The sequence below is a fragment of the Amblyomma maculatum genome, chromosome 8 (genome assembly GCF_055883805.1).
Source record: "Amblyomma maculatum isolate TAMU_Amacu chromosome 8, ASM5588380v1, whole genome shotgun sequence".
NCBI lineage: Eukaryota > Metazoa > Arthropoda > Arachnida > Ixodida > Ixodidae > Amblyomma > Amblyomma maculatum.
In genome coordinates, this window is record NC_139351.1 from 37,678,485 (window position 1) to 37,800,380 (window position 121,896).

Here is a 121,896-nt window from a genome sequence, read left to right on the forward strand (position 1 = left end):
CACACACACACACACACACACACTGCGATGAAATACGCAACTTTCAACCAAACAGTACGGCCGCCGGCCGGCGGGGACTGGCGGGGATTTCAAGCAGCAAAAAAACTATTTTTGTAAAGACCCACAGTGCAAGGTAATCCGGCGCTTTCGTTCGCCAAGACGTGGTCGTGGACCATCGTGGATGGCGAAGCCGCGCAGGTGGTACATGTAGTACATACGTTAAGGCTCAACTAGAGCAACAATTGAAGATCACGACCGCCGCTACCAACGGATACAACGAATTGCGGCATGAAAGCTGATAAATTAATGACAATCGCCCCATGCTGTGTATGCGCCAGAGTTTTTTAGGCCAACCAGCTAATCATTTGGTATATAATACAATTCGCTATCTCAGGGGCCGAATGGAAGTTGCAAACCTAATTGGATTTCCTATTGGAATTTTGAGCACCATTTGGAAAATCCGAATGGAATTTTACACGCAATTGGAACATTTGGAATGCCCAATTGGTATTTGCAGAACCATTTGGTTAATCCAACTGGAATAATCCATTGGAGATGTGGTGTCCAATATTGGGTCCAGATGTAACCATTTGCAGGTCCCAATTGGCCCCAATGTTTTTTCTTTTTTTTTTTGACCAGGCAGGACACATCTCGAGCATTGAAGACAAGTGTGAATGTTGAAACAGAATTTTGTCAGCAAGGAAATATATGTCCTGGAAACATACTCGTCCGTACGTACATCGGACGTACACCTCGTCTCTCATGCGGATATACAAAAACGGACTTAGTCTGTACCTCCGACGGACGTACGAATACGGATGTCCGAAACCGGAGGTTGTACGTATGTCCGACGGACGTACAATTTCGGAAAAGGACGTTCGGCTCTAGTTCGGACGTACAACGGACGTCGGTGGTTGCTTGGGATGGTCTTTGTCAAAATTACTCGGTATGAAAGATTCATTGATGAACCGATTGAGGAGCTCATTGGTTTTCAATCAGTTTATGTAGCACATAGCAGGATGAGAACAGAGCATGGAGAAGCACACAGGATAAACAAGCACTGAACCAGACTTAAAAGGAAAAAAGGGATCTATAAAATGAGGGCATGCAAAGGGTGCAAATAAAATCAGGGATAAAATGAGATAAAACACAGATGAATGCAATTTATGTGCTTGAGAGGAACACAGGCTGTGCTGGCGCATTATCCTTAAGCTTCACGATCATGGCTGCTTCCACTATTTTGCGTGTGAGCTTATTATGGCATTCGTTCAGAATGGTGTTTGCTCAAAAACTGGGGAACATTTTCCATTGCTGTCACATTTGTGACAGTGCACTGGAAGGTTTGTGGGCTGTAAAACTTTAACATCATTGCTGCACTCTATAAATTAGTCTCTATTGATAGTTTGGCTAGATTGGCCAATGTATGCTTGCCAAAAGATAGTGGATGGAGTATATGACGATTCCTGTGCATGCTACGATGGGATTCTTGTGTCATATAGTACAACCAGTGTTTCCCTTTGCCATATCTATAATAAAAGACTAACAAAGCACAGCAATGACATTAAATGCTCCCTGTTTAGAAATCTGCAGTGAACATTGCAAATGTGACAAAAATGCAAAATGTACCCGTTTTCGAATAAACAACCATTCTGAAAAAGTGCCAAAAAGAAGCTCACGCACGGAGTAGTAGAAGCCACCACTATCGCAAACCTCGAGGATGAATGCATGAGCACAGCCTCTGTTTTCCTTCCATGCAGGGAGGTTGCCTTCATCTCTCATTTTATCCTTGATTTTATTTGCACCCTTTACACGCCCTCACTTTACACATTTTTTTTCTCCTTTTAATAGGCCGGTTCCCAGGTGGAAATTTTCTGCTGGTTTCTTGCTGGAAGCTGCTGGTTTGTGCTGGAACCAGCAGGCAGCCTGCTGGATTTTTGCTGGTTGTACTGGTTCCAGCAGGGTGCTTGCTGGTTTTCCACTGGTCCCAGCAGGCGGCCTGCTGGTTTTCCACTGGTCCCAGCAGGCGACCTGCTGGCTGTGCTGGTTCCAGCAGTGAGCGTCTGCTGGTCTCAACAGGCAACCTGCTGGCTTTGCTGGTTCCAGCAGGATGCTTGCTGGTTTTCGTTGCTGGTTTTAGAATTTTGCTGGTTCCCTCCTGGAATGCTACTGGAACCAGCAAGTAACCCACCTAAGTTTACAAACGCATGTAATGGAGTTCATTTACGCACGTGAGAACTTGTTGCATTACCCTATCGCGAGCTCATTGATTCTACAAAAACGTAGCACGGAAAGTATATACCCGTTTTTACACCATGTTTCTGCTCCGTGATCAAAATATCACCGTAGCTGCGAAAGACACCTTTTTAAAGAAGCTATGCTTTTTTTTTTTTTTTTCGGCCGGTAGCCGCAGTGTTTTACTGCTATGAGCTATTGCAAACATCAAAGATGCAAAAAATGTTATCTGATCTTTACGAATTTGTTTATCACGGCGTAATGCACGAGGCTGTTACTGCTGTCACCTTCATCATCTGCTAGCGTAGCAGACGACGCGCCTTCGAACGATCTGGTGCAACGATCAAAGCAGAGCGAATACAATTACGTGTAAGATGGTATACAAATAGTAATATTAGCACAATTTGAAATATTTGAGGAGTATTTTTTTGTAACGTTTGACAAACGCGCATTTTCAGCGCTTACGACACTATCGTAACCAGTCTCCGGTTGAAGCTCAACAAGCCAAAAGAAGCCGTTCCGAAGTTTAGACATTTACGTAGTGAGCTGTTCTGTGCCGGCTCGTGTTTGCGAATGCAGGAGTATTTTGTGCGTTTTACAATATTTAAACGTCGTCGTCAGTATGAATTATTTAAGGCATTTTATCTGAAATATCTACGTAAGTTTGAACCGGTCAAGGTGGTGTGACAACTTCTGTCAAGACTGAGAAATGTGATGTGACATCTGCAAGGCCTAGGACCTGCGTGTGTTTGGTAAGTAAAAAAGTGCATCTCATTTTTTTTTTTTTTTTTTTTTTTGTAGTTCTTGCGTTGTGTAACGTCTAGTGGATTGGCGAGAGCTTGTTATAGGCACGGAGGAAAAGAACAGTGAAGCAAGCGGGAACAGTGACTCAAGCGCGCACCACTGCCAGCGCAGTTCGGTAGTGATGAGAGCTGCTTACTAGTCGAGTGACTAGTAATTGACTAGTAAGTGAGCTGGTAATTTTGTCGTCCCTAGTTTAAAATAGGCCACATCATTTTGCCGAAGTATCATTGGTGCTATTTTCGGCAAGTAAAATATCTTTGTCGCCCGATTGTTTTTCGCTTTGTACGAACAATGGTGAACAGCCAAGGATTCAAAGAACGTCTAATCGCAAGTTAACACACATTCGATACGGTTCGTTGCAAATAGACTAACTTGACTGTCTTTCCATGCCAATCCATTTGCAGGGTATGGGTGTATGACGAGTGGCATACCAAACAAGGTTAAAAGAATATGCCGCTAAACAGTCATGTCTGGCTAGCAATGGGTATACCTCTAACCTCTCTGATTTAATTTAAAGGAGCGAACAGTCTACGATTCCAATGTAAACGTTGGGGATAATTTTTTTTAGGTTTGTTTTTATTAACAAGAATGAGTCTTATGATGATTTAGGGAGAAATAATATTGCATGAAAAGCGGCATTGTTTTTCCTTCCACTTTTCATATAATATTCTTTCTCCCTAAATCATCTTAACACTCATTCTTGTTAACATGGACAACAAAACTAAAAAGAAAAATTATCCCCAATGTTTACCTTGGACTTCTAGACTGTTTGCTCCTTTAAATTGTAACATAACGAGCCCCTCATTTCATCTAACCTTTCTGGTAATACCACACCAGTTGTTACGTTGCATCTGCCTAAAGCAATGCAGACACTTTCCTAGGAGTGGCGTTCTCATGGTTGAATGAATGAAACACCATGAGTGCGTGTGGGCATTGGTGCAGTCTGCACAGGCACATGCAAAAGCTAGCCATCCACACATTAGTAGAAGCACTGCTCATTAAAAATTTTCTCTAAACGTGGTTTGCATCACACTTGACCAGTTCTCATGTGGATTTGCACCAAATATGTGGTTCTTGGGTAGATGCTTTCAATTTCCATTATTCATATTTTATGTGCAGTAGCATGGTTTTGGTAGCATATTTTTCTGGTCTGTTTTTTTTTTTTTCATGCAGCTGCCTTCATGGCACCATCCGAGTTGGAGCTGGAGCACACCTGCTGCAGTACCACAGTCTCGAAGGGAAAATGTGTCCATGCAGATTGCAGAATTTATACGGGCATGGAAAATAAAATTAAACTATGAGTCATGACTGAAACCTCTGCTGTTGCCATTATTTTCTTTGTGCAGTCCAAGGCAGTCGCTGCACCAAATTCTCGTAGGCTGACAAGCCCCCAGAGAACCAATCCACCAAATTCTGACTATATGCAGCCCTCGGTTGAAACCTAGCAGCCAATGGTTCCAATAGCCGCTGGTCCCAGTGGCTGCTGGTCCCAGCAGCTACTGGTCCCAGCAACTACTGGTTCCAGCAGTGCTGGGTTATTAGCACATTCCCAGCAGCTGCTGGAACCAGCAGCTGCTGGTTCCAGCAGCTGCTGGGAATGTGCTAATAACCCAGCACTGCTGGAACCAGCAGGATCCCAGCAGGAAACCAGCACAAAATTTTCACCTGGGTTCAAGTAATCAACAATGAAATTTTTACATTTCTGAAAATGAAAAGATACCAAATGTCTTAGCCAAAGCAGTGTCCACCCAAAGAAACAAGGCCAAACAAACACAGCAAAAGTACAGTCACACATCAAGACTAGAAGCAGTCACGAGCCACACACACACCTAAACACAAAGGAAAACAGAGCTGCCACACAACCCTCACAACAATACAGAAAATTGCATCAAGATACTTCATTTCTGTGCATAGCTAGTGAGTGTGTCGCCGACGTGCAATTCCATTTCCTCAACGGTAGGGTACCACAACTTCTTTCTCTCCACCGGTTGTCGGATCTGCAAGTTAAATGGCAATTGTTGCTGAGCGGTGTCTTTGAGCACAACCTAAAGGTAACATACACTCAATGAAGGCAGGAAATGATTACGGTGAAGGTAATTGTACAGTGTAACCATTTTATACTGTGACCTCCTGGCTGCGTTCACGAGTGGTTTTGCGGATATTAAGGATCAATGCAATCTAAAGGGGAAAACAGCCCATGAAAGATGTTGGTAGCTTATTTTAACCTTGGAAATCATAAAAAACTGCACTTGGAGGATTTGAATAGACATACCAGTGCTCAGGTAAGTAGTGTTAATCCATTGCGCCATAGAAGCTTTTTTTTGTTTTGTTTTTTCTTAGAACAACGGGAACGGCAGGCTTTAAATGTGCTCTTATTCATTTTGACAATATTTCCGCTGTTTGTAGCCAGGTGACGCTGCTTAGAGGACCCTACTAGAGTTACTACCCTTCCATTGAGAGAACGGAATCATGCGTCGTGACAACACTTCTGCTGCCCCCTTTTTTTTTTTTGGTCAAAAAAGCCGCTAAAATTTCATGCGCCACTTCAGGAGTGTTGGGGTGGACACTGCTTTGGCTTATTTGGTAATTTTTTATTTATTGGAAAGGAAAAATTTTCATTGTTTATTAGCCTTATGCATGGATGATAGACGGGTTGTGCGAGATAGCGATGTGTTATCTGCTTAGGTGTGAAGGAAGAGTTTGGCTCCTTGTTTTCATAATGATGGCTGATAGCGTACATGTGATTGCGGGTTCTCTCGTTGTGCTAGTGTCGTTGCGCCGTTGTTCCTGTGTTCATTGACAAATCATGCAGCAGGGCATTGATAGCATATCTGAAAAACCAGGGATCCAAAGGAGTAAGAAAGAGTGGTCTGCTCACAATTCAAGGACCTGTTGCTCCATGGATGCTAGCCCTCATATCTGGCTCAGCATTGGGCTCTGTGAGCTATAACATATGTTTGTCAAGGCTGCACCAATGCATGGCATCATCTCACTACAGTCCATGCAAAAAGATAAGGATTTAAGTACAGAATATGAGTGAAGCCAGCAAATCTAACAGGTTTTTTTAAACTTTGTGGTACTCTTCTACTACACAGTGCAACATACTGTGCCATACATGTTTAATCACTCTGCAAGCCAAAGGAAACGAGTCAATATTATGCAAAAGTAATATCATTGAATTTTCAGCCTAGCATTATTTCGGCACCAATTCGCTACGTGGGCAGGTCACATCTACAAAACAAAAACAATGAAAAATAGCAAAGTCACGCACCACTGCAAAGCCAAAGTCACGCACCACCGGCCCTAGTAGTTCTGGCATTATGCTTTATTCACATTCCGTTTAACCACAACTATGAACCTACATATAATTCACGATTTACACCTAAAGACTAATTTTTTCTTTAACCGCGAAATCTGTGAGCTTTCTTTTGTCGCCGTGCGGCTGCGCACGGGTGAACGTAATGATTACTCTCATTCCAGAACTCCGCTCTGCCTTGAGGGTTTCCTCTAAAATATTACCAAACACTCGTAATAAGAAACGCAGATAGAAGAGAGAGCCGCGAGGCACTCGTTTCGGGGCCTTTGTGGTACGCTCGTCAACGAGAATAAACATGTCCCGTGGCAGGTATCGCCTCACGCTTGTAACCACTCCGTGCTTGAAACTTCACGCCAGGGCGAACAAAGTGCGCAGTAGGTTGCAACTGTATTAAAACACTTCCCCATCCAGCAATAACATCTAAAAGTGATGTTCGCGCACTGTTTACTTACATTCGGGAGTGACCAGCCCTTTCATCCAAAACAACAAAGCACCATCTCGGCGAAGTCAGTTGCAGAAAGCTTCAGGGCCAAAAGGAGCGACTAGCGCATAAGTGGAACATCACTTTTGTAGCACAGCCATAGGAATACATGTAACCGAAATATTTCTAAGCAGTTTTCTCATTTCACAGGGCACCTATGATGTCGTTATTCGGTACAAAGCAACTATGAACATCCTAGAACAGATCACGAAAGTATGAAATCTCATTACGAGGCGAAGTATTTTTAAAATACCGCGAAACGTATGGGGGTGCAAATTGGGAGGGCGACCCGTAGAAATACATGTAAAGACAACTTACCGGAACATTTTTCTCATTTCGCAGAGCATCAGACGTGGTGGCCGGTCGTTAAACGTTGACCAGCGCTTTGAAGAAGTGTGTGATAAAGTATGGCGCGTCATTGCGGAGGCAGTCTACTTTTAAAACTCCCCGAATAACCTGTGTTATGAATCCAGACACCGCCAAAGGCAAGCTGGGTGTAGCGAATCGCGCAGTTTTGCTTACAGTCTGATATGCTGCCGCATAGGGTAAATAAGCTTGATAATACTGTCGCTCCAGTGATACGTGCTAGACAGAATTACATTTAAAAAGCAGCTGTCAAACGCCATACGACAATATGAACCGAACGAGATTCGCGCATTGCAGCAGACGACAGCGTGATACCCACCGCGGCCGCCTCCAGCTCCGGAGCGTCTGCTAGCGACAGCGCCGGTGGCGTATTGCCGTCTGCAACTGCGCGCAGTCAATTTATCGTGCTGTGAACTGTCCCGCAAGTCGTCAGACATGCAGTACTTGAAGGGGAATGTAGTGTGCCATGCAACATGATGTCGGAGCGGGATACAAGACGTTCACCAAAAAATGATCAACGCATCCTCCTTTCCACTTTGGTCCTGGGCGCGCATGCGCAGTTCACGGAGCCGGCTCTCCGAAGCAAGACCGCTCCGAAGGCCGGCGATAAGTCACATGATCAAATATGGCAGCGCCCATGCGCTAGCGCTATAAAGGGTCACTAACGCGTTTTTTTTTTTAGTCGCGAAGCAGCGATGTCAGTGGCTTGTTCACATTGTGCAGCATTTCTTCGGTCAGCCACGATAGTAGGTAGAGTATGTTCTTGCCAGAACTTCGGTCACTTTGGTAGCTGACATGAGTACCTTCCGCGGCACGCTGGTGGAGTACGAGCGGGTGTCCATCGATCGTTTTGATGGCGGCAATGTTAATTCTACTGCCTTCTTTCTGTCCCACTGCCACCGTGACCACATGCACGGACTCGGTGGCAAGGCCTTCCGGAACCTGCTTCGGAGCAGGAGTGACATAAAGCTCTATGCGTCTGAGTTGTCCTGCCGACTTCTGGTCAACGAGCCGAAGTACGCTTGGCTGCGCAGGCACCTGTCGGCGTTGCCGCTCGATTCGCCTCGGACGCTGACCGTGCCTACGAACGGCGAGTGCGCCAATGGTTACGACGTCGTCGTCACAGCGATTTCAGCCGGCCACTGCGCCGGCTCAGTGATGTTTCTTTTCGAGGGCCGACGCGGAGTCGTCCTCTACACAGGTGACTTCAGATTTGACGTCGGCCATACATCGACTTTGGCACCGCTTCACTACAGCGGCGACGGCAGCGTAAAGCCTATCAGGGCAGCATACGTCGACACGACGTTTTGCCACCCGGACGCTGCGTACGTTCCGACCCGAAGAGACAGTGAGGAGGCCTTGGTCGCCTTCTTCGAGCCCAGGTTCAGGGCCGGTTGCCGCCTGCGACTCGCCCTGCCCGGCGCGCAGCTGGGCTACGAGACCCTGTTCGAGTCGCTTTGCATAGCCTTCGGCGTCAAGGTCCACGTGACGGGGAGTCAGTTCGCGCGTTACGCGGGCGTCGCCGATGTGCTGGATACTCTGACGACAAACGCCCGTGGGACACCGATCCATGCGGACTGCCATTGCGACTTAGGAGCGAATTGCGTGACAGTCAAACTGTCGGCCATGTGGTTCGCGCACCGCGTCGCGCCGAGCCTTTTGATGGAGAGGCTCAGCGACAACTGCTACCGACTGTGTTATTCTACGCACGCTTCCTTGGTCGAAGTGCGTGACCTAATAAGGTATCTGAAGCCGCAGGCGGTGCGTGCTAACGTTAGTGTGCGTGGTCTGGATGTGTCAGCCCTTCTCGGCGTCCCCTGTGAAAAAGGCGCGGCCGAGGATCCCACATGGAGCTTTTGGAGCTCGGAAGACGAGGAGGACAACGGGGTGTGTAGCGACGACACCTGCGGTGTTGAAGACATGGTGGGTGCAAAAGTCGTCCGCTCCTCAGGTTCGCCGGCGACGTCACCGAGCTGTGTGCTGCGCTCTGTGTTGCGACCAGTGCCTTCCAGGGTGTCAAAGCTACTCGATGACTTGCTTTAATGGGTACCTGTCCCTGTGATGGTGACTCCACTTTTGCATATTGCAGTCATTTGCCCTAAGCGTAGAGAGGTCACTTCTGTTTTGCTAAGCAGTAACCATTAAGACAATATTCCTTAGCAATATGTCACATGATAATGAAGCCATTGCCTATCTTTGCTGCTGATTGGCAATCCAGTCTGGCAATGGATATTACTGGTGGTATGCCTACAATGGGTATGCGATAGAGGTGTAAGGAACTGTGGTACCAGGCCTCACTTTTGTAAATGCTGTCCTGTGCATGAAATCGGAAGTACAATAAAGCCTGGAAATCAGTCATATACGGGTGGCCAGGTTAGCCCTGGGAGCCCATGGAAACAAACCAAATCAGGACATCCAGGCTACATAGGCTGGACATCGTTTGAGGTGAGAGAGTGAATTTTCAAAGTGAAGTACGAGCAGAGACTGTCCGAAATGTAAGAAGCAATGTGGGCGGGAAAGGTGCACAAGTACCATTACAGGAGAAGCATGAGCACAAAATGGACAAGCAAGATCCAAAAGCTAAGGTTTGAAGGGATAGTCTACTGACTTTTTCAACAATTCTTTCTTTGCTTCATTGAAAAGCTGCATCCCCAAATTAATGAATATCTGTCTTTAGCTAATCAGTCTATGTTACGCCATATTTGGTTATAGGGACCGGACAGCTGAACTGGTGGCGCCGCCTCTCGGCGCATCGCTCAATCGCTGGAATGCGCCAGCCCCAGACGGCGCATTGGAGCGTGCTGTTTGTCGTTGGTTTGTGTGGAAATTGGAAATCCTAATGTTTAGATGATGTGCGTGAATGTATCCTCAAGAGAGCAGAAAGTTGAGCTAGTTGTGTGAATATGTCCAGTGAAACGAAGTCTGGCCAAACAAGGCTGGCGAAACGTGGTGCGTTGTTGGTGGCACTTGAAGTTACGCAAACTTGTCGGGCGCTTTTAAGTCGATTCATCTCAACGAGTTTCCACTCAAGCATGAGTGGCAGGCGACCTAAGCATGGTTCTTTGAAAGGCAGAGGCAGAAATCTACGTATAATGTTACTGTGCGGTCATGGAAAGTGCCGAATTTTTAAAATTCCGCTTGCTACCGGATGCCTTGTGCCTTCTGCTCCCCAGGAGTGACGGCATGAGAGTCTCTGAGTCGAAGCCGCACTCCTTCATCTGTAGTCACTTTATTGATAATTGGAAATCGAAGGAACCCAACAGCGTAAGTTACAACGCTAGCATTTCCCCGCCTGTGTACAAGAAAACCCCAGCACGGAAAAAGAAAAGGCAGCTCCACCATCGTCGTTCGGGCTGTGTTACGATCTTCAGTGATGGGCAGAGAGACAATGTTTGTGCAGCTAGTTTCGCTGACATAGTTATAGATAATTTACTTTTTTCTCTTAACAGAAAGAGCAGATATAGGAGACATAATTCCTATTACCATGATCTTGTCATTTTTCCTCTTTTCGTTTGTCAACCAATGAAAATGCGCTGAGAGCTCTGGGTTGATACTCTTAGAATTTGTTAACATTTGTTTGTGGCATGTCCATTTCGCCTAATAAAATCACTCATTTCACAGCTCAATCAATACCGCATGGTCACAAAATCTGCTATCGGCTTCATATAAAAGTCGAACAAGAAAACAAAAATACAATTTAATTTGTGGAAACGAGCATAAACGTAGCATTTTTGTTTTTTCGAAGGCCGTGTAGCAATTTTTTTTTTCGCATTCACGTTGCACCTGACACGGGTTTAAGTATTTTCTCAACAGCGGCCATTTCCTGGCCCACCTAAATACATGTGTTTCTCATTGGCGCTTTAGTGAACGTGAGATTTCCTGATTGTGGCGTAGTAAGACAAGACCGTTTTACCTCTCTCAGAAATTGCTTCTATCGCCAATGTAAACAGATTTAGCGGCAGTCCGGCAAGCTGCAGTGACAAAGTTGTAAAAGGAATGGCTTTCAGTTATCCGGATTCCTTTACATGCAAACAGAAAACTACCTACATGGTCTTGTCCCCTCACACTCATCAGGTATCGAGGTCTGGTATCGGCCCCGCAAGTTCGTGGTACGCTGAGAAAGTAGAACACCTTAGAGAACCAGCCATCAGAGGGATTCGTTTAACAATAGAACACTCTCTTAGTTGTCGGTGGCTTATCTTACAACACATCACACTGTGTGCGTGTTTTTTTTTTTTTTTTGTATTTAACAGTTTGACGGTATTGGACTACTGCCTTCAAATGTTCAAGGCAGTTGCTGTCAATCTCATTAAACTTCCGGCGCTGAGAGAACGCCTAAATAAGCAAAAGCCAAATACTACCAAGGTCTCTATCATAGCAGGTGTCCGAAAAAATAGGGCCGCTGATAGCAGGAAATTAATTTTTTTTTCTTTTCACAACCTCTGCAGCATGTCGAGAGAAAAGTATTTATAGTATAATTTTTTCTAAGTAAATTAATGTAGCAGCTCCGACGTGTTCAACAAGAGCATTGTCGTAAATGTAAAAATGATGCTAAGGTGGTATTACTCATTTGACTTATATTATGTGTGTGCTATTTTGTGTGCTAACTCGGATGCTTTGCTCACCATTGCTTTCAACTATAACTTAAACCAGGTTGTTCAGAAACCTACGCGCATTACAGAAAATACCAGTTCTCTTCTTGACCTAGTATTTATATCGGACCCTGTTAGTCAATTGGGCTTTTCGACAGATGTCTTTCCCGGAATATCAGATCATGAAGCGGTGCTCTTTAAAAGCGAATTGCTGCGACCAGTAATTGTTCATCAGGCAGGAAAAGTGTTTCGCGACTTTAACAATGCTCAGGATGAAAGCGTTCTGGACCAGCTTGAACTTACGTATGAATCCTTTGCAAAAAAATACACTGATGGGCGTACAAGTGTGAACGACTTGTGGTTAGAATTCAAAAGTACGGTTCATCAATGTATCAACAAGTACGTGCTGCTTAAACATAAGAAGCTGAAAATGGCATGTCCCTGGATAACACGCGAGATCATACAGTTAAAACGTCGCGTGAAGCGCTTATCAAGGTCAAGTAATAAAGTTGGTGGTGCTTTGCCGGCTCTTCGGGCTGAACTGCGTTCAAAAATAAAATCTTCACGGTACCACTTTTTTAATGTCAAGATGCACAATTTTCTAAAAACTGACCCCCAAAAGTTCTGGAGGCATCTGTCACAGAAAAAAGACCCTGTTAACAAACTTCTCCTTAACAACACAGTTGTTACCCACTCCCTCTGCTTAGCGACTGCCTTCAATGAGCACTTTTCTTCTGTATTCCTGAGTAACAGCAACTCAGTCTCCGAATCTCGAACTAGCCATTTCAATCTGCCAGACCTAATTATTAACGAGGAGGGTATTGTTTCGGCTCTATTGGAGTTGAACACAAAAAAATCCTCTGGACCAGACGATATCCCTAACGCTTTTCTGTACAGATATGCTGAGTGGTGCGCTAAATACCTTGTCATTATTTTTACTGAAAGTCTCAGGACAGGAGAAATTCCAAACGATTGGAAAACAGCAAAGGTGATACCCATTCACAAATCAGGAGACAAGCTTTGCGTGAAGAATTACAGGCCAATTTCTTTGTTATGTACGTCCAGTAAGGTATTAGAACATTTTATTTTCAAGCGCATAAGTTCATTCCTAGAGGGAAGCGGTTTTTTTATTGAAAGCCAGCACGGGTTTCGGCAAGGCTTGTCGACAGTGACGCAGCTTATTCATATTACAAATGAAATTATGATGTCACTAGACAATAATGGACAGGTAGATTTAATTTTCATTGACTTCGAAAAAGCGTTTGACCGGGTTTCGCATGGCAATCTTTTGTTAAAAATAAGGTGGTGGTTAAATAATCGGCAAGTAGTACAATGGTTAGATTCCTACCTTACACAGCGGCATCAGTTTGTTCAGATATCTGAATCTCATTCCACAAAAGCGCCAGTACTTTCAGGAGTTCCCCAGGGCTCAGTCCTTGGGCCGCTTCTCTTCCTTATTTATTTGAACGACCTGTCCTTCAACTCACGCATACGCTGTCGGTTCTTTGCCGACGACTGTGTTATATACCATAGTATCACATCAGTCGAAGACCAGGCACTCCTAGCTGACTACTTAACAGCAGTTTCTAGCTGGTGTTGTACTTGGCAAATGGGTATAAACAGTTCAAAATGCGGAAAAATGACAGTAACACGAAAGAAACAACCGCTCCAATGCACATACAAAATCAATGGCCTTCCGATCAACTCAGTGACTCAGGTGAAATATCTTGGGGTAACCATGACATCCAACCTGAACTGGAGCGCGCACATCCAGTCCATTGTCTCAGCAGCGTCCAAAAAACTTCGGTTTTTAAAGCACCGCCTAAAGCATTGCACGAGCAAAACTAAACTGACAGCATACACATCACTTGTGCGTCCAGTGCTCGAATACGTTGACGCTGTATGGGATCCGCACACAAAAACGGATATAAAAATTCTTGAAGGCGTACAGAGGAAAGCACTCCGGTTTATTTACCATGCTTATGGTCGGCAGGTCTCGGTATCTGATTTGCTCAACAGATCTGGGCTTCCCACGCTTGAATCCCGTCGAAAGCAGCACCGACTAAAAATGTTGTTCAATATCAAGCATAATAAAACAAAACTGAATTTTCAGAGTTACATGCAATACAACACAACACGCCCCACCCGTAACAAACACGAACGGACTATCTTGATGCCACGATGCCGAACAAAAGCATATTCTTGTTCCTTCTTTCCACGCACCATTTCCGAATGGAACCGACTGCCAAGCGATATCACCAACCTGGTATCTTCAGAATCTTTCTTGTCTGCTGTTTCGGCTCATGTATCGCAGTAGCGCGTCTAGTACACAGTGTATTTCGATTTCCTTGTTTTTATTCTGTTCACTTAGTCTGTTTGACGTCGGATGATTTGCCTGTACTTTTTTGCTTCCCGTTGGTCTTGTTGAATTTTGTTCTCGTACTGTAATCGCCCTGTGCTGCTGTTATTTGGTTGTTACTACTTTGTAATTTTTTTTTTCTTTTTTTCTTTGTGCACTCCTGCCTTGACCGCCAAAGGGCAGTTGGCAGTATTTATGAAATAAATAAATAAATAAATTATGATTAAGTTTGATAGTCTAACGGCCGAGCTCAGTGAGCTGTTGTAGCGTAATTGTGCAGGAAGTCGAAGTATATGTGTGTTTGCTTTTCCAACCATAAATAGGATCCTACTTTTGCCTTGCTTGTTTATTTTTCTCCTTTCCAGCTCTCGTTGCAAGGTTGAAACTGAAATATCATTTGCTATTATTCTACTCTGAATCGTTTTAGCCTAGCTATTACCAAAAAAGACAGGTGCAGCATCTTTTTCATTTTACATGAACATTGACCATTACAACTACCACTACTACGGCGGCGCGGCTACACGGCTCGGCAGTATTTGATCTTCAGGCGGTTTTCGACTAGACGCACAGTGAACGCGCAGTGCAGGCGCAATTCCCGTCTTCGAAGTCGTCTTTACAAGCGCCTAACGAAGGTGTTCCTAGCGCATGGTGAAATCACACGCGCGGCATTTTCGAGCATATAACAGAAATACCATGCGCCGGGCAGTTAAAAAAAAACAAAACAAAAAAATGCACGCTCTGTTGAGGACGGCCCTTTCCTTTTTCAAGATTTTCCGGTTGAAAAATGCTCCTTGCGATTGCTCAAAGCAGCTCAAAGCTCTCAAAGCCACACCGCAAAACGACGGGTAGGGAGATGCTCAAAAACGCCTCGCAGAACGGAAACGACTGCGCCGCTCAGCTGCCACGCCACTCCGCGGGCGGCGCTGTTCTGCCGAGGCAACGGTGGCGCCATACAACGGGCGCCCAGTCCCTATAGTTGGGTTGTTTGGCTAGCGATGGCAGGACTGCCTTGCAAGTTCCTGTTCCGTCACCTTGTTGGACTACACGGTGGATGGCTGCCACTTGGGCTGAAAAACATATTCCTTTTATGGCATTCTAAACATACAACCAATCGCCTCCCTGGGGGCGTACTGATTTCACCCCCCAAGCTTTCCCCAATATCGTGTGATTCATAGCGAACATGCTGAAAAAACTGCAAGACAAACCAGCCTCCGCTGCAGCAGCGGCAAAGCTCTCTTGAGCTCAAAAGAAGGGACAAATTATGGTAGGCCACTATTCCAGAACAAAGCCAACCTTGAAAAAGTATTTTCAGAAAATCTCTGTGTAGATGAGCTGAATGGAAAGATTACCACTTGTATTATCGCTGCAGCGCTCCTGGCTATCCCGCAGTCCTTGGGAGCTGTACAGCGAAACCATAAATAGTAGTGCACGCAAGAGTGCAAAGAAGCCAAAGGAGAACAAAATAGAGCCTGGTGAGTATTCTGGAGATATCTTACACATGAAAACCTTACAACTTTCAAAAAGACCAGAGCTAAAGCACAATACATTTGCTGCAATATCGAAAAAGCTTCATGGTAAAGTTGTCTTCAATAAATAGCGCAACCATGTCTAAAAAAATGTGGGAGTAGGTTAATAAATTCGATGACAAATACTCTCCTTTCACAATTTCACTTTTAACAACTCCCAGTACATAAACGAGCATAGAAGAACAAGCAAACATATTGGAGGAACATTTCATTGCAGTCTCTAGTTCGGCACACTATACACATTCTTTTTTAAAGTTTAGAATGACAGCCAAAAAACGAAGACTTCCAACAACTGGCGACGCAAATGAACTTTTCAACTGTTTAATTACATTTGAAGAAATAGAGTGCTGTCTGCTGGCAAACATGCTGCACCAGGATCAGATGAAACACACTATGAAATGCTGGCTCATTTATCTCAATCCTAAGTCCACACATTATTGAAACTCTTTAACAAAATATGGATATCTGGAACAATACCAGAATACTAGAAGAAAGCTATTATAGTACCACTCTTGAAGCCTGGGAAGTCTCCAGACTGTCCAAGCAGTTATAAGCCAATGGCCCTGACGAGCTGTCTTGCAAAATGTTCTGAAAGCATTTGAATATAAGGCTCATGTTTGTTCTTGAATTCCAGAAGCTTCTTGGCATCCACCAGTGTCACTGCGAAAAAACTTGTGTAAACAACTACTGATCACCTTGTCCGACTGGAAAATACTGTCCGAGAAGCCTTTATCCGCAAACAACACTGTCTTGCCGTTTTTTTCAACCTTGAAAAAGCCTATGACACCATATGAAGGTTCAAGATGCTGCGTGATTTGGGAGAGCTTGGCATTTGCGGCAGGTTTTTAAGATGTGTAGGTGACTTTCTTTCTGAACGGTCATTTCAAGCACGTCTTGGTTCCACCCTTTCTAAAACTTTCATACAAGAAAATGGTGTGCCTCAAGGATGAGTTTTAAGTGCTACACTTTTTATAGTAAAAATGAATGCCACAGCAAAGATAATCCCAAAATTTGTTATGTACTCCGTCTACGTAGACAAACTGCAGATTGCATGCATATCCTGTAGTGTATCTACGTGTGAGAGGCAAATACAGCTGACAGTAAATGTACTGGCAACATGGGCAGATACGAATGGCTTCACGTTTTCTGCATAAAAATTGGTAGCTGTTCTGTTCTCTCTTAAAAGAGGACTGCACACTGATCCCACCATCTGCCTAAATAAATGATGTCAAGCTACCTGTAAAACATGAGCATAAATTTCTAGGCGTAACTTTTGACAGGAAGCTTTCATTCCTTCCTCACATGCACAACCAGAAAAATAAAGCTTCAAAGTCTCTGAATATACTAAAAGCCCTATTGCATAAGCACCGGGGTTCTGAAAGAACATGCCTTTTACAAATTTACTATTCTGTGGTGCACCCGTGTTTAGACTGAATCTGCTAGGCAGTCATATTTAAAGCGACTGCACCCTGTACACAATTCAGGCTTGCGCATTTCAACTGGTGCTTACAGGGCGTCACCCATAAAGAGAGGGTATGTAGAAACCAATGAACCACTACTTGCAGACCGCAGAACCATGCTCACATGTTCATTCGTTCTAAAAATCCCTTCACCCCTAAAGCATATCTGTTGCCCAATAGTCACAAAGTGCCCCAGCAATAAGACCACTAATCCTCTGTTTTGAACAGAAAGTTAGTTGATGGACTCCCAAATATTGCCTGCAGTCCCGACTTGTTACCCCCTTGGTACACTTTTCCCTCTGTATGCGACCTCACACTAACACAATTTCGTTAAAAGCCACTAACACAATTTCGTAAAAGGCGGACGCTGCCTCAACACATATTACAAGAATTCCTGGCCTTAGATGAAAAGTACAAAAACCACTGAGCATACAGATATGGTTGTAAAACAGCTTTCTGTGTTGATAGGAGTGTAGTGAAAGAAAAACGAAAAAAAGAAAACTGGTAATTACCTCAGTATATTGCATCAGTTTTTACTGATGAATGTTATGCCATTTTCTTAGCTATAGAAAAAATACTGAAGAGCAACATTGACAAGAGTATAATCTTCACAGACGCATTCAGAGTAATCACAACACGATTCTCCAGAGATGCAACAGAACCCTTATTAGGAAATGTAGCACATTACATGAGAACAGCCGAAACACAAGCACATAAAGTGAAATTCTGCTGGATACCAAGTTATGCAGGGATCAGCAGTAACGAACGAGCTGAATTATGTGCTGTAGTCGCCCAGAATACTAAAATAGAATATGTAAATGTACCACATAAAGATGTCAAAAAATTTATACGAAGAAAACTGAACGAGAAATGGCAGCTATCATAGGGCAGGAAGTAAACAACAACAACCTAGTGAAGCCAGTGATACAAGAATGGAAATCATGTAGTCACTAAGAACGTTTCATCAAAGTTGTTCACTGCTGCCTTTGTATCGGTTACTTTCATTTAACACACAACTTCACTCTCACAAAATAAGATATATCTATGTGCAAACTCTTGGCGAGCTTGTTGCTATTAACTGCATCGTAATTACATGTACAAAACTTGAAGAACTAAGACAAAAGCACTTCCCACAAGTTTACAATGAACACATCCCACTACACCCTAGTTTACTTGGATAAAAGTCACTGCACCTTTCCTTTCCTGTGAACCAATAATTGTTATATAAAAAGTCACTAATTAATATGTAACATGTTTTTTCATTCCTAAAAGAAGCAAAGCTTTTAAACAACTTTTTAATGTCTTTCTGTCAGCAGAGATTTTAAATCTTGCTCTTTGCACATGATGGCCATAATTGCCTATGTGCATAAAACAACGCACAACTCTTTTTATTAAGAAATTTGTGCGGGGGGGGGTGTGCACATGTTACATTTTTGCTTCAGCCGAACATTATTTTCATATTGTTAATGTCCTTCTTTTTCTAATATTTTAGCAATGTTGCATAGAAAAGTTAGTATAAAGTTTCAGTAAACATTTAGACAACATAAATCTAACATGTATGCAACACAAACATAACATTCTTGAAAATGAGCAATACCTTGCACGAGTATGCAGGACCATCACTTGAAATGGTACACCACTTGCACGCTTTGCAAAGACAGTACAGCACAACTCCTACACTCACCTAGCTCTGAATAGCATCCCAGACAGCACGTACACTGGTGTCCCAAGGACATCCAAGGTATTCCAATAATGGAAGATTGGGAAGTCTGGAGAAATCCCCAAAAATAACAAGTGAAACAAGAAGTGACTTCTTGAGGACGTCCCAAGCAATACCGCTGTGAGACTTGTTCGAGGTGCTTTGGGAGCTTATATTGGTACATTGTTTATGGGCTTTCCTCAACGTGTTGTTATCTAGGTCATCTTGCAGAGGTTTTCTAGAAGCATGCAATTATGTATTCCAAAAATGCTTTGTTTCCAGTTCTCCCTTATAAAATTAATTCTTAGCTTGTGTTCCTGTGCAGACTCAACATGCCATCTTTAATTTGTATTAGGGTAAGGCAGGGCTGATGTGGGCAGAATATTGAGGCAGAGTTGAATTTTATCGAAGAATTGGCCACCGTGCTGAGTTGACCGTTCTCAACATTATTTCTAGTTATTTATTGTGTTGAACACATTGAAATATGGGCTGATTCAGCACATGTATATCTTCTTTGGCTGAAAAAAAGATTCCTATCAGTGCAAATTTGGTGAGTGCTCGTGTGCCAGAGCAAGTTTTGGGGGAGTTCAACATTGCTGTAGCCTCTAATTCAGCATTATCTGCATGCCTACTACGGGTGTTGTTTTAGACACACAAGGAATGTTGCATCATCATCATCAGCCGGACTATACCCACCCACTGCAGGGCGAAGGCCTCTCCCATACTCCTTCACTTAGCCCGGCCCTGTGGTAGCTGTATCCACTTGACCCCTGTGAACTTCTTAATCCGCCCACCTAACTTTCTGCTGCCCCCTGCTATGCTTTCCTTCCCTTGGAATCCAATTTGTTACCATATAAGTGACCATCGGTTGTCCTCTCTACGCACTACATGCACTTCATGTCCATTTCTTCTTGATTTCCACTAGAATGTCATTAACTCGAGTTATTTATCTGACCCACTCTGCACGCTTTCTATCTCTCAATGTTACACCAACCACTTTTTGTTCCATAGCCTTCTGTGTTGTCCTCAACTTAAGTAGAACCCTTTTTGTTAGCCTCCAAATTTCAGCACAATAGGTGAGTACCCGAAGAGTCGGACACGACTGAACTGAACTGAAGGTGAGTACAGGTAAGATGCAACTGTTGTATACTTTCCTTTTGAGTGATATGGTAAGCTTCTAGTCATAATCTGCGCATACTTGCCAAATTTCCCTTTCATGGTCTGGATCTGCAGTTGCTACCACAGTATTCACAGGAATGTTGCATTGCTATGTATAATACACACATCAGAAGCCCACACGTTCCAAACGCTTACACATTCAGAGGTTAGAAAGCATAGAGCAGGCACCGTCTTGAGATTGGCACTTTTAAGTACTTCTATAGACTGCTCCACAAGGTGTACCAGTATGTGCAGGTAACTAACTGCAGATCAGCAAAGATATATAAAATATTCTCGTGAATAGTTATTTATTTTATTTGCATTACAATTAATCAGGGTCACATGCAACATTCTTTTAAATGAGCCTCGATTTCTTTGTTGACAATGAAAATAAAGTGATTAGAGCTATATTTTGTGTTCTTCAAAGAAGTTGGGGGCTGTGATAGTAATGCAGCATATATTGCATGGTGTTTTATATATTTTCCAAAAGAGTCAACTTCCATGTTTCAGCTAATGAAGTTATGTGCTTACATTTACTGTGTATATGTTATGATTCTAGACAACGTATGTAACCGTCATGGATTGTATATTTAGCATGGTCCTAAAGTGGTAGTATAATTAAGGGACATCCCACGGAAGTCTAGCTCCCTTGGAGATATAAAGCATCCCAAAAAGGAGGTCTGAGGGACATATTATATGCCGTGGATAACCCAAGTACAATGTGGGAGATGGGGACTTAAACGGGACGTCCCTGGTAGGGGGCGCGTTGTCTGGGATCTCGGTCGACACAGGCCCTTCCAAGGCTCGGATTTGGATGTCCTGGCCTTTACTTCATTTCGCAATTCAAGGAAGAATTAATCAGGCTGAGTTCTTTGTGAAGTAGATGGGCCCAACAATCCCCAAATTATAAATGATTTAATATAGTGCTGTTTCTGTGCAGAAGTGACAGGAATTGGGCTAATTTCTGAATCAAGGAACCTTTCCTTTCCACAAAAATATAAGGAGCACTGCAGAATCTGCATTGGAGTAATGCGAAAGTACGGATGCTGTAGTTGGTTGCTTCTAGTCGCTTAATTCACTTCTTGTTTACCCATTTCAGTGTTTGGTACTTTCAAATTGCGCGCCAATCCCTTCTTATGCCCTTTTTCGGCTCTACTTCCGGTTGCGTGACGTCACATCCTTGACGTCATCCTAATTGACTGCTTAATTAACTACTTTAGTCTTTGGCACATTCAAATTGCAAGCCAATCCCTTCCTATGCCCTTGTTTGACTCGATTTCAGGTTGCGTGAGGTCACATCCTTAACGTCATCTTAATTGACTTATTTAATTAACTATTTTAGTATTTAATTGATACATTCAAATGTGGCGCCAAGCCATTGGCTAATGAGACCATTTTCGCCTTTACTTTTAAAATTTCTGCCTCTAATTAATTACCTAATTAACTTATCGGCCTAATTATTTTTTCGGACACAACATTACGTCACCCTCTATGGACTGACACCACTCATTAACCTCTACCACTTTTTAATTACTCACACTGCTGCGGACAACTTTTACATTTTTTCCTGTAGTTAATTACGTAATTAACTTATGGGCCTAATTATTTTTATAACAACATTACGGCACCCTCTATCGATTGACACAACTCATTAACCTCCAGAGATTCGGATACGATTTTGCTGACGCGATCTGCGGACAGAAATCTGTGAACATAGCGAAGTAATGCACTTCACTTCCGTCTTCGTTGTCCGTGTAGTTCTAGTGGTTCTAGTGGTTCTAGAGTATAAAAAGATCGAATTTTCGCGTTTTTTTACTTTGTGTCGACACTTTCTCATCGCAGCACGAAAAGGTGTCGCATTTGATTCCAAACGGAAAATGAGCGCCCGGAGCTTATGAACAAGCCTATGAACAATCGCAACGAGAGCTCACTGCTGTCAAAAGCAGACGATGCCATCATATGCCATGGTTACAGTGTATTCGTGTAGTGCCATTGCCTCCTGGAGTTATAGAGCCCTGCCAAAGGTTGGCAGCATATACAGTAATTCTATTTTTGTGTATTCCTGTAACTAGAATACTAATCTAACACCCTCTCTACGGCTCAACACTCAACATGTTAACTATGGACGATGATGATGACCGCTGAAAGTACAGGTAGCGCCTCCTGCTGTGGAAAGTTGTGGCCGTCAGCCCGCCGACAGCACCAACAGTCAACAACGGCATCTACGGTCAGCCGTCGGCCTACCCGGGAACGGAGTTTCGGAAAGTTACAGTTCGCTAATAGTGCCACGGTGAGCAACGGAAAAGGAGAGAAAACGAAACAAGAGCGCCAATATCCGCCTCAAACCTGTGCGACCTCCGTGCTGCGTCCCTTCTGCTGCGACACCGAACCAGTGAAAGACAGCCCGTGAAAAGCAACGCTGCTTGGGGAAGTCGTTCCGACGCTATGGGCCAGCGAGGTCCTCCGAGGTCGTGTAACTTGAGCGCGTCGACATCGAGAGCCGACGCCACACCATCTCCGACTAGGTGAGGAAAGAGCCGCGTGTTGATTCCAGTGTCTGCGGGTGTGTTTCCGCTGAGCCCGCAGCCGAGTTTCGTGCATTTTTTCCCCTTGGCTTGGTGTGCTAAGCCTACTGGCGCCTCGTTGGAGCCCGGCCGGGGGATATCCAGTTACGTTTTGAACCGCGTCCAAGAAGTCGTTCCTCCCGCACGAGAAAATCGCCATCAGAACGGCGACTGCTCGCCAGCCGACGGCGTACAGCTGTTTGGACCTGTGTTTCAGACTGACCGCTGCTTGTCCTAGCCCGGAGCACTACGGCGTAGTAGCCGCCGTCTTTGCCCGAGGCCCGACCCAGTTTTTTAGTGAAACCGACTGACGTACGCTAGCCTGCTTGTCGGCTTAACACCCCCTCGCCCCGTGATGCTTTTTTTTTTTTTTCTCCGTTATTTCGAGGCCGCCAAACGTCCTAGCGCCGTTGTCTTCTAGAGCGCAGATGAATATCGCCGCGTTTGTGTAGTCAGAGGACTAAGTGTTCGCTTTCGACGACAGCGGTGGCGGCGCGGCGCGTACAGTCGTGCGACCGTGGTGCGTGAAAAATTTGTCCCTGAAGGAGGGTCGTGGGTTTTCCGTCACGCGCACTCGGCTTCCGGCGGTCAATCCAGCGCAGCCGGCACGATCGCGTTTCACGCTGCGTTTCGAATTGTGTACTCGCCTGACGGGAAATAAAAACTCGGTCGCATGACGAAGCACACTGCTTCTCTTGGCACACTGGATAGTGCGGTGCGCGTTTCGACAATCGCGCTTCAAAGCGCCGTGGTCGACGGTGGCCGAAGCTGCGCAGCTGTCTTTCTCCACGGCAGCCAAACAGCGACAGACACTTCCTGGTCTGGCGCTAACCTTGAACTGTTACTTGCATTTTTACGAGCACGTTCACGTGCGCAGTACAACAGCAGGGTGTGCACTGTGTGAACACGCGCGCTAGGGCAATGCAGTCGAGCCTCCCTAACGTAGGTACGCCGGTGAAGGAAACTAGTCGCCGTGAGCAGACGCGAGAAGCTCGCCTTTGCAGTTTCTCGGGGCCCCCGAGGGTGCGCAAAGAGGTTCCCGAAGCGCCGGCGCATTTGCTGGGGCCCCAAAAGTGTCTTCGGTATTGCTGGGAGTACCTTACCAGTTTCCTGTTGCTGGAAGAGAGTTGCCAACAGTGACAATAAGCTTCGGGGTTGATCTGCTGTTGGCATTGGTTGCTGGCATCGGTTTTGGGGACTGGGCATCTAAACTGACTGCAGAGGAGCATGTTCACATGTGTGAGTCTGGCCCGGCACAGAAGCCAATGAGAATTCGGCATACCATAGCAGCAGGTCTCCCTCCGAACAATCTGTCCTCATATTGCTTCATTCTCCAGCTTCATTAGACTAGCCAGCCTTTTCTCATTTACCTTTCTATTCCTAATATATTGCTACGGACGATATAAAGAAAGAAGAAGCGAGCAGTGGCGTAGACAGGAGCGCTCCCGCTAGGCCAGGCAACATTTCATTAAACGTCATCTACCATCGTCAGCAGTCATGTTCCGTCTCTTGTTTTCATCGGATTGCCACCACGTAACATTTGGTTGGAGGTGCGAGGTACTTCATCATCAGCCCCTTATCCTGGTCCGGAGCTTCGGCGCCGTGTGACTTCTTGCGCCTTCGGCGAAAGATTAGGAGGCATCGCATGGCTGTTCCCCAGCCTGTCGGACTCAGCAAGACCTTGCGTTCCTCCGCCCCGTACCCCTGCTCCGACCACAAGATACAACAAAGGCGAAACTGACCCGAGACGCCACACATGACCACAAGACACAAGAAGAGGCCTGAATGACCATATGTGACCCCACTGACCTGTTGTGCCGACCAACGACCCCACGACCCAAGACACTACACTTGAAGACATCCTCCCCTGCCTATGCCATGTGGTGCGTGCCTTGACCTCCGCCATCGAGTCGTGGCAATGTGTGGCCCGAGAGTGTCCTGGGCCAAGGTTCATCAGCAATCATCGTGCCGGCAAGCCATTCTATTCTTCCTCTTCTTCAAGCATCCAGACACGCCCATCATCATGTCATGCAATCAACATCGTGCACTTCCTTGTCCACGATCGGGACGATCGCTCGGTGGCCCCTGGTCATGCTACGGATGACATAAAGGAAGAAGAAGCGAGCAGTGGCACAGACAGGAGCGCTTGCGCTAGGCCAGGCAACATTTCATTAAACGTCCTTTACCATCGCCATCGGTCATGTTCCGTCTCCTGTTTTCATCGAATTGCCGCCACGTAACAATATAGTAACAACTTGCCCATGCAGGTTTCCTGCAATATTAGAATGTTCGCGGATGATTGTGTCATTTACCGTACCATTAATTGTGATGATCAACACACCCCTTCGTGCAGATCTGAACAGTGTATTAAACTGGTGCAATAATTGGTTGATGTCCCTTAATCCTACTAAATGCAAACTCATGTCTTTTTCTCATCGTCGTAATCCTTATCGCTTTTATTTCTCGGTTTCTAAGACACCAATTGAGCTAACAGAATCGTAAAAATATCTGTAAATCACCATCTCTCCTGATTTGTCATGGCGCGTTCATATTAGTAACATCATTTCAACAGCAAATAAAACACTAGGTTTCCTTAAACGTCATCTCCGTCTTACCCCACCTCAGGTAAAGCTGCTCGCATACAAATCACTGGTAAGACCGAAATTAGAATATGCATCCGCCATCTGGAACCCACATCAAGCATATCTAATCACTGCATTGGAATCTTTTCAAAATTGTGCCATCTGGTTCATTCATTCCTCATACTCGTACGACACCAGTGTTTCAACTTTGAAAGTGAAATCCAGATTGCTACACCTCTCATTTCGTCGCCGCATCGCTAGCTTCGCTCTTTTTCACAAGTTTTTTTTAGCACCATACATCACAGCCGCAGCACGCATATGTCACCGCACCAGTCACCCACTGCATGTTGCTCGCCTACCATCGCACACAACTACTTTTTCTGTTTCGTTCTTTTCTCGAACAGATTCATACTGGAATGGCCTTCCCTATGACATCATCGTTATCGCTTTGCCATCTGTTTTTCAAGCGCGTGTAACAGATCATCTTCAATGTTAAATAATCATTGCTGTTTGTTCACATTATCAAGTGTATGGCATCGTCATTATCGCTTCGCCATCTGTTTTTCAAGCGCGTGCAACAAATCATCTTCAATGTTAAATAATCATTACTGTTTGTTTGCATTTATGTAACACTTCCTGAAAAGGGGGCCTTTAAGGAATAAAACTGAACTGAACACTTCTTTTTTCTTATCAGAACTCTTCTAATGAGCTTAGGCAGTTAACAACTTGAACAATTCCATCCAATTTTCTGACTGGAAAAATCTTTTCGTGTGGCAGCTCCCATCGTAAGATTTGTTTGATCTGACTTGCATGATGTGTGTAAAGCATGCGTGGCATCAGTTTGAGTGTAGACAGAAGCAATACATGTTTGTCTAATGAGGGCCGGTGCAGGCCAACTTTTATTTGTTGCCCCTTCATGATACATTGCCCACATTTCATTTTGATGTGGACCTGTAAGGCTTTGCATGCATCAGAGGAGTGGTTGGGCACCACTCGTGTGGGAGGCCTTTCTGCAGCTATGGACAGAGTAGGTTCCCTGTTGCAAGGAGCTCATCTTTTAGGACCAGCAGCTGTTCAAGACAAGTTGGCATCTGAGTTGGGTACATCTGATGCGCCTCACGTTAAAACCACCTTGTGGGGAATGACGAAAAGTGGGAATATATATGCATGTCCAAGGGAAGTCGGGAGTGCAGCAAAGGTCATCTGGCCGTAACATTAACATTTCACTGCTGTTTTGTCCAAGTAATGCATCCTTTCTATATTTAATGCAGCAAACAAATCACTGCGTGGATTGTACCATATTTTCCGGTTTATAAGACACACCTTTGTATAAGATGCACCCTTCATATTTAGAGGCTTTCAACAAAAAATTGGTGTATAAGACTCGGCTCTATTTATTCAGGTGAGGGCAATAGTACTTGACTATACATGGTAGCTCAACCATCGCGTGCATGTACCTGACCTGAAAAAAAAAAAAAAAAATTGTACATGTACGTGTGAATGATAGAAAAAAAAGAGGCAACATTTATGCGCAAAAAGCTCTCGCTCAGTGAGAGCAGAAACACTTATGCATGCTGCTTTCATGCTTTCATTAGAAGCATGATCGGGGGGCGAAGTGCTGCTTCATTCTACTCCAAACTGCTTTCCCCTCTCCAAAACGCAATATGGCACCAAAACTGCCCCCAAGCTGCTGCCCCAATGTTTTGTTGTCGAATTTAGCAGAACACTGGTTTCTGCTGCACAGTGGCATTGAATTGCCTATAGAAAAATGTGATGCAATCGAATTCGATTGATTGTGAGAAGCACAGAAGGCTGATGGCATGTTGCATGTATATGCTATGGGGCAATCATGGTCGAAGTGGTGGCAGCACACAGCTGGCAGAAGCATACTGCATCTCCTGCTGTGCCTATTTTACATAACATTTCATAAACCAAAGAAGCATGGAGCCTAATAAATATAAGCTCGTAAATACATTTAAAAGCAGCTGCAAGAGGTTGGAAGGAGTCAATTGCAATAAAATCTTATGTGCTTGTTACATAGCATCTTGGCCCAACCTTCTGAATCGCCGGCGGAGAGGGAAGCAAGAGCAGCGATCAAAGCAGATACCACAAACTTGTCTGGCTAAAAAAACCTACACAAATTGTTCTAGTACTTATTCTGTGAAAACGAGTATGTCAAGCCTACATCACACAAATGCATACTTGGAGCGTTATGTATGTAGGCAGGAATGACTAGAAGCCTTTCCAAAAAAAAATGAACAATTCCTTTACAATTGTAAAGGAATTTTTTATTTTTTTGTGTGTGTGTCGGGAATAGAACATTGCAGTATTAAAGGTGTTTGACCCTCGAAGCATATGCTTGAAAACTTACTCTAATGCTCCAAAAGTATCTTTTTTTAATTTTTTTTTTGCTCCAAAATGCTCGCACCTCCCACTTCTGAGCTTGACAGCTACATTTACATGCTGGGATTACTGTGTCAGTTTTTGGGACATGTGCTTGCATAGCAAAGCAGCACATGTTCAGAATGACACATTTGAGAGTCTTGCTGTTTTGTTTACCATTTTCACAATGGCACTCTGAAATGGATGTGGTCAGAGGAAGAAGGGAGACCACAGAGTGCTAAACAACTGCTTGCCTCTATCAGGGCAATGAGTCCAGTCATGTGGGCAAACAGTGAGCGAACCAAGCAGAACTGTTGTGCATGCGTCATATTTGCCCTCTCCTGCAGTAAACCAGCATTGTGGGCAGCCATTGCGAAGGAGCGTGGTGTCTTTTTCTGGGCCCCTTTGTGGTGCCTTCTCTTTCAGCTAGCATGGGATTTGTGTGGTCCTCTTGTGGTGCATGGCAGAGCAGCTCACACGCAGCATTGCAGGGGCCAGTGATGCGCTGTTGCCTGGGGGCCTGCCGTGCGCTGGATCCCCCGACACGGTCTACGTGCCAGGCGCTGCGCCATGCGGTGGCCGCCCTCACCCGCCTCGATGATTTCACCTCGGAGAAGATTGGCTCAGGCTTCTTCTCCGAGGTCTACAAGGTCACGCACCGAACTACAGGCCAGGTTGGTGCTCCTTGATTTTGTGTTAAAGAAAGGCTATTGTTACTGGGTCGCTGCTTTCTTTGTTTCTTTCACACAAATCCGAGAGAAGGGAGCCTGGATTCATTCCAGCCAGGGTGCCGAGAATAGGAAGCTATTGCCTGAAAGCTTTCTTTGCTTTCCAAGAGGTCGAGAGTCAGCTTTACCAAAGGGTAAGGTACCCACATACTGTGTGGGGCTAGTGTCCATCCATTGAAGAGGTCAAAATTTACCTGCTGCCCTCTCCACTACGGCATCCCTTAAATGCAACCGCATGAGGTGACATACCTTGGCGATGCACCAGTGGCAACAACGACGCTATCGCCCGTCATTGCCGCTGGTGCACGAAGTGACAGCACTCGGCGACAAAACGGTGCATTTTCAGTGTTTTTCTGTTGCTGCTGCCTCATCGTCAAGGGCTGTATATAGTTATGCTAGTATCTTGTTTCTATGACTAAACAGCATGAAGTAGGATAAAACACTGATGAAAATTCTTGTAACGCATCTCATTTCAGCGCGACACAGTGGAATGGTGCACCGAGGTACATGGCAATGCAGACATGCAAGAAATGACTTTCTCTTGTTGCTTTCTAAAATTAACGATGTCTAGCCACACTAGCCTTTCTTTTCCTATCAAGTTTTTACTTGAACTCTCTCGATGCACTGATATGCATTGGTCAGATGAAGTGAGTGTCTGCAGTTTCTTCGCTCAAACCAGACTCTAAAAATGAACGTTACTTGCAAAAAAGCTGGAATGGAAGTTGCATACACCAATCCTTCTGTGATTGGCGGCCTCAGGACCTGCTTCTGGGTGACAGGCGAAATTTTCTAAAAACCCAGAACTTGAGTGGCGTGACTATATAGTGATCCTCAGGCCACCGCGAAATGCTGTCGTCTATCGTACTGCCGCGAATTGTCGCCTCTAGTGGTTAGCGCTTTCACATCGCATTGAGATTTAAATCTCATGCACAGTAAAAGAAAGCTATGGCCTAATGCAGAAGTTCTAATCGTTTTAAATGCCTTGGAGGCTGCACTAGTAGCCACGAGGCAGCAGAAAAGAAAAGGAAAAGAATTTGTGTAGTTCTACACAACAAAAGGAGTTTTTGCATGTCTTCCTTCGTGGAGTACTGAAGGAATTATCGATCATTCAGTAAATGCATATACCCTGCAGGGGGCATCTGCTAAAGCAGATGCTTGTGTGTACTGTGCGACATCACGGACTCCGAGCACCCGCGCTTAGCTGTGCGTGGCATCGCCGTGTCTGGGGAAAAGGGGATCCTGGTGGTTGAGCCGATGCCGAGTGTTTGGACCTTTAAGGCTCCCCGGTAGAGGCAACACACCTCTTTGGCCCACGCTTTCCATAGGCGGCACATCCGGGCTGACTCACCCGGGCTAAATCGGCAGTCGCCTTTTCCTGTTCTCCCCTCTATCTTTCACTTTCCTATCCTCTTTCTTACAATTGTCCTGTCTTCTCCTACCTTCTTAATCTCATCCTACTTCCAGGCGACGAAGGTTAACCTTGTATGGCTAACCACCCTGAGTTATGCCATATATGGCGTGGGCAGGACTTGTGCACAAGTTTCTGTCCCATCCCCTTGTTGGACTCTATGGTGGGTGGCTGGCACCGTGGCCAAACAACAGTCTAATTTTATAGCTACTTCTTCCCTTTCAACAAATCGCCCTCCGAAAAGGGGGCACACTGATGAAACAGCCAACTTTAAAAAAAAAAAAAAAAAAAAACATGAATTTCCCTCGCTTCCATGTTATCCACAGCTAAGATGCCGAGAAAACTGCACACCTAATCTCCCCATTCCTGGTTACAAAGGCTCTGACAGAGAAGCTAGGTCAAGGCTACAAACTAAAAAGAACTAGCCAATGGTGACCTTCTTTTAGAAGTGCTATACAGCTACGAGTCTGAAAAGCTGCCTGGAATAACCAACTCTGGAGAAGTCCCATTGACCATCACTAAACACAGATCACTGAACACCATACGGGGAGTCATCTCAGACAATGACCTCAAATATGTGACAGGAGAACTCTTGGAAGGATTGAAAGAACAAAATGTGCGAAATGTTTACCGCGTCAAGGTGAGACATGACAACAAAGAAATTGCCCCCTATCACATAGTCGTTACCTTTGCATCACGTAAACTGCCCGACACTGTTGAGGTAGGCTATACAAAGATGACATTGAAGCCCTATATCCCAAACCCACATCGTTGCTATAATTGCCAGAAATATGGCCATGGGTCCCAAAGTTGCTGCAGCCAGCTCACATGTACCAAATGTGCTTCTCACGAACATTCTGCGGACGTCTGCCAAGTCGAACCACATCTCTGTGACAACTGCGAAGGAAACCACCCAGCATATTCACGATTCTGTCCAACTTGGAAAAAAGAAAAGGAAATTGTAACCTTGAAAGTAACACAAATATAACGTGCAAAGAAGCTCGCAGTAGACTGATGGTCCAAAAACCATCCTACTCCGCTGTGATAGATAAGGGTGCGGCATCACAGCGTTCCTCGGCCCCTGGAGAGGCCACACTCAGTGAACCTCGGCCAGGACCAGTTGGAGGTAGCTAATGCTACTCCACTACCCTCCAAGCAGTTTGTGCAGACGGTTAAGTTGGCCGGCCCTCTCCTCACACGGGGAGGCCTAACTCACAGCTATGGGAGGTGCCTTGTGCACGTCCAGCACATCTGATGTAATGAGCACAATCACGCCCCCGCCACATCGGCGGCCCAACCCTCTAACTGCAGAAAGAAAAGAGAGGGTAAAAATAACTGGCCCTGACAAATCAGAAACTTAAGTTTCTAATAATAGCTCTAATAATAATAATAATAATAACGGTGCAGCGGTGGTGTAGCGGCAGAGCATTCGCCTCGCATGCAAGAGGACCAGGGCTCAAATCCCGGTACAGCGCAGTTCTCCACCGGATAAAAAAAAAAAAGAGACCGCAGGTCGATGGAATTGCATAAACAGGTTTGGGGTGCAACCTGATGCCGGTAAACACCTCCGGCAACGCACTCCCTCACCAGAACAGGAGTTGGCCACCCTGATGTAGTAATTGGCCGCAACCTCTCATGATTAGTTCCATAAAAGCCCGGCCCTCAGTCACCAGCGGCTGCGGAACAACTGACCACGGCGGCGGTCAGGCCTGTGACGCAGCAAGGGATGCTAAGAATTTCTGGCTCAGCTGGACAGGCTGCCATTGGAAACTGACCTTGGCAACGTTTAACGCTAGAACTCTAGCTAGCGAAGCTAGTTTAGCAGTGCTGTTAGAGGAACTAGAGGGTATGAAATGGGATGTCATAGGGCTTAGTGAGGTTAGGAGGCCGAATGAGGCATATACTGTACTGAAGGATGGGCAAGTACTGTGTTATCGAGGCTTATCGGAGAGGCGAGAACTAGGAGTAGGTTTCCTTGTCAGTAAGTATATAGCGGGTAATATAGATGAATTCTATATTATTAATGAGAGGGTGGCAGGCATCGTAATTAGGCTTAATAAGTGGTATAAACTGAAGGTTGTACAGGCCTATGCACCTACATGTAGTTATGATGACCAGGCAGTTGAAAGCTTCTACGAAGATGTAGAATCGGCCATTCAAAAAGTAAAGACGCAGTATACTGTACTAATGGGCGACTTCAATTCCAAGGTAGGGAAAAAGCAGGCAGGAGACCAGGCAGTAGGTGACTATGGCATTGGCTATAGGAAAAGCAAGGGGGAGTTACTAGTTGAGTTTGCAGAGAATCATGAATACCTTCTTCAGCAAACAGGAGAACCGGAAATGGATATGGAAAAGTCCTAACAGGGAGACTAAAAATGAAATTGACTTCATATTGTGTTCCACCCCCGCCATTATGCAAGATGTAGAGGTAATCGGGAAAGTGCGATGCAGTGACCACAGGATGATGAGGTCCCGAATTAGCCTAAATCTGAAGAAGGAACGCAACAGATTAGTAAGAAAGAAACCCATCAACGAATTAGCCGTGAGGGAGAGGGCAGAAGAGCTCAGGATCTCGCTACAAAATGATATTCAGCTCTAACCGAGGATGGCGACATTACCCTAGAAGCAATGAACGATAATTTCCGAGATATCATTACTGAGTGCACTGTAGAAGTAGGCGGTAGGATAGTTAGAGAGGATACTGGTAAGCTGTCTAAGGAGACGAAAGATTTGATTAGGAAACGCCAGAGTATGAAAACTTCCAATCCAGCAGACCAGATAGAATTGGCCGAGATATCAAAACTAATCTATAAGCGCAAGGTGGCCGATATAATGAAGTATAACACGAAGAAAATTGAGCATGCTGTAAAGAATGGGGGAAGCCTTAAAGCAGTAAAGAAGAAATTGGGCATAGGCAAAAACCAGATGTATGCGATAAGGGACAAGGCGGGCAACATCATCACGAATATGAACAAGATAGTCAAAGTAGCCGAGGAGTTCTATACAGATCTCTACAGTAGCCAAGGTAGTCAGGACCGTAATGAGATTGGCGGTAGGGAAAAACAGTCAGATGTTCCACCAGTGACGAAGGACGAGGTCAAGAAAGCGTTAGAAACTATGAAAAGGGGGGAAATCAGCTGGAGAGGATCAGATAACTACAGATTTGTTGAAGGACGGGGGGGATATCGTGCTAGAAAAACTGGCCACCCTGTATACGCAGTGCCTGGTGTCATCGACGGTACCGGAACCATGGAAGAATGCAAACATTATTCTCATTCATAAGAAAGGGGTCGCTGAGGACATTAAAAATTACAGACCAATTAGCTTGCTGTCTGTTACGTATAAGGTATTTACTAATGTAATCGCTAATAGAATCAGGACAACCTTAGACTGCAATCAAGCAAAGGATCAAGCAGGTTTTCGGAAACGGTACTCTACTATCGATCATATCCATACCATCAACCAGGTGATAGAAAAATGCTCGGAATATAACGAGCTTTTATACTTAGCATTCATTGATGACGTAAAAGCATTTGACTCAGTAGAAACCTCGGCGGTGATGCTGGCATTGCGAAATAAGGGGGTAGACGAGCCGTATGTGAAAGTACTGGTAGATATTTATAATGGTTGCACCGCAGCCATACTACTGCATAAAGAAAGTGATCAAATTCCAATTAAGAAAGGTGTTAGGCAAGGAGATACCGTCTACCCAGTGGTATTTACAGCTTGCTTAGAGGATGTATTCGGAGACATGGAATGGGAGCAGTTAGAGATCAGGGCTGATGTAGAATATCTCAGTAATCTGCGATCCGCTGATGACATTGCAGCAAATGATTAATGATCTAGAGAGGAGATGCGGAAAGGTAGGCCTGAAAACACGCACAAGACTAGGGTGATGTTGAATGGCCTGGGAAAGAAACGGCAGTTTAAAATAGGTAGCAAAGCGATGGAAGGGGTAGGCAAATATGTCTACTTGGGACAGGTAGTAAGTGCAGATTCAGACAATGAAGGGAAATAACTAGGAGAGTAAGATTGGGATAGAGCGCATTTGGAATGTACTCGAACATTGACTGCCAACTTACCGGTATCACTCAAGATGAAAGTATGTAACAGTTGCATCTTACCGGTACTCACCTATGGGGCTGAAGCGTGGAGTTGAAGTCAGTGCAAAGAGGTATGGAATGGAAAATGGTAGGCGTAACGTTAAAGAGATAAGAAGCGGTAGAATGCATAAGAGAAATATCTCGTTGGTGATATTGTAGTTGACATCAAGAAGAAATGGGCATGGGTAGGTTTCAAGGGAATGTAAGCGCAGCAGGGGTGGGCAGAAAGTTTAGATGGATGGATGAGGTTAAGTAGCTCGCAGGGGTCATATGGAAGCAGCTAGCACAGGACCGGGTTAATTGGAGGAAAATGGAAGAGGTCTTTGCCCTACAGTGGATATATTCCGGCTGCTGATGATGATATTGTTCACACCTTCACACCTTGCTTCCTGGTCTTACGCTCTAGATTGTACATGCACAACAGGTGGATGCTTCATGCGCACTATTGCAGCCTCCCGGTCACATGGCGTATTGCCGCGTGCAGGTATGCGTGCTGAAGATGAACACCTCGAGCAGCAACAGGCCCAACATGTTGCGCGAGGTGCAGCTGCTGAACCGGTTGTCGCATCGCAATATTCTGCGCTTTCTGGGTGTCTGTGTGCACCAGGGCCAGCTGCACGCCCTCACAGAGTACATCAACGGCGGAAGCCTCGAGCAGCTCATACAGCGAAGGTGCGTAACATTTATCACCCGATTCATCAGTTCCTTTCTAGAACAAAAAATTGTTCTGCCTTATTAACCAACAGGAGGCATTGTAGCCCAAACTAGACGTAATATTGCTTAGGACATGGATAACCTAGAATAATAATTAATAATAAAAGAAGACAAAGAGGATTAACAGTAAAGAAGGAAAAGGGGGGGAGTATAGGTTTAGAGTACATAGCATATACAGTCTTGTCTTATTAGTATGGATAGCTTGATCCCCAAGCAGAACTGTTCATAAATCGAGTCGTCCAAAGTAATAAATCGTGAAGGAAAATTATTTTAAACAAACATTGGTTGGTTGGTTGGTTCATAGGAAGGGAAAGGCGCAGTATCTGTCACACTTGCTCTGTGGACACCTGAACCGCGCCGTAAGGGAAGGGATGAAGGTGGGAGTGAAAGTGGATAGAGAGAAAGGGGGGTCGTAGTGGAGGGCTACGGAGTAATTTCGACCACCTGGGGATCTTTAACGTGCGCTGACATCGCACAGCACACGGACGCCACTTCGTTTCGCCTCCATCGAAACGCAGCCGCCGAGGCCGGGATTCGATCCCGGGAACTCCGGCACAGTAGTCGGGCGTCTTACCACTGCACCACCCCGACGGGGCATTTAAACAAACATAGTTTCTGCTTTTGGGGATGGTAGTCGCCAGTGGAGTTGAAATTGGGAATAAGTTTGGGACCTACAAGCTAGTTGTACCAGTGAAGCTTATATTTGAAATAAAGTGGTCTAGTTGGACGAGTCTAGTGATATATGGTACATTTCATGGTGCCTCGTGGAAAAATAAGCTTTTACTACAGATGTTCACATCCCAGGAACCGCTGCTATATAGCACTGATCAGTCAGCTTGAAGCTGCTTTCTCTGTGCTGCAAACTGCAGATAGTTTTGTTCACAGCCATTCTGATAATATGGGAAAGGGTGAGCTGCATTGATTAGACACCCTTCCACCCTGAAGTATGAAACTAGCAAAAAGGTTCATCACGCAGTAATTTCCGATATTTGACTGTGTTCTTGTGTTCTGCACTCAAAATGTAAAAAATGGAACATCTGATTGGCACTGTAGAGATTGTTTTCATCACTTCCCATATTGATGTTAAGGTGACGAAAGTGTATGTGTTAATGGGTTCTGTGCGTGTTCCCTTTTGCCCAGTTTACATGTTAACGATGCAGAAATAAATCGCAAAAGCTTGGTTCCAGGTAATATTTGTTCATAAAAATTGGCAGAGGCTTAGCTCTGCTATGCTTGGATATATGTAGCGTAAAGCGCCCGCTGCAGTGCGCTCTGGGAAGATATCCGGGCCTCTCTCGCGGCCGCTCTGGCTGAGTTTCCGATGCCAAAGTGAGAGAGTTTCCTCTGAGTGGTGGCATGGTGCAAGTGCTGCTGCTACGCTGGCACCTGCTCTTGACGCTAACATGTAGTCATGCGGCAAAAGGGTAGGAGCGAGGTGAGTCCTCCTGAAATTGATTCTTGACCCATGTATCTGCAATTAAGCGCTCTAGAGCCATCCGTAAGCCTTCACAAACTTGAGGCACATCTTGCAGCAGAGGCGGCATCCACACACGCCCAAGGTGGCAACACCCCCACAAGGATGACTGGCACAGCTCGTAGACTCGAGTAGCTCCAGGGCATGTGAGGTGAGGCCCAGTGTACAGAGTCTATCATGCTTGTCTAGAGCGCTAGAACACAATGCCGCGGAGAAATTAAGACAAATCTTAACGCAGCTGTTTTATTGCAGGCGATATGCTTGCATTTGTGCGGTACACATGGCTCTGCTGCAGTGCTAATGTGCCATTATTATCCCTAAAAATAGTGCCTACCTTTTAATGTAAGTTCGATTACTCTGCACAGCACTGCTCGAGCGCTCTAGACAAGTGTGATCGAATCTGTACAACTAACTGCTCAGGGACTCTGTAGAGGCAGGCATTGCTCACTCCCGGCCCCCTCAAGAAAACCTTGTTGAATCAGCGTTCCTAGTTCATCATATGTTCAAAAGCGTAGCAGAAGATTATTTCCTGTAATGTTCTGGTTATGTTTTGAATCCACCTGGCACTGAGCACTTGTCCTCTCTTTTCTGCTGCTATGCTTGTGCCTTTAAAGTGTGTGCACACTTGAATCAGTGCGGCAGTCTTGGATAGTTGAATTTGTCAAAAAACATGTTGCAGGACAGTTGCATGCTGCTTGATTCTCCAGCCTTGGGGCCTCGAGTCAAGCAGTAGCGCCTGGGAAGTGCACGGAATGTCATTCTGCACCCTGCATCCTATTGTCGGTAAAAGGCAAGACAGTAGCAGTACTATCATTCCAAGGGAGACTATTGGGGAAGCATATGCAGGCTAGCTTCCCCACATGGGATAGGGTATTAAGGACATCGTTATGAACTACTATGATGTTTTACTAGTGTTTACTTCAGGCCCAAGAGTGGTTGAGATGTATTGCAGCTGCTGAATTTGCAGCTCTAATGTGGATGATAATTTTGAGCAGTGGCATTGTGAAACCAGGCCCGCGCCTTGGTGGTGTTTCTTCTCAAGCATTTCACTCAACACTGCTGTCATAGCTGTGCACTGACAGATGCAGAGTTTGGTTAAACTCCCCTGGTTTTGCAGCGATATAGACAGAGGCTGTGACGGGCTCATGTGCCTATTGTGTGTGCGTAACAAGCTTTGAATGTTTTGGCTAGTGCACTTGTTTGCATTGTAGCAGTCCCTCAATGATGCAAATCCCACGAGGTTGCAAAAATTGTGCTCATCGTTGCTCGTATCTTTCACAGCAAACAAATTGTGTGCCTTGAAGAGCATTCATGCTGGTCTGTGTATGGCTGCTACGTACTGCTGCATTATGTACGTAATGCTGCGTGTTTGCATTTATAATATCTGCAGTTGTAGTGTCGGCAGTGTGCACGTCACATGCTGCCATTACTTGTGCATACCATTGGTGTTGGCCATAGAGTTCCTTACTCTTATCTAGAGGGAAAGCTGCTGCCGCCATCTATGAGAGTTAGCATGGAACTTCCTGACGACCAGTTCAGCCTCTATGGATGCTCTAAGCATCATGGGCTGGAGAGCTACTTTGGCCAAAACATAATGTGAAAATCGACATTGTTCTACAATAAAAAATATCCCAACATTCAATATCTCCAATTGCAAAAAGTGAGCAAAACGGCATGTAAGTGTAAAATTTGTCCAAAATAAATGATGGCTTTCTCTCCTATTGGCTGAGTATTCAGTAACATGGAAACCAAAATAAAAAAAAATTTTAAGGATATACATGGTTGCTCACTCTGAGAAGCTTTTTATTGGCATTTTGGAAAACAGAAATCGTTTATTGGTAATAGTACAGTGGAATGTTGAGCTAGTTAGTCAGCATGCGTGAAAAACGCAGCATTGGCGTTGCATGCTTTTCCATACTCTACTATGGCTTTTTCGCTCTACGTTCGAGCCTCGAGATGATGATGATGATGATATGCCTTAGTGATGCCACTGTGTGTTCCCAAAAAAAGCGACTGCCCTGCACCAAGTAGCACACTGGCCCATGACACTTAGCGCGCCCATGGTGGCTGAAGTGCAGCACCCCAGTTTCTTCTCTCGGTAAGAGTAAGAGACTCTATGGTGTTGGCACAGTGTGAGCAGAGTGCTTGACAGTTGCAGCTGATATCCGCAGTGGTGTGAGCCAGTGTCCAGAATGGCGGAAAAGTGTCTCACTGGTCAGGGTGCTTAACTGCTCAGCTTGAGGAGGCAGGGGGGGGGTCAGAACAGCATTCCTCGCAGCCCTTGTTGCTTTGGGACCATTGGGCACAGTTCACCGCATTTTGAGCATGGCAGTTCCAGGAGGAGTTTGCAAAAGTGCCTCTCGTTGGGTGCAGGTCGGAGCCCCTGCCCTGGGCGCTGCGGCTGAAGCTGGCGCTGGACATAGCGCGGGGTATGGCGTACCTGCACTCACGGGGCGTCTTCCATCGGGACCTGACCTCCAAGAATGTGCTCATCAAGCGCCACCCAGAGGAGGACGGAGGTGCCCCAACCCTGACGGCTGTGGTGGGCGACCTGGGTCTGGCCGAGCGCATCCCCGTTGGGGGTGGCCGTGACTTCCGCCTGCCCGTAGTTGGCTCCCCCTACTGGATGGCCCCCGAATGCCTCCACGGTGCCTGGTAGGAGCTGTTTGGCTCTGCACAGATTCGCTTTAAAGGCAGTGGCGTCCTGCCGTACATCGGGTGCACGGAGCATCTTCTTCCCATTCGAGAGTCATAAATATGGCCTTAGAAACGTTTTGTGGGAAGATAACTCGTCACAAGCAACACTGTCCTCAGCTGCTTACCTCGCATGTGTGGGTGAGGCAAAACTGGATGGGGGAGCATGTTGGGATTTTTGCCAGCTAATAAAAAGATGCATTCACAAGGAACAACCACACAGTACAAGGGCTGGACTAACAGCTCAGATTTTTATTAAACACAGCACTTATTTGCCAAACGAGGACCGCAACTATGCAAAGTCATTAAAAAAAAAATGAATTCCTCAGATGTGATTGGCAGAGATACAGGCACTGCCATGTTCTGCCATCTGGAAGGCCTCAATGATTCCTCATGTTTTCATGGCTGAAACATCCACAAAACATGGGATGCATTTCATCTTGTAAGGTGTGAGATTCGTCTCTCTGGCACCACTTTCGCTTGGTGCTTGTGCAACCGCTCACTTGCACATACAGGTGGGTGGCTGAGAAATGTGCACATGTGCAGGTATGACCAGCGGGCGGACGTCTTCTCGTATGGCATCATCCTGTGCGAGATGATAGTGCGGCTGGAGGCGGACCCAGATGTGCTGCCTCGCACGGCTGACTTCGGCGTAGACCGCCTGGCTCTGCGCCGCCTATGCCCCGATGACTGCCCACCTGCCTTCCTGCGTCTGGCCCTTGCTTGCTGCCAGGTGGGTGTGTTGAGCAGGAGGAGGAGCACTGCAGAAGCTGTTCACATTGCTCAACGCCCAGTGAAGTGTACGAACCTCTACAGGTTACAGAGTATGGCGTAAAAACTCGAATATAATATGGACCTGCATATAGTGTATTTACTCGCATAATGTTCGCACCCCCAACATTGGGAGTCAAAAATCTGAATTTTTTTTCCTCGCATAATCATTGCGCCACCAGTATTACCACCGCGAGAGTCGTCTGCTAGTAGTAACAAGCGCCATCTTTGGTGCGCTACTGAACCTAGCTGGCCTCATGTGCACGCGCTACCAAGCTGCGATAGAGCGCTCGGGTAGATCATTATCATCATCATTGGTTATGCTGTTTTTTTTTTTTTCCTTTTACCTTTATGGTGCTCGTAGTCGCCACCATTTTGCGAAGGGTTTCCGCGTCTCATTGTTATTGTTCCTTCGTTCCGTCTACCATGTTCTTGGTGCCGCATCATGGTGGGGCAGTGCGCAAGTTATACAGCTGCTTTTAAGCTGAAAGCTTTCGAGTATGGACTGTAGCATAGCAACCGCGCTAGCAGGCACTTTGGCGTCAACGAGTTCTGCGTAGTTCTACATAACCTCGTCTTGCTGGAAGCCTGATGCTGAAAGCACTGATTAATCACAAGGAGCGAACTTCGAATTTAGGCTGAAATTTGTTTGGTTCCACATATAACATGAGACGAAAATCTGGCACGATAACTTCAGGGAGAAAAACCTGGTATATCTTATAAGTGGGTTTTTACGGTACTCACATTATGAAGTCTGTGCACGAGAAATGCGTTATCTGTATTTATGGCCACTGCTCACGGTGCGTATGCATGGGCTATGCCGCCGCCACCAGTTCTTTGATATGATTTTGGTGCATGTATTATAGTAGGCGTGTATTATAGTATTCGTGTTAAAAAGTGATACTATCGGAATTTGGGAATATTCGAAAATTACCGAATACACAGAAAAGTTTCTAATTCACTGCAATTTCATTACACTACACGCTTCACTGCAATGCTTTGCCACTTGGACTGTACAGTGAAGCATCCTCAAAACACGATGGGGCTGTTTTGTGAAGAAGGACCACTGTGAAAACTGCAGCGGAGGCAAGCCCGTTCAGAGCTTTTGTTTAATTCAGACATGTTTTTCTGGGCCTTTGAGGGCCGAATAAATGAGACGTTACAGTATTCAGCAGGAATATGACAGCTCCACTCATTTTTATATAGGGCCTTCCTGTACAAAAACAGGTATACACAATCCTGTATGAAATTTATCCTGGGTTTTTCACTAGGTTATACTCTCTACAATTTTGGTTTAATTTTATTTGCAAATAACATGTGGACTCTGACATAAACGAGACAAACAATGTTTGATATTTTTAATTTTTTTTTCAATCACCAATATTCATTATCCAGATTAATTTTTTTTTTTTTTTTACATATTCACATTCTAAAATTTCAGTTCAGCCTTGGAAAGACCAGGATAAATTTTAGAATTATACGAAAAATTTATGAAATTTGCCTAAAAAAAAAAAAGCTTAAGAACTGTTTGTATCGCAATAATTTTAGGTAATGGCCTCCTGGAATGTGGTTGGCTGTACATTTGAATTGAAAACTAAGGTTCAACGACGACTTTTCACAGTTTTGAAAGTCTGGTGCTTTGCTTTGCGCAAGCTGTTGGAAGTGTGGCGAAATTGTTCCAGAATCTTAAATTCCTTCACAGTGCTTTTCACATTGCGACACCATAGCAGGCGTGCCTCTTACACGCATTTTGGGAGTGCTTTACCATACAGTTGGCCCCATCCAGGATGCTCCACTTCATAGGCAGAGGGGTTAAGCATTCTCAAAACTTGATGTTTCAGTGTACTTAGGGGAGCAAAAGAGGAAAGTATATAACAGTTGCATCTTACCTGTACTCACCTATGGCGCTGAAATGGGGAGGCTAACCAAGAGAGTTCTACTTAAGTTGAGGACAACCCAGAGGGCTATGGAACGAAAAATGGTAGGGGTAACATTAAGAGATAAGAAGCGTGCAGAGTGGGTCAGAGAAATAACTCAAGTTATCGACATTCTAGTGGAAATTAAGAAGAAGAAATGGACATGGGCAGGACATGTAGTGCGAAGAGAGGATAACCGATGGTCGCTGAGGGTAACAAACTGGATTCCAAGGGAAGGAAAGCGTAGCAGGGGGCGGCAGAAAGTTAGGTGGGTGGATGAGATTAAGAAGTTCGCAGGGGTCAAGTGGATGCAGCTAGCACAGAACCAGGTTAAGTGGAGAAATATGGGAGAGGCATTCGCCTTGCAGTGGGTATAGTCAGGCTGATGATGATGATGATGATGAGGGGAGCAAACGAAGCACATAGGTGCAAGAAGGAAATAAATAGTGAAAGCTCGTTAATTCGAACCCTGATAATTCAAATTTTTGGATAATTCGAACTACACTATTTGGCCCGGCCAAGCTCCGTAAAGATCTGTGTATAAAAAAGTCCGTTAATTCGAACGCGAGGCGGTTCCGCTACGGATAATTCGAACTACACGCAAAAACTACGAACTACAAAAAAAAAAAAGAAAAGTAAAGAAACACTCCGCGATTGGAAGGCATAATTGGAGGCTGTGCATGTCCAAAACGGGGACATAAGATGGAACCAGGTAAAACCATGGAAGAGTGGGTAAAACTTAAATGGCGCCATGACCGGCGCGGCGGCCGGCGGCGTTGGAGGGAGGGGACGGCGGCCGCGGCAAGATTAGTGCATGGCCGCGGCGGCGGCTGCCTGCTCTTCCTGCCTGCTCTGCCTGCTCGGACGGGCACTATCAATTAAATGTTTTTTTCTGTCTTTTTTTTTTTTTTTTTGCGGTAGCCATTTATCCTTCCACCCATCAGTTGTCAACTGAAGAACGCGAGTCAGCCGCGATCATGACGCTGGCTTTTAGCACTGGTCGCTTCAAAAGCCGCTTGCTGCTATCGCGCGTTCTGATGATTGGAGTGGCAGTGGACGGCGCCTGCCCCAGTCGCTCATAGCATGATAAAGCGAATGTACTGTAAAGGAGGCTTGCACAACCGGACAAACACTGGCACTTTGTCAAGTTCGATTCCTCCCCTCCCCCGTTCCCCTGCTGGAGCTAAAGTCGAAATGTGGACCGTGAGGGCGCGAAACGGAGGGGCGCCTAACGACTGACGCTTTTTTTTTTTTCCAGATTCGTAGGCACAAATCGGGGCTGGATGGGTTCATTATGTCAGCGAGTTCGTTACACGACTAAATACGGTACATTTACTGGAATACAAATGGTTCTTGTCAGTTTTTTTCGAGGCCATTCGATAATTCGAACATTCGATAATCCGAACTTTTTCCCCGGTCCCGTGAAGTTCGAATTAACGAGCTTTTACTGTATTTGTAAGCATTGGAATAGCCTGACTGTATTCAAGTACACAGATAAAAGAGCAGTGGTATGCAAAGCAGTGTCTGTAACGGCATGACCGGAGAAGTGCCACTTTCAAGGCTGCAACAATGTTGAATGATTGGTGAGGTGTAAATTTGATGTGTACTTACTTTCCTGTTTCTTTAGTCAACATTTGAAACATCTCTGTTTTTCTTATGCAGGCTCGACAGTACTATGTTTTTTCGTAAAACACAGCATGTTGTTAACATCTCTTAAGGTATAACCTTTGTCAAAAGCTTAGGGTCTAGGGGTTCTGCTTCTGAGCCCTGTAGTGGCATTGATTGACAATTATTGGAGGTTCATCCCACTGGAGAGGGTAGGGTAAAAAAATATTCTTGCCATGGAGGGATTCAGAACACTAGAAATGCATTACAAGCCACACGAAGTTGCTCAGAAGCAGACCCCTTGGGCTGTACACTTTTGACAAAGACTGTACTTGTTTACACATGGCTACTGGTGTTCATGGCAGAGGAGCATGGAAAATGATGCAGTTCACATTGTGGCGGCAACTGTCTGAATAATCCGCCACTTCTGGAGTGTGTTTGAAGTAGTCGATGCAATCCCTGGGGTGTCCAAATAAACGAGCTTCTGATGCAGTTAACTTGCTTGGGCGTTTGACAGGAATCCAGTAGCAGTCGTCCTTCCTTAGTCCCCTTTTTTTTTCGCGCTGTTTAATACGGATAGATACCAACTCGCCCAAATCGCTCTACTGTACAATTGATTGGGGCTGAAATAATGAGGCTTAACTGTAGTGTGCGTTGTTGTGTAGTAGAAATGACTGGACTGTCAATTTTTTAGAAGCTGTCATTGTGCACTGTCGTCATGTTTGCGGCCACCTTGTTCTCCATCAACACACATTTTGCTGTTTGGTTTCGTTTAGGCCTTCTTATCAGGCCCTTGAAATTGCCACCATTTGTGGGGAGTTGAGGTCTGAGCAGTTGAGGTCTGTGCAGGTGGAACCGTCCCTGCGGCCCACGTTCCAGAGCATTGTGGAGCAGCTGGAGGCAATGCTGGCTGGAGATGTGGACGCCGACTCTCCTGCTTCTGATGCCACTGACGACAGCATTGGCAGTGTCCAAGCTATCTGTGAGTGGAGTCTTGTGTGTGTTTTGCTGACGGCCAGCAATGGTAACTCGCGCCGTACACATGCCAACAACGGCAGCAGGGCTACCATTTGCGACGCGAACTGTGGACGACACAGCTGGTGTAAGGACTTTCTTGAGGCGACGGTGAAATGAGGAACTGAGAACGGACAGGTGGGCACCTGTATTAATGAGAGCAGAAACGGGAACTCCATCTACAAGGACGTCGATACAGTTATTTTGTAGGGCAGGCATCAGCAGAGGTTTTTCGGTTCGGGGGGGAGGCTTTTCGGATCAATTTAAAGTAATTCCTTTTGGCCTTTGCAATGCCCCAACAACCTTTGAACACATGATGGACTCTTTGCTCAGAGTCTTCAAGTGGACCATTTGTTTGTTGTTATCTTGACGATGTAATTGTTTTCACCTCTACATTTGACAGCCATCTCCTTCGCCTTTCTACAATTCTTGCGCTTTTTAGCCGTGCGGGCTTCAACTAAACTCCAAGAAGTGCAGCTTCAGTCATCGAGAAATCAAAGTCCTTGGTCACTTGATTATTGCTTTCGGTGTTCAATCTGACCCTGACAAGATTTGGGCCGTCAGAGATTTTCCCACTCCGCGTTCATCCAGCGATGTTCGCAGCTTTATTGGCCTATTTTCCTATTTATGGACGACTCGTCCCGAAATTCGCAGCCCTTGCTCGTCTGCTCACCCACCTCCTCAAGAAAGACATTACATTCTATTGGGGCCCTGAACAAGTTGCAGCTTTCTTGGAGCTTATTGCTGCTCTCACTACTCCACCGGTCTTGGCCCATTTCAACCCATCCGCCAATACTGAACTCCGCACCAACGCAAGTGGCCATTGCATAGGTGCTATACAGTTAAACCTCGATATAACGAAGTCGGAAAAATCGGCACTTTACTTCGTTAAATTGAAATTTCGTTACGCCGAAATTCGCCTCCCAGCATGCAAAGGAACTTCCAAAACGTGTTGTGAGTGTGGTGCACGCACGGCAAAATGCTTTATTAATGGTGAAAATAGTCTGTTATCTTTTTCTGCGCTTTTTTCTTCATCAACAAAGGCGTCACACGTCGTTCGTAGGCCCAGAGTGACTGGATGGCATCTTGGTCTTCTTCTGCGCTAGCAAATCGCCTGAGCACGTCGATCGCGTCTGCTTCGCTTTCGCTGTCGTCTTGAGAGTTTCCCAACACGTCGTTCACGATCTTTTCCACCGTCACCTCCTCCGTCGCGAGGACACAGGAGTCTCCGAAAAGATAGTCATCCAGCTCGACTCCTTCCGGGATGGCACCGTCGCTGCGAAGACGCTGCCACCTCTCATCAAGCGCCTCTTCTTCCAGCGCAGGCAAGTCCGCCTCAGAACTAGCTGCTTCAGCTGTCTTGAAGCCCGCTTTGCGGAAGCAATTCTCAAAAATTTCCTTTGAGGTGGAGTTCCAGGACGCGGACAACATCTCAAGGGCCTGAAACAAGTCCACTTTAGTGGGGCGTTCTAGTCGGAGGTCAAGCAGCAGCTTGTCAATTAGCCGCCGGCGATATGCACACTTTACGCTGTTTATTATGCCCTGGTCCAGGGGCTGAATTAGTGACGTGCAGTTCGGCGGCAGAAACTTCACCTCAACTTGCGACAGTTCTAAATCTTTAATGTGGTGTGCGGAGCAGTTATCAAAGATGACGCACACTTTGCGTCCAGCGGTTTTCATGTCCGCGTCGAAGGCTTGCAGCCAGTGACGGAAAATATCACGCGTCATCCATGCTTTTTGGTTGGATGCGTACTGTATTTCCAGCTGGCGCGAATTGCTGAAGCACCGCGGCTTCTTGCTGCGCCTTATCACGAGCGGCACACGCTTGTCGCTGCCATCCATGTTGGCACAAAGTAAGACCGAGATGCGCAGTTTGCTATGTTTCCCACCGTGACACTTTTCACCTTTTAATGCCAACGTACGACACGGCAGCATCTGATAGAACAACGCCGTTTCGTCGGCGTTGTAGACGTCGGCTGGATCATAGTGCGCCAAGATCATCGGCACTTCTGTGTCGACCCAAGAAGCCGATCCTGTCGTGTCAGCTGATGTTGATTCACCACTTAAGATTTTGCCCACGATAGCATGACGGGCTTTGAAGCGGTGCAGCCACCCGCTGCTGGCCTGAAAATCGTCGTGGCCGAACAGACAGGCAAAATTCCTTGCAGTAATGCGCCGCATATGGGAATGTTCTGTTCCCTAACCGACACAAACCATGCAAAGACCGCCTTATCCACATCTTCGAAAGTGGGAACCTTCAACCTTTTTTGTTGAGCGTTTGTTCCGTTCTTCAGGGATTCGAGGACAGAGTCTTTCGCTTTCAAAATCGTCGAAAGGGTGCTCTGCGGTATGCCGAACCGGACGGCGACATCCTTCTTCTTTTCACCATTTTCCACGGCTTTGAGCACATTTGCCTTTTCTTCAAGAGCTAGGACTTTGCATTTCCCACTCATTCTTTCCGAGATGTCAGGTGTGCGCACAAAAACACAGCGCGAGACACATCGACGCGTACACTTCAGGAGCACAAAACCGTCAGAAAACTTGCTGTGCACGTTTCGGTGGCAAGGCCTAGACTGCGTGGGCGAGAAAACTGTGCGACTGAATGTGTCGATGCTAGTGTCCTCTAGCGGACTTACTCGACACAACGTTCGGCAGTGTCACCCGTGCTACCTCAGATGGCGTGGCAAACGGTACCTGGTCATCATCGTCGCGATTGCCAGCCATGTACAGCTGTGCCGCGGCCGTTTTTAGGGGCGCAGGTTAGTGCGCGCACACTTTTCAACCACTAAACTTCGCAGTATACTTTTATTAAATTATTTTGGTTCATCTCGAGCCAGCAACAAAATTTCGTTACGTTGAAAGTGCGCCAGAACTACTTCGTTATACAGAGGTTGAAAATACATTGTGTTCTATGGAAGCGAAGTTATAGAAACTGAAATACTTCGTTACATCGAGGATTTCGTTACACTGAAGTTCGTTACATCGAGGTTTAACTGTATTCATTCAGCGATAACACGGCCATACAAGGGTAATTGCGTATGCCAGCCGCCTCCTATCAACGCCCCAACAAAATTATTCTATCACAGAGCGAGAATGCCTGGTGCTTGTTTGGGCTACAGTCGATGACTGAGTTTTCGGACACCCAATTTTTCGGACATGCTTGATTATTCGGACTTTTTCCCGGCCCCAGGGCATATCTTATAAAGTCAATGTATTACGCTGCTCAAAATTTCGGACACTCTAAGGAGGGCTATTCGATTTTTCGGACATTCCAAGTGTCAGCCGGCCAACTGCCACACATTTTGAACGGTTTCGCCGCCATCTTGCTTGTTTACTTTTTTCTTCGATAGCCTCGAAGCCGGTGCAGGCCTTGAGTGCCGCTCCTCAGCTAAACACGCTGAATCGAGGCTATATTATTTGCCTGGCAGCTTCCGTTTCCGGGACAACGTCGCTGCTGTCGCTGCTCGCCGCTGCAGTGCTTTTTTTTCTTTTAGCGTGATCGCTTCGACTGCCTGTTCCTCTGTGCGTTGCCGAGCGTAGCGAGTAGGCCTAGCCATGGTCGATGCGAGAACTACGTTCTGTCGCTACTGTGGCTCGCATTTAATTGAATCGACTTCGGTTCTTCAAGAAGCTGTTTCCGGATTTTATAAGTTCTTTTTTTTTTTCGTGCAACGCGGCAGCGAGAAGGCACTCAACGGAGTCTGTGTTGTGATTCATTGGTTGGTGGTTGTGGTGTGCCTCGGCAGTGGGAAAACCTACTCTGTCGATCTGCTTGGAGCACCAATGCGTGGAAGTCTGTAGCACCCACAACGCTGCGCAATTGCTTTTGTACGTCGATTTTTGCTGAATGACGAGTCGGCTGCCTTGGACGAGGAGAGTGTCGTCGAGCAGCTGTCAGGCAGTGAGCAGTTCGTTCAGGACCTTCGCACTGCTGGTGTCGAAATTCCATCGGCCGTCTCGTTTTCAGAGTTCACAGACGTGGACTACCAGTTGGAACTGTGCGCTGGGCTCGTAGATGCAGGAATTATTCGCCAAGTGCTTGTGGAGTCTGAGAGCGATGACGACGATGACTCACCTGCAGCAGCGCAGCCGACGCAATCTGAGCTGATGCAAGCGAAATTCAGGCGGACCTGTTAGCACGGAAGCGGAGCATGGTGCAGAAAAGCAATCATGACTTTTTCCGGCCCCAAAGTCAATAATAGGCAATAAATTGAGCTTTTTTGGTGCACATTCGTTTTATTGGACTGCCCGATTTTTCGGACATTTTCGTGGTCCTTTGAAAGTCCGAAAAATCGGTCGTCGGCTGTACACATACGTGCACTTTATTCCCATCCTGCAGACCAAAAGTCTGTCATTTTCAGTTGCCGCCGTGGTGGTCGCGCGGCGACAACAGTCGTCTCAAAATCAGCGAGACTGCGAGCAAGCTTCTCCATAAGGCCTATTAATGCCTGAGTGGCTTCCATCACAGTAAGGCCTGAATTGGCTCTTTCCAAGTCATCGCCGCTGTCCTCTTACTTGATATCCTCATCTCTTTGAGGAGGGGCATAGTGCCGCCCGTTCACACACACACTCATGCATCAACCGCTTCGCAAAGCACCACAGCTCAATACAGACGATGCAATCACCGGTTTCGCACTACATTCACAAAGCAAAGAAAGGAAGATAGGCTATGTCCGCTACGTCGCAACTGCACGCCTGCATGCGTTGCGCGAAGTCACGTGGGTGGGTTGGATTGGATTGGTACTGAGGCTGGGTTCATAAACGATGGTAACGATGGCTGGGTTGACTGTGATGGTTACTGCGATAGGGCTGCTAACAACGATATCGAAGCAGCCATTGATTCCCGGGCTGCCTATTGACATGGACATCACCGCGGCGAACAGTGTTCATTGGAACATGGTCAAAATAGCCGCGTAATTTCTCTAGAATACTTTCTAGTACACTATAGTTGTATAACCAGCACTCCGTACGTTCATAACGCTTTTTGTAAAGAAGAAAGCGTTTTGCGTCGCAGCACGGCGTCAGCCGAACTGCAACAAAAAGTGCGTATTAACAGGTAGGCACTTCACTAGCCACTACGTTTTAAGTGGTCAACCAATACATGGGTTTCAATAGCGGCTCAGCCAGGGAATCTTCACAACTACGTTTTAACTACAACTACTTGGTAAGCGGGTACATATTAACGAGGTTTCACTGTATAGCTATGAACAGAGGCTTTAATCTATTCCCATGGGGATTCCCGCCTCTGTTATCAGTAGTTCGTCAATGTCACTATCCAAATAAGAAAATGGTCGCATTCCTAGATGCAGGGCAATCTGCAAACCGGTGAAACGTGTTCACAAGTTCTTGGGTTTTTGCGTTTTGCTTTACTTTGCTTTGTTTACACAGTATGTTGTCAGACGTCACTGCTTTTGTCTTCCACCACGTATAAATTTTGTGTGGACCATACAAAGCGTTGGTGCAAGTATGCACTTGTGTCTGTTCCTCATCTTTGCCCTGCAGAATTTTGGAATCCGATTGTGCGCAGCAGTTTTCACAAAAACCTGGAAGAGGCAAACGCGCATGTTGTTTTTCTCCTCCATGCAGTTGGGCCAGAGCATGCGTGTTGCAGCACAGCAAATCCATTTGCACACCGGTTCAAGGATGGCCGCAAGATTCTCGAGGAGGACTCTAGTCACCAGTGACAATGACGAGATATGCCAACGGGACGGGACTCGTGAGAAAACCGCCCCACTTCTTCTGCCAGCCTTTGGAGAACTTTTGCGCGCGCGCACAACACCATCCGCCCGAGGACTATTTATTATATTACCAACCGCCTCTCCTCTGCCCCTCCGCTGACCTGAATCTTCTCCCCGGTGTGTCAGCATTTTTGAATCCCTGTCCTCGTGTCAGGGATGGCAGCCAAGTGACTCTGTGGTGACTGAAAGTGGCGAGTATACAAACAAATGAACACAAGCGAAGTGTTGCTGCGAAGAAAAAAAAAATGAAAAAGAAAAGCGTGTGCATTTCTGTCTGGCAAACCATCGCACTTCTGCCATTTTTTTCCCCCGAAAGGAAGTGAGCGCACAGTTTTGTCCCTATATTATTATTTTTTTCCAGCACTGTTGTTACCCTCTCTTCAGTTGTTAGCGAATGCTTTCAGCATCCTTCCCTCTCAACCTTTTCTTTGCCTCTTGTAACTTAAAGATATGTCCGCTCTTGACCTTGGTGAGGAGCCTGGCAATTTGTTTCATCCCCTAGCTTTTCTAGAACTGGCAGCACCTCTTCCCTCATTTTTTGTTTTCTGTCCCCTTTTTGTGCGGTGTCGTCGGGTGTATGATGCCGTGTGGTATAAAGCGCCATCTGGTACATTTGTGCTTTCTCTGCTCCTTTGTGCACTGCGTATATGTTCTCCGTCATGCAGCGGACATTCATCCATAAGCAGTGTAAAAGCAAGGTGCTGGTATCTACATGTGGCAGAGAAGCATCTTGATCTCTGAGGTGGTGTGGGAAAGAAAAATGGAGCTATGCATTGGCTTGGGCTTGCCCGTGAAGCCTGTATGCAGCCTGCAAAAGAGACCTGGGGTTCAAGTGCAGCATAAAAATGAGACACGGTACTTACCATTGGGACACTTGCTGTTATGGGCCAGAATACAACACACTCACACCCTGACTGGCTCGTGCATACTCAAACCTAGGCCTGAGCCACCATCTTTCCTTAAGCTGGCAAAACGCTTCTGTGCCATGCACAGCAAGTAGGCGTTGCTACCTCTAGTGCTGAAACACAGCCATGTCATCCCTCTGCTAGCAGATGTCATCTGGCACGAGAAACAAAGGAAGCAAAGCAGCTTGTTGAGCATCGCGCTTGACGTGTCAAGAACTCTGCCCCTGTGGAGTGGGCAGCCTGCATCCTTTATCATCGTGTGTTTAATTATTATGTACCTGCATGGGCTTTTGTGGTGACAAAGGTTTACAAACCAAGGATGAACAAACCCGTAATTAATGTGCTTGATATGGTCGGCCTAATTAACTGCATGGCCATCACAGTGCGTTAATCATTTAATGACTGCATTACATGAATTAGTGTGGGCAGGACAAAAGAAAGAAGACGTTGCTCAGCCCGCACCACCTTAGGTGCAACGGGCTAATGACTTTGTTACAGAAAGATTCTAGCATACATGGAGCATTTTCTAGGCTATACATGGGCCATCAAAATCACGTTGCTACACAAGAGCAGCCCGCAGCTATAGCATTTGCTAGCTGTGTTTAGATGTTAGCCGCAGCAGCTTGCACTGAAATAGTGTGGTAGAAGCCAGTGGTAGAAGCCAGGTAGAAGCACATGAATTTGTTTGAGGGCAGGCAATCCACTATAGGCCCATTTGGGCCATTTGCATTTCTCGCTTGCAGGTTTGAGGTGGTAACACTTTGTCAGGGTTCCCCAAATTATATCATTTCAGTTCATTTATTAACCATAAGAGGTATGTAATCAACAAGTTCAGTCACAGTTCTTCGACAGATCGTCACGTATTTCAATGTTGGCACTGAAGGATGGCAGCGACGGAATGTGATGGATGGGAACATCAATGATGAACGCTGCTCTTTTATATGGAATGTTCCCAATAACCTCGAAGCTACGCACTTTTCGTAGTACTTGGCTTACAATAAGTGCCACTCTCTCAGGTTATTGAACCCTGCACTCAATGTTTCGCTTCTAAAATTCATTAGCTTCAAACTGTTAATTATGGCATCATGCACCGAAGCGGTGGCCTTGTGGTTGAGCATCTGCCTCGCGTTCAGAAGGTGCCAGGCTGCAGAGTGACCACTTGTTTTCCAATAGTGAATGTTGACAAAAAGGTACAGCATGAGGAAATTGGGGAAAAAAATAATCATTGCACTATTTTCACCCAAAAGCAGACTAATTGTTTCATCGGCAAATTTATTTATTTGCTACGGTGTGAAACTGTTTCTGCAGCGCCTCGAGGATGCCATCTAACCATCGCGTTCGCTGCCTACCCCTTTTCCGGTGACCCTCAACCTTTCCCAACATCAAATCTTTCTCCAGCGACTCCTCTCTTCTCATCAGATGACCAAAGTATCTGAGCTTTAACTTTAGAATTTGACCCTCCAGAGCAGTCAGGGTTTATGGTCGACAATATCGACTGATTTGATCTTCTGGCAGTCCAAGGAATCTCAAGAGTCTCCGCCAGCACCACAATTCAAACGCGTCAATTCTTCGGCGGTCAGCCTTCTTCACAGTCCAACTCTTGCATCCATACATCACAACTGGAAAGACCATAGCACGAGTTATACGGATCTTGGTTGACAGACTAATGTCTCTGCTCTTTACTAGGCGGTCAAGGCTAACCATGGCTCTCTTTCCCAGAAGCAGGCGTCTCCTAATTTCATGGGTAATCTTGGAGCCCAAGAAGAGAAAATCTGTCACAGCTTCCACTTCTTGTCCCTTGATGCTCCAGGACTTGATGCATGCAGATGAAGTTATGTGATGTTAGGAAGATAGTGAGAGACCGGAAAGCGTGGCGTGACATGGTCTATATGGTCACGAAGAGTCGGACACGACTGAACTGAGCTGAGCTGAAACTGTTTCTATCTTTCAGGTTATTCTGCAGCCATTCATTGATTTGACCTTCACATCCAAATGCCCTCCATACAGTGTCCCTTATAGCCTGAGTTGCTTTGGGTTATACCCCACAAAAACGATTTCAGATTTCTCATTTTGCAACTCTGGAAAGAAACGCAGGGTGGCAACGCTACAGCGTAAAGGTGGCCATCCCATCTGGGACACTTTCACTTGGTGCTAAGCTTTGTTATGCATTTGTATGCATGGAGGCAGACTGCAGTGAGGCACCCACAAATCGTGCAGTTGAAGTGCACTTTAAAGAATACCCAGTGGTCTAACCAGAGCTCTCCGCTACGGAATCTTTCATAGCATAAGTCGTTTTGGGACATTAAAATTAGGCCGTCTATTTTCCGGTGTTCATTTCTGAGAAAATTCGACAGATGCGTTCTGCTGTTTATTTTGTTTTCGAAAAAAATGCTAAATGCTGTGATTATTGGCGTAAAATTTCTCAATATTTGCAGCAAGGCTGACAGAAAAAAACTCCTTTGGTTTTATGTCCAAGTCGCCGACTGATTATTGGGGTCCAACCAGGCTGTCCACAAAAAAGGAGTTCACGCTAAAAATATCGCATTATATCAAATAAGCGGCTTCAAAAACTGCCAGTCTGTTTCTGCGGAGAAACCGCGCAACGGTCGGATCGACGCGATGTTCAAAGGCGGCAAAACGGCAGAGCCTAGCTGCTCCCATGTGACACTACGTAAGTGCCTTTTTATTCCACGTGAAAAAAATGCAGCCGATCAGCTACTTAAATGCAAAGTGTGCAGCACTGCTTACTGCTTTTATTAACGCGACAGTGTTAAGGGTCTCGTGCTGCAGAAAAGCCGGTGTCGGCGTTGTAGCTGTAATGCGAAAATCTGAAGAAATCGAATAAACAAAAGTTTTGCGGAAACTCTTGGAGTCGAACACTTTACCTTCGCAGTGCGAGGCGAGCACGCAACCACTGCAACACAGAACCTCATTGCTTCTCTCCGAGTAAAGGTGGATCTAATGTATGCATTGCCTTATGACTCTGCTAATATTTAGGATGCGTTGCCTTATGACTGCTAATGTTTAGGTGCGTCGTGGCGTCCGTGTGCTGCGCGATGTAGTGCACGTTAAAGAACCCCAGGTGGTCGAAATTTCCGGAGTTCTTCACTACGGCGTCTCTCATAGCCTTAGTCGCTTTGGGACGTAACCCCACAAACCAACCATTAGAAACTAATTACGGAAGCAATACATAGTTAAGCAAGTAGTAAACAATATTTACGCTTTGCTTACCTGTGATGCTGTGCTCACTGGAAAATTCCTTCGAGGGTGGTGCAGTGGTAAGACGCCAGACTACTGTGCTGGAGTACCCGGGTTCGATCCTGACGGCCAGTGGCTGCGTTTCGATGGAGGCGGAGGCGAAACGAAGTGGCGTCCCTGGGCTGTGTGATGTCAGTGCACGTTAAAAGAACCCCAGGTGGTCGAAATTACTCCGGAGACCTCCACTACGGCACCCCTTTCTCTTTCCGCTTAAACTTCCGTCTCCTACTGCACGGTTCAGGTGTCCAGAGAACAACCATGACAGATACTGCTTCTTTCCCTGTGAACCAATTATTAAGGCGAAAGCCTTAAATGTCTCATGCTGTCGTGGACAAAGTGATTCCCGCTTTTGCGATGTTCTGATTGGCCGAGGCGGGATGCTTCCCTGCCATCTGCAATGCCGCACTTGAACGCGCGCCAAGGAACGCCACGCGACAGGAGCGATGATGTACCGTCCAAACGCACACTGGAGAAAATCTGACAGATACTGCGCCTTCCCTTTCCTGCAAACCAATTAAAATTGTATGTAGCACTGCAACGAACGCCGGTAAAAGAAGTCTCATCTTGTCTAGCGTTCCTGCCATCTGCAATCCCGCACTTAGCGCGTGTCAAGGAACGCCACGCGACAGGAGCGATGGTGTACCGTCCGAACGCACACTTGTGGGAGAAAGTCGCAGATACTGTGCCTTTCCTTTCCTGTAAACAAACAAGAAGGGGCCTGCTTTCTCAGTGACCTTTGGGACGACGCTTTCGGAAATGGCATCACTGCGCTGAAGCACCGCGCGCTGAAGCTCAAATGTACCACTCCGTCTCCCCTGATGGGGCTGGGAAAGGTTGGTCACCGCCGCTTGCGGCGAGGGCTTGCCTGCTACGGAATTTTTATGTTTAGGCCGTCATTGCACCTGCCACTGCTTCGGTGGTGGACGACGGCTGTTGTTGCGGGCACGCGTCTTTCCCTCTTCATTTTCTTCTCTATTTTCTCCTGTCCGCACGAGGCAGCGGAGGCGGCTGTGCTGTGCGATGTCAGCGCACGTTAAAGATCCCCAGGTGGTCGAAATTACTCCGTAGCCCTCATCTACGGCTCCTTTTTCTCTCTTTCCACTTTCGCTCCCACCTTCCTTCCCTTATTGCGCGGTTGAGGTGTCCACAGAAAAACAAGTGAGACAGTTACCGCGCCTTTTCCTTCCTATAAATCGATCAATCAGCGGAGGTGGCTCAGCTACAGAGCCAGTAGCAGGCCCGTGCATTTTCTTTTCCTTCTTCCTACAGCCACAACAACAACAGAAGAGAAAAAGTGGGAAGAAAAAGAAAAGGGAGAGAAACGTCGCAACAGCCATCGTCCACCACCGAAACGGTAGCGTGTGCAATGACGGCCTACAACAGATAAAAAATGAATGCACTGATGGATTTATAGGAAGGGAAAGGCGCGGTAACTGTCTCAATTGTTTTCTGTGGACACCTCAACCACGCCGTAAGAGGAGGGAGGAAGGTGGGAGTGAAAGTGAAAAGAGAAAGGGGAGCCGTAGTGGAGGGCTACGGAGTAATTTCGACCTCCTGGGGATCTTTAACGTGCGCTGACATCGCACAGCACACGGATGCCTCTTCGTTTCGCCGCCATCGAAACGCAGCCGCCGAGGTCTGGTCCGAATCCGGGTACTCCGGCATAGTAGTCGGGCGTCTTACCACTGCACTACCCCGGCGGGGCAATAAAAATGCGGTGGCAGGCTAGCCCCCGCCGCAAGCGGCAAAGACCTACATACAGTCTCAGCCGGGCCAGGAGCAGCCACCCTCCAATAAACCGCAAGAATATTGTGCGAGCCCGCCGCTCGATTATACATGTTACAGTGCTTTATGCAGCTAGGTGGTGTGAGCCACCATCACACATACTCAAGAGGCAGTGCCCTATTTTTTGAAGCTAGATCAGGGTGCCTTAGAACACGCAGCTACAAAACGAAAACGATGAAGATGACACATGTGTAGTACGTGGTAAATCCACGGAAACAACCATATTATACTTGAATGCAATGGTGTCCATCCGGAAGTTGATGCAGGCTTCCCGCCCATTTTCCACCCCACCGTCTCCTCTTGGGAAGCTGCTCTGTCTAGCTCACACCTGCAAGATCAGCAACGGCTGATTGAGCGGGCGCGCGGGATAGCAGCAGCTGCCGGCATCCTGGACTGAGGAGGCCGCCTGAAGTGGACACGACCACCTAATCACCAGTGCCTAGTTATTGGGTTTAAATAAATGTTTTTTCCTCCTCCTCCTCGACCCAGCCCTGCGGGGAGCTACCTGCAGTGGCCACGGACGGCCCCATCCTGGGCCATGCCCCTTTGACAAGGGGTGGTGATAAGCACATCCAGCAGTAGCAAGCGGCGAGCGACCACCAGTCGACAGCTGTTGACATGTAAATAGCCTTTTGTGCACAGCGGAAAGTCCGGAGAACAACGCCCAGGCAAGGGCCCTGAGCACCCAAACTGATGCACGCCCGACGTCGCAGCAGACCACCCCACGCTCGAAATTGCACGCGGCTGGCACTGGGTCAGACGGCGGAAAGATGAAGGCTGGAGAAAGCGGGCAGAATATCGTTGCTCCGGGTGGCATCACGTCAGCGGCGAACAGCGATGGCCTACCAGACACCACGAGATCATCTGCCGGCCAGCAGCACAGGCCCCGAGGTAAACGGAGGGACAACACCTTGAGCGAAGGCACAAGGTGCCCCGTACGGGTGCGGGGGACGTCCTGGCCCCGACTTCACGTGTCATCGGGGACACAAACGTCCCACGCCTGGCGCGAGCCCTTCGCCGCCAGCTGGGCACTTGAGACTGCGTGAAATGGCGCTACGTCAGACAGGCGACGGTGCACGATGCGCAGTGTTTGCTACGTCGTTATCAGAGCCACGGGCGGCTGCGCGATTGCCTGGTGGTGCTTCACATTGGAGTGTTCGACATAATACAAGGTGTGGAGCCGGAGGTGGTGTGCAGTTCTATTCGTGACGACGTGTTCCCGTTTGCGCCGAATTTGGTCATCTGTGCCCTTCCAGTGGTGTGTGTTAGGGATGTCGGCCCAAGGCCGCGCGTTGTACGGCTCAATGCCGAGCTGAAAAGGTTGTGTACATCTATAGGCGCCACATTCGTGGAGGCCGCAGGATTGCAAGGAGACCGAGGATTGGCGAGGGATGGTCTGCATTACCGTGCTGAAGCAGCTCGACAAGTGGCGAACAAATTGGTGGAGCTGACGCAGCGTGCTTTAGGCGGAGAGAGCGGGGCACGGAAAACCCGCACGGAGCATCGCCTACAGGTGCACCAGACCACGGCGCAGAGCAAGCAAATGCCCGTTTCTGGTCCGGCAGAACATGCTGGCATGAGCACCGAAAGCCTGTGCGCGCGCGGGCAGATGACAACGGGAGCCCTCGGAGAGGGGAGCACTCCCCTGGCCCTCGGAAAGGCGACCTCACCACCGCAGTTGTGCGCTCAGGGACGGGTGCTCTGGGTCCGGCCCACCAATCGGGACGGACCAGCATATCTGGCACCACCTGCACCCCAGCTGCCTTTTCCGCCAATCCCAGTGTGGCCCGATTCTCGGTTTTATGGACCTGGGCCGACACAGAGTGTGCTGCAAAACCAGTATTATCCGACGCCCGCCCAGCAGTCCGCGTCCCAAGCCCACCAAATGGACGCCGGAATAGGCCACGACCTCTACCACATAGTGGCCGAGATGGTCAGTCGCCACATGGCGCTACAGGTGCCCCGACCAGTACAGTAACAGGCCGCAGGCGGGCTCGCGTCCACCGGCGGAGAAAGGAGCAGCTGTGTTTTTCGGTGGGCTTCCTGAACTTACAGGGCGCTCGGCGGGAGCAGAAATGGGCCGAGCTGTACCGCGCTTTGGACATAGAGCGGTTTTCGGTGTATGGGGTGGTGGAAACGCACCTAAGAAACCTGGAAGAACCACCCATCGATGCCGAGTGGTGCTGGTCGGGGTGCAACAGGGATGCCCGCAGTCGTAAAGGAGGCGGGGTCGGAATATTGTGGCGACAGGACCTTCGATGGAAACGCGTGGAAGAAGGCTGCAGGGAACACTTATTGTGGGTGGATGGTAAAGTAATGGGGCATCCCACTGTAGTGTGCGTGCTGTACTTGTCTCCACAACATCAGGCCGAGAATGTACAGTTGATGGACTGTGTTCGCCGGGATCTGCGTCGCCTATCCGCCAGCAGGCAAGTAATAATCCTCGGAGACTTCAATGGTCACCTTAGCGAGCTGGACGGCCGCACAGACGCTAATGGGCAACTTCTCCTGCAGCTGGCTGAGGAGTACGACCTGACGGTCGCCAACCTTGAGCCACGGTGTGAGGGGCAGGCAACATGGTGCGCGCGTGGTAGTTCAACAATTATTGATTACGCGTTGGTTTCGTCCAGCCTTATGCTTGCACTGCGGGAGATAGCAGTCGACGAGGGTGATCTTTTCAGCCTCGGAAGCGACCACAACCGGTTACGACTCGTCTTTGGCAGCTCCCGCAAGAAAGATGGAACCAGCTTGCGTACCCCCCATCGGGCTGGCGCATATCTTTCATGCCAGGCGACTGAGCGAGTGGTCGACGAGTTCGAGGCGCCCCCGGGGAGAATAGAGGCGCGGACCTATGACCAGTACATGTCTGCGCTACATGCAACAATTCTGGACCACATGGTTCGTGAAAGCTCACGTCCTCGTAGGAGGAGGAATTCGTGGTGGGACCGAGAGGTGGAAGTGGCATGGCGGGAGCGGCGTGCGGCAAATCGCAACCACCGGATGACCATTAAGGAAGGTGTTCCGGACGTGATAGCGGCCGCTTGGGCAGAATATTTGCACCTAAAGCACAAGGTGCGAACACTGGTGCAGGCGAAACTCGCGGAGCACAACCTTCGGCTCATGAAGTCCCTGCGCGAGGAGGGCAAGACGGCAGCGCAGAAATTTTGGGGCTATGTGCGTTCAATGGACCGGCGGGATCCCCCAGTGCCCCCAATCATCGATGCGACGACAGAGAGCCAGCTGAAAATCAGCAAAAGTACCTGACGGCATACTATGCCACCTTGTATGGACAGACGGTAGCGTGTGAGGAGCCCGAAGAGGAGACTGTCACCTCGCAGATGGATGAGGGGACTCCGGAAGAGATGGAACCGCGGTGGGAGGTCTCCAGCAAGACCATGGAGCGCGCCCTCACTCGCATAAGTGCTCGTACAGTCCCGGGACCTGGTGATGTGCCGGCTCGTTTGGTGAAGAGCCTCGGCCCGGAGTCAAGAGAGCAGCTCGCTGGTCTCTTGACAGCTGTTATTAAGGGAGCACCAATCCCGGATGACTGGCGGCGGGGGCGAGTCGTTCTCATTCCAAAGAATAGAGAAGTGACGGGAAACCTGCCTGACTTCCGTCCGATTACAGTCACCAGTGTCATGTACCGGCTCTTTGCCAGGGTACCAAAGGAGTGGCTCAGTGGAGGCTCGCGGTGTGCTCACCGAGCTACAGAATGGATTCCGGCCTGGCCGCCGGTTAGATGACAACTTATTTGTCATCACGCAGTGTGCAGGCATCGCGCGGAGGCGCTCGTTGTTGTGCTGATTCATGGACGCCGAGAAAGCGTACGACAACGTGTCCCATGAGGCCTTGTTTGCGTGCCTGTTGTCGCGCGGACTCCAAGGATACTTGTGTTCACCATCCGGCGCCTCTACAGGCGGAACTACATCACTGTGTGTTTTGGTGATGTGCATTCAGAGCGCATATAGTGGTGGCGAAAGGCCTTCGGCAGGGCTGCCCACTGTCGCCGCTTTGTACCTGGTATATGTGTCAAGCGTGGAGCGGGCCCTGATTGCATCAAACCTGGGACTTCGCCTGCGGCTGAGCACAAGCGGAGTCGACGAGGGCTGCCGACTGCCAGGACTTGCTTTCGCTGACGACCTGGTCGTGATGGCAGAATCGGAGAGGGACCTTTAGCGGCTCGTCGATATCTGCCACGCTGAAATCTCCGTGCTGGGGCTGCGGTTCAGCACTAATTAAGAAAACGGCGGTTGTCCGGCTGGCTGGTGAGCGCGCGGGCGAGGACGAGATCACGCTGGGCGGGCACCATCTGACCACCTGCACAGCCTATAAATACCTCGGAGTACACTTCTCCGATGGGGCGGACATGTACTCTGTGCACAAAGCGGCGCTACGCCACAGTGCTCTCCGGGCTCAGTGCATCCTCCGCCGCCGGTGCCTGTGGGGCTGCAGCCGTTATTTGATGGGTACCTTTGGAAGTTGGTTCACGTGCCGGCGCTGTCGTTCGCCAACTCTGTGGTTTGCCTGTCGGCTGTTACGCGCGGATGGCTTGAGAGGCGACAACATGAGGTTGGGCGCATTGCCCTTGGCTGCCATGGCCAGGTTGCCATCGAGGCCATCCAGGGCGACATAGGCTGGTCCACCTTCGAGGCACGGGAGGCGGCCAGCAAGTTGGCCTATCGCGGCCGACTGCTCTTCTTGCCACGGGAGCGCTGGACGAGGCGCGTGTTCGAGTATTTGGCTGCCACTTGCATCCGGACGGACTGGGCCAGGCGAGTTTATCAACTTGAGAAGAAGCTTTTTTCACCCACCCTATGGCGGCTGACTCTCCATCCAAATGGGCTGCTGAAGTGCGGCTGCGAGTCGGGGAGGCTGAGGGTGTCAGGTGGGTCAGGGCTTGAAAGCCAAGTCCACGTTGGCGCTGTACCGGGAGCACAAGCAGAGCATCGGCCCAGTGCGGTTCTACGACAACAGCATAGGCAGCGGCCTCCTTTTGAGGCACGGGCTGGTGCCTTGCGGACTTTGCTGTACCGGCGCCGTTTCGATCCTGCAGTGTTGTACTCTATGCAGGGTGTGCGGCACCGAGGACGAATCGGTGGAGCACATAGCCTTGCGCTGCCTTCGTCTCTCCATGCCGGGATGGAAAATACAGCGCAGAGAAGGACGAGGACAAAATGAAGACACATAGGACACACGAGCGCTGGACACATAGGACACACTATGTGTCCTCGTCCTTCTCTGCGCTGTATTTTCCATCATGAATAACCAACTACTACGGTACTGACCTCCATGCCGGCCATAGAGGGCGCCACACTCCCACAGGCGCTCGGTTTCCCCTCAACTCCACCCGCAGCAGTGGACGGCGCCGCCGGAGACAGCGCGGCCGCTGACAAAGCATTGCTTAAAGCAACTGCGGCGACGACGAGAAGGCTCGCCGAATGGTGGAGTACAGTTCGCCAACTGTGATTAAGTTTTGGCCAGGTGTGGGTGTGTGTGTGTGTGTGTGTGTGTGTGTGTGTGGTGTGGTGTGGGTAGGCGCGGTGGTGGGGTGTGTCCGGGTGAAGTGCTGCGTGTGAACTTCTTGGTTGGTGTCTCTTTCGACAATTGTGTGTGTGTGTGTGTTTAATATTAGCTGGGACATCAATCTGGTGTCCACCCGTTACAAAGGGACTAGCTAACACTATCATCATCATCAACGCCGGAGCGTCGTCTGCTCGAGTGCTCCTACAGGATATGGTTTGCTAATATGCATCCCGATCATCTTAGCCCGACGCTTGTAGTGCGCGCAGCGGTATCTCTGGTCAGCGCCTTGTCTGGTACCCACAGTCACAGGGAAAAGCTAGCAAAAGCTAATTAGTAACGTGCAACGGCTTGAAGGTATTCCTCGCTTTCCTCTAGCACTGTAGCGCGCTTGCAGTTACGCTGCATACACGTACCAGGAGCACAAGGGAAGCAGTCCGAAAGGTTCTCCTCCAAGGGTTGAAAGTAGCATGTTTATGAAGTTGTCATTGAATAAGTGCGAACACTAGCACATACACAACCGCTTTTATATCACATATCGAGCGGGACAGTCAGCATGGCACTGCTTTAGCAAAACGACGCAGCACAAGCAGAACAGTGCAAGACCCCCCACAGCAGGCGTCTACCCCAAAAAAGTTGACAGCTGTGCTGTTCTCGGAGTTTTTACACCTGCAGGACCTATTGCCGCATCCGTAGACAGCGCAATTGACCTTTATTGTAGCAAATTACAGAGTTCACAGCACCTTGGATCTTCTGAACTACTCAAACGAAACCTCAGCAGACGATGACCAGGCTATGGCGGACCGGAAGCGGAAATGCTTCATTTTCCCCGTCGCTCGTCCCCCGCGCGGCAGCCGACAGTGGCTATATCCTGCCGTTTTTGGACGTTCTGGTGATCCGAAAAAACTATCGTCTGCAATTATCAGTCTACCGCAAACCCACCCACACAGGACGATATTTGCACTTTACAATTCGGACCACCCGATAAGTCATGAGACGTCAGAATTGTAAAGACCAATTATTACAAAGAGTCGAGACACCTTGCCGCACAGAACCCGAAAAAACAAAAGAAAAACGGCTGATATTCAAGGACTATGAAGGCGCACGCTACCGTAAAACTTTTATCCGGAAAATCATTCGTCTCCGAAAATGCAACGACAGGCCCCGGGATAAAAGAACCAACAGCACTGCACAAAAGTACGTCACTATTCCCTACATCCGAGGCGCCAGGGAAACCATCGACGGCCGTTTTCTAGAAGGAATCCGAGTGGCGCACAAACCTTCAAGCACTTTGGGGAGCGACGTTATCTTTCCCAGGAATTGACCACCATGAGAAAGAGCCCAAGGCACAGTTTACAAAATTCCCCGCGCAGCCGCGCAGACTATGACGCTAGCTACATTGGCGAAACAAAAATCCTAAAAGAAAGAATTCGGCAATATAAGAGTGATGTACGAAACTTCGCAAGAGAACGCAACCCCATAGCTCAACATTTAGAAAATTTCGACCACAGAATAAATTTCCAAGAAACGTGCATTCTGGAGACCGAGACTAATTATCGGAAAATACGCCTTCTCGAATTATGGCCTTATGGCATAAACAGACGACCGACCGCAAACAATGTCAACTGGACAATAGGCAACCTTCCTGCTCTCCGTCCTGGCCACTTCACAGAAGAAAAAGGACGCTAGCGGGGACCCTTGCACCTGAGACACCGCGATTCATCACAGGTTTTTAACCCCCCCTTCTTCCACATCCATCTCTCCCACTTCCCACCGTCCCCCACTTCGAGCCTCTCTGTTCGTTTACTTCACCAGCGTCATACGAACCCTCGAAGGAGCTGAGCTGGCTTCGAAACGTCAGGCTTCTATATAATAATAATAATAAAAAAAAAATGTGATGGTTAGAGAATTTTTCAAGTTTCACTCAAACTCAACACATCTCCGCCCCGCCCTCCCTGCTCCCCTCCATCTGGGTCCTGGTCCTGCCAAGCAGGCCAGCTTCCGGAACCATGAGAAGGCAGTGCAAGACATTTGAGGGGCGAGAATTTCAATAGGCTGCTGTAAGAGAAAGTATGCGCCATGCACGGCCACGCCAGTTCCACGGAGGGCAAGCTTTGGCGCCAGGTGTAGTAGTTTGGTGCATTGAGAGGATGTCCTGGTTGTAGATGGAGGAGTATCTTGTTGAGATCTCAGCAGGCTCCGCTCTTCGAAAGCGCTAACGACTCTGGCACTACGGTGCCCAGGCTTGGGAGTCGGGGCGCGTCTCTGCCGAAGACTCACAATGCGCGAGCTGCAGCCCCATCCTCTCCATAACGCGGAGTCACTGCCCTTTCTACCCCTTTCCACCTCCCTTGTCCCTGTCTCAGCGCCGCCGGCCCCCATCTTTGGATGCCTTATCAATTAACGGCGGAAATAACAGATGACATATATATTGGCACACGCTCCTTATATTTTGTTTTCCGAGGCTATAGTTGAAAAAAAAAGATATTTTGAAATTCGGTGAGTTGAAAGATCGGCTTACTCGCACCCGTAACACGTGGTGCCCTACCTCCAGGCCTCATTTTTATTCCTTGGCCTTTCATTCTTGATTTTTATAGCGCTGAAGAAACACCACAGGCTATAAAAATCAGCGCTATAAAAATCAAGATCATGTACCAACTAACCCGTCAAAAAGTCCTGCTGCGGCCTTTCATTGTGCCGCCAAAATGAGTTGATGAATGTTTATCGTCAAACAGATGCATCCACTACTTTGGACATCGCTTCTCTGCCCTGCTGGATCAGAAAAGGGGCCGCCGGCTTCGCTACAGGGAGAGAAAGGTAGGCAGATGTACAGAAGTAGGCAGAAGTAGCAAACTTCATTATTTATTTATTCATTCGTTTATTTCACATACTTAAAAAGGATTAGAGAATATGTGCGAGCAGGTAATCGACCAAGGAAGCCAAAAGTAGAAATATGAAGCGCGCTCGAAACTGTCAGTTTGCGGTTTACACTTGATAGTCCCCAAGTGCATATACAGTAGAACCCGGATATATCCAACTCGAAGGGGATCGCGAAATAGTTCGATATATCGATAATTCGATATACAGAAATCGGCTTGGGACGGCACTTACGATGCGAAAAAACGATACTGTATTTGTCGCGTAATCAACTCACTCGCATAATGAACCCACCGTCCACTTTTGCACTCGAGAAGTTGGAAAAAAAAAAAAAAAGCGTTAAGGCCAGCTCGCTCACATGCAAGCGATTAAGCGATCTCAGCGACGAGCGGCAGCGTCAGAGCAAAAAATTTCCAACTTGTTGGAACTGCGTCCCTCTGCCCTACGAGCCACCGCGGCAGCTCAAAACAAGGTTTCTGTGTCGCCGCGGCAGAAATCGCCAGCGTTATCGCTTGCATGTCGCACTCTGTTTCGGTCTTTTCTTGGCAGCGTGCCAAGATGCTGCGCAGCGATAACGTCGAGGCGCGTTTATCTTTTGATAGCTCCTGCTGCGGCGGGGAGCGAACTTGGCAGACTGCCCGTGATGGCTTGATTGCATAAGCCTGGTTCGATTTATCACGCCGCGCTTGGAGCGGGCGTAGTCTACTGCCACAAAATCATTGGAAAGCGTGATAAAGTAGCTGCAAATGCGGTTTGAAGCGAGAAATGCTAAAAGCCGGTGTCATGATCACAGCTGACCGCGTGCTTTCGTTGATTCATACATGCAAGGATAAACGGCTCCCGCAACCCCCCCCCCCCCCCCCAAAAAAAAAAAAAAAAAAAAGAAAAAAAAAAAGATTTGCCGCTTCTTAACTTCCGCAGGCGCCATAGCCACGTCAGCCGCCGCGCGCAGAGGGTTCGCAACACACGCTGGAGAAAGCGTCCGACGTTCTGTCTGAAAGTAGCGCGTGCTACTGCGAACAAAGGCCGAGAAAGAGGAAAGAGAGAGATAGCTCGGCAAAAGAATGGGCACAGCCTTGCGCTTCGCTCTCAAAGTAACGGCTTGAGGGGCTAGTTGGTGCTGCATAGTATTCAGAAATGTGGCGCAACAAACACAAACACACGTGTGTTGTGTCTCCTCTCTTGTGTTTGTTGCGCCACATTTCTGAATACTTTGCGCTTCGCTCTATCGCGCTTTTCCCCTCTCGTTCCCACCGGTTCTCTCTGGTTCATCCACGCACATGGCTTGCAAACGTCACGTGCTGGCGCGCGGGAAACGATAACCACAGATGCGCGCGCCTTTGGGGAATGGGCGCGGCGCTGCCCAGACCAGCCGTCGCCGAACTGTCCCCTCTCATTCCTTCCGCGCGTGGCTTGAAAACGTCACGCGGCAAACGGCCGAGGGTGATGCGATCGTCTTTGGGGAAGGCACACTTTCCAGAGCGTGGTGCGGAGTTCGATATATCGAACGACCGGTGAAATTGAGTTCGATATATGACGCGGCTTTCCTATACTTATACATGGGATTTTCAAGGGGATGTTCCGTGAGTTCGATATAACCAAAATTCGATATATCCGGGTTCGATTGTAGCTACGTAAGCCTACTGCTTGACTAGCCTCCAACTCCCACCAGCCCCTCCCCGCCCCCTTTCTCCAGGGGACTACAGACATATATATGGGCACACGTGAGAAGGCATATTGCCGCCTTGCAGTCGCGAGCTGTTTTATTTTGCTTTGTAACGACGCTGTACGTTCAGGCTGAAATGGTCCTCTACTTCCATGTGGAGAAAATGCTGTCGTGGGAAAAAAGGGGTCTGACGTGTCCCTCTTAATTTTTCAGATCGGAATGAAGAATTGTTTGTCTACCGCCGCCTGGGTCAGCCGATCAAGGGGAAGCGGCGGTGTTTCCCCAGCCATATCGCTGCCACCACTCGGGTGACTTATCAACTGACTCCTCGGGAGCACAGTATTACCTCTGCAGTTCTTAAACAGACATTGAGTTCGCAAGACGTAAGATCATAACAGCCCAAGATGACTGGCATGCAGGTATCTGTTTTTCAGTTTAACTATATACATATAATACCATTTATACCACTTTTCTTTTTGTTTGCAATAAGGAAACAATTTAATGCAGGTACACATCACATCCAGTGGCTATCACAGTTGGCATATATGATTTCTCAGGAAGAAATTTACAGCAAATTTAAACTAAAATTAATCTAAAATGTGGGTAACGTGAAGATGCATTAAACACAAATAATTAAAAATGCGGCTGCAATTTGCCTTGTCGATCGTTGTAACTGACGTTTTCACTTTTTCTTCTCTTTGCCTACACTAAAGAAACTCGAAAATTACAAAGACCAACTGAGTAATACAAAATAAATTGTTCAACAAACTTATGCTCACCAGTATGCAAAATGCAGGATATAAAAGCCCACATGATATTTTAATCTATACTTATCGCCAGTCAATGGAACTTGGCAAAGAAATGAAATATTTAAAGGGCCTTAATTTTGTATGAAATATATAAAAATACCTTAGCCCAAAGAAGTATACATGCGAACAATGTACACGTGAGTTAAAAAAGCTCGCGCACGGCCTGTTTCAATCCCCTGGGCCTTGCTCATCAACTGTGGTCAGCCATTGAACTTTCTTTTTTTGGAGAGTATTATTTAAATTCACGCAAAGAAAGAGCTTTCAAACTGACGGCAGTCCCTGCTAGCTCATTTACAACACAGTATACATTTTTAACGTCCTAGAATTTGAGTACTCACAAAGTCTGATTTTAGAGCGAGTGGTCAGAAAGTGGGAAGAGTCTGCTCGCGAGCATCGTGCAACAACCGCTGCCACCGGTGCGATGTCTGCAAGCCATTTGCAACACTATGCTTGCAATGATCAGCATACCATTAAAGCTTAAAGGCTCACGAGTGTCATCGTGAGATTCCGCGAGACTGACGCCATCACCTGGTAGCATCATCGGCCATCCATGACCTGGTGCGACGTCATCATGACGTTACATTCGGTCCTGTATAATAACCGGAAATGCCGTCATCATGATGTCACGTCCGGTCATGACTGATGGCATCACCAGTCTATTCGCGCATACACCAAGCTGACCCACCAGGCATCCGATCCAGGCGTCCGTTTTGTGCCTTTAATTTCGCGCTTCCTCGAATGCGCTGCACCACATAACATACAGAAACAGACATAGTAAAGCAGGAATCAGCGGCGTTTCAAAGGCTTTCATCTCATCGAACTTTAGTGGTTCAAACTGCTTTGAAAACATTTTGGAGGTGTACATATATTGTCGATTGGAATCTGTCACAAACTAGCCTCCAACTTGACTTCCAGATGGACGCTAATTAAGTCGGAAGCAAAACAGTATGACACCCACTTGAACACTGCACACAATCCGTCATGTCACAATTTTTACCATAATTAAAACGTACGGGATATCATCCGATAAATCTACCCGCAAGAAATGTATGCAATACGAGTCTAGCGGGAGCTGTTTCATTAATGTGCGTTGTAGTGCATCCCAGAAAAATATTGGGTCGCAGCAGTCCAGGAATATGTGTTCTATTGTATGGGGTTTCTTGCAAATAAAAGTTTGTTGTCCATAGCATGAATATACCCTTGTCATGAAGCCACGTCTTAACAATGAGTGCGCCTGTATGCAGTTTAAAGAAGAATGTTTAAACAAATGGTAATACTGCTTCGGTGTTTAAACAAATGGTAATACTGCATGGGCTTCTGCCGCACGAGGCGACTGTGTACCCTTGAAAATTCAAGCAGGGGAGTGTGATTTTCATGCTGAACCGTACCCATATCCGCAGCAGGTCTCCTAAGTGAACGGCCCTTAGTCTCTAGACCAATGTAGGTAAGGGAATCAGCAAAACGGATCCGTAACATTGGGAAAAAGACTGGCTCTGAGGGCTGAGCCGGTCAGGCTGGGGTCCAGAAGTAGGAATGGCACTGCACCGGCTCTTGGACGCAGCTGCAGCAAGTGGTTAGAGTGCCCATCTCGGCTGCGGGAGGTGTTTACTTCGAAACCAACTGCCGGACACCCATCGGTAAAAATGGGTACAAGCGTCCCCCGGCTTGGCGCTCGGCTTTCGTAAGGGTATGTGCTTAGAAGAAACTCCATAAACCCTGCTGTGCCCCTGGTGGGCCAAACCCTCACAGCCTGCAAGGTTGTTCATGTTTGTCTTGGTTCCTACTTTCTAGCTTCAGCATCAGCAGCATCCAAGCATTTCACCCCAAAAAAGCCGAGCACCAGGCTGGGCGAAATACTGTACGCATTGAAAATTTGGTGGGTACTTGGCAGCACCGGGAATCGAACCTGGTGCCTCTCGAATTCGAGGCGAACGCTCTACCACGAGGCCAAATCCTCAGCAAAAAAGGGATTCTTTGAACATGCCCAAGCCAAAACGTTTCATGACCCTTTCCCAAGCATTTCACCCAAGTAGAGCTGAGCACCAGACCAGGGGGAAATCTTGTACCCTCAGAAACCGGTGAGTACCCAGCAGCACCGGGGATTGAACCTGGTACCTCCCGTATACGAGGCGGATGTTCTGCAACAAGGCTACTGCATGGACGCCAGGACAGCGCCAAAAAAGATACTTATCCACATTTCAGAATTAACGGCCGTCAAATTATAAAGCATTTAGTCGCAGGTCGCAGAGGTCGCGTGGGATAGACCGGAAGCAGCCGTACGCTGTACACCCCTTCCCTCCTTCCCTCTCTACGTCGCCGCCGGCCGCCGCGTTGGTCATGGCGGCAGTTATGCTCTACCCACTTTTCTTTGGTTTTACCGGTTTTATCTTCTCAGATGTGCAGAGCCACCCTATTGCGGTGGCATTTCTTTGGCCACGCGCTAGGCACCAGGCCACCTAGATGCGACGCATACTTCAAATTATCCATAGCGAAACCGGCTCACGTTCAAATTAACTGGCTTTCGCGTACACAGACCTCTATGGAGCTTGGCCAGACCAAAAAGTACAGTTTGATTTATCAGGAAATTCGGATTATAGAGGTTCGAATTAACAAGCTTTCACATGTATTTTGCGTCGTGCGTTGAATGCTTGCCATTTCTCTCGTGATTATTTTGTATCACTAGCCCAATGGCTATGGGTGTGCTTTTTGTTTTTACAAATAAAAAAGGAAAGGAAAAAGCTATGGCGAGGACTGACCTGTGTGCTCTGGCTGCTGCTTCCTCAACTGTGGCTTCAGTGGTGGCACAGAAAGCAACAGCAGCAGCCATTTATTCGCTCTTCTTTCTCTCTCCCCCACTCATTGAGACAAAAAGAACACGCGAAGAAAACAGTCACGCGGCGGAAGCCCGCCCAGCAAGCGCCTCCTTCAGGCTTCAACAGCCAGCGGCGTCGTGTTGCCTGATGAGGCTGGCGTGCCGGCACTGCCACTCGGGCTGGCAGCACCACTCATGGCATCTGTGGCAGGTGGTGTGCTCGTTGCTCCATCGGTGGCGGCGGCAGGCGATGCCGGCGGCTTGCGCGAGCAGGGCAGCATGTCCGGTGGCACATGGTGCATCTGGACGCTGGGCGCGTGCACTAGGCACTTCAGGTTCTCAGCCACGGCGCGCACAATAGCTTCCAGGTACTGCTTGCTGTTGGCGTTCTCCTGCACAGAGAAACGCATTCCAGCTCAGTGCCTATAATTCGAACCTAGTGTGAGGGAGCTTCCATAGGTCCCGTCTATTTTGGGAGCAATTCGTGGCTCTAGCACCAGGGCAGCTGTGAGGACTTTATTTGATCTTTACAGCAGATCATTTAGTTTTACCTTATGCCATTGCACAAGCAGGAAATGCAGAGCTTATGACAGAGTTTCACCTGGTTCTACTTGCAAGTCTGTATGGCCCACTGCCCGCTTTAATGAAAGACCAAAAGTGAGCTTACAGTGGCTTTAAAATAGACAGCAGACATGCATTTTGCATAAAAGAAACTGTCATAAACAAATAATGACCAAAAACACAAGACAGGAACGAAAAAAAAAAAAAAAAGACACCTGTGGAAGCATCCCAGGAAAATCATGAAGTACTAAGCGGCCTCTCTGTACTTTCCGTTCCTTGCCTTAAACATTATTACAAGAATAGTCACTTCATTTTCATTACGTTTTGCCATGTTTTGTGCATACTGTTACATTGTTGTGGGCCGTTAATTTACTGTGCTGGTTTTTAACTTGCTGTTTCATTTGTATATATGTGCTCTTTCTGTGCTTTATAATTTTCATGTTATGTATATCTTTGCCTTAATGTCAGACGTCCTGTTGCTCTGCCATTACTGGGCCTCGGGCGTCTCTCAAGCTATCGTTGTAGCTTTTTGCCCGAGGCCCATTTCCTGTATATTACTGGAAATAATTTTTTTTTCAATTTTCAATAACATGTGATGCAGTGATGCCACTTTCAGTTTGGTGGCATCCTATCATGTCATACTTCCCAGTAGGGCACATTGCTTCTGTTTATAGTGGCGTCACTTTGGGCCATACTTTTGATTTGGGAATGTTGCTTCTGGTTTGGTAACGCCATGTGGCATGCGACGTTACGCTCGTTCAGTCATGAGTTACGACATTGGCGTCATGGTAGCACCCTGGTAGCGAAAGTCCCACAGGTGCCTGCATTAAGATTGAGCAGGGGCTTTAGTTTTGTGGCGCCCCCTGTAAGCTGTGATGCCAGGAAATGTCGTAGTGACGCACATTTGGAGGGTAACTTTTATTTTTGGACAAAATACAAGGCCAAAGATGTAGGGGCAGAAAAATACTCGGTCAAGGCGACAAAATGGGCACCATAACTGTTCAGCCAAATTTATTTGACATGAATTTGGACTGTAAAGTTTTACGTTAACTGAAATGTTAAGGAGTCTACAACTGCTTCATCATAGCATCGTTCTGGCTCTGTCATCGTTGGCCTTGTCTTTCATGGCATGTCCTGTAAATGCATTCTGTGGCTTACTTCTGCAGGCACCTTTACGAATAAAAAGGCCCTTTAAGTGAACTCTGCAAGCACATAATATGAATCACGTGTCTTGAGTGATTTCATCTAAAAGCACAAACGTGTTATACCGAAAGCCAGGCTTTATTAACTCGCGACGGCACACATAGATGTGTCACGACAACACAACTCTTGAACTGTAGGAAGGCAACCCCCTTTTATTCGTCTGTCATGGTCTTCATGTAATCCTCATGACAACAAAGTGACCTGAGCGTAGTGTCTGCAAACGAGACGCGGCAAGATCATAAAAGGACCAGACACTTGCGTACGAGCAAAGTACCACCAATGTCACAGAAACGTGAATGGGGTAACTTTAATGCTAGCATTAGAATACATAGTGCCATAGCTATAAGAGCTTAGGTAATAAATTCAAAAGGGGGATCGTTACTACTTAGAAGTTAATGCGCCTGTGAAGATCAACTGCGATACAGCTCTGTTCCCTACATCAAAAATCTTGTCTTGCGGTGCACGATTCCATTGTTTTGCTTGCGCTTCATTAATTCTTCTGCGCTTCACTGAGGAGGCAATGTGAGGCTACGAATTAGAGCAACTTTAGAATTTAAAATATCTGCAAAAAATATCCCGCTGACAATAACAACCTCCTTGTGATACCTGCTAAAGCACATTCAGTTGACGGTGCATTATTACGAGGCAGTAATTAAAACATGCAGCAAAGGGAGCAGACCGAATGAAGGCTTTATGGAATGCGACATGAGCCTTGAGGGCAATAAAACCTCATCTTCACAGTTCAGTGAAAAAGCGATGCAGTGAGACGCCGTTCTCGCAGACATGTATCCACACAACAAGCTGCCACGCGATGTGTCCAGGAGGCCGAGCAACGACTCAGCATTGTTGCATCGTCCGAAAATGAGCGCACGCAGCAGCAACAAGTTTTATTGCGAAAGCAATACTACGCCAGGTCTAACCACTCGTCGCTGTGTGCAGTGTCCGTGGTCCCTCATAAAAGAAATCAGCCTGCCATGACGTTTGAATTCATGTTACCCCTAAGCCACAGGCAGGAGCTGCCAACTCGGGTCGCTTCTTTCATACGGGAGGGGGATATCAGAATCAGCCTGCCAGAACCGTTTGCATTCTCGTTATTCCTACGACACGCAGACATGTAGGGGAATAATGTAGTAGGCAAAAAAAGCTCCTGTCGTTGCTTTCGCAATTTAACTAGGGTTAACCAGAGCTAAACCACAACATATTTTTTCTGCGAGCACACAGTCTTTGCCTCTCCCTTGTTGTAAAGCTTTACCGTGACCAGCACAATGAAATACTGAGAGTTTGACGCAGATAATCTAGATTGCACACAGACACTTTCAAAAAGCAGCACGCAACGTTGAACCGGCACCATTGCTGCACCCATCCCAAGTGAAAAAAAAAAAGACGCTTCGCTCTGAACATCGGCCACCTACGCAGCGGATACTAAATGACCGAGAGAGGTCGCTAAAAACAACAGAAAAAATATGCAAACTACATTCATTTATATGCGTAATTTACCTCTTAGTTCTTTGGTGTTATCTTATTTTTCACGTTTTAATATTGTGGCATTGCCGCTCGCAGAGGCCCTTTGCATCATTCACCATCATCGAGTTGATGTCCCTGGCAATAAGTTTCTGCATGCGCTTTGTTCCTGGTAACGCGACCTTATAGACAAGTGTCAGCCTGTGACGTCAGTGGAGATGCGGCGGCGCTGGCGACAGCAGTGACTTTAGGAGTGTAGGCAAAAGCTCGTGCTATCTGCATTGGATGCGTGGCGCTTGCTGTGTTTTCGAGCATAATTCCCGATATTTCTACAAGCTGTGGTATGATTGGTTGCGCCAAGAGCCTCAAAAAAATAAAATGGCACCTGCTTTCACATTTCCTGCGGTCAGATAAAGATGAAAGCGAAGGGCAGCGGCGTTAAGCGCGACAAGTAGACTCTTCGGCGACGGATTGCCTTTATCCCTTTCGCTGTCGGGCGTTTCTGGCTGTGATGCCAGCCAAAAGCCTGCAGCTGCATGTTTTGTTGTATATACTATTAAGTCATAAGAAGTTTTGACGCGATATTCGGTTTGCCTACAGATCTTAATCGAAGGCAGGAAAACCATGTTGTGATATCTCATTTCCCTGCAGTACTGCCCATGTATATATTTGTACAGAAAAGGCCACAGAAGCTGCTGCGAAGGTAACTGCAGTTACCTTTTTGAGCAATCACTCCAGCGCGATATTGCCGAAACGGCCCAGACTTGTGAAGTAGCTTTCTCTGTTTTCACTTTCAAGAGTTTCAATGAGTCGCTTTATCACCGGTCCTAGAAAGCGAGTAAACATCGTAAGGATCCCGATAAAGTCCCGCAGCGTTATTTCTCAGATTATTAAATTTTCTCTTGATGGTCATTAAGAACCTGACGAAAAAACTAATTATCCATATACAACCTAGCTCTGATCGAGCAGGATATTTAAGCATGGTATGCATGGCATATAGAGTGCAATGTCCCAAAGTGTATTCTGCTATAGGGGTGCAAAATAGCAGAATAAAATGAAGCGCATTCGAATAAAAATGTTCCAAGTATATTAAAGAAAGGTCAGCAGATCGCTTAAATTTTGCTGCGATTGTGAAGAATGTTGCATTTGCACTCATGCACCTCTCCTGTACAGCAAAGAGAATAAAATGAGAGCATTCCTAAAGCAGGGTGTCTAGCAAACCACTATTTTCAAAATCCCTGAATATTTCAGTTCAAATTCCCTGACGAGTGAAGAGGCTCAAAAATGTAGCTGCTGATGATAATGAGCATAGACGAATAATTTGCAACAAAAAGCTATTTATTAATCATATTCTTCGTTTTACAACAGTGAAAGGCTGTTATTAGGTGTTAATGGCCGGTAAAAACGTTAAAAGTTTACTGAAAATTAAAAGCGCACTGACCCAGCCTCACAGCTCTTTGATACTACCAGTTGCGAAACTTCCTATAGGCCCCATGCATCAAAACCGGCGATTTTGATTGGTCAAAATTCGGGTGTATATAGGGTGCATAATAGGGGCGGGGCCCGTGGTCATAAGGAAACTGTGTCTAAGTTGCAAACTTTCAGATTGTTGATAAATGCACCTTCACCTGGAAAATAAAATTAGTTGAAGACTTGCAGTAGCGAAAATTCTTAAAGACAGAGTTAATTAAGGGGAGACGCGAGTCTTGGGACGATTGAAAATGGTAAAAAATCGATTTTGAGAAAAATTCATTTTCATTTTCGATCACCTGCACTCGAATTATTAAGGCTGAATTCGGCCAGGAAATGCGATAAAACCGGCTTTCAAAACGTCATGGCAGCCACAAAATTCCCCCCAAAAAGAGGAAATTTCTTTGAAGTTCCCGCGTGTGCCACGGGCGTTTCCAGCTCATCGCTATCTTGGGGTTGGTTTGAAACTGTTTTTTTTTGAGCAGAATTTGCACCATCTTAAAATGGCTTCACTCAAGCATATTGAACTACATTCTAGTTCACTATAGCTCAAGCGGACTGGCTATAGACTGGCTGCGCGCGCCGGCTTTCCGAAGACCATTTATGGTCTCTGATTAGCTCTCACGCGGCGCGCTTTTCAAGCGCTCCGTTCAGAGTCTCCCATTGGCTGGCATGATCGGAACGTCATTTTTTTTCTTTCTGTTTTGCGTTCGTTGCTGTTGCTGCCGTTTCATGCGAGTCTTGGTTTGCGCTCACGTTTCTTGATGCACTGCTTTCTGCAGTTTTTCCTCATAATCGAGATACCGGAAAATAGTAGGTTGTAGTAACCCTGCACGCAACGAGCCTCTGGAAGCCGTAAAAAATGGGCGTGGAACAAAAACCAGAAGACGCCGGCCACAAGTGTGCCGTGAGTACCTCCGTTACAGCCGATGCCAGACTTGTTTGATGTGCACGGAGACAGCGCCTACTCTATGCTTTCTGGCAGGGAACATCAACCACGCCGTCTGATGACGACACCATAGGTTCAAATTACAGTGCGAATTGCATGCCGGATCATGGTACATTTCAAGTTGATGCCGCCACCGCGTACTACCCTATGTCGCAGCCAGCACAGTGGTCAGCGCAAAATCCATTGTCAGAAAAGTCAGCAACCCAACGCGAATTTCACCTCGCCGTCAGCGTGGAATGCAACGCCAGTATCAAGTTCGTGGTTGTGGACATGGAAGTGTTAAGCAATTTTATCGTGCACACGAGGTGTGGAATGTGTGGTGAGATCGTGAGGATGGTCAACCGCTGGTGTGCCACAATGGACTGTGTCAGCGCCACAAATGTTTTTCATGGTGTGGCTAGGGCCTCCTTGGCTCCGGACCGCTAGTTCCCTCAAGAAACCGTTTTCAGGGCTCAAAATACTGTCCTTGTAACTGGGCACCCTACCTAGCCCTGCGCTGCACGCACGCGCTTGGCAGCACAGTTCACTGACCACTTTCGCGCTGGCCACTGCCGGCGCAGTTATTCCTGCTTTTTGTCGCATATACTACTCTCATTCAACACTTCCGCATATTTTATTAAGTGCCCAATTCACGGCATATTGGTTCTTCTATTGTGGCAGCTTAGCCATGAGTTGGTGTCGAAGCGCTCGGGCCTCCCTTCTCGCCTTGCCACGCAACCACGCGCTCAGCACACACACACACAAAAATATCCTTCATGAATACCATACTTGCTGTGGAATGAAAATGCACTGCAGAATATATCGTGCCATTTTTCTTGACTTGGAGAAATTTTTGATGGACTGACGGCCTGCAACTAAATTTGAAAAAAGTGCTGCTTCGGGGCTTGGCAGCTTCCTATATTGGGACATGTTATTTCTAGAGACGGTGTTCATCCAGATCCTGTGAAACTCCGTCCAGTCGCACAGTTTCCACGCCCAATTTCACTAAAAGAGCTGCATAGTTTTATTGGGCTGTGTTCGTATTTTCGTCGCTTCGTCCGCAATTTTGCTTCGACCATCTCTCCGCTGACTGAACTCCTTGCTAGTGTTGCCAATCTTTCGTCTGGGACATTCGGCTGTGATAAGGCCTTTTCGACGCTTTGACGCCTTCTAGTGTCACCTCCAATTTTCCGCCAATTTGACCCTGGGGCGCCTACCGAACTCCACATTGATGCCAGCAGCGTGGGTCTCGGCGCTGTTCTTGCACAACACAAGGCCGGCTACCACGAGTATGTTGTTGCTCATGCCAGTTGCAAGCAAAGGCCCCCCAAAATTATTCTGTAACTGAAAAGGAGTGTTTGGCGATCATTTGGGCCATTGGGAAGTTCCGTCCTTACCTATACAGTCGTTCCTTCTCAGTGGTCATGGAACATCATGCACTCTGCTGGTTGCCCACCCATAAAGACCCATCCGGCCGTCTTGTTTGTTGGGCGCTCCGCTTACAAGAGTACGACATTCAGGTTATCTATCGGTCTGGCCGTAAGCAGTCCGATGCTGATGCCCTATCTAGGTCACCTCTCCAATGTAACTGACTCGACAGCCCTCACCACGGGTGACTCATCTTATTCGGAGATTGCCGACATGCCGAAAGAACAAAGGCAGGACCCTTGGATCGTTTCCCTTCTCACGCTTCTATCTACACTTTCTCTGTGCCCCGCCTCTCAAACGCTTCGCCGCTAAGTTCGTCATTTCGCCATCCGCAACGGCCTGCTTTACTGCCGAAATTGCCTTTCCAGCAGATGGAAGTGGCTCTTTATCAATCCTCGATACCTCCGTTTGGACATATGTGCCGAATTTCACGCCGATCCTCACTGTGCCCACGCCGGAGTGTTGAAAACTTGCACTCGTCTTGGTCTCCGCTATTACTGGTTGGGTATGTACCGCTTCGCGCGTCATTATGTCCGCGCATGCCAGGAATGCCAACATCACAAAAACCCTCCACGCCGCTCCATGGTTCCGATGCAGCCCTTGCCGTCCCAGCCGGCCATTTGACCGTGTGGGCATTGATCTTTACGGGCCACTGCCAATCACTCCAGTTGGTAACCGCTGGGTCATCGTGGCAGTTGACCACCTTACCTGCTACGCAGAAACATCTTCTTTACCTGCTGCGTCGGCGCCAGACGTTGCATCCTTCATCCTTCACCATCTCGTTCTGCGCCACGGTTCGCCTGATGAATTGCTCAGTGACCGCGGCTGTGTTTTTCTTTCCGAGACCGTTGAAGCCCTCTTTCAGCAGTGCCGTACTGTCCACCTTTCTACCTCAGCCTACCACCCACAACAAATGACATGACGGAACGTTTTAACCGTACCTTGAGTGATATGCTGTATGTCAGACGTGACATGTATGTCGCGTCTGACCACTCAAACTGGGACCGGCTTCTCCTGTTTGTCACATACGCTTCCAATAGTACCATACAAAATACGACCGGCTTACTCTCTTTTTCATTTTCTACAGCCGTGATCCCACCTCTACTATCAACACGGTAATCCCTTATTGCCCTAATAACTCCGAATCGACAACAGTCTCTCAAGCGGCAGCATATGCAGAAGAATGTCACCAGCTTGCCCAATCATTCAGAACCCAGAACCAGAGTCACCAGAAGTCCCTTCGCGCACCGATATGTCCAGCTCCTTCATATACCGCACACTCCCTCGTGTGGCTTTGGGTTCCTGCTACCGCCTCCGGCCTATCTACCAAATTTGCTTCAAAATACCATGGTCCATATCATGTTATTTGCCATATCGGTCCATATCGTGGGTTGGAGACGTTAGTCTCCAGTGGACTATATTATTGAACCGCTTGCGCCAACGCCGGATATGCACAGTCACAGACGTGAAACTGCACGTTGACCGCCTCAAGCCCCTGTTACAACCCGCCTGTTGTGTTTACGCCATTAGTCGGCAGGATGCCTCCTTTTTTTCCCATGGGTAATTGTAGTGTAGCACCAACGCTCGGTGACTGTAGTAAAGAAGACGAGCGTAGGTCGAAAGGTGCGTGCTGAAAAGGAAGACGGACAAAGAAGACGACGCAAGAGACTCGCTGGCTAGTTGAGCGCTCGGTCGGAACACCGACCTGAAATAGAACGTATTCTTACAGCATAAATAACCATGTATCACATAGTATATAAAATCATACATCTTAATGCAAATACACATACCTTGATTTCTACGAAGAATACAAAACACCTGAATTACTGATCTAGTGTGACTATGACATAACAAAGCAGAAAGTCAGGAAATCTGACGGGCTGTTTCTCCTTTGCATAATAATTTCTCTGCAGCAGCAACAGGAGGTTAGTGTAATGGGTTCAAAACAGACAGTTGACAAGAACTAAAGGAGACCTCCACCACATATTGTGGAAAAAATGCTCCCGAAGATCGAAAATGAAAGGTGTATATATATATTTAAAAATACTTGTCTTTTATGAAACGGCAAGAATGACACAGTTTGTATTTTTAGTTCAGCCTTCACATTAAAGGTTTTCTATCCCCCGAAAGCCAAGCACCAGGACAGTACTTTGTAGCAGATAATGAATAGCTGACTTCACCTTCTGCAGTCACTGCACATGTGCCTGGTGTCGCCGATTCTCACCGGTCATTATAGGGGGCGCTTCTCAGACCATTATGGCCATGCTATAGGGTGTTCCCTTTAACAGTGGACCATACTGTACATCGAAGGTAGATAGCCTGTGTTATGAATGGGCATGTGTGCTGTCATCTGAATACATATGAAAAGATCCCATGTGAAGCCTTGTTGTCTTATACCCCTGTCACACGGGCAAGCTTAGTGACACTTTCAATTTTGTGTGGTGTCACACGACAATAATAAGTGACACTCGCACCAGAATGCACTCACTCATAGTGAGTTTACTACACTTTGTCCAGCAGGCATATGTGTAGTCTCAACCGCAGGGTATTTACATGTTATTTATACATTTTAGAGAATTACAATGTTTTGAAAATCTATCCTGCTTTCATGAGTGTGTCTTTCAAGAGGCACTAGATTTAATTTGTAAACTAAAAGAATGCGCATGCTTGAACAGCTACTCTCGCTCTCAGTGTTAGCGGTAACGCAAAGGCGTTTGTTTGCTGATGCTCTTTGATGACTTGCACATCGCATATTTTAAGGCTCAATCTCAATCTGCATCAATGAAGTTAGAGTTATTTGTAACTCAGTGTCTACAAAGTCATCCAAAAATATAGCAACAGTGCGCTCAAGTGCCGACCGAAGGTAGAACCGCTTCGCTTCCCACAAACTGTCCGAGCCAAGCCAGCACCTTTATGGCGCATCCCTGCAGTCACCGGTGTCAAAAGAGAGTTCTAAAATATGTTTCTCTAGCAAATAATAAGCCCTGGAGTAAAATAATGTCAAGGGACCGCTGACCCCTACCGAGTTGCTAGTAGCAGTAATAGCTGAGATACAAGCAAAGTTTTGCTCACAACCTCACAGCCACCGCCGCCGGTGTGGAGTGGCTCATCTGGTCAGCTTGTACGCATACGCTAGCTCCGCTGCTAAGTCGTCAAATTGAACTACACCTTTCCCTTATTATCAGACAGTAAAGTTAACAATAAGGCAGTGCCACAACCATCAACCTGGCTAATATGAATGCACTGCCCACTGATGCCAGGATGTAAAACAAACTAAGCCTAGCGACGACCACAGCCGGAGTAGCGCACGGCCAAGTGTTACTGACCCCACATGCTCTGCCTCCCATGGGTGTTGCAGCACCACTGCGGTAAGCTAGTGAAATCTGGTGCAGTGAACGTTGTGAACTTCTCGCCTGCATTCATGAAGTGGCAGGGACCAGACCTTTTAAGACTTGCTCAACGACATGCCAAACAAACGTGGAGACATGATGCTGCTGCAGTATATGGTTGCTGTGCCGCTGAACAGTTGAGGCTGCATAGAAATGCCGTGAAACAGGCACTGATACTCTGCCTATTAGTAAGTGTTACTCTTAAAATGCGATTTTGTGTGAAAATGCATGCTTCTCTGAATCAGACCAGGTCATGCACTATTCGAATTCGAACATCGGTGAGTCCCCTCCATCCTTAGATGCTTCCTTTTTTTCGGCTATCGATGCAAACCAAAGTTACAAAGCTAAGATAGCGATAACCGCGGCTAGCAGCGCAACCATACAGAGTAAACTCAGTTGGTTTTGCATGTGAACAGCAGAAACCATGTTAGCGAAAAGCGCGGTCAAGCATGCCCGTGTCACATCACAATGCTTTTTGTAGTTGAAAACATGTGTTCAGATGCAAAATAACTGAATATTACTTTGGAGTAATTGTGCATGCGATAACATTGCCTTTTAAGATATTATGTGAAACTAATTTCCACAGAGTGCTCCAACCTCCATATCGGCACTACCATCATTTAAAGATGACACTTATTTTCGCCGTGTGACAGCACACTCCGAAAGTGTCATTAATCCAATAGAAGTGCACTTCGTGAAAGTGTCGCTAAACTTGTCCATGCGATAGGAGTATTATTCTTTCCTTTTCCAATTATCTTCACACTACCCTAGTTGATACCATGACTCGTGGAAACTGCATATTCCACCAGTGCATTAGTTGCCATCTGCTGGCCATCCACATTCCTCCCGTCTACCTGTCCACATGATGCCTGTCTGAATGAATGATGAATTTTGCCTCCCGAGGCAGATAAATTTGTGTGTAAAATTTCCGCTTTCTGAGGCTGCCACATAGGATCACACATAGCATTTGGATTTACTGTGTACGGTTCAGCATCAGTACCATGCTGCTTGTCCCAGATCCCTTTGGTAAGGGACAGGGACTGTGCTGGTTGTTGACAATGATGGTAGTCGGAAAAATTACACCTTTATCAACATGTTTGGTTAGGTGGCCTCACTTGTACTCTGTCTACTACGCTCGTGGTGTGAAAACGCGAAATGAGTCGGGACACTGTGAACTGCCAACTGCTAATAGGTGTGGCTGCAGAGCAGTACAGAAAGTATATGCTGCCGCAAAGCACTGCAGCGTTTACTTATTCTCGCAGCCACTGGTAGGTGGCTTTATCACTTCATTGCTGACAGGAGATGCTACCATAGTTATCCATGTTTGTACCAGCGCACAGCTGGTTCTACATTTTTTAAGGCTGTTGTGAACAATTTCCATTCCTTCCCTTGAAGCACACTGTCAGCTTTAAATTGCATCCTGTTCTGCGTAAACCACCAAGCACGTTAGCTACTATCAACATTGATGAGTTGTTCATTGCTTTGTGCATGTAAAGTGAGCCCAATAAAGAGTTTCGTTAGAAGTTTTCCTTCCTGTTAGAGGACTACAATCAACGACTACGTGAGAGAGTAGCAACTTGACATCACCAGGCAAGAGCTGACAAAGTAAGCCTGACATTGTTGTCAGGCTTACTTTGCAGCTAATATATAATAAATTATAATATAATATAATATAATGTAATGTAATGTAATATAATATAATAACATAATATATAATAGCTATATAACTTTTTTGTAAAACTCTTACCACTGGGTACAAACAAAAACAAAGAGAGAGATTAATAAGTAACAGAGGACATGAAACACTGCTCATAGGAGACCTAAGGTTAAATTCAGAGCCAGTTTCGCCCTCATCTCGTTGGTGAAAACCAAACTGACAACCGGTTCCAGTGTTTCCACCAATCAAATGACTCGGGGCAAAAACAACATTTCTGAAAATGACTCGGAATACAGACCCCAGGGACAAAAACTCCCCTTCCATACTTGTTTGCTATCTATACAGCACTATACAGCCACCAGCAGGCTCCATGATCACCTCGGGGTAAGTAAAAGTCAGGGTCAAGTACTCAGAGTACTTATGGGAAGTCTCGAAGTGGACCAGCTCTGCTCATTTCCCACCTCTTATTGTTACAGCCATTATTTCCCTTTCCACAGTTTGCTGCAGAGAGACACCCACCTGCCGAGTGACCACCTCGGGGTGCAAGGTGAAGTCGGGGGCAAAATACTCGAAGTACTCGTTGTAGGGGATCTCAGAGCTGACTGGCTCATCGAGGAGGAGGGCTGTCTCGTAGGTCCAGGCACGGGCCACATTTCGCACCGTGTAGCCCCCACCACCCAGCACCAGGGTGGGCAGCCCCAGCTCGCGGATGAATTTGACGCACTCGCCGTGGCCGCGGATGCTCAGGTTGAAACAGCCTAGCCGGTCACCCGCCAACGAGTCAGCACCGCACTGCAGCACTATGCAGCTAGGCTGGAAGAACTCCATCACCCCTTGTATGACGGGCTTGAACACCTGTGCTTCGACCCCAAGAAAACCATTGCTTGAAATATGCAGTGCCCAAAGCAAGGAAACCATCCCTCCCACTGCCACAAAAATGAACGAAAACAAATGTGCAATCAGATATGCAAGCAAAAGGCACTCATACATGAGCAGTGCCAAAGGGGGATCTTTGCAAGACATCATTTTTTTGCTGTGAGGGTGGTGCAAACTGATTCAAGTGCACTTTGGGGGATTTGCCAGAGAATCTTATTCTCAATGTGGCTAGTGTTGCCAATGATAGCACAGTAGACAAATGTTGCAGAGCCCAGTTCATGGTTCTCTCTGCATTGCAAACCAGGCCCGGTACTGTGGCTATTTGCAGTGTGGGTATACAACCACCCCATGGTGAAATGGAGGCACTGTGATGTAGGTTTAAGAGAGTTAACTGCTGAGCTAGTTGGTAGTCAGACATAATAACCCTTTTTGTGTGTGTGTGTGTGTGTGTGTTGTGCTGAAAACCCTGTTATTATATGTGATGTAGGTGAATACTTGAGCGCAAGGCACATGGTGTTGAAGGATCCCCATTTAAAAGGCAGAGTGCTGGCTCACGACTCTGTTCTCTTTCTCTCGCACACAGTCATTAGATGAGTTTTTAGAGCACTGCGTCCTTTTCCCCAAGCTTGGCTGCTGCTGCTCAATGCTGCCAGCATAGCAAACACCACAATTTGCAGAGACTTCCCATGGCACAAGGGAACTACAGCCGACAAATAGGCACCACACAGTAAAGAAACACGTGCACAAGTAAAGAAGGCATGCACACAGCCTTGTGTATATGTCTTCTATACTGTGTGGTGTCCATTTGCCGGCTGTCATTTGTCGACTGCGCCATGAACCACCATGAGCTGAGAAAAAATCCTTCTGCGGCAAATTTTCATGGGTCAGATACCCAAGGCTTTTTTCTAGGAACTGCATTCATGCACAATTTGTCACTCAACGAGGCTTATGTTATGCTGAGTGCCACATTATTTCCACACTTAGCTACGCCAACTGCACAGAAGTTTTATTCAGCTTTCAAAATAATGACATTGCAAACATGTCTACATGGGCAACCACAGGTGCGATTGCAGCACTGAAAATGTCAGTTGCGGACAGCCAAGAAGCTTTCAAATCCATTCAAGGGGTTGTCCACTGACCCTTGTCCCACAGCTTCTCCATCTGGCAGCAACAGAAATCTTATAAGCACATGCAATACATTAGCACCAGGTTTTTAAATTTGAATCCCTTTATTTAAAAGATTTTGCAGATCTTTTTTTTCACACTCTGAATTTATCAGACATCAGCCTGACAACACGCACTGCAGGACAGAGGCCTCCCCTAGAAATTTACAGCTGCAGCCACGCTACTTCTGCAAAACCAATTTTGATCACATTTTCAGGGATGGCTTATCTTCCTCTTGCTACAATATAGTATTCTAAGTTTTATCACACTTATGCAAATAGAAAAAAAAGTTGCAGTGGTGGTCATAATGTGTAATTAAGTGTATCAGCTTAGGAAAACTACCATTTCAAAAATCATGAAAATGTACTAAATCGTTTGTACTTAGATAACTTCCAGGTAGTTCACTGTCCAGGACAAGGCCAATTGAAGATTCTTATGGCATTGGTGTAAAAATATGAGCCCCCTTAAAAACGAAATTTATCATTTTTTTTTGTTCTCTTTATATGTCACATATTTGATGCTTCTTTTTTTTCTTGGAGAATAATTTGGAATCCAAAAGGTACCTTATCTTGTTCCCAAAAACGTTTTAGCCCAGAAACCACCTTGAAAGCAGCCTTTGGCAAAAGAGTGGAAATGGTAGTTTTTCTAACCGTTGTGCACTTGCAAAAAGTGCAAACTGAGAAAAATGAGTTCAATGGTTTCAGAACATGCTATTCAATTTTAGGGCTTAAAAATCAATCTGGGCCTGGCACATATGTTGGCCCGTTCCTTTAAACAACACACTGTCCTGTGGTGATTGCTTTGAGTTGTTTCTTTTGTTTTCAGCTTTAGAGCTATCCAGTGCACTAGTTTCCGCTCCTGAAATGCTTTCCTTGGTTGCTTGCTGGGTGTGCCTCTTCACTAGGCTCCACATTCTATCTCCAGCCTGTCGACCATTTTGGCTGGCCAGGCTATGAGTGGTGCAAAAACAGCGTTCGAAGGTTATGAGCTGCGTTTTAGTCAATCCAAGCTTCTATTTCGGTTTACGAGCCAATCTGCTGTTGCCACATTTAAAATTTAAATTTCCTTTCTGTTTTGGTTTTAGCTGTCTGATGTCATCTTGATAGCAGGTCCTTTTTGGCTACGGAGCACGAAAACCAAGAAATCTAACTTGGGGATACACTCCGCATTCAGTTTCTTGCCCGCTATGCGACTACGCCTTGAAATCAGCATTCATATGTGCTTTCGTGGGTGACTGCACCTCATCTCGCAAAAAATTAACATGAATTTTTCTACTGTGCAGATAACAACCAAACATGCTGAGAAGTTTATTTAATAAATGCACAACCCAAGACAACAAAAATTTAATTTCAGCCCCGTGTTCCTCCTTAATGTTACACCTATCGTTTCCTTTTCCATAACTCGTTGCGCAGTTCTCAATTTATGCTGAACTTCTTTTCATTAGCCACTGTGTTTCTGCCCAATTGGTTACCATTTCTGATGAGTTCGAACAGCTTTATAAATTAGACCCTGAGGTGAGCCAGAATCCTCATTGAAGAAGTTGTGAGGCAAGCGAGAAGGTGAGATTGGAGGTCGAGATGCTGTACCTTTAAGAGAGTGGAATTACACTGCACTCAGCCAACAGGCTCAAAAGTGATGCATCATGCCAGGAAAAACCTTCATTCTCCTATCCTCGCATGTTTGTTGCTACAAATTGTGCATTTTACTGCTATCAGGTATGAAACAGTATGACCACTATGGTGTGTTGCAGATCACACTTGAAGGGAACTTTCCGTCTTCTGTGTCCCCATGTGTTCCGCGTCTACTGTTCTTTTGCGCTGTTTAGTGGGAATTGAATACACGCTCTGCAACTAGAATGTAAATGCTTCCATTAAACGAGTGAAAAGTGCGCCACGAAAAGAATCTGATCTGCATACTAACTCAACACATGGGGATACTTATAGCATTAATTTACACCGGTCCTTCAATCATGCAGGCACAGCACTGCAAACGGGTGTTTTTCTGGGCTTGGCAGCCAAGTACAAGCAAACTTGCAACACACCTGAAAGTAGCTGGCATCGTCAATGCCCTCCTTGAGGGGGACATTGACTGAATAATAGCGGCCACTCTCGGCGCCAAGCTCATACATGTCGCCCGTGCCAGGGAAGAAGTAGTTGCCGTACTTGTGGAAGGACACGGTCATCACCCGGTCCGTCAGGTAGAAGGCCTCCTGCAAAGTTGCCAAGCTGGTACCCTCAGTTTACAATTCGGTGAGACACAGAAACGGCATGGCTGTAGCCATTGCATTATGCATGGTGACAGTGAGCAAGCATGGATAAGGTCCGTCAGGTAGAAGGCCTCCTGCAAAGTTGCCAAGCTGGTACCCTCAGTTTACAATTCGGTGAGACACAGAAACGGCATGGCTGTAGCCATTGCATTATGCATGGTGACAGTGAGCAAGCATGGATAAACGCAGTCTTGTAACTACACACTCTGACATCAGCGTGCAAAGTTTGTGCAAGAGCTGTATAGCTTTTTATTGCGTAAGCAATACCACGCCAGGTTTCAGCCTGTCGCATAAACACGGCCGGTAGCCACGTTTGACCTTTAGAGCGACCGCAGATGGGGCCCCTTTTCAAGCCATTGTAAACCTGGTCAGTAGCCACACCACACCGAAAGGAAGAAGAAGAAAGAGAAGCTACGTCGGCTTTGCTTACGCAACCTACCGGGTTTAACTAAAGCTAAACCCCAGCTACTTTTTCTTTGCAACCGTAGGGCTGTGCTTTAGTAGATGTTACTAATTACTTCCGTCATTTGAAATCAACTCTGCCATGGGATTTCTCTTAAATACTAACACTGCAGTTATATTTTACAAATCATCCACAATGATTAACAGTTACTCTGTGGATGGTACAACTAATCCACCTGTCTTCATGACAAACAGTACAATCTAGAATAAAGAAATGGCATAACCTGCGTGGCTTCTGGCTGTTCTCGCTTGTGAGGCTGAAATTTGAATATGATTTTTACTGCCTTAATGCAGCACAGCTGCTGGCCAAACAAAACCCACATGCATTTCACATACATTATAGTTATAGTATGGGGTTTCCTGGCGCATAAGCAACTGTGGCTATGATGCGCCAAACAAGGTTAGATGATTTGTTATGTGAAGTGCCTAGAGTTATGATGCTCATATTTGATTTAAAACATTCACTTTCTTAATAAATGCCCGAACAAGAGAGATTGACGAATGCTTGTTCCCCTAAATGCAATGCAGAATGAAATGGAATGTGTTCATTGTAAAATACAGTAAAATATCTTTTCCTAAGGTCCTCAAGTCGCAGGGATGAGATTAAAATGTGATATGTGCAATCGCAATTCTTTTCTTTTGCCACTGTCCTACCAACTGTATATGGGTGCTGAGGCCTTTCTCAGGCAAGCCAGCCTTCCCCAGCTTCCCCTTTCCATGAAAGAAAATAAACAATTGAACTGAATTGACTGTGAATTCATCATCGCATACTTCACACACTAGTTTGTCTTTTTTTTTTTTTTTTTTGTGTCAGAAGGAAATTATGGGTGATTGTGTGCTACACACAGATGACATAAAATAACTTCGACAAAACATTCCTGATGGCACGCTTTCCATTCCTTTAAAAAGGGCTTTGCAGAATGCAGCTTGTTGTTTTCTTCATTTTCCCAAGCCGCTTGCTACCTAGCTCTCAGTTTGCTGCAAACCAACTTTATGCAATCCCTGTGAGGTATGTTCTCATGTTTTGAAGCAACACCTTCACTACACCAGGTAGTTCGAGCCGTCGGGTATGCATGGTTTTCACCTTCAGGGAGATTTAGAGGTCAAACTTCTAATTAAGCCAGGTGGTCGCCATGTGACTTTGGGGCATAGTCAAGTAGGCCACCAAGTGGCCCACGACCACTGTCAAGGTCACAAGAGCACGGTTTTCACTTTGAGGAAGATTTAGAGGTCAAACTTCCATGTTAAGACTAGTTGTTGCCATGCGACTTTGGAGCATAGTCACATAGGCCACCAAGTGGCCCGTGACCACTGTCAAAGCCAAGGTTACGTGACCTGGTGGTCACCATGTGACTTCAGGGCATAGTCATGTAGGTCACCAAGTGGCCTGTGACCGCTTGGTGGCCTACGTGACCTGGTGGTCATCACGTGACTTTGGGGCATAGTCACGTAGGCCACCAAGTAGCCCATGGCCACTGTCAAGGTTGGGGGAGCCCGGTCTTCACCTTGAGGGAGATTTAGAGGTCAACCTTCTGTGTTATGCCTGGTGGTTGCCATGTGACTTGGGGGCATAGTCACACTGTCAAGGTCACCTGACCTGGTGGTCACCATGTGTCTTTGGGGCATAGTCACGTAGGCCACCAAGTGGCCCGTGACCACTGTCAAGGACACATGAGCACGATTTTCACCTTGAGGGAGATTTAGAGCTCAAACTTCTGTGTTGAGCCTGGTGGTCGCCATGTAACTTTGGGGCATAGTCATGTAAGCCATCAATAGCCCTGGACCCCTGTCAAGGTCAAGTGAGGTGACGTCAGTGTGATGTGGAAGTAAAGGGCGCTAGAGGGGTGATACATGTGTAAATAGGAGTCCCCAGGCTCCTGTCTAGGTTACAACACTGTGTCATATGGAGGAGGACAAACACCCTGCAACAGTAGCGCGGCAGAACGCGAAGAATGTACTTCGGAATGAGGCCTTGAAAAGGCGGCATGCCGCAGCCACCAGTTAATTTTTATTTTCATGGATCTGGCTCGTGCAGTGCATGTGTCTGCTCTCTTGTTACCCTTAATCTTAACATGACTGGGGCTCAGCAGAATTTAATGTTTTTGGGATTTTATCTGCTCTGTATTGCGGGTTCGACACAATCTGACGCTGGATCTCCGCAGTGGCCGTCACCTCGGAACCGTCACGATGACAACCGACACGGCTCCATCTACCCCGCACCTCCACCAAGATGCTATGGGGATGTACTTAGTGTAACGGCACTGCGATGGGCTGAACTCGACGCTAAGACTTCAGTAGCCGTGCAGTATTCACTCTGTCAGCGTCGTCCTCTTTCTCAACGCTTCGTCGTGCCCGCGTTCCTCGGTCGTCGTCTTTGTAAATGAGCACATCACTTTCGTCCTGCGTTTTCCAGTAACAATATTATGCTGCCAATCGGCGGTTCAACTGCATTTTTAGAGTTTAACTCAGTGAGGACACTCAAGGAATCAGTGTCAATAATGCTACGTTTGATGTTTTCATCGCTTATTTTCTCCACAGCAGAACAAACAGTATAACATTCTGCAGTGAAAACATGTATAATGAGGTAGACTTGTTATTTCTTCTATTTCATCTTATAGTATTGCACTTCCAACATAGTAATTAGTTTTTGAACTGTTTGTGTAAAATGCAATGTAATTCGTATATTTTTCTTTCAGTGCCAGGTGTTGCAATATGTGCTCATATGGAGATTTCAAATACATTAGGAGCAATGTCAAGTGAAACTATTAAGGTGGAAAGTTGGGTTGAAAACTATTCAAAATCGCATTTCCTTGTGTTTATCAACACAAGAGGGACAGAAAGAACACATATGCGTTTCTTCTGACCCTTGAGTCTTGCAAAATGTGCAAAAAAATAGATGCGGTACAAAAGCAGCTTCCGTGATTTACTGCCATTTTCATACCCATGACCTCTTTACAAAGCAAGTAAAATCTCAATAGTTCAACCCCCCCTTAATTTGAAAATTTGGACAATCGAAACTGGGAACTTCAATTGCATGGTACAGTGGTTCTTGCATGCTTCATGCGTGCTATGACAGGCATGATGGCAATTGTAAGTTCTCCATTTCAGAAACACAGCTAAGTCTCATATTTTTTGTTACACTTTCCTTTAAGAGGAACTCCAGAGGCTTTTTTATCATTCCGAGTTTATAATCACATCACATTCCTTCAGGCGCTCTTTCCGATATAAAAGCCCATTTTTAAAAATAGTATCAGACAGAAATGTATTAAATGAGCAAAAACAAGGCTGTGAAGTCATGAAGACCAACATATGATGTCCCAGAAACGACCACAAAACATATCGTGTGCACTGACTACCCAAACTGGCAACTGTAAGTTACATCTGAGCCCACTATTTGTGTCAAAAGTGCTAAAAAGCAAGCTCAGAATTTTGTCCTGCAGGAAATGCAGAGCGAACACAGACGTCCCAAGATTGCCCATAGCAACCTTCCCAACTGAGGCCACGAAAAGAAAAGTTAAAATTCATTTTCACTGCTAATAAGGCATTGTAAATACTGCAAAATTTGGCACAACTGAGCAGCAAACTGCCGAGTGTGTACAGTAGTGAAAGTAGTGTGTAAAATCTGCGGAGTTCGAGAAAACGCTGGAGTTGCCCTTTAAGTTCATGCTATCTTACGGCTGCAATCAAGCACACATACCAGCGAGTCATGGTGTCTTGGAGTTTGCTTGCCCCGCCACTGTTCTCTAATTTTTATTTTTGGATTGTGTTGCACTGCTCGAACACCTTAGCATATATCCCTCATGTGCATCCAAATGCTGCTTCCAGTCCGCTGAAACTGCACGCTTGACCGCGGTGCTTCACAGTGTGGACTGTGCAGTGAAGCATCTTCAAAAATTGATGGGGACATTTTGCGAAGAGTGTGTGCTATTGCACTGTACTGCGAAAAGGGTAGCGGAAGCCTTTACGACTTTGGAGAACTTCTACAACATTCCAGACAATGTGCGCAAAGCTAAGCATTTCAAAAGAACTGGGGGAAAACTGTCTTTCTCACTTCAGTTTCATCTCAGACGAAGAATGCTTGTTAGGTAAAATTACTGTAACAAAAACAGTTTTCAGCAGTTTACTCAGGCTCATTCAATATTTCGAACATCTTTATCTGCTCCCTTAAAGATCAAATTAAGGAGAGTTTACTGTGTGACGAGATGCCATTAATTATATAGTGTGATTACCACCCTGTCGCCTGAATATGAACCAAAAGTACCATTGAGCATGGTGGTGTTCCCACGGCCGTGTAGTTTAGCAACCCAAGCTATACTTGGACTATGGAGGGCTTCAATTTTAACGATGTCACGTGGTCTCCAATGCAGCACACCAAAAACTTTCAACACTCTACTGCCACTGAATGAGGCCACTGCGGTCAGAATTCAAATACATGTGGTACTCACGAGTGGCAGACAGTCTCAGCCACTGAGCCACCACGGCTGGTGCCACTGCCAAGCTTTCAGGCAGTGTTAAAGTTCTTTAGCAGGGATCTTGTAGTAGCAAAATTTGCTAGCTATAAAAATCCGTCGGAGTCATCATCATCATCATCAGCTGGACTATACCCACTGCAGGTTGAAGGCCTCTCCCACATTTCTCGAATTCACCAGGTCCTGTGCTAGCTACATCACCCTGACCCCTGAAAGCTTCTTAACCTCAACCGCTCACCTAACATTCTGCCAACCCCTTCTACGCTTTCCTTCCCTTGGAATCCAGTTTGCTACCCTAAGCGATCATCGGTTATCCTCTCTTCACACTACATGTCCTGCCCATGCCCATTTCTTCTTCTTGATTTCCACTAAAATATCAGCAACTCGAGTTATTTCTCTGACCCACTCTGCGTGCTTTTTACCTCTTAATGTTACACCCACCATTTTTCGTTGCATAGCCCTCTGTATTGTCCTCAACTTAAATAAAACCCTCCTCGTTAACTCCATGTTTCAGCCCCATAGGTGAGTACAGGTAAGGTTCAACTGTTGTACACTTTCCTTTTGAGTGATACCGGTAAGCTGCTAGTCATAATCTGCAAATACTTGCCAAATGCGCTTCATCCCAATCTTATTGTTCTTGTTATTTCCTTTTCATGGCCCGGATCTGCGGTTACTACCTGTCCTAAGTAGACATATTCGCCTACTACTTACAGTATTTCGCTACCTAATGTAAACTGCTGTTCCTTCCCGAGGCTGTTCAACATTACCTTAGTCTTCTGCATATTGATTTTTAAGCCTACCTATCTACTTTTCCTGTTTAGGTCATCAATCGTTATTTGCAGTTCATCCCCCGAGTTGCTTAGCAAGGCAATGTCATCAGCAAATCGCAGATACTGAGGTATTCTCCATCTACCCTTATCCCTAACTGCTCCTATTCCAAGTCTCTGAATACTTCCTCTAAGCAAGCTGTGAATAGTACTGGGGAGATTGTGTCTCCTTGCCTAACTCCTTTCTTTATGGGAATTTTGTTACTTTCTTTATGCAGAAATATGGTTGCTGTGCAGCCATTATATATATCTTCCAGTACTTTCACATACAACTTGTCTACACTGATTTCGTAATGCCTGTACGACTGCCAAGGTTTCTACAGAGTCAAAAGCTGTCGAAGTAGATTTGCTAAAAGCATGGTCCAGACTGAATACTTTTCACCAGCAGCAGGATGATCATTTTGCACATTAACGAGCGGAATTCAGTTCTCGTTTTCACTTCAGTTTCAACTCATTGTTGCCACCATGAGAAACGTTGATGTGGAACGCACACTTGCGCAAAATGCCAGAATGTTCGCCTTTTCTTGGTCTGACGAAGTATGGAAACTCAGAAGTATGTGATCACTAAAATGTCTGTAAATGCATCTTTTTGGGCTTTAACAGTGCCGTGACTTAAAGGACACGAGAATCCTAACTTTATACTGCGCACCCTTAACATACACAAGCAGCTGCAACAGCGAACATGAGACACACTAAGCTACAGCTACTTTGGTTTTGATCAGATGTTTAGCTGATGGTACTAACGCAGCCATTGATGGCAATGCTGGTAATTACGATGCAGGTCACATGGTGCTGGGTTTGCAAAAACCATTGCTGCATGGTTAGACAGACAACTTATCTGGGGCAGCGGTCACATAATCAGAAAGTTCCTTAAAAAATGGGGCGGGTTGGCAGGTATGCCAGTGCTCACCTGGACCCCATCGCCGTGGTGGATGTCAATGTCGATATACAGCACCCGTGGATGATACTTGAGCAGCTCAAGGATGGCGATGACAATGTCGTTGACGTAGCAGAAGCCTGACGCCTCAAACTTCTTGGCATGGTGCAGGCCGCCCGACCAGTTGATCGCAATGTCACAGCACTGCAGGATAGACAGCGTGTGGTTGCACCAGGCCCTCAGGGAAAAATATTTAACCTGAGGCGGCCTGCAGACTCCGAGCACTCAGACGCTTTAAGCACTGACCAGGCCTCCAGTACGCTGTGTGGTGAATGTGTCTCTGAGGCTATGCCATGTCCCTCTCACTGAAATTAGTGAGCTGGAGACTTTCACAACACAGATAACATAGCTTGAACTAGCTGGCGAATACACAAACAGAACTAAACTAGCCATCCACTGGTTAGCAATGCTGCCCTCACAATGAATGCTGGTAAGAACCAATGTTCCTTGAGGCTGCAAATAACAGGCTACTGCTTCTTAGTGCAGGTCCATTATTCCACTGTATCAAAAGGCTGTCAATGTTGCCATCACCGAGAAAGTGCACTAGTTTCAAATGTGACAGGGAGAGAAAACATATCTCACACACAGTGACAAATTCTCTCATGTTACACTAAAGATTGTTTTTATTCATTTGTCCCCAGCACATTTGATAGTTGGAACCACCTTTCCAGAGAAGCAGTTGACATTAATGATTTCAATACTTTTAAGGCTGCCATATATAATCTCTTTCTAAATACTCGTCAATTTCCTTTGCATCTGCTTCCACTGTTCCTATTTTTTGCCACCTCATGCCTAAAATTTCCTTTTCTTACTGTGCTGTGTTAGGCAATGCATTTTCTCCCACTCCCCTCTGCAATGCCTTCAGGCCCTGAGGGTTTAACACTTCTGCTGTCGGGGGTTTCTGGCCGTGACATACCCCAGTGTCGGCTTGGTTTCAGGGAACAAGCATATCAGAAAACGAGCATAGCAATTTAATTTTTATTACAGTAGAACCGTGGTGATACGAATCTCATGGGGTCGCGAAAAAATTTGTATCATCTGAACACTCGTATCATCGAAACGAACGAAAATAAGTATGCAGAACATAGGAAAGACAGTCGCGCATATCTGTTTACGTCCGAGAAGTTTTATAACGATCGCGTGGTCACAGCTCGCCACTCGCGGTGCACACAGCACGAGAGTCTAGCGCGACAGTCTATCGCGACGTCGGCGACGCGCGGGCCGCATGCTTCCGCGGACTTTTCGCGACGTGCCATTTGTGTGGCGCCACACACTGCTCGCGATAAGTACAGCGCGACTAGCGGTCGTGAAGTCTATGATGTGCGGCCTGTTCGCGCCCGCCATGCGCCGCTGCAAACCTTTCGCGCCGTGGAAAATGATCGCGATGTGCGGTCCGCCCGCCTCCACGTACTTCCTGCGGCGCATACAGCATGACTGGGGATGGCGACATGCGAGCCGCGCGGTGCCGCAAACTGCTCGCGAAATCGTGATCACAGAGCCAGCGATGTCCGGTCCGTGCGCACCGGCCGCATACGCCGGCGCCAGCTACGGTGGTTGCAAAAGATATGGTTTGTGGGCCACGCGCGCTGAAAGCTTTTCGCGGCGTGAGCCCGACAAAAATCGCAACGTCGACGGGGTGCAGACGAAGCATCACTGCAAACTGCTCGTGATGCATACATACAGCGTGGCTGGCGATCGCGGAGTCAACGATGTGTGGGCAGTGCGTAGTGCTCAAGGTTGCGGTCGCAGTTCGCGCGTTCGTATCATCCGTAGTGGTGCGGGAGAGTGTTCGGACCATCCGAAATTTTGACAATTGTACACAATGCACACTGGCTGCGGACTTTTGCGAATTCCTATCATCCCAAAATTCATATCAACCGGACTCGTATCACCGAGATCTTACTGTATGATTGCTACACAAATTACATAGTCAACGAAAAATGCACATTTCAGTGTTCTGCAGGTGTTGTTAACATCATCATCAGCCTGTCTATAAATGAGATAAATGAGTTTAATAGTATAAGAATAAAAAAACACTGCTTGATACTTCTTGAGAGTCCGAATCCGAGCTCAGCTCTTATTCATAATCAGAGGCTAAAACAACCTCCTTTGCTGCTGCTAGCCACAAGCAATGGCAAGGCGTGAGTAAGCAAAAGCAGCGACCGAGTCATATATCGACGTATTGGAGAGGCAAACGCTGCGCGCCCCTGAAATTGACGTGTCGTAGCAGACATGCCAACTGAATAAAAACAAAAACCTGCAAATCCTGCGGCAGATGGCAGAACAACCCTTGAACCCATATCCGCACGCGCGCGCCGCAAAATCGCTTAGCGCGCGAACAGCGACCGTGCCCCCCCAGCAAAGAAGGTGGCGGGGGTGAGTGCGGTTGCTTCATATTCTTCAATATATAGTCGAACCCCGATATATCGAATTTTGGTTATATCGAACTCACAGAATATCCCCTTGAAAATGCCATGTAAAAGTACAGGAAAGCTGCGTCATATATCGAACTCAATTTCACCGGTCGTTCGATATATCGAACTCCGCACCACGCACTGGAAAGTGTGCCTTCCCCAAAGACGATCGCATTACCTTTGGCCGTTTGCCGCGTGATGTTTTCAAGCCACGCACGGAAGGAATGAGAGGGGACAGTTCGGCGACGGCTGCTCTGGGCAGCGCTGCGGCCATTCCCCAAAGGCGCGCATCTGCAGTTATCGTTTCCCGCGCGCCAGCACATGACGTTTGCAAGCCATGTGCGTGGGTGCGCCCATTCTTTTGCCGAGCTATCTCTCTCCTTTGGCACGCGCTACGCATGCGCCAAGCTAGCTCAGCCCGTTTTCAGACAGTCGTCGGACGCTTTCTCCAGCATGTGTTGCGAACCCTCTGCGCGCGGCGGCTGACGTGGCTATGGCGCCTGCGGACGTTAAGAAGCGGCAGATCTCTCTCTTTCTTTATTTTTTTTTTGTGAGAGTCATTTATTCTTATCGTTGCGCTGTACGCGCGGCGTAGTGTAAGATATGGCGGCTGCGAACGTTAAGCGGCAGGTTTTTTTTTTTTTGCCGGGAGTCGTTTATTCTTGCATGTATGAATCGACGAAAGCACGCGGTCAGCTGCTGCGATCATGACGCCCGCCCCAAGCGCGGCGTGATAAATCGAACCAGGCATGTGCAATCAAGCTATCACGGGCACTCTGCTCCCTGCCACCGCAGGAGCTATCAAAAGATAAACGCGCCCTGACGTTATCGCTGCGCAGCATTTGGCATGCTGCCAAGCAATGAGCTGTGGATGAGACGACCAAAACGGAGCGACACGCGCCATCGACATGCAAGCGAGAACGCTCGCGATTTCTGCCGCCACAACACAGAAACCTTGTTTTGAGCTGCCGCGGTGGCTCGAGCGGCGAGAGAGACGCAGTTCCAACAAGTTTGAAATTTTTCGCTCTGTCGCTGCTGCTCGTCGCTGAGATCGCTCAATCTCTTGCATCTGAGCGAGCTGGCCTTAACACTTTATTTTTTCCAAATTCTTGGGTGCAAAAGTGGAGGGTGGGTTCATAATGCGAATAGGTTGATTACGCGACAAATATGGTATCGTTTTTTCGCATCGTAAGTGCCATCACAAGCCGATTTCTGTATATCGAATTATCGATATATCGAAGTATTTCGTGATCCCCTTCGAGTTCGATATATCCGGGTTCGACTGTATACGTATCAACACAGCGCGGGGCATCGCACTCAGGTGAAAAGTTTTGAACGGATGATAGAGAATGTACCGGTATGTCAGTGACACTGTGGGGGGAAGTGCGAAAACGTACCGGTACATTCGTGATGGTGAAAGGGTTAAATAAACGATAAATAAACATGCAGGCAGAAAAACCACACAAAGAGAAACATAGTGTACAGCTACAACCTTGGAATAGTGATAACTGCCAAAGGGAAGCACCATAGCAATGCCTTTCTTGCACTTCTGGGATCATGCATGCATCAGACATGATGCTGCATATGCAGCAACACATCCAACACTACACATGGTTTTGATGTCTGCAAACATATGCGGTGTTCATGATGATACACAGTGTGCCCCAAGAAGCTTCTGCTATCAATGACATGGTGCATGAAAGGGCACCAGTAATGCAGTGATTGAAAATGCACTGATGCATATGAAGGGTATTTGAAAAGGCATTCCAAGCTAAAGTTTGATAAGGTGTGGATGCAGGTGATATGTCACCTTTCAATGTTCCTACTAGGTGCATTAAAAACCCCGTACTCCTAAATTCTTCAATCTGGCAGTGATTGAGGGCTCCATCGTAGTGTTGCAAGAGCAGAAAGTGTTAGTCATGTAGCACCTTTCTCTGGCTGTGCCATGAGCAACGGAAGAAAATAAAGAGGGCGGCTGGCATGTGAAGCCACGGCTGGCTGTTCTGTTCTGGCCTAGATCCGTATCAGCTGTCTCGTCCTTTGCTCATGAGGTCTTCGGCTTACAGTCAAAATGTGTATAGCGTTTCTCTCTGGCCCCATAAATGGTGATCTATAAGGTGAGAGAGAAACGAACTGGACATGGGGGCCGATTGTTATAAGATCATCAGTGGGCCGAGACAGTCACAGGTTACCAAGACTGAGGCAGGCTGGTAGTTGCACTGGCTTCCCTGGTTTTCTCTGCAATTTGCTTCACACCTAGCTGACGTCTTCTTGTTTTGTCAATTACCTCCATCGTTGCGCTATTATTCCACACTGATCAAGTTCACCCGCACACACAAGAAAAACACCCTATGCTTCCCTTGGTGTCACTGGCTACTGGCTCCTGTAAGGCTGCCACCCACTTCTAGCTGTGTCCCTTTGCATGACTCTGGCACCCCCCAAGCAGTTTTCTACTGTAAACAGAGAGTATGCACCGTGAGAAGAGGGAACTGATCGCGCCTTTGACCATCTTTGTCGCCTTCATGGGACCTCCTGACACCACAGGCCGTCTCAAAAGAGGTGCTTGAAGTCTCCCCACCTGCAGCTGCCCACTTTGCTGCGTGGCCTTACAAGGATGCCTTTCAAAGATGACAATAATGATGTACGTAAAAGACATTATGGTGCCTTTTTGAAAGAGGGGCCCAACGCTGTGGGAAACAGAACCCTTCTTATCTTGCCGAGCGAAAAGGTAATTAAGGCACCCTTCTTGCACAGTTGCCCAAAGTGAAACGGTCTCTTATTTTGTCCTCCGGAGGCCCCGTCGCCTTCGGTATACCGGCTTAATGGCTCCTTCTCCATCTCTGTTGTTACTTAACGGACAAGCATGTATGATGGCTGCACATCATTGTCAAGAATTTTACGCAACGCAAGTGTGAAGGCAGCTTGCGATGTCCAGAAGGCAAGTGGAAGGAATGCCAGAGGGAGAGGGTGTGGATACCCTCACCAGAAAGAGAGTGATGTCGCATTCCTTCTTGATGAAGTTTGTGTTGTTAGCAGAGCCTTGAGTTCGAGGCTTGTCCAAACCACAGGGGCAGTTCCCACCTTGCATGGCATTTTCAATTGGAGAATTTACGCTTGGGGCAGGAATGACTGCCCCTAATTCTTTGTTAATTAAGGATTTAAAAACTCAAGTGATCGAAGACCAAGGCAGTCCATCTGGGCTGGGGCTTCATACTTTAGCATGTAATGTGGTTCTATGCAGGCTATAACTGGCAAGGTTGATAAGTAAATTAGCACAAAGTTTCTTCTTTCTGTAAATTCATTTCTGCTCTTTTCAGCTTTAATTTCGGCAAAGATATTGTTACGTGAAGACTCAATCTATTTACAAGATTGCAACTGGCATAGCAGCAAGCAGCGAGCAGCACCACAGCAACACTAACGTAGCACTATATATACGTAACACGTAACAATATATGCATATAAGTCATAAATATATGCTCTGCTATCATCTTCTACAAGCACGCCTCCTTGTCTTCTTCCACATCAAAATACATGATTGAAAGGGTTCAGAAACCTTCCTTATGAAAATGAGAACACAAGATTCTACGGCTCCTTTTATGTATCTTTCATTTTTTCTTTGTTTGCTGACTTAATATATGGACCGAAGTATCTGTGATCTTGCTCCAGGACTGATAGGTTTGAAAAACTTGCACAATCAATTTTTTTTTAAACATTCTTCCTTGGTTTTGAATCTGAAGACATGCAAAATGTTTATACTTCGTCTCACAAGATATCTGCAGCACTGCGAAAGGCAGAGGAGCCCTTGCGATTGTGCCCCCTGTGCACTATAATACAGAATTGTGCTCCTACTTTTACCCCCACCAATTTGAGAGGCGAGAGGCACGCAGGAGCACAATTGCCTATTGTAGTGCGCGTGATCCTGATTGGACCGGGGTATCTCTGCCTTTCGCAGTGCTGCAAACATCTTGTAAGACGAAGTATATATGTGCATTTTGTCCTGTAAAATGACCAGAAGTGTGCTCTATTTTCCTCTTCCTAGGCTATTTCCAAAGGGCTCACCTCATTGTTCAGCTTGACGGCCCCCTCCAGGGAGGCCCCCGTGTACATGGAGCAGAAGTCGTACAGGCCATCAAACACGGGGCTGCACAGAAAAGAGGAAAGAAGGGAGTCAGAAACCACTTCCTTGTGGTACATGCATGCGCCAAATGCAACGAAGCTGCAAATTTCATTTCTGAACCTCCATTTGCTCTGTGATCACCACCATTACAATCTGCTTGAATCTCTTGGCTCCTGAAGAAGTAGGAGAGCGCAAATGTTACCTTTTGGCTCTCAAATAAGTTCTAGCAAATAGCTCGAATGAATTTTTACATCAAGAAAGGCCAAGCAATACAGAGGAACACTTTCACCCGCAAAAAGATAGAAAAAAAAAAAAAAAAAAAAAAAAAAACCAAGAAACTCAAGCACAGCAGCTTTCACCTTATTGCTCTCGCCCACCACTATTAGCAGCTAGCAAGGGATGTTATTCTGACACACGAAGTTTATTGATGTTGAGCCTCACTATTCCGCACCGAGTTTTGTGTCTCAATCTCTTTTTCATTCAGGTGAGTTGCTGCAACTCGGAAGTAAAAGTGCGCAGTGGGAGGGGGCCCAACCAAGATTTCTTCTTTGGGTAGCCAGAGAATCACAATAGCAAACTGGAAAACGAATGAACGGTGCAGCAGCTGCTATGCCACCATGCTACAGGTGGGGCGGAGGTGAAGTCGTTATCGTTGTCGAGCAAAAAGCTGAGCAGCAGTGTAGCAAGGAGTGAGGTTCAGCCACAGTCTTTCCGCCATAGTCTTTGGCAGAAAGACGCAGTCTTTGCACCAGCGCTGCCAACATACAGAGGTCGAACCTTCAACTTTCCGCTCTCACAATGTTCTTGCTAGGAGGGCCGCACAGGAATAAGAGTGAAGGCAGTGCCAGCCCATCACCGGCCCATGCAGAATGTTCCAACTAGGCCTATACTCAGCGTGAACTTTAAGTGGCTATGCGGCAAAAGCAACACAGCTGAAATTCCCACTCCTCAGCAGAATGTAGTCCTTCCACAAAGTTTCAGGATCTTGAAATGGAATATTATAATACAGCAGAACCCCTTTATACTAAAGTCACTGGGACCAGCAAAAATCTTTACTATATGAGGGTCTTTACTATATCAGTTGGTGGTGATGACATGGTCCTGAAGATGCTGTCTGGTAATTAAACGGCTACTTACTAAACACCTCTTGTTGCTTAATGAAAAAAATGCCAAAATACCTTCCATTTTTCGGTTATCATCTCTTCGAGCAATTTTTTTCAGTTATGAAATTTTTTTACATCTTGTGGAAATACCTGTTAAGCACGAGAACAACATGGCTAAATACAACCAAGTTTGATTTCATGTGAAAACCAAAGCCTTGCATGAATATGATGTCACTTTTTGCTGTTTTTGTCTTTTAAAAGGCAATAAATGATAAATGCGCGTGGCAGTCAAGTGCTGCAAGACCATACACACTGCACCTCCACTTCTTACCTCCGCTGCCTCATGCTTCGTACTGCAAACTGCTGTGAATGTTAGCCCGTTTTTTTCCTCTTCTATATTTCTCGATGCACTTTTACTCTTCTTTACTTTCTGAATGGACCGCACCGCCTCCTTTCCATGGCTGCGATTCCTCCGTAAAGTAGGCTTCTCCTGAACACTCGGTGTTATTTTTCTCTTTTCAAATACAAAAAAAATCTTTGCTTTGCAATTCTAGGGAGTGCGCGGGCGACGATGTCATATTGTGGGAGTCGTAGTGGCAGCGAGGTGCACTTTACTATAACCGACTTTTACCAAAAATGTCTTTAAGGGGGGAAAATGTACAGTTGTCTATGGAAGATGAACTGGGACTTCAGTTTCACTTTACTATGTCCGAGTTTACTATAGCGTGGTTCTACTGTATTACAAAACTGTTGAAATTATTAATTCATCAGAATAATACTATAATATTGTATTTTTCAATGTTGAGAGGCTTTAAACGAGAAAGCTCGCCTTTAAGATGTGCCCTTCTATAAGACCCACCTCAGTTTATGCGAATTGATACAAAATGAGAGGTAACACTCATGCCCCCAAAAGCACTTGCATCGGTCTAACTTAACGCATTCAACGACTTAATCTTCCAATGCACTATCGGAAAGTTTGCCAATTTCTGTTGGCAATGCTGCTGAAATACCCTCTTCACATTCAGAGTCACTGCGCTGACTGCCATTATTCTCGGGCGCAATTGAACTACCAGGTCAGCAACCCAGCACATGCAATAGCCATCAAACAGAACTGGAAATGAAGACAGGAAGGGTGAGTTGGCTTGTCCTGACAGCGTGAGTAAGAGCGCGGATTTCACCATCTTTTGGCATTTCATATTACTAATTCTTGGAGCTTCAAATATAGGTTTCACAAACGTGGCAGTCCTTTCTACCTACAAATATTACAAAAAAAAAAAAAATATATATATATATATACTATAGTGAACTAGAATACTTTCTAGTGGCGCGAACGGAAGGAAAATGGGCGCCTCTTGCACGCCGGTCGCCACTGACCGCCGCTGGTGGCGCTGCAGTTACGTTTACTAGTACCGCGTGCGCGTCCGCAAAGGGAAGTCAAGCTTGGCGCGCCGTGCAGTCTGCACATTTTTGCAATTTTGGCCTCGAACTTTCAGTTCTGCCTTTCATCACAGCAACTAAGACATCTCAGCTCTTCAAAAGCACCATGTGCAGTTCGAAATGGCCAGGAAAAAGACCAACTCGCACTGTTTTGCTCCGAGATGCCGAAGCTCGGCTATCGGGGTGCTTTAGTCACCTTTGTTTGCTGCTCCGAGGGACAACAAACATCGCAGAAAGTGGAAACGAAGCTTGTGAAGGCGGGAAAAGCCTCTCACAGAAACATCGACAGTGTGTGAGCATCATTTCGAGCCGCATCTCATCCTGCTGCGTGACCACGCACATATATGATCAACGGCAGAAGTGAGGATATACCGCGTGAAAAGCCATCACTGGCACCTGATGCGGTGCCTATACACTCTTGCCGGGTTGTCCGGCATATATTACCGTCAAGCCCGTAAAGCCAAGGCTGGATGTGGGCAATATTGATGTTGCAGAGAGTTGTGCTCATGTACAGATTCTTGCTATTAAGCCTGTGGCACCAAACGATAGCCGACATATTTTATACCGCGTGTCCAAGCTAACTTCAGCCAAGGGTTAAAAATAAACCATTTGAGATGGGCCAAAGAAACCACTTGCTGACAGCCACCTGGCGCACCAGGTCTGAACAAAAGGAAGACTTTGGGAAGCTTCGACTGTTTGTGTGATCTGGAATACTACTACTGGCTCAATAAAGCAGACAGCTGATATTAAATTAAATTCAAATCCGCATAGTCATAGTATGTCCTTGGCTGGTGCATTTATTTAATCATTTATTCATCCTTCATATCATACCCTACTGATGCCCTAAGACAATAAATATCGATAAAAAAAATGGTGCAGGCAATTTTGCATTTTGCAATTCTAATTTACTAAGTATTTCTTTCAAATAAATGTGATTTACAAAGTTGGGGAGGCTCTTCTGAAACCCTCATTTCATTTATTCCCGATAAAGAAAACCTCACGTGCATAGTTTTCCCACCTCTTTAGAAAGCCCGCGAAATAATAAAAAAAATATCACGTGACTGACGCATTCATGCACTACGATACTGTGGTGCTCTCAACCGTGCATGGTTTCAGTGACAGAAATTAGTGGCGGCCGTGACTCAACAGCCCAGTCTCAGTACAGGCTGATAATTTTTGTATTTCGCGGGCTTTCTTTAGAGCTTGGAAAAACGATGAGGCTTTCTTTATCGGAAATAAATGAAATGGAGGTTTTAGAAGGCGCTCTCAAATTCCGCAAACCCAGTTATTGTCTAAAGGCTATAGTTTGTAATTAAAACTAATTACTTAACTTCAAAATAAAAAAATTGCCTGGGGTGAGCCAGTCGGCTGGCAGCTAGTATACAATTGTGGTCTCTCTATATCCTACCTCAAACTAACTGTGATAAAAGCTTTATTCTTTTTATTTTTGAAAAGAAAAAGATAAGTCACATGTATTAAACTTGGCTAATTTTACTAATTTTAGGGACAACAGAGGCCTTTTGTGCCCTTCAAGTGATATCAGTTTGACCTTGAGAATGTGTTTACAACCTGCTTCAGTCTAAATTCAAGCAGACAGCTTGTACTCAGTATGCTACTGGCCAAGCAAACCTGCTAAATTGGGTGCTCTGACCACTGTCAAATTGGTGCGGCTGAAATCACTGCTTAACTACCCGCATGCACTTTTTCACAAAATGCATTAACCAGCGCAATGTCAAGCTTCAAAGCACCTGAAGATGAGCAGATGGATGACTGTTTGTTTAGTCAATAACTTCACAAAACAACTCATTGTTGATGGCTTTTGTTCCATGCACTCAAATAAAACAAAACAGCAGTAGAGAAGCCTTGTGAAGTACCTAAACAAAACTGCCCTGCACTCCTCATGTATGCATTTTTGGCATATATGTTATGCATATGAGATGATGAAAGGATTTTAACGTACCTGGCTTACAGCGGTGATTTATAACACATATTGTTGCTGTGAACAGAGAATAATGGTGACGCCACAGAATATCGCCGGCTGATTCGTTTCAAAGCGTAGGATTTTTTTTTTTTCATGACCACTTTGTCAAAAAAAAAAACAACGACAATAAATGTAACAGCCTGAAGCTGCTCCTCACTTTACCAGTTGGCAAATTTCCTAACGCTAAAATGAGCACGCTAAAATGAGCATTCCTGGTTACCAGTGGATAGCAAATAGTGCAGTGTAATATAATCATCATTATTGGCTAAAGGAAAGTTACTGCGGCGTGGTTGGAGAGATGCGAGAACCCGTGCGTGCGCACGATGCCTGGCCACTCTGCTACCAGTCTGCTGCTGGCAGCTGAGTTGGCTCTGTAATAAAGCGGGCTCTGCAAGGCTAAGAAAAATACCTGTCCCGTACAAATTAATGTGCTGTAATGATACAGTGCATGATAACTCGTCCCGCATGAGCTGTAGCAGACGCTAGCGAAATAAGAGCGCTTTCACCCTAGTGCAACGGCGAAAACCCGAATATTATCGAATGAAACGCCTTCTATTATGGGTGGAGGTCCACATACGTCGGCATAGGGAAAACAATCACCACTTTTACTGTATAGGCGCACAAAAGCATTGGTACTATGTCGCACTATTGCAAGAAAGCATTGAAAAGTCGACTAGAAGATGTTGCAGTGGCGCCATCTGGCGGTGTCAATGAAAAGCGGCGTGCCCGAGCGCCGTCGTTCGCGCCACTAGAAAGTATTCTAGTTCACTATAATATATACACATATATACTTTTGTAAAAAGAAAACATGGCTTATACAGTTGGACCCCTTTATAAGAGACATGCACTGGGGAGCAGTTTTTGTCTCCTATATGAAGGTCCCTTATAAGCAGGGTACCACATTCCCATTTTCTAACCTGACCTTATTGCGATGTAGGCATCCTATGGTTAAAATACGCAGTAATGAAGGATATATCCGATAGCAAAAGCGTTCTTATAGCTTTCACTTACTCATTGCATTTGCTTGGTGGACCACCATACACTGAACACACCGTAACTTTTTTATGTTTATTTACTGTTGAAATAGTTGTAGGTATTTGTCTGCTTCATGGCTGCATTGATGCTATTCTTCAACACAGCTTCTTCCTGCTTGAGGACTGGGCCAAGAGCCTCATAGCCGCTATGTCAAAACTGTATATGTTGGCAAACTGCGTTTGCAGTGATTGCAAAGTGTCATCGCAATGTGACGTGGCACCGCAGCTAGCGATTCACAACTCTGGAAAAAATTGCGTGTCTGATAACACTGCAACCACTCAAGCCTAAAAAGTGCCACGAAATCATAAAAGTAGCCAGCTTACCACCAAGGTACTAGAAGCAGCCAAAACCATAAAACATCACCAGCAGAAATATCACTCATAAATTTATGTTTGACAAAGGGTAACGGAGGCTATTAGTAGCAAGTCTGTGAGTGTTGCTAGTCAGACAAAAAATTAAAAGCATACGAGGCATTTCTGAGTGGAGTTGAAACCGGTGGAATAGCAACCAGAGCAGTTTATTTGTCCTCTGTTCTCGCCAAAGCAGAACCACTTCTGTTTTTATGTTGTTTATTTTCTTCTTGGCTCGGCTAAGTCTCATTTTCTAGGCACAATGACCTGTTTACGTCAGCAGCAACTGCTGATCGCTTTCTTCACATTTACGGGATGATTTGTTGTTTATACTGAAATGCAACGTAATAGGCAATTTCCGCTGTATTCTTCAGACAACTAGCAGACACAACACCTATGGTGCTTCTTGATAGGAAGCTCCACTAATTGCAGAACCCAACGAGCGCTCCTAGTAGGCTCGTGCTGATGCTCGAAAGCGCAGTCGCACTTGTGCTCTTCAGGGCAAGCCTGAAGAGCTTCTCTTGCAACTGCAGGTGCTTCTTTTACTGTTTTCCTAGCTAATGACGTACTCATTGTTTGCTGAAGTTGTAATCAATAATGTCAGCGAAGGTATGTAGTGTGTCTCTCTTCTTTGTTTTCACTATGGCTGCAATTGAACCTGGCGGCTGATGGGGTGGCATCTAATGTTAAAATGTCCATTACAAGCGAGACTGAGTATGAAAAGTCAAGGCTAACATGTCCTTATAGCCAATTGTCTTCTACATGCAATGTTTGTTAAAAAAGAGGTCCAGTTAAATGCAATTTCAGCTCATTTCCCATTTAAATTCAGCTTAGATTTTTGTTTTTATGAAAGTAGAGATACTGAACTTGACAAAACAAGTAAAAACAAAAACATCAGTCATTTTCGAAAAAACCCGCGTTTTTCGACCCTCGTCTCCCCTTAAGGGAAGACATAGTGCAGCCAACAATTTGGGGGAATGGTCTCTCTTATACCCAACTGTATGTTATGGGGGAATGGTCTCTCTTATACCCAACTGTATGTTATATCAGTGTCTCTTACAATGGGGTTCAACTGTACACTAAAAAATATGGTACTAGAGAGTACAGCTGTGAAGTAACAAGCCGTACACATGCTGATGGCAGCACCACCTGTCAGCGATCCTACAAAGTGTAGGTGGGCAGCGTGTCTCCACCGGTTCCTATACACTTTCGCAACACACTTGTTCTGATAGCGCACTATGCGCACAGCATTGATGTAAAGGAACACGTTTTGACCTAGCTGGTACTTCGAAAGTACTCATTTAACGTCGTCATAACTAAAGCTGAAACTGTAAGTGCGACCAGATATGCCTTAACTACTTGATGTAAAACTGTGGGAAAAGACCTGCGCGTAACCTTGGAAGCATAGCCACAGAAAGCTGCCCCCAAGTACAGTTTAGCCATTTTTTCACAAACACGAATGCACATATCCTTCCTGACAAGAAAAACTTACATGCAAACAAAAAAGAAACTGTGATAAAGATAACAGTAAAGTTGCAACAAGGAAAAGCACTGATAATATCAGCATCAAATGACAGCAAACTGTTCTCCTAGTTAGTGCACAAGGGCTGTTTTTTTTTTTTTTTTTTTTTTTTTTTTTTCAGAGTTCACTTTCACCCTACTGAGCATGTCTTTGTTTGTGCGAGTGTCTAAAAGGAACACACCTTGTGTATTTTAAAATGTTTTTCTTGCACACTGTGTGGCTCATGCCTCTAGAACCCAGTTCGTTTCCATTTTTGCTAAGCATGAATGACAGAAAAGCATTGTGATCAATTGAATGGCTAATTACGGGCAAATTTTCTTGATTAATGAACACTCTATGGCAATCCATAAAATTAAACTTTTCACCATGTTTCGTTCACTGTATTGCATTCTATTAGAACTTTCTTTATTATAGTCTTTGTTCCTGCTGGCTTGTTGTTGTGTACTTTCGCTCACTTCCTGTACGGTATTTAATGTGACACCCAGTGAACTCCCCTTTACAAAACTTGAGATATTACAAAGAAAAAAGAAAAAGAATTTTCCATTTATAAGGACTTTAATTTAAGCAAAGTAAACATTTAATGAAACACAGGTAAATTTAGTTACCACCAGCCCTTACTGATGTGGGCACACAGAGAAAAGGGAATCCGTCGAGGTCTGCTTCCCATTCGAGTTTCTTTTTTATGTAAGTGGTGCGCACGCCTGGAAGGCAGGGAAGAGTAGTACTGCAAAAGTACAAATGCATCTCTAGCTGCACAGTTCAAAACTGCACTGAGTCTCCAACACAAGTGAAGGTAAAAAATATACATCCTGAGCATATGTGGTTCCACTTCCTCTTGGCGACATTAAATTTCAAACGAGATTTGGCAAAAGGTATCATTTGGTAAACAACACGCCAAGAATACCACCTACAATGCTGCAAGCTTCCACTGTGCATGCTGTAATTAAAGCAATTGCAGTCTAACAAGGTCAAGGCCGTTACAGATGTAGCCTGTGCTTTAACCTCCCAAGCTACAGTCAAGGCAGAAACTGCAACAAACCATTCATTCAGTCTTCTCCATACCATATGGCAAGTGTTGCGAGAATCTACTAGCTGTACCCAACCCAGGCCATCGGCGTGCTGGACGAGCCAAGAGAAGAAGTGATGTGTGGCGTAGCATCGAGCATTCTGCTGAACGCGCCCTGCAATGCACAGACGCCTGTGTCTTCAAGTCCAGAGCCGTGTTCGTGTTGATTGGTGACGTCATCACCGGGCAGGCTATAAAAAGGGCTTGCGGACAATAAACGAGGTTCTTGGGTTTGGGGTTGAGATGTCTTGTGTTCCAGGCATCTGCCTCGTCAGTGACGCGACACGGTGTCGGAAGTTTATGACTTGGTGTCAAGAAAGTAACCTCACGCTGTTGTTCATCGCTGTTGGTCTCTCTACAAAGACATGCGACATCAGCATGCCAGGTGATGAGTCAAAACTGTCTTCTTTTGGAATGTTTGCCATCGAGTCGCCATCACATTTCAACTGTGAAGAGTGTCTGAGTGGTCGCAAGAATTTGACGACTAGCGATTTGCTTCGGGACTAAACGCACAGAGGAAGCTAAAGTCCGGACTCTCCTTTACACCATGGGAAGACAAGTGAGAACAATTTTTCAAACCTTCGGCTTGTCGGTCGTCCAGGTCGCCAAGGAGAAGTTTGACAAGCATTTCATGGCTACTCGCAATATCGTGTACAACACCGAAGAAGCCAGAAGCCAAGCGAGTTGGTCGACAACTTCGTCACGGTCCTGCACGCTTTTGCAGACAGATGCGACTTCGGCAGCTTCAAAGAGAGAATGATTCGTGACCGCTTTGTCGTTGGTCTTAGGGACGTGAAGCTCTCCGAAGCACTGCAAATGGACGCCAACCTCACGCCAGCAAACGCCGCCGCCAAGGCCAGCTAAAAGAAACTGTACAAGAGCAGCAGCAGCAGAGGTGAGTCTCTTATGGCAACGGAAGCAGACGTGGACGCCATCGAAAAGGAGCGTCTCAAAACTCAAGACAAAGCTCAGCAGTGTTCGTTCTGCAGGCAAGCATCGCATTCAAGGAACTCCTGTCTGGCGAAGGCTGCAAAATGCTACCACTGTAATGCAAAGGGACATTTTATCGCGGTCTGTTGCAAAGAGGACTTCACATGCAGGGAGGTAGGACTGTCTTCACTTGAGAAGGACAATACATTGTACTTTCTCGGTACTGCTGGAAATCTCTTACTGAATGCCAAGTTCATCGAGGTGTTTATTAACAGAATGCCGGTTTCCACGAAAGTAGACACAGGCGCTCAGGTGTCAGTGGTTCTGTCAACATTCCCTGGGATCCCTTCAAAGTTAGATAGAGTGGGCGTGGTTCTAACAGCACCAAGCGGAAATTGACTAAAAGTTTTGGGAAAGTTTTTGGCAGTGATTAGCTGGAAGCAAGCAACCATCCAACAGGTGGTTTATGTCGTTGCTTCGTTGCTGTCTGTTCTAGGTACAGAAGCCTCAGAACGGCTTGGAGTGGTTATTACCCAGAAATGTGGTGCAACAAACAAAATCACATGAAAAGAAACACAACACAGGCGCCTGTGTTGTGTTTCTTCTCATGTGATTTTGTTTGTTGCATCACATTTCTAGGTACTATGCAGCATCAACTTGCCTCTCAAGCTGTGATTTGGAGCGGTTAAATTGTAGATGGCGTTTCATCTTCAGAACGCTGGGAGCACCGCTATCCTCAGCTATTTCAGGGATTAGGTACGCTATCGGGAGAGCCTACCAATCACTTGAAGCTGAACTCAGTCCCTACGGGGTTCATGTGGCACACCGCATTCCCCTTCCAATGAGAGACGCCGTAAAGCGCGGGTTGGATGACATGGAAAATCAGAGCATCATAAGGAAAGTAGAGGGTACTTCAGAATGATGCACAGGAATGGTTCCTGTGTGGAAACCATCAGGAGCTGTTTGAATTTCTATTGATTTGAAGCATTTAAATCGAACTGTACTTAGGAAACGCTATGTTCTGCCCATTACGGATGAGACGTTAGGGATGCTAAGTGGGGCTACCGTGTTTTCAAAGCTGGAAGCAAATTGTGGCTTTTACTAGATCAAGTCGTCAGTGAAAGTCAGTTGTTGACAACTTCCATAACACCGTGTGGAAGGTACTGTTTTCAAAGACTACCTTTCGGTATCACGTCGGCACCAGAATATTTCCAGAAACAGATGTCCGAAATCTTGGCTGGCATGACAGGCATCAATTTGATGGATAATATTTGAATCTTTGGGGACACAAAAGCTGAACACGACCACCGTCTTCACAAAACGTTGAAAGTGCAGGAAAAAGAAGGTGTCACGCTCAACAAATCCAAATGTTACGCTCTTAGGAGGCCTCATCAGTAAAGATGGTATAAAACCAAATCCGAAAAAGTAGATGCTCTCAAAACCCTAGAGTTGCTTCGCGAGGTAAGCGCTGTGTGGAGACTTCTTGGCATGGCTAATCATCTAGCGAGGTTTATTCCTAATCTGTCACAGATAAGCACTCTGCTGTGCGAACCTCAGCAAAACTGTTGCGAATGAACGTAGGGTACCCCTCAAGAAGAGGCTCTGAGTTCGTGTTGACTGGTGACGTCATCACCTGGCAGGCTATAAAAAGGACTTGCGGACAACAAACGAGGTTCCTGGGTTTGGGGCTGTGACATTGTTTTGTGTTTCTCGCGTCTGCCTCGTCAGTGACGCGACACGATGCCACAGGAGGCAGGAAGAGGTGTCACCATTACATCTATGGTAGAATACAACTGAAGAAAACAGCAGCTGCTAACTATGGACCATGATACTTGGTGTGTATTATTCCGCTGAACAGTAAAGAGAATCCGTTTTTGATATTTTACTGCACCAAACAAGACAGGGGCGTTAAAACTCTTGAGCTGATAATTTGCTCTGATGCTTAGCTTTCCAGTTAGGTAGCAAGAAAAGCTTTAAATTACTATTTCTCACGAAGAATTTGTGTGTGGTCCACTGGGGTGCTTTACACCTCCACTTTCTACCAGCTATTGCAAGCCCCTGGGGGCCTTCAGTGAAGTGCACGGCTGGGGAGCAAACCTGCATGCAAGCTTTCATTCAACAGCAAAATGCAAGCAGTGCTATGATAGGGGCCAGTTGGTTCTCAGCACGCTAGGAGGACATGCTAAAGGCTGAAAAAAAACGTTTGGCGCTCTATTCATTCTATCTGTTTCTTCAACTATTAGTGTGTCCTAGCGCACTGAGAACCAACAAGCAAAATGCACCAGCCACCAGGGTGGACAATGACTGCCCACCACATTAGCCCAATAAGTGACTGAAACTAAGCGAAGGACAGTGTTCATCAGGGTGGAAAGTTGGTTACATTAGACAAATGTCAATTTCACAGAAGGCACAAGAGAGGGACATGCACCCGAACATTTTGATCAAATAGTGAAATAGTGCTCCTCAATGCATATCAATGTGCAAGAAGAAATATCAGACAGGTTGCAGCCTATCTCAACCTATACCACCTGCATCACTTGGACATGCCCACCGAAAGGGCTCAGTTACAAGCCTGCCAACCTGCCAAGAAAAAAATCAGAAGCTTTTTTTCTGCACAAACAAAAAGGTAGGGGGGAAAGCATACTTTTATGCGGTGTCCAATGAGTTATAATCTAAGCATCCTAAACACACACACGCGGTCGAAATTTCCAAAGCCCTCTACTACGGCGTCTCTCATAGCCTAGTCGCTTTGGGACGTTAAAACCCCCAAACCAAAGGAATTGTTACATTACTGTTCTAATGAGTGCTTTTAGTTTTGTTTTTCTTTTGTAACTGTGTCACTGTACTATCACATGCTGCATTTAGGCTACGGGACCAAACAAGTTATGTCAAGGCTTATGTAACATGACGATGCAAGTTTTAATTAAAAAAAAAAAACCTGCCTCGCCAAAATTGATCAGTGCGGCGCCACTGCCATTTTCTTTCACCGCCATCCGTGCCTTTTTAAATTTTTAACACTTCCCTGTCCGCGTCTATTCCCCATCAATGGTTTCATGATTAGAATTTTCCTGCTTTCAAAGCGCTCCTTGACAAGTGGAGTCAATCAATGAGAAATAGACGAACCCTTCTTTCAGTTTTGCTTTTGATTTAACTTTTCGGCCGTGCCGCACCTGTCCAGATGGTCTCCGAAGTCAGGTGATCGACACTCCTTGTTTACATCATGGCGTCGATGTTGTGCGCTCCCGCTACGCGGAAACAGGCGTTTCCGCGGAAGCTGACGCATCGGAAAGCTCATTTTTGGTTGCGAACAGCAGCAGTGATGATTCGGAAGACAAATTCAGTTCTTCAGACTTTAGCACTGACAGTGAAACTACGTCAAACCGACCTGGAACGTCGACAGCCATGCTCCGATAAGTGTTGCCCGCTATCGATGGTTGAAATTTCCCGCTTTCAAAGCGCTTCTTGATGAGTGGCGCCATTCAGTGGGAAATAAAAGTACCCTTCTTTCAGTTTTGCTTTTGGTTTTATTTTTTCTGTCAGTCCACGCTTGTCTAGATGATCTCCGGAATCAGGTGATCGGCACTCTTGTTTACATCATGGCATTGAAGTCGCGCGTTCCTGCTGCACGGAAACGGGCGTTTCTGCAGAAGCTGACGCATCGGAGAGCTCGTTTTTGGATGCGAACAGCAGCAGTGATGACTCTGAAGACGAATTCAGCTCTTCCGACTTTAGCACTGACAGCTAAACTTCGTCAAAACGACCCGGAACGTGGACAGCCATGCCTCGATAAGTTTCGCGTTCGCTCCCCCAAAAATTTCCGCTTTTGCTGCGTGCTAATATGAAGAGATCACTGTTTTGAAGGTCACAACTGTTATCTTCAGGTGACGTCCTTTGGGTAGTATTATTTGCCACCGGTAGAGCAGGGAGTCGCGTTTGCCACTATAGGACGGCCAGCAGTCGACCTCAGTGTAGTCGACCTCGACTACTGCTTTCTTTCCTAACTCAGCGAATACTATACACAGAAAGTTAGAATTTGCTGCAATGTTGCATTGGTTCCTGTTGTAAAAAAACGCATATTTTGAATTTTTTTGTTTTATTTGTATAAAAAAAATAATATACTTTTGTGTTTTTTTTTTACCACAATTTTTTGCTAACAGTTATTTTTTCATCACATAAAATAAATATATGAATTGCCACTAATACCATTGTGAAGAGGAATTCCTCCACTACAATTTGAAACTAGACGCTCCTCTACCAAGCAAGCTTTTCCCGCGGACAGGAAAGTGTTAATGTGAAACCATTCCTAGCCCCATTAGATGCAATTTCATCAACAACTGTTGTTGGCCGCAATAGTTCTGAAAGATGAGCCATCACGCCGTCATCAGGCATAGCACAGCACAACTCGGTAGCATGAGGCATACGGTCAAGCAAGATACAGAAGGATCAGATGACATGGTGTTTGGACAAAGCCGTGGCAATGACTTTTCAATGCTCTGAGAGGCTGTCCTTTAACCAAGATCAGAGGCAAAACCAGCGATGCATCACATTTACTGCGGCTGCACCGGTTGCGCGCTGCCGCTACCAAATTTGCCATCGCATACAATAAATCAACATCTGGCGACCGCCACACTGCTACCGATAAGAACCCGCACAGCATTCCTTTATGCGGATATGGTGCCCAATGATGCTGCTGTGCTAGTGCAGCCTCTGATGGTGATGCTGGAAATACAATGCAGCTGCAGATTCCTGGGTGCTGGTTTCGCAAAAACCATTCTTACGCGGGCAGAGGCCACCTGTCGGGAGATTTAGGACAGTGATCGTACAATATGAAAGTCTGGTCAAAAATTGGAAGTCTCTTGTGCAGATTGGAAGGGTTAGGAGGTATGCAGTTGACGTCAATGGGCAGGGCCAGTTAAGAACACATGGCAAGATGTTACCCAAATCAGTTGTGAGCAGTCGCCAGGAGCAATCGTCAAAAATTATTTATAGATTACAGCTCTGCCAAGAGCGTGCCTTCAAATGACTTGAATATTTGCAAAGAGCACCATTACACTGCATCTGCGTTTTGCATTAGAACGAGACAACTTTTGTTCTCTGGCTCCTTTAAAGGGATGCAGAGCTAAAATCATAATTTTCAAGAAAAAAACGTGTTTTTAAATTTTGGTTGCTTTGATTTCTACAAAAGACACTTTTTACCAAGCTTATTTTTTTGCTGTATGTGCAGTAGAAAGAATATATCTATATCTATTTTTTTCGCAAAACGCTGGGCCACACACAATGCTGGAGCCATTTACGAATGCTATTTTCAAGACGTAGCCAGAGTAGGTGTAAATTGAACACGGAGTGAATAAATACCCAAGTTAGAATGTTTGGTTTTAGCGATTTCTAACAAGAGAAGTACTGCTATCGAGAGTACAGCAGACTGTTTAAAAACAAAATGTCATATATGAGCCATAGCAAGTCAATCCCAGTAACATGCCACCTCCATCTCGATGGAATACCCATTTAAAGAAGTAACGCTTGGTGGAAACCTAGACTGGGCACCTCACATAGAAGACCTGTGCAAAAAATTTACCACTGGCTGTTATGCACTAGTTAAAGCACAAAAGCATTTCAACACGCACACATTATGAATGATACACAGAATAACCCGGATATATCGAACTCGAAGGGGATCGCGAAATAGTTTGATATGTTGATAATTCGATATACAGAAATCGGCTTGAGATGCCACTTGTGATCGTGAAAAATGATACTGTAGCTCGCATAATGAACCCACTCCCAACTTTTGCCCCTAAGAATTTGAAAAAAAAAAAAAAAAAAACCCGTTCGGTGGCCAAGGAAAAAGACAACACCGGCGTTTCGACCATTGCATCCACAGTTCATTTATTGGCAGCGCCGCCAAGATGCTGAGCAGCGATAATGTCACGGCGTGTTTATTTTTTTTTTACTATACTTTTAATAGATCCTGCAGCGAACTTTGCAGAGTGCCCGTGATGGGTTGATTGGATTGCACAAGCCTGGTTCGATTTATCGCGCCGTGCTTGGGGCGGGCGTAGTCCATTGCCACAAAATCATTAGAAAGCGTGATAGCTGCAAATGGCGTTTGAAGCGAACAATGCTAAAAGCCAGTGTCGTGATCCTGCGATCATGACACTGGCTTTTAGCATCGTTCGCTTCAAACGACGCTTTCGTTGATTCATAGATGCAAGAATGAGCGACTGTTGCAAAAAGAAAAAAAAAAAAAATCTGCCGCTTTTTAATGACCGCAGCCACCATAGCTTACGTTACACTACACCTTCAGCATGACAATTAAGGACGATTATTTTTAAGGAATAACAGCGCGGAGAGTCAGCGCCGGTGCTGTCTTCTTCCTTGTCTCTTGTCCTTCATCTCCGCGCTGTTATTCCTTAAAAATAATCGTCCTTAATTGCCATGCTGAAGGTGCAGTGTAACGTAAGCTATGGTGGCTGCGGAGATGAAGGACAAGGGACAAGGAAGAAGACAACACCAGCGCTGCTGGTGCTGTTGTCAGCGCCGGTGTTGTCTTCTTCCTTGTCCCTTGTCCTTCATCTCCGCATTGTTATTTCTTAAAAATGTGCCAACTAGATGAACTCTCCGTTTTAAAGGACAACTATCGCGAAAAAAAAAAAATAATTGCTGCTTTGTAACGTCTGCAGCCGCCATAGCATACGCTATGTCACACCTTCAGCACAACGGCAAGGATGAACGACTATCACAAAAAAAAAATCTGCTGTTTCTTACTGCCCGCAGCCGTAGCTTATGCACGTTCAGCATGACGACACGAGACGAGCATCACACGTCAGCCGCTATGAAGCGTCTGCCACGGGCTGAGCTGGCTTGTTCGCGCATGGGTAGTGCGTGCTGCTGCGAACCAAGACCGGGAAAGAGAGAGGAAGGGGAGAGATAAAGCTCAGCAGAAAAGTGGGCACACCCTAGCGCTTCGCTCTATCGCGTTTTTCTCCTTTCCCAAACACCATGGCTGCATTAGTTCCCTCTCTTCCACCGTGTTCCCTCTCGCTCCTTCGTGCACACGGCTTGCAAACGTCACGTGCTGGCACGGTAAACAATCACTGCAGATGCGCGCACCTTCGGGGAAAGGGCGCGGCGCTGCCCTAGCCTAGACCAGCCGTCGCCGAACTGTGCCCTCCCATTCCTTCGGCGTGTGGCTTGAAAACGTCACGCGCCAAACGGCCGAGGGTGATGCGATAGTCTTTGGGGAAGGTGCACTGTCCAATACGCAGTGCCAAGTTCGATATATCGAATGACTGGTAAAATTGGGTTCGATATGCGACGCAGCTTTCCTATGCGTTTATATGGAATTTTCAAGGGAATATTCCATGAGTTCGACATAACCAAAATTCGAATTATCTGGGTTTGACTGTATTTCACCATTTTTCACAGTCATTTAACATACTGTATTGAATCCTGGGATTTCACCTTTGCATCATACCTAACAAAAGTCAGCATCGTTCAGAAAAGGGCTTTCAGGATAATATTATCTGCTTCCAAAGCAACACCGTCCAAACCGTTGCTTAACGAATTAAATATAATGCCCTTCAACACTGTTCGCGATTACAAAACAGCCATTTTAGTTCACAGAATAATTAGCACAAACACTCCACATCCTTCTTCTATACTAATCGCTCCCAAACGAGACACTAGGCAGGAACAGCATAAGAATTTTAATTTACCCTAGCTCATAACATATATGAGCGACGCTCAATATCTTCGGAGCAAAAATATGGAATAGCATTCCATGTAATCTGAAACAAAGCTCTAACTTTGAGTCCTCACTAAAAAGGCACTACCTTAGCAACGAAGTTCACATAGCAAACTAAATACATATTGTTTGTAGCATTGCTCCTAATGTTTGTAATGGATCCATCACTAGCCATAGGGGCTAAGGATCCAGATGACTTTTCAGCCCCTTCTGTAATGTGTTCTGTGTGCAATAAACAATATTCAATTCAATTCAGATTGGCAGCTAAATAAGAAAAGGAGCTTGGATTGACAAAAACAGGGTACATAACTTTCAAACCCTGTTTTCGTGCCATCAGGAGCCTGGTCAACCAGAGTGCTTGTCAAGATACAGATAGAATATAGAGTGCAGACGAAGACGCACGTCCAGCAAGGAACGAACGAAAGCATTTCGTGAGCACAGACAAGGGCGCTGGACAGCTGTAAAGCTGATGTGCCGAGATTTATCTCAAATAATTTCAGCCACTTGCGTCTGCTTCCACACTGTTCCAGGCTGTTCGAGTTCCTTTTGGCTGGTTTATCTAGACGCCCCTTTGCAGAGTTTAAACTGAGTGCTGCTGGCTGCAGCGGGCATTCTGTAGTTCAAAGACCAGCAGGCAATTTAGCGGCCATCAACATCAGCTTCTATGCATTACATATGCATGTGCATCCACATTTGTGTGTATATACCGACTTCCAATCTTCTGATAAACCAGTTGTAAGTCAGCGCTGTGTTCTGCCCTAGTCCCGACACCTGCGCTGCTTAAATTACTTCATGTTATGAATCACCACCAACTGGCCCAATCTGTCGTTCTTCTGCAGCTTACTTCTTTTGCAGGAACAAGTCAGCCCAATAAAGAGTTAAGTGCTACACCTGTCTGTCTGTCCGTTGTCTGCGACACTGTCACCACCAGGTGACAATATATAGCCTTCCCAACAGCATGAAGAGCTGGTGTCGGCTTGTGTGTAGTATAGTAGTAGCGGTGTAGTGGATAAGAAACCCATATTTTACACTGCTCAAGTTATGAGTTCCAAGCAACTCCTAATGCACAGACACTCATAGCAGTGGTGACTACGGATGGAAAGCAAACCTGCCCTGTTGGTAGTGTGTTAAGAATAAAAGGTGGTGTTTGGTTTAGTTTGTAGTGTTCAGCGATCTAAAGCGATTCAGGCTATGAGTGATGCCATAGTAGAGGACCCTGGAAATTTTGACCACCTAGTGTTCTGATCTGCCCAAAAAACCCCACTATTGTGTTTGATGCACAGTGATACCTATGGACAGCACATGTCCACACAGCAGACTCACCAGTCATCGCCTACGTTGAAGTGGCTCAGGCTCTTGGTGAATGTCTGGATGTTCTGGGGCGTCACTCTCTCCAGGAAGTCAATGTACTCATCCGAGTGGAAGCGGCACATGTCGTGCGAGCTCGCCCGGTATGGCCGGAACACCTGGGCGCACAAAAGTGGGGCACAACAGCTGTCCTTGAAACTGGGATCAACATCCTGACAGAGGCAGTGTACCTTGAATTTGTAATCAATGTGCACTTTCTCCATTTCGCCTCCCTCGAAACGCATTGAAAGCAAAAGACAGAGGCAGATGCCATGAAAGCAAGAAAGCTTGTATGCACAAGCACAGCTGTGCATTCTGATCGGAACAAACAAAGCGAACTGTAAGGTGAGCCCTGAGAAACAGTTAGTGACTTCTTCATGCAAACAAAGCATGTCAGTTCTATGTGTCTCTGCAGTGGTAACCATGCAGAAGGAACTGCACAGCACGCTGGACCAACACCCACTGCAAAAAACCTTTCTCGTACACAAGTCAGATTTATGAGATGCCAGTTCTTCACCACAGATGGTCATTGCAGGCTTAATTAATGAATGCCAATATGTGCAAAGCTAATGATGTGAAACCATGCACTCAGATACACAGAAATTCTTTTCAAGGCCATTGTGGTACAACACACACCTCACATTTGAGAGGCACTGGGTTTATCCCCAATGCCACCAATGTTTCCTAATGGATACAAGATTTCCCTCAGCCTGGTGCTCTGAGGTGAGCTCACTAGAACGTAATATTTTACAGTGTATGCATGCTCTCATTCCCTGGCATTAAACTGCAAAATTTCGACTGTGAGCCCTTCACAGACATCGCAGGCAGTGGTGGTCAACACATAAAGCTACGTCCCAATGCTTCATGTTGGGACGTAGCTGAGTGTTGACATGTCACTTGGGAAGCACCGAACGTGGGAAGTATGTGATCCATGATAACTTCAATAGCCACATGACAATGATCAGCAATAGCTACGTCAGTGGGCCTATCCACATGGCACAGAAAGTGGCTGCTTGTACACGGGTGCCTGCGAAAGGGGTGGTGACAGGACAGTGGGGTGAAAAGGGCCCACTGGTGACGGAAGGGAGAGCGCTCACTCTTGGGACAGGCCAACAGCTGAAAGTGCACTTGTGGCTTGTCGTGCTATACCATGACTGACGTGTCTCCATGGTCTATGTGTCAGAAGCATCAGTGAAGTTTACTTGGAATGCATTGCATAGTTCATGGCTGCTCTACTAGAGACCCATTCAGTCCTGTATGCAACGACAAGTATATTCACAAGAAGCCACTAGAATGTAAGCGGGTACCTAATGCATGACATTTAATGAGCGCTGGGCCAGAAATTTCCATCCTAAGTGGAACTACTGATTAAATGACACATAGCTATGAGTGGTGCAGGAGTTGAGTGCACTAGCATTTTCATGGCCTCTACTTCCTTAGGCTTAGTAGCCGAACACCACAGCCCCTAAGCCACCATAGAGAATAAGAGAGGAGACAGTGAATGTGGAAAATATAAATGAAATGAAGCCTACAGAGATGGGGCAAGCTAATGTTAATTTCAGTAAGCACACTTTACCCCACAAAGTTGCATCAATGTATGACATTACACAACTACAAAGTGGCTCTTGTAACTGATGTCATTGAAGACTCGCATAAATGCTCTTACACATGCCTATCAACAGATATATGCAACTAAGCAAACACGAGTACTGTTCCAACCAATTTTACATATACAATGTTTCATACACAAACATTCACAGAATTTTGTTTTATTTGAAATTATTACATGAATAATATTATACTGCTACCAGTAATGCCAAACAGCACTAATCATATAGTGGCTGATATTTTCAAGTACAGGTTGAAAGACAGCATGGTGACATATGAGGCAGATAATGAAGTGTTTGACAGCCAACACAAAGGCATCTGGCATATTTCTGTAGACTTCAATGTGCACTAAAACACGGTGCAACATACACTAACAGGCAATGTCCTGATGAATGCAAGAGCATTTTGAAGGCTTTTTTCATGTCTTTTGGCTACGCTGTGAGAAATGTGAATTAAACAAGATGGCATATTTGTGACGAGATTCTTATTACAAGTTCCACAGCTCGTTTTAAAGTCTAGAATTACTCAAATGACAGCGCCTTCCTTCTTATCTGCGATTTTCATAACGCAGGTAATCCGGTATGGTGGCAGCACAACAGACTCCTTTTGTCATCAGAATAGGCAGAATCACAGCTGGCTGATGGTTGCAACCACATATTTTGTTTCTCAAAGTAATTTTTCACAGTTAGCACTCGAGGTAAGCAAGGCAGAGTTTGCACAGAAAAGAACTAAATGGGAAAATTCATTTACTGTCATTGATGCTCCATGAACCAAACTTACACCAATTTATACGCTCATGAAGCACCTCCTACATCAAACTTTAATACTGGCTTTCTAACTGTGTCTGCTCATGCAAGACGAATGAGGTCACCTTTTTTGCATGCACTGCTCTCTCAGAACAATTAACTGTACCCTGTGTGCTCTTAATTTGTCTGTAAGCAGTGGAGAAAGGCATGTAATGAATGCAAGACTACAATCCTTTTCATCAGATTCTATTTGGTTCTTACTACCCACCCAGAGTGATTGCTCGAAGTGACAGGATAGGGAAAAAGCAAAGCGCAAAAGGAATCTGAATGAAAAGAATTATATCACCTATATCATTATATCATATGTCGCCACTGGCAAATATATAATTGTGCACAATCTGCCCTATTTTCCACCACTAAGTACACAGTACTCGAATGTGGTGTAATGTGTTTGATGCACAAAATAAAATGAAATGCTGATATCGTTCTTTCTCTTTCCTCCATTGCTAAAAAAATACAAAGCAAAAAAAGAAAACGAACTGTAGCCTCAAGCAGTAGCTATGGTGGCAGGATCATTCTACCAACAGTTTCATCATGTCCAAGCTTGATGAAACAGTCTATTTTTGCAGAGACCAGCAAAGTGGGAGAACATGCCGTTCATGTTCTGCGCATAGAATGTGAATGACCTCCAAGCACATCGTTCACTAGATAGATGTTACAAAAACCGGCTCAGGTCATAACCAGATGTACAGTCGTGAGCAAAAGTGGTATACAACACTCAGCCGGTGACGGAGCTCGGGATGGATGGATGGATGGAATATAGGAGCGTTCCCTTTGATAGCAGTAGCTATCATGCTCATTTTTCTCCCTCTATCTTAATTACTGTTTTAGATTGGTTAACTATAACAATCTACTGCATCTATCTGCCATCTAACGACAGCGACAGGGACTGTGACAATGGCACACGCATATGGATAAAATGGTTCACCACCACTATTGTCTGGATCTAAGATAGCGGTTTCTAGGTAGCCTTGCAATGCAATTTTCCCAACTCCGCCACCGGCTGAGTGTTTTGCTCACGATTGTACGCACAGCCAGCAATCTACACGGTAAACAGGTTGTCGGAACCACTATTTTTGTCCTGTGCGATGGAGCAGCAGAGACCAACCAAGGGTCAATGTGTACGTTGAATCAATTCAAGAGTCGCAGTATCCACAGCCGGTCAGCACTCCTAAAATCGCGCCGGGGTGCCTCGATTTGATCACAATTCGAGTAAGGACGTACCTGCATTTTCTTGTAGAGGCCATAGTGCATCACCAGGCTGTGAGTGACCGACAGTCGCTGTGGCTTCATCGGGTGCCCCGGACCTACGTGCCAAGAGCAGCGTTATTACGCTGGGCCACGGGGATAGAAGAGTCCACAGGTTTCGATTCATACATGACAATCTGCTGAAGCTCATTCGCGAAATGCACACCCTCCAGAGCGGAGGCAGCGGCCCTTTGAGTTGCCCCCTCCCTTTCTGCCGAATCAGGAAGGAATACACCTCTGGCACCTGTCTCGGAAGAATTTCCAGACATGACATTGCGTACGTTAGGAAGAGTAACAGCGGTACCCCGCTCGACGGACATCGTCCGAGAAGCCATCGGATATGTACTCTAGGTTTCCAAGTGCAGCACGTACCGTAGTGAAAGTTCCCTACGTCCGGGTCCCAAAAGTACATCACACTTTTCTTGGACATCACGAATATCACGAACCCATTTTCTCAACATGACAACGACGATGCCATGGCTACTGGAGTTTTTCAACACTACTAGTGTTACTAGTTTGGAAACTGCTTCAAAAACTGACTCGTTTTAACAAGTACTCCTTCGAGTGCTTAGATTTTATGGCGCCATCTAAACAAGACCAATAAAAGCTGTTTATGGGTGTCCCCAATGCATTTTGAAAACCGCCTGTTTTTTTTTTTTTTTTTTTGTTCCTCCTAATTATCTACATAGCTGTTATTATTTTATTTTTAGCTCATTTTGTCACGAGTTTAAGTGACCGTGCATTATTAAAAAAAAAAAAAAAATCACTTGCC

The 121,896-nt window shown here is 46.3% G+C and overlaps 3 protein-coding genes across 4 annotated transcripts; 2 read left to right on the forward strand and 1 right to left on the reverse strand.

Annotated features, from left to right (window-relative positions):
• The first annotated feature begins 7,822 nt into the window (after positions 1-7,822).
• On the forward strand, positions 7,823-9,995 carry Snm1 (DNA cross-link repair protein snm1). Its single transcript, XM_084576223.1, has one exon. It carries the CDS (start codon positions 7,995-7,997, stop codon positions 9,240-9,242), a length of 1,248 nt encoding a protein of 415 aa, XP_084432349.1. The 5' UTR covers positions 7,823-7,994; the 3' UTR covers positions 9,243-9,995.
• Positions 9,996-22,162: 12,167 nt separating this feature from the next.
• On the forward strand, positions 22,163-67,947 carry cdi (serine/threonine kinase). 2 transcript variants are annotated; one of them, XM_084576225.1, is made up of 7 exons: positions 22,163-22,518; positions 28,013-28,195; positions 34,245-34,432; positions 38,322-38,603; positions 39,189-39,375; positions 43,784-43,916; positions 65,911-67,947. In XM_084576225.1, exons 2-7 carry the CDS (start codon positions 28,022-28,024, stop codon positions 66,090-66,092), a joined length of 1,146 nt encoding a protein of 381 aa, XP_084432351.1. In that variant the 5' UTR covers positions 22,163-22,518; positions 28,013-28,021; the 3' UTR covers positions 66,093-67,947. The 2 variants fall into 2 exon arrangements, with proteins under 2 accessions (XP_084432351.1, XP_084432352.1); XM_084576226.1 differs by lacking the exon at positions 65,911-67,947 and adding an exon at positions 49,535-50,298 and having other exon boundaries at positions 22,166-22,518.
• Positions 67,948-69,265: 1,318 nt separating this feature from the next.
• LOC146181006 (histone deacetylase 3-like) lies at positions 69,266-121,686 on the reverse strand. The gene is made up of 8 exons (XM_084576224.1): positions 121,497-121,686; positions 121,101-121,183; positions 117,439-117,581; positions 98,890-98,971; positions 92,390-92,560; positions 85,497-85,664; positions 81,935-82,270; positions 69,266-69,710 (listed from the first exon to the last, which is right to left on the reverse strand). Exons 1-8 carry the CDS (start codon positions 121,552-121,554, stop codon positions 69,432-69,434), a joined length of 1,320 nt encoding a protein of 439 aa, XP_084432350.1. The 5' UTR covers positions 121,555-121,686; the 3' UTR covers positions 69,266-69,431.
• Between the last annotated feature and the right edge of the window lie 210 nt (positions 121,687-121,896).

What these genes read in the sequence shown, in the direction of transcription:
- Snm1 (XM_084576223.1), top strand. Translation starts at nt 7,995, where the DNA reads ATGAGTACCTTCCGCGGCACGCTGGTGGAGTACGAGCGGGTGTCCATC.
- LOC146181006 (XM_084576224.1), bottom strand. Translation starts at nt 121,554, where the DNA reads ATGTCCAAGAAAAGTGTGATGTACTTTTGGGACCCGGACGTAGGGAAC. An exon ending in CCGTCAAGCTGAACAATGAG is followed by an intron (nt 92,561 to 98,889) that starts GTGAGCCCTTTG and finishes TCTATCCTGCAG; the next exon opens with TGCTGTGACATTGCGATCAA. An exon ending in ACCACGGCGATGGGGTCCAG is followed by an intron (nt 85,665 to 92,389) that starts GTGAGCACTGGC and finishes GCAACTTTGCAG; the next exon opens with GAGGCCTTCTACCTGACGGA.
- cdi (XM_084576225.1), top strand. Translation starts at nt 28,022, where the DNA reads ATGCGCTGTTGCCTGGGGGCCTGCCGTGCGCTGGATCCCCCGACACGG. An exon ending in GAGCAGCTCATACAGCGAAG is followed by an intron (nt 34,433 to 38,321) that starts GTGCGTAACATT and finishes CGTTGGGTGCAG; the next exon opens with GTCGGAGCCCCTGCCCTGGG. An exon ending in GAATGCCTCCACGGTGCCTG is followed by an intron (nt 38,604 to 39,188) that starts GTAGGAGCTGTT and finishes GCACATGTGCAG; the next exon opens with GTATGACCAGCGGGCGGACG.